The sequence below is a fragment of the Bubalus bubalis genome, chromosome 9, assembly GCF_019923935.1.
Source record: "Bubalus bubalis isolate 160015118507 breed Murrah chromosome 9, NDDB_SH_1, whole genome shotgun sequence".
Classification (NCBI taxonomy): Eukaryota; Metazoa; Chordata; class Mammalia; order Artiodactyla; family Bovidae; genus Bubalus; species Bubalus bubalis.
In genome coordinates, this window is record NC_059165.1 from 75,075,443 (window position 1) to 75,219,621 (window position 144,179).

The following is a 144,179-nucleotide window of genomic DNA, read 5'->3' on the forward strand; positions in this document are numbered from 1 at the left end:
ATTCTTTGGTGCTCAGCTTTCTTCACAGTCAAACTCTCACATCCATACATGACCACAGGAAAAACCATAGCCTTGACTAGACGGACCTTTGTTGACAAAGTAATGTCTCTGCTTTTGAATAAGCTATCTAGGTTGGTCATAACTTTCCTTCCAGGGAGTAAGGATCTTTTAATTTCATGGCTGCAGTCACCATCTGCAGTGATTTTGGAGCCTAGAAAAATAGTCAGCCACTGTTTCCACTGTTTCCCCATGTATTTGCCATGAAGTGATGGGACCAGATGCCAGGATCTTTGTTTTCTGAATGTTGAGCTTTAAGTCAACTTTTTCACTCTCCTCTTTCACTTTCATCAAGAGTCTCTTTAGTTCTTCTTCACTTTCTGCCATAAGGGTGGTGTCATCTGCATATCTGAGGTTATTGATATTTCTCCTGGCAATCTTGATTCCAGCTTGTGCTTCTTCCAGCCCAGCGTTTCTCATGATGTACTCTGCATATAAGTTAAATAAACAGGGTGACAATATACAGCCAATATACAATTTAACAATATATATTGTTAAATTCAGTTTGCTAACATTTTGTTGAGGATTTTTGTACCTTTATTCATCAAGTATATTGGCCTTAATTTTCTCCTTTCATATTCTTTTCCTGATGTTGTTTTTTAAATCAGGGTAATGGTGGTCTCAGAGAAAGAATTTTGATAGTATTCCTCCTCTTCATTTTTTGAAATAGTTTGAGAGGGAAATCTATTAGCTCTTCTTTATATGTTTGGTAGAATTCCCCTGTGAAGCTATCTAGTCCTGGACTTTAGTTACCTGGAATTTTTCTGAATTACAAGTTCTATTTGACCACTGGTAATCAATGGTCAAATTTCAGATTGCCTTTTTTATCTTGACTCAACATTAGAAGATTATATGTTTTTGAAATGTATTTCTTTTAGGTTGTTCCATTCATTATTATATAACTATTCATACTTACATGACTTTTTAACTCTGTGATATCAGATGTAATTACTCGAGTAATATCTCCCCTGTTATTGTACATTCTTTATGTTTCTGGTTGAATATTTTTTTTTCTGGTTGAATATTTTTAACTCCTTTTAAATAATTTCAGTAGAACTGCTCCACATTCATTAATTCAATAATTTTTGCTGTGTTTGTTGGGGGAGGTGAGCTTAATGTCCTCCTGCTTTGCCATCTTGATCTCCTCCTTTGGACTCTTTATTTAATTTTCTTATATTTTTCTCACACATTTTATAACTATGATTTTTTAATGTGTTCTTCATGGGATGTTTCTTTAACTTAGTTCTAGCATTCTGTGACTTTCTGATACCACTTTTTGTTGTTGTTAATTTTTAAGAGTTCCTTTTTGGTTCTTTGAGTATTCTTTTATAATAGCAACCCATTCTTGCTTTAAGGATTCAATATCTCATTTATCAGAAGATGTTAATAATAGTTTATTAGAAGGATTATTCCCTTGACATAATTTTTCTTCACATTGTTTTGTGTGACTGTGTGTATGTTAACATATGTGTATATGTTGGTCTTATACATTTTATACTAAGGGCTTTTCTCAGATATTTTTATTTTGTTCTTTGAATTTTTGTTAAGGACTTTCTTCAGATACTGAGTAATCCATAATTTTCTGCTCATACTTAAGAGCAGAATGCTGAAAGGAGTATTGGAATCTCATAGGCTTTGCTTACTAGCTTTCACTATGAAGTGCTCTGCCTGAGCACGTAATTCTGTGGCTTTCTTTTTGCCAGGTCCAATTCACCAGAGAGGGAGGGTTCAGTATTCTGCCAGCATTCTGCAAGCCAACTGGCAAAAGACAGTTCAGGAGCCACAGGAATTAGTATGCAAATACCAAGCCCCTGTTTTTGTATAGTACTCCTACACACAACTGTCTAGTTTCTCCTACCCCAGAGATTCTGCCGTTTACCTTCCCAAGGGAACAAGTCTCCAGAGTCCTGCTGAAGGAGAGGAGGGATGGCTGCTTGGCTAATGGAACAGAGAGTGGGAACTGGATTAGAGAGACACAAAGTTCACCAGGGACCCTCTTGATTCAACTGAATATTTGGATTCACAGGACTATCATAGACCACACTAGGGCCAGACTGCTCTGAGAGAGACGGGTGGGAATGACAGCTCTACAGAAGGGCAACATCAGGCATTCCTTTAAAAAAGTCCTTGCAGCAGCCCATGTGGCAATTCACAGAATCACTGAGTCCTCATCTTAGATCACAGCTTAATGGCTAAGATGTGAGTTCATATCAAGAGGTGCAGGAGTCACTCTAACTAAAGATTCATGCTCCACATAAGCTGACATCTCTCATAAGAATGCTAAATGCATCTGTCCCAGAGTCTTCAGAGAAGACATGCCAGTTTCAAGAGCCACCGTATTCACAAAGAGTAAAAGTTACATTCAATCCAGATGTAGTTTATCAGGGGATTTTTTTTTTGGTCATAAGCAGTATTGCCTGAGAATATGATTAAATATCATTTTTATTAGTTACCAGAGCAACAGTTCGGAGAAGGCAATAGCACCCCACTCCAGTACTCTTAACTGTAAAATCCCACGGACGGAGGAGCCTGGTGGGCTGCAGTCTATGGGGTCGCTAAGAGTCGGACACGACTGAGCGGCTTCACTTTCACTTTTCAGTTTCATGCATTGGAGAAGGAGATGGCAACCCCCTCCAGTGTTCTTGCCTGGAGAATCCTAGAGACGGGGGAGCCCTGTGGGCTGCCGTCTATGGGGTCGCACAGAGTTGGACACGACTGAAGTGACTTAGCAGCAGCAGCAGAGCCACAGCTAAAGAGCTAAATAAAGTTCCAGTTCTCGGGCACAAAACAATGGATTGTGTTAAGTCTTTATCCACACAATCTAATTGCTTCTTTTGCTTTCTTAAAAAATTATTATTACTGAGACAGGAAGGAAAGAAACATATGAAAACAAATGTAGGCAAAGAGGCAGGTTAACATGATGTGTCAACAGGGGAATTTCAGTCTATTTCTATACTCTGAAGAAAACATGTGGTAAAAATACAAACAGAGTAAGGAGGAGTGCGAGGTGTTGGATATTAGTGGCAGGAGAAAAAACTGTGAAGTAGATTTGTAAAAGAATTTGGTGATGATCCCAACTCCTTAAAAAAGTGTTATATCCAAGATTTTTATTTATTCAAAAGTATTGATGTATTACTTAGGATAGGCTAAATGCAATAATAAATAGGCTCCAAAATATGTAACAGTCCAAACACAATAGCAGTCTATTTCATGTCTATATAACAGTATTAGGCTGGAACATAGGATGATGAGGTGACCTTCGCCCATGGACTCAATCTGCAACAAGGCGTCTCCCCTCTTCAACACCTGACTTCCAAAGTTGGCAGGTCCTCTTTCTTCTAGTCAGATTGAAAGAGTGTAAGATGAGCTTTCTTTGAGATGGGTCTAGAAACAGCATCTGTCTCTTCTGCCCAAGTGCCACTGGCTGGAACTCTGGCAAATAACAACCCTTAATTTCCAGTAGGACTGAGAAATGTAGTCCAGCTGTGTGCCTGTTATAACTAGGAGAATATAGATTTTATTGAGCAGTAGTATGAAGAAAGCTGAGTGCCAAAGAATTGATGCCTTTGAACTGTGGTGTTGGAGAAGACTCTTGAGAGTCCCTTGGACTGTGAGGAGATCCAACCAGTCCATTCTGAAGGAGATCAGCCCTGGGATTTCTTTGGAAGGAATGATGCTAAAGCTGAAACTCCAGTACTTTGGCCACCTCATGCGAACAGTTGACTCATTGGAAAAGACCCTGATGCTGGGAGGGATTGGGGGCAGGAGGAGAAGGGGACGACAGAGGATGAGATGGCCAGATGGCATCACTGACTCAATGGACATGAGTCTGAGTGAGTTGGTGATGGACAGGGAGGCCTGGCGTGCTGCGATTCATGGGGTGGCAAAGAGTCGGACACAACTGAGCGACTGAACTGAACTGATGGGCATTTAAATTTTGTAAAGATTTCTATTAAATACATTCTATTAAATATAATATAAATGTTACTTTAGAATCCAGGATGTGCTTTATTACTTTTCAAGAGCTTATTTGAAGAATATAATTCCTTACCAATGTCAAGTCAGTAAAATAATATTTTAAAAATAAGTAGGATTCACATCAATGGTATTACATTAAGAATAAGTTTTATGTCATTAGAGCTGTGATTTACATGTGACTGAGGTTTGTGACATTGTACAGGAGACAGGGATCAAGACCATCCCCATGGAAAAGAAATGCAAAAAAGCAAAATGGCTGTCTGGTGAGGCCTTACAAATAGCTGTGAAAAGAAGAGAAGCGAAAAGCAAAGGAGAAAAGGAAAGATATAAGCATCTGAATGCGGAGTCCCAAAGAATAGCAAGAAGAGATAAGAAAGCCTTCCTCAGTGATCAATGCAAAGAAATAGAGGACAACAACAGAATGGGAAAGACTAGAGATCTCTTCAAAAAAATTAGAGATACCAAGGGAACATTTCATGCAAAGATGGGCTCGATAAAGGACAGAAATGGTATGGACCTAACAGAAGCAGAAGATATTAAGAAGAGGTGGCAAGAATACACAGAAGACCTGTACAAAAAAGATCTTCAGGACCCAGATAATCACGATGGTGTGATCACTCACCTAGAGCCAGACATCCTGGAATGTGAAGTCAAGTGGGCCTTAGAAAGCATCACTACAAACAAAGCTAGTGGAGATGATGGAATTCCAGTGGAGCTATTTCAAATCCTGAAAGATGATGCTGTGAAAGTGCTGCACTCAATATGCCAGCAAATTTGGAAAACTCAGCAGTGGCCACAGGACTGGAAAAGGTCAGTTTTCCTTCCAATCCCAAAGAAAGGCAATGCCAAAGAATGCTCAAACTACTGCACAATTACACTCATCTCACATGCTAGTAAAGTAATGCTCAAAATTCTCCAAGCCAGGCTTCAGCAATATGTGAACCATGAACTTCCAGATGTTCAAGCTGGTTTTAGAAAAGGCAGAGGAACCAGAGACCAAATTGCCAACATCAGCTGGATCATGGAAAAAGCAAGAGAGTTCCAGAAAAACATCTATTTCTACTTTATTGACTATGCCAAAGCCTTTGACTGTGTGGATCACAATAAACTGTGGGAAATTCTGAAAGAGATGGGAATACCAGACCACCTGACCTGCCTCTTGAGAAATTTGTATGCAGGTCAGGAAGCAACAGTTAGAACTGGCCATGACACAACAGACTCGTTCCAAATAGGAAAAGGAGTACATCAAGGCTGTATATTGTCAATAACCTCAGATATGCAGATGACACCACCCTTATGGCAGAAAGTGAAGAGGACCTAAAAGGCCTCTTGATGAAGGTGAAAGAGGAGAGTGAAAAAGTTGGCTTAAAACTCAATATTCAGAAAACAAAGATCATGGCATCTTGTCCCATCACTTCATAGGAAATAGATGGGGAAACAGTGGAAACAGTGGCTGACTTTATTTTGGGGGGCTCCAAAATCACTGCAGATGGTGATTGCAGCCATGAAATTAAAAAACACTTACTCCTTGGAAGGAAAGTTATGACCAACCTAGATAGCATATTGAAAAGCAGAGACATTACTTTGCCAACAAAGGTCCGTCTAGTCAAGGCTATGGTTTTCCCAGTGGTCATGTATGGATGTGAGAGTTGGACTGTGAAGAAGGCTAAACACCAAAGAATTAATGCTTTTGAACTGTGGTGTTGGAGAAGACTCTTGAGAGTCCCTTGGACTGGAAGGAGATCCAACCAGTCCATTCTGAAGGAGATCAGCCCTGAGATTTCTTTGGAAGGAATGATGCTAAAGCTGAAACTCCAGTACTTTGGCCACCTCATGCAAAGAGTTGACTCATTGGAAAAGACTCTGATGCTTGGATGGATTGGGGGCAGGAGGAGAAGTGGAAGACAGAGGATGAGATGGCTGGATGGCATCACTGACTCGATGGACATGAATCTTAGTGAACTCCGGGAGTTGGTAATGGACAGGGAGGCCTGTCGTGCTGTGATTCATGGGGTCGCAAAAAGTTGGACACGACTGAGCAACTGAACTGAACTGAACTGAACAAGTGTATATAATGTTTTGTATAAATCATACCCCTTGACTTTGCAAAACTGGCCATAAGTCAGTTACTTTTATCATAAGTGTTAATGTTTAATTAAAGAGAAACATGCTTTATCTCTATGGCTTATTTTCAGAGGTATTTACTTGTTTTAATTCAGGCACAAGAGTATTTTATTCAATTCTACATGGCACCAAATTCTCATGTTATAGTGTGCATACCATTTTGAAGTATCACAAGAAGCCAAATGTGGAAGAATATTGAACTTACTAAAATGCTTCTGCTATTCCACTTGATGTTGACTGAAGCTCTACTTTTTGGTTATCTTGCTTTTCTTAACAGAAGACAGAAGCTTCAGGGGAACTTAACAAATATCATTTTCACTTTAAAACACACTTTATGATGCTAAAATAAAATAATTTGAGCATAAATCTTTATAGCTTGTATATTAAAATCAAATGTTAAAAATGTTCCCCCTCTTAAGTTTATGAATGTGAATTATTTTAATTTTATCATTAATTTTGCCAGTTTTACACATGTATGATATGCCTTTGGCTTCACTTGTGGTAATTTAAAGCACAACTATTATTTTTTTTTATTTTTAATAAAACTACTTCTATAAAAAATAGAAGAAAAAAGAGCAAACTCACTCTTTGACAGCCTGTTTCCATCCATTCACATCTTTTTGTAACATTATCCTTTTGATCTAATGGACTCCAGTAAAAGATGAAAGTTTGCATGGTGCGTGAGCCAAACTTGCATTGCTGTTTTTAAGTTACAAAGGATGAAAGGAAAATGCTGCTCCTACTTACTTTTTGATTATTTTTACATGTGTGTAACTTAGAAAGTGACTGTAGGAATTGAAACTTTCCATGGGTCTAGTTTGCAAAAAGAAAGCCGCTCATGACCAATTTAGAATAAACATCCAAATTCTGAACATTTGAAAAATTACTCCAAAGCCAGTTTTGTGACATTTCAAACATTTAAACTTGCCTTTAGTGCGGACAGTCTTATCTATTGCTGAGGAAATTCACACCTGTGGCATAACTATTTCATACCTAGGCAGAGGTGTTGTCTTTGGAAATCTTTTTTTTTTCTTTTTTTAACTCTTGTGTTGGGGGAATAACAGTGAACCAAAGTGACTCTCAGTTTCAACACTACTGTTTTGCACAAGGTGTGAGTGTGTCTGTAATCCTGCAGGAATGAGGATACAGTTACAAAGGAGAGTAAGTGTGGATATGTTATTCAGACATAATTATTACACTTAAAGCAATACATATCTGCTTAGACCCTAAAAATCACCAGGAAACATGCTTCTCACCAGAGGTTGCAACAGACAAAATGTGATATCTCTAACTTCATTTGAGGGAAGGAATGATTTGTTTCAAAGTTACATTAGCATCCCAAGCCCTATAGTATACAAGAGCTAGTAAAATGCTTCTTCAAGTGATGCTTTTCAGAACTTAATGCTAAAATAATATTATATAATTAAACGTGACCCTAAGACTATTTTGTGAAAATTCCCTCCTTTTGTTGATGATTAAAGTAAGACTAAGTGATAATATAAATTGAAGATGATGAAAATCATGTTTTAATTTAGTATAGTAGTCAAGATTGCCTGATGCAAGGTGGTATCTTGTGTGTGATAGCTTTCTGTGCTGGGTTTTTAATATTATAAAATGACAAGCACAAAATCTGAACATCATTTTTCTGAAATCATGACCAGAGTGTTGAAAGAACTAGATTTCTTTTCACTTTTTTTTTTGTGTGTGAGATCTTCAAGCTTGTATTTATAGTGATTATATATCTCCAAAACATTGCTCCCTTAACATTTTGATTACGTACCAATTTCCATGATTCTATGATAACATTTGGTTTTGAACAAATGAACATGTCAAAAAACTCTGGAGGTTCTTTATGATTCAAAATAATCTAGCAACATTATGTAAAAAAACATTTTTTTTTTTCAAAATCTGCAGTGGAAAAATAAATGATCCCACTAGTGAGCATAAACATGATCAGATGGAGGGGTCAGTGAAAACACTACCATCCATCAGGATATCCTCAGAAATCTTTCATCATATCTACCATATACTCCTGTCAGATAAATGTACCTCCAGCCTCTCAGGTCAACTCTTTCCCATCCATCCCACTACTTCCCTCATCATTCAGACCCTCACAATCTTTATTTAGCCTCTTTCTCTTACCTTCTAACAGTCTTGCTCCACACCGTTGCCAGAATGGTTTACCTGAAATACCAATGTGACCACACCATCTCTACTCCACTTACAAACTTTCTGAGGCGGGGGGAAATGGATAAAATACATTATGTTATGTGTCCATAAGTCGGCCAGGACAGCTGATCCACCTTTTATTCATTTCCTCCCTGCCATACGGCCCCATCTCTGATCACCACTAATTTCCTTCTGTGCCAGCACCTAATGCCACACATAGTCATGCCTGCTTTCACTGATCTTTTTATTTTGTATGCCACACTCTCTTCTTCTTATTTCATCTGCTTTAAAAATCTCTAAATGTAGATTGTTTAATGAACATCTTTAACACAATCCTGGCATCCATAACCATTACCTAGACATAGTTTTGGCTGGGAGGAAGGTGCCTTACCTCAATACTTCTGCTATAATTTTGTGATTTCCCTAAAAGTCAAATTTACCATGCACCCTCAACCAAAAAAAAAAAAAAAAAAGAGAGAGAGAGAGAATTTGAAAGAAAATAAAATACCTGGGTTATGTCAATGTGCTCCATATTTCATGCACACTCATGCATTTTTTCTGCATTGAATTATACTTACTTTTGAAATACTATCATCATGCCAGTTGTATCTCTAGAATACATTGGATTCTTGGTGGGTACAGAGAAAATTCAGACCAAATATGCTGTTTAGCAATTGACTGATGGTTCCCTTAATGTGTTCGAGTCACTTGGGAGTTATTGTAAAGGTATATGGCTTCAAAACCAAGAAGAAGAAAATGGGTTTGACTATATCTTTGTCATATTTTGGAAAGAAGGATTTGCATTTGGCAGATCTTTTCAGTTACACAGTATAAAAGAAGAAAATGTTTTGTTCATCCTGGCAAGAACAATATTTTCCTTTTTAGATTTATTTGAAAAATAATTTGTTGATTGAACAGTCACACAGGTAAATCATTTTCTGCAGAAGCAATGACATTCCCAGGCCAGCAGGCTTAGTTCAAAATACTAAACCAGGCACCATCTGGAAAATCCATTTCCAAACTCTATGCCAATGGGTTGAAACCCTGGTTTGCTCAACCTATATTTGAATGAGTAACATACTTTTCAAACAGAACTGGCAAGTCAAAAACTTTAAAATTCTGACCTTGACTTGTAGATACAATGACAAGTTTGAAGTTGACTTTACTCTTTAGTATGAAGCATCAACACCTGGCTGCATAGTAATTATGAAAGACGATGAGATTTAATTGATAGAAAAACCACAGTGTTGTCCAGAACAAAGTCTGTGATTTAAATGTGTGTTAGATGGCCAACTCATTGGATAAGACCCTGATGCTGAGAGATTGAGGGCAAAAGGAGAATGGGGAGCAGAGGATGAGATGGTTGGATAGCATCACCAACTCAATGGACATGAATCTGGGCAGACTCCAGGACATAGTGAAGGGCAGGGGAGCCTGATGTACTGCAGTCGATGGAGTCACAAAGAGTTGGACACGACTTAACCACTGAACAAGGATAATGAACAAGATGGCCTAGAAATGTGTAATTCAGTGCTCCTCATCAAAACTGTACTGCTCACCTCCTCTAGACATTCTCTTGTATGAGTAGTTATTCGCTATTTGGTGTATGATTTTCCAACTGCATCCTAAATTCTGTAAGGATAGGGAAACTAACATCTATTTGATTTCTTCTGTAGTCTCCCTCCCTTCTTTCATTTAGTTAGTGTTTATTGAGTCCTGCTGCTTTCCAAACAGCAATACTGAGGGATGCAAATACAAAGAGCAATGTTCCCTATCCTTGAGATTTTAAATCTAATGAGAAAAAATAGATATGAAAACAAATTTTTACAATGTACTAGGAAAAAAGGTATACTACAGGCATATAAAGAATATTATGGGACAAGAAAGGGAACAACCACATTGGCCTAGGAGTGATCCCAGAGATTGCTTTAGGGTTGACCTTGAAGACTGAGCAGGATTTAAATTAGGGCAAGGAGGCCAAGAACATTTCAGGTAATGGCAAAGGCCAGAAGACCCTGTGGGCAGGGTGTTCTCACATTAGTGCTTGTCCCAATTAGCTTTGGCTGGAAGACAACATATTCTCCAGAAATATTACTGTAATTATATGATTTCCCTAAGTAACAGGGACAGAATGGAAATCTACATTCTGAGCAATATAATACAGCAGAAGTATGTGTTCAAAGCAAGTAATTTGGAGCCAGAATGGCTGGGTCCAACCTAAACACCTAAATGCTGTCTGACTTTCAGCAAGTTATATAAGTGTTGTAAGCTTCAGTGTCCTGCCCTGTAAACTGAGGACAATATTAGTAATTACCTCATAAAAATTATTGTCCAGATTAGGTAGTTATTAAAACTTTCTTAGAAAGGTGATAGTCTTGTGAGAATTTTCCATAAATGCTAGCATCAAATATTTGAATTATTCACTTTATTTAACTCTATTTCTGACCTATAATTTACATACCATATGATTCATCCATTTAAAGTATATGTCAATGATTCTAGTTAATTCAGAGGATTTTGCAACTATCAATTCAATCTAATTTTAGAATATTTTCTTCCTCTCAAATTGAATTTCATTCTGTTTCTACTCTTCTATCTCCCAGGTCTATGTAAAAAGTAATCTCATTTCTGGCTCTAAAGATTTTCCTATTTTGGACATTTAATGCAAAAGTCATGATGAAAAAAAGAAAAAAAAAAGAAATGGTCTTTTTTGTCTAAGTTCTTTCTCTTAGTATAGTATTTTCAAGATTCATCCATATTTTGCCTATGTTTGCCTCTAGGAGTTTTATAGTTTCTGGTCTTACATTTAGATCTTTAATCCATTTTGAGTTTATTTTTGTGTATGGTGTTAGAAAGTGCTCTAGTTTCATTCGTTTACACGTGGTTGACCAGTTTTCCCAGCACCACTTGTTAAAGAGATTGTCTTTAATCCATTGTATATTCTTGCCTCTTTTGTCAAAGATAAGGTGTCCATATGTGTGTGGATTTATCTCTGGGCTTTCTATTTTGTTCCATTGATCTATATTTCTGTCTTTGTGCCAGTACCATACTGTCTTGATGACTGTGGCTTTGTAGTAGAGCCTGAAGTCAGGCAGGTTGATTCCTCCAGTTCCATTCTTCTTTCTCAAGATTGCTTTGGCTATTCGAGGTTTTTTGTATTTCCATACAAATTGTGAAATTATTTGTTCTAGCTCTGTGAAGAATACCATTGGTAGCTTGACAGGGATTGCATTGAATCTATAAGGCAGGATCCTCTATGACCCACCTCCCAGAATATTGGATATAAAAACAAAAATAAACAAATGGGACCTAATTAAACTTAAAATCTTCTGCACATCAAAGGAAACTATAAGCAAGGTGAAAAGACAGCCTTCAGAATGGGAGAAAAATAATAGCAAATGAAGCAACTGACAAACAACTAATCTCAAAAATATACAAGCAACTCCTACAGCTCAATTCCAGAAAAATAGACCCAATCAAAAAATGGGCCAAAAAACTAAATAGACATTTCTCCAAAGAAGACATACAGATGGCTAACAAACACATGAAAAGATGCTCAACATCACTCATTATCAGAGAAATGCAAATCAAAACCACTATGAGGTATCATTTCACACCAGTCAGAATGGCTGCGATCCAAAAGTCTACAAGCAATAAATGCTGGAGAGGGTGTGGAGAAAAGGGAACCCTCTTCCACTGTTGGTGGGAATGCAAACTAGTACAGCCACTATGGAGAACAGTGTGGAGATTCCTTAAAAAACTGGAAATAGAACTGCCTTATGACCCAGCAATCCCACTGCTGGGCATACACACTAAGGAAACCAGAAGGGAAAGAGACACATGTACCCCAATGTTCATCGCAGCACTGTTTCTAATAGCCAGGACATGGAAGCAACCTAGATGTCCATCAGCAGATGAATGGATAAGAAAGCTGTGGTACATATACACAATGGAGTATGACTCAGCCATTAAAAAGAATACATTTGAATCAGTTCTAATGAGGTGGATGAAACTGGAGCCTATTATACAGAGTGAAGTAAGCCAGAAAGAAAAACACCAATACAGTATACTAATGCATATATATGGAATTTAGAAAGGTGGTAACAATTACCCTGTATATGAGACAGCAAAAGAGACACTGATGTATAGAACAGTCTTTTGGACTCTGTGGGAGAGGGAGAGTGTGGGATGATTTGAGAGAATGGCATTGAAACATGTATAATATCATGTATGAAACGAGTTGCCAGTCCAGGTTCGAATCACGATACTGGATGCTTGGGGCTGGTGCACTGGGATGACCCAGAGGAATGGTATGGGGAGGGAGGAGGGTTCAGGATGGGGAACACATGTATACCTGTGGCAGATTCATTTTGATATATGGCAAAACCAATACAATATTGTAAAGTTAAATAAAACAAAATTTTAAAACAATGAAAAAAAAAGATTCATCCATATTATAGCATGCATGAGTACTTTATTCTTTTTTATGGCTGAACTATCTATATTCTGGGCTTCCCTAACAGCTCAGTTGATAAAGAATCTGCCTGCAGTGTGGGAGACTCTTGTTTGATTCCTGGGTCAGGAAGAACTATGGGAGAAGGGATAGGCTACCCATTCCAGTATTTTGGGGCTTCCCTTGTGACTCAGCTGGAAAAGAATCTACATGCAATGTGGAAGACCTGGGTTTGATTCCTGGGTTGGGAAGATCTCGTGGAGAAGGGAAAGGCTACCCACTCCAGTATTCTGGTGTCTGTCCACAAAGAGTTGGGCACAACTGAGCAAATTTGACTTTCACTTTATCTATATTCCATTATGTGAAGGGCCATATTATATTTATATATTCATAAGTTGATGGGAATTTTGGATGTTCTGTTTGTAGTATATTATGAATAATGCTGCTGTGAACATTTGGGTACAAGTTTTTTTGTGGACATATTTTTCATTTCTCTTGGCTACATGCACAGGAATGTAGTTACTAGGTTATGTTAACATTTTGACATTTTGAAGAATTGCCAATGTGCTTCCCAAAGTAGTTGTACAATTTTCTTTACCATCAGGAATATACATGAAAGTTTCAATTTAATTATATACTCATCACTAACTGTTTATTCTATTTTTGTGAAAATTTCTGTTCATTAAAAAAAAACAACACAACTTTGTATTGGAGTACATAAAGCCAGTTAACAAGCAACATTGTAATAGTTTCAGGTGAACAGGGAAAGGACTCAGCCATACATATACATGTATCCATTCTCCCCCAAACTCCCCTCCCAGTCAGGCTGCCACATAACATTGAGTAGAGTTCCATGTGCTATACAGTAGGTCCTTGTTGGTTATCCATTTTAAATATAGCAGTGTGTGCATGTCCATCCCAATTTTACTGGGCTTGCATTGAAGCTATAGATAGCTTTGGGTAGTGTAGACATTTTAACAATATTAATTCTAATGATCTAATAACATGGGATTAGTTCATTTATTTTCATCTTTTTTTTTTCATCATTGTCTTATGGTTGTTGGTATAGGGATCATTGATTTCCTTGGTTAATTTTATTCCTAAGTATTTTATTATTTTGATGCTATTGTAAATGGGAAAGCTTTCTTTACTTGTTTTCTGAGTTTAATGTGAGAGTTATGAAATGCAAGTATTTTTTGTATGTCGATTTTGTATCATGAAGCTTTACTGAATTCATTAATGTGTTTTAAGTGTTCTGGTGGAGTTTTTAAGATTTTCTATATACAAGAGCACATCATTAGCACACAGACACAGTTTCACTAGTTACTTTCAAATTTGGATGACTTTTATTTCTTTTGCTTACCTGACTGCTGTGGTTAGGACTTCTGGTATAATGCTGAGTGGGAGAAGTGAGAGTGGGCACCCTTGTCTTGTTTCTCATCTTAAAGGGAAAACTCTCAACTTTTCACCATTGAGTATGATGTAAGCTATGGGACTGTCACATATGACCTTTATTGGGTTGAAGTATGTTGAATCTTGGAGAAGGAAATAGCAACCCACTCTAGTATTCTTGCCTGGAGAATCCCATGGACAGAGGAGCCTGGCAGCCTACAGTCCATGGGGTCGCAAGAGTCGGACATGACTTAGTGACTAAACCATCACCACCATAGTCAATCTACACCTATTAGTAAAATTTTCTATCATAAAAGAATGTTGAATTTTGTTGATTACTTTTCTGCATCTGTTGAGATGACTTTATCATTCATTCTATTAATTTCATTCTGTTAAGCATCCTTGCAATCCAGGGATAAATCGTACATGATAATAGTATATGTACTGGTTAATTTAGTTTGCAAGCATTTTATTGAGAGATTTTGCATCTATATTCATAGAGACACTATCTTGTGGTTTTCTTACTGTGTCCTTCTTTGGCTTTAGCATCAGGGTTATACTGGCCTTGTAAAAATACGTTTGGGGGTTTCCTTCCTCTTCAAATTTTTAGAATATTTTGAGAAGAACTGGCATTATTTCTCCTTTAAATATTTGGTGAAAGTGAAAGTGAAGTCGCGCAGTCGTGTCCAACCCTTTGTGACCCCGTGGACTGTAGCCCACCAGGCTCCTCCGTCCATGCGATTCTCCAGGCAAGAATACTGGAGTGAGGTGCCATTTCCTTCTCCAGGAGATCTTCCCGACCCAGGGATCGAACCTAGGTCTTCTGCATTGCAGGCAGACGTTTTAACCTCTGAGCCACCAGGGAAGCAGTAGAAATCACCTAAACCTGAGCTTTTTTTTTGGAGAGAGATTTTGATTACTGATTCAATCACCTTACTCATTGTGAGGCTGATCAGATTTTCTGTTTTTATGATTCACTCTTGGCAGGTTGTAATTCCTAGGAATTTATCATTTTCTTCTGAGTTGCCTAATTTATTGGCATGGACTTGTTCATAGTACTCTCTTATGATCCTTTGTAGTTCTGTGGTATAAATTATAACGTCTCTCTTCTTTCATTAATAATTTCATTTGAGTCCTCTTTATTTCTTGCCAAGTCTAGCTGAAGCTTTGCCAATTTTATTAAAAGAAAAAAAAAAAACACTAACTCCTAGTTTCATTGGTTTTTTCCCTATGGTTTTTCTATTCCCTGTTTTGTTTCTGCTCTGATATTTTCTATCTCCTTTCTTTCTTCTTCCAACGTTTGGTTTTGTTTGTTATTCTTTCCTAGTTTAGTAAACTTCTGGCTGCTCTAAAGTTTTGCTTGTATCATGGAGTTATGAACCTTCTCTAATTGCCCTCCAGTACTCTTAAGAAATAAATTTTCTATGCTCCATTTGAAATAAATTCAGATTCCATCAATTCTATGGCCTGCCTTTATTCCGGACAGAACACCAGAACTACTGCACTGCAGCTTGGTGGGTTGGTAGGAAGCTAAATTTTTCTGAAGTGACATCCTTACTGTATGAGTGGTCATAGGGTAGGAGCAGTGACCACCTTTAGTTTTCTCAGTTTGACTCTTCTAGCCTGGAACTTCCACACTACAGGCAATCTCAGGTAGGGATCACTCCCACAACATTTGAAGTAGAACTTCTGTTCCATAGGTAAGGGTTGGATAAGGGGATGGAGACCTAGTCCTTTCGGTCATAACTGGCTGGGATAGAACTTCTGCAGCATGGGACAGGAGGGGACAAGACACACCAACAGACTGTCTTTTTGAGGGTGTAATCATATCCCCAGACTGGATACTGGGAGAGAGAGAGTCCCATATTCTTAATTCTTTTGCCAGCTATATAGAACACTCAGGGTTGAGCTTCTGTAATGCAAAACTGGTGGGGGTAGGGGAGAGGATGCTCCTGGTGGTAAGGGATTAGAGCATGGCTCAGAGTCAGCAGTTATGTTTTTATGGAGATTTAGTAGATTTTCTATAATGAATGTTTCTCCATTTTCTGTTTGCCCTTAGGATAATTTCCAGAGACTTTGAATAATTGCTGGTTTGATTTGTTGTTTAAAATAATTTTCACAAGTTAAATTGTAGTTTTCTTGGGGAGAGGGTCCCCCAGTCTCCTTACTTGGCCATTCAGGAGATCTTGTCTCCTTTGATTACTTATTTTTGCCAGTGCATTTTATTTATTTATTTTTTAATCTATTATGAGAGCATTAATTAATCACTTCTATAATCGTAAATCCTGCCATTTATTTTTATAAGAAACTACATTTCCTCATGTCTGAAAAAAACCTCTGTACTAAAAAAAAAAGTAGATTCATCTGTTTTGAATCTATCTTATAGGCCCCTGTTGGAAAATCAGATTTCTCACTAGAATATTTAAGAATCTAAGGAATCTAATACAGAGAAAAATGAACTCTTTAGAAACTATTGTTTCCTGGAAGTGAGGCAGTGCTAAGCAAGGGCCTAGGGACAAGAACTGAACAAACTGTGTGATCTGGAAATTGGAGGTCCTCGTAGAAACACAGAGGCCGGCCATAGATGCTGGGACACAACCAGGGTCATGTGCAGAAATGTCCGTTTCAGCAGAGGGCAGTGGAGGCGTAACACTGCCATGCAACGTGGAACGTATATGCTTATCCCTGGACGCTGCCAGAGCTTTTAGGCCATCCTAAGGAGGAGAGGGACAGTGAGGAGAAAACCTCTATCTGGAACAGTGAGGAGAAAACCTACACTGCCAAAATGACTGTTGGTGGTGGTGGTGGTTTTGTTTTGTTTTGTTTTGTTTTGTTTTTAATGGAAAAAATTGCTGATTTACAATGATGTTATTAGTTTCAGGTGTACAGGAAAGTGATTCAGATCACTTTAGATTCTTATCGATTATAGATTATTATGATACTGAGTACAGTTCACTGTGCTATACAGTAGATCCTAGTTGGGTATCTGTTTTATATATAGTAGTGTCCATATTTTAATTGCAGACTCCTAATTTATACCTTCTTCCTCCTTTCCCCTTTGAAACAGAGTTTGAAACTAAAAATTAGTGAGTTACCTTGATAATACAAGGTTAAATTTTCCCCTCTGATATAGACTGAATATTTGTGTTTCCACAAAAGTTTATGTTGAGTTAATCCTTAGTGAGATGGTATTTGGAGGAGCCTTTGGAAGGTGGTTGTCATAAAGGCAGCGCTCTCATGAATAGAACCAATGCCTTTATAAACGATACCCCAGATGGTTTCCTTGCCTCTTCTCCCATGTGAGGACAGAGAAAGCAGTTAGCAATCGGAAACCCAGAAGAAGGCTCTCTCTGGAACTCAATTATATTTGTACCCTGATCTCAGACTTCCCAACTCCAGAACTGTGAGGTGAAAAGCTGTTGTTTATAAGCCACATAGTCTATGGTATTCCACTATGTCAGACATCCTTCAAGCAGAGATGAATAAACCAGACTAAATCTAGTTCAGTTTTAGAAATAAAAGGAAATTACATATTTAAATACTTGAATTTTATGATTAAAAATTCTTACCACCTACATTATTTTACCTTCTACTAGTTCCATGTAGGTGTCATGTGAAAAATAAGCTGAAATACAAGGTGAAAAGAAAAATCCAAGTAACATTATAATGAATAAAAATCTGCTCTCATGTTTTAAAAAAGACTAATATATGGTGCTAAAATATTAAGCTTAATAGATGTCCTCACGTGTCACCACCCATGCATATGTACTTGTAAGCATACATGTACACATACCACTCAATTCAAATATACCCATAAGAAGCTGACTTTTATTTTTTTTTATTTATTCATTTTTTATAATTTATTTAATTTTATTTTATTTTTAAACTTTACATAACTGTATTAGTTTTGCTTTTAAACTTCTCTTACTGTCCCAGGCCAATGATCACAATGCATTAACTTTAAATGAATGAAACTGCATATAATAATTCATGAGACCCCCATTATATATTGTTTATAATACTTTGGGCAGATAAACTGGACCAGATATGTCTTCTGAGTATTCTGCAAGGGAAATATGTGTCCTGTAAAACACTATTACATAAGTAGACCACTTGGGAGATGTCTAAACAACTTATGAGTGTACAAATACTCATGAAGCACACAGGATAATTTATAAGCTTTTATTTCTAATGCAATTGCTGAAAGTTAATGTAGAAGCCATTCATTTGAGCAAACCCCTTAGGACCATTACATGCAACAGTAAGATGAATTCTGCCTACTATCTTCTGAAGGAAAGTTCAGTTGAAACAAACAGCATTATGCATGACCCCCAATTCATGGTGAAACAGATTTCCATAAAGACTTTGGGTTCTGTGTAATACTCACACATTGATATTATGAGTTAATGCATCTTTCATGTGTACCTAGCTTTGGTTACACTATCTTTCTTTTATTTTTATTTTCTTCTCTGTACTCTCCTCTCCTTTGTATGTTTTACTCCGTATACGTTACAGGCAGATTCTTTACCACTAGCACCACCTGGGAAGCCCTCATACCTAAATCACCCTACCCCAATATTGTCTCTGAATTGGAAGTTTCCAGATGAGGAGGGACTAGTAAGCAATCTCTCTGCTGGGAACCTTTCTTTACCAGTCTTAGCAAATAGAAGCTTGCTTTCTTTCCTGCTATCTATGTGCAGCACAATTCTGTTCATGAAATAATAAAGGACTCTGGCATGGTTATATTGTGGTACAATAATTTTGATGGCCATGAATATGCACACCATGATATAATAGTGTTCAGTAGGGTTGAAGTTAATAAAAGTGATACATAGCTACTTCACAATAGCAACAGCTACAAGATTTCTCTCTTTTCAAATGGATCTCCCAACTGTGGTCCTCTTGAAGGTTTAAGGGAACTGCTCTGTAGGAATCAGTTCAGTCATTCTGACACACTTAGAAAAGGAGACTGGTGATGATCAAATCTGCCTGCTAGATGATAATAGCAACTTCTGCCTGTTCTCTAGAGGCCTATGACCATCAGCAGAAGCATTCGGCTTTATGAGCTATCAATAGCGTGTCATCCTCTAAAGTCAAATCTCTGGAAGATAGAATCACACCTTTTTCTCTTACATAAAGTTTACTGCATGGAGCAACACTAAAAATTATTCATATATGTCCAATGTCACATTATTAATATGAGCTTAGAAACCCAAGAGGAAAGTGTTCTGTCATTTAGCTTGAATATGTTTTCCATTGCTTTGCAAGAATTTTAAAGTTACTCCGTGGGAATTCCTTTGGGAATCATTTCATAGTTCTTGCATATTAAATGATACACATTCTAGATAAATTAAAGTTTGAAAAATATTTCTTGCATATGTCATTTTTTTATTTATTAGTATCAAGTTATTCTAAACCAACTACTCTAAAATATGGATGACTTTAGGTATCAAGGGGCTAATGTGATCAACATAAACTGTGGAGTCTCCTTGGCATATGTTCTAAACCTCTAGGGAGCTGTAAAGATGGGGGCTGTGATGTGCTCTTTGACTGTTTTCTGTTTCATACCTTGTACAGTCTGTATTGAATTTTTAGAAAAGAAATAAGTGATATGAATATCCACGCTTATTCTAATTTCAAATAAATCTCCAATATAATGAGTCATTTATTACACTGTATGGCCTCTAATAAACTTTTATCTTAATATAAAATTTTAAAAAGTACATCTAATCTTCTATTAAGATACTGTCTATTAAAACTCCTGGCTGGAGAAAGAAATGGCAACCCACTCTAATATTCTTGCCTGGGAAATCCCATGGACAGAAGAGCCTGGCGGGCTACAGTCAATGGGGTTACAAGAGTGAGACACCACTTGGCAACTAAAAACACTATATGATTGAAGTTTTCCAAAGGTCTTTTTTTAAAAAACAGATTCCTTTAGGAGAGAGTAATATTGTAAGTTCAAAGAAAAGACCATAGCACACTGCCAGAAAGAGTGAAGTGTTCCTGTTTGGAAGGCTGAGGCTTTCTCTTTTACCTCCCAATCCTGAATCAAGGCTGTTAAATAGGTGTTCTTAAATGCCTCGTGGAGATAAATGTTTGAATTAAATTGTATGCAGAAAACAAAAGATGACTCCTGGCTTTGGACAACTTGAATGGTTGAAAGGCTTCACTTTTGCTTGCTGAAGCTCATGTGCATATTTCTATCATAAATAAAACATTTAAACTGTTTTTGAAGAGGACAGAAAATGCAACATATTTGGAGGCAATGGTTTCTTCATATAAAAATGTATTTTTAAAAAATCTTATTGCAGTGTAGTTGATTTACAATGTTGTATTAGTTTCAAGTGTAAAATATAATGATTAAGTTATATATATATGTATATATATATACACACATGCAGTTATATATATGTATATATGTGTGTGTGTGTATATATATATATACATATATTCATTCTTCAATTATTTTCCCATATAGGTTACTATGGAATATTGAGCAGAGTTCCCTCTGTGTAGCTTCTTGTTGATTATCTACTTTATGTATAGTAGTATGTGTATGTCCATCCCAAGCTCCCAAACTATTCCTCCCCCAAACTTTTCCCCTTTGGTAATCACAAGTTTTCAAAATCTGTGTCTGTTTTCATTTTGCAGATTAGGTCACTTATATCATTTTTTTAAACTAAATTCAACATAAGAATGATATCACAAGTTATTTGTCTATGTCTGACTTACTACGCTTAGTATGATAATATCTAGGCCCATCCATGTGGCTGCAAATGGAATTATTTCATTCTTTTTTATGGCTGAGCAACATTGCATTATATATATGTACCATGTTTTTTTTAAAATCCATTCATCTGTTTTTGCATTTTGGCTATTATAAACACTGCTGCAGTGAACATTGGAGTGCATGTATCTTTTCAAACTAAGTATTCCTCAAGATATATTCTGAGGAGTTGGATTGCTGGATCATATAATAGTTCTATTTTTAGGTTTTTAAGGAACCTCCATACTGTTCTCCATAGTGGCTGTACCAATTTATGTACTCATCCACAGAGTAGGAGGGGCCCCTTTTCTCCACACCCTCTCCAGCATTTATTGTTTATAGACTTTTTGATGATGCCCTTCTGACTTTAATCAATGTGAGGTGATACCTCATTGTAGCTTTGATTTGCATTTCTCTAATGGTTAATAATATTGAGCATCTTTTCATGTGCATTTTGGCCATCTGCATGTCTTCTTCAAAGAGATGTCTATTTAGATCTGTTGCTCATTTTTGATTGAACTGTTTGGTTTTTGATATTGAACTGCATGAGTTGTTTGTACATTTTAAAGGTTAACCCCTTGTTGATTCCTTCATTTGCTAATATTTTCTCCCATTGTCTGGGCTGTCTTTTCTTTTTGTTTATGGTTTTCTTTGCTGTGCAAAAGCTTTTAAGTGTAATCAGATCTCCTTTTTAAATTTTTATTTTTAAATTCATTACTCTAGGAGGTGTATCCCAAAAGATATTGCTGTGATTTTTTGTTAAAGAGTACACCGACTATATTTTACTGTAAGAGCTTTATAGTGTCTAGTCTTACACTCAGACCTTTGATCCATTTTGAGTTTATCTTTGTGCATGATTTAGAGAATGTTCTAATTTCATTCTTTTATATGTAGTTATCCAGTTTTCCCAGCACTATTTAGTGAAAAGGCTGTCTTTTCTCCGTTGTTTATTCTTGACTCATTTGTCATAGATCAATTGACCACAGGTGTGTTAGTTTATCTCTGGGCTTTCTATCTTGTTCCATTGATCCAGACTTCTGTTTTGTGCCAGTACCATACTGTCTTGATGGCTGTAGTGTAGTCTGAAGTCTGGCAGCCTGATTCCTTCAGCTCTGTTTTTCTTTCTCGGGATTGCTTTGGCTATTTGGGGTCTTTTGTGCTTCTATACACATTTTAAGATTTTTATCCTATTTCTGTGAAAAATGACATGGGCAATTTGATAGAAATTGCATTGAATCTATAGATTGCCTTGCATAGTATAGTAATTTTGACAATATTGATTCTTCCAATCCAAGAATATGTTATATCATTTTCTTTGTGCTGTCTTCAATTTCTTTCATCATTGTCTTATAGTCTTCAGAGTATAGGTCTTTTGCCTCCTTGTGAAAGTGTTATGCTCAGTCATGTCCAACTCTTTGTGACCTGGGCTATAGCCAACCAGACCCTCCATGGAATTCTCCAGGCAAGAATACTGGAGTGGGTTGTCACTCCTTTCTCCAGGGGATCTTCCCAATCCAGGGATCAAACCTGTGTCTCCTGTACTGCAGGCAGATTCTTTACCATCTGAGCCACTAGGGAAGCCCCTTTACCTCCTTAGGTACATTTATTCCAGGTATTTTATTCTTTTTGATGTGATGGTTAAGTGAGATTATTTCCTTAATTTCTCTTTCTGATCTTTCATTGTTATTATATCAGAATGCAAGATATTTTTGTGTATTTTGCAACTTTACTGAATTCACTGATATGTAGAAAATGCTAAAGATGTTACCAGAAAACTAGCAGAGCTCAAAAATGCTGTATATTAAGAGGCAGTATTAGATACTTTGGATTTCTCAGGTGGCTCAGTGGTAAAGAATCTGCCTGCAATGCAGGAGACAGAGAATCGATCCCTGGGTTCAGAATATCCCCTGGAGAAGGAAATAACAACCCACTCCAGTATTCTTGCCTGGGAAATCCCATGGACAGAGGAGCCTGGTGGACAAGATATTTTTTAAGTTTCTGTATAAAAAAAAATAAGGAGGCTGGATAATTGAAGTATATAGTTCAGTTATATGATATTGAAATGACTGATATAATACTATTTCTATTTCAAGGAAATGCCAGATTTAGTTCATAAGATGATAAGAGATTTTGAATCAATCTGGGGACAGTTAGCCATCACCACTCAAGCCTGAATTAGTAAAGGCCAAGATGCAGGTTAAAAATGTTCTTACTGAGATTTCTTCACAGAAGATTACTAGTATAGTAGCATCAGTGTACACACAATCACAGACACACACACACACACACACACACACACACACACACACACAACATACATCATTGGAGAAGGATGCTCTTCCATCATCTAAAGTCAAGAGATGTGCTTACAGGATTTCTCTTTGCAGCTTCTGAATTTCCGTGAATGTGTAGATTGATACCTAAACATTTGTTGAGATGTAAAATTAAAAGGCATGGGATGGTTAGATTAGCCTCAGTTGGTACTTTGGTGTATGGGGCTAAAGAGAGGAGACAGGATGCACTGGGAAACAGCTGAACTTCCACTGACATGAGGTCAACATATGTTGTTCTGGTGGATAAGATGTCTACTTGTAGAAGGAGCTGTCATGGTTTTAAGCTATGACCACAAATTTCTTTGATATCCTGTAGTCAATAAGTAGGATATCCAGTCTCTTTGAATTGTGTGACTTCTGACTTTTTTGATCAAAATAATTTGGCAGAAGTGAAGCTATATGACATCCTAGGCTAAGTGATAAGTGATAAGTGCAACACAGCTTTCAGCTGTCTTCTGGGTTATTACTTTTTTTTTTTTTTTTAGCTCTGAACTCAAAACAGTTGCCCAGTTTTCAAGCCACAAGTAATAGCTACATGCGGGCATCCTTTTCAACAGCCATAGCTGGGCACATAGAAAATAGGCAGTGTCAAGTGCCAGCAGGGTGTGAGTGTGCCATCTTGGACATCTATCCATCCAGATGAGCCTTTAGAAGGCTACTATCCCAGCCAGTAATAACCATAATTGCATAGAAAACCTAAGTGAAAACTGCCCAGCTGAGTCTTTCCCAAGTTACTGATCCATAAAGCAATAAGCAAGATAAAATAGTACTTTAGACAGATCTGTTTTGAAGTAATTTGTTATACAGCAGTAATAACTGGATCACAAATTATCTGAAAGCTCAAGAGGGATGTTTTAACATGGATGATAGTTTGTAGTTTTTACATTATATGGACTGGAAGAATTTTTTATTATTTCAAAAATAGAACCATTAATATATTATTTGAGGGTGTCAAAAAGAGCAACAAGCTTGTCTTAGATTTCATTCTGGGTGGAAAGGTACACCCCATAGAGCTGATTAAAAATGGAAGTTATAAAAAAAGAATTATGTTGCTTCCTTCCAGCATTAAGCTGAGTCCATTTATTTAATAAATATTTTAATAAATATTATTTAATAAAAAAAGTTTATTTAATAAATAAAGTTCCAATCTACATAGAACACCAGCAGCTCCATCATCACCATTATCTTTACAAATTTGTGTGTTCTGATTAAGTTTTTCAAGGCCTTTTTCAAAATATTTATTTTGGCAGGCATAAAGGAAGCATCTTTATAAGCCCTCCTTAACTCATGTTTAGTGATTATCCAATTAAAATTTAAGCTGGTCATAGATGGTTCAATAAAAGACATACTTTTGAAGGAGAGCGATGTCAAATCTCAGGAAGCCTCAGAAAAGTAGAATGGAAGGAATCAAGAGAGAAAAAAACACAAAAGACAATGCTTTTTTATTTTTCTAATTTCATTTACATACTTTATCTTATACTTGAATTATCTTCTGTTTCTTTTTACATGACCCATCTTCTTCTCTGAACTACAAAGGCAATGCAGTTTAGGCTTCCACTGAGAGTGCCCCCACAATGGTGGAATCTCACTAGGTATGATTCACCCCCAATATTCTCAAAGGGCTTTAGAAAAGTTGAACTGAACTTCTCTTTGCTCTAAATGAACTTATAAAAAGTAATGCTTTTGCTCCAGTGCCCTACCTATATGACTCAGGGGAGTCGGTCACATTCTAAGGTGATCCCAGGGACTCACTTTCTTTTCCAGTCTCCTCCATCCTGAGTGTGGATGGGCCTGTAAATGCGTTGACATCTCACACTTGTGATATGATTTGTGAAGGAAGATGATCCGGTGAGCTCACTCATTGGAAAACAACCTGATGCTGGGAAAAATTGAGAGCAGGAGGAGAAGGGGGCAACAGAGAATGAGATGGTTGGATGGCATCATCAATTCAATGGACATGAACTTGAGCAAACTCCTGGAGATAGAGAAGGACAGGAAAGCCTGGCATGCTACAATCCATGGGCTCACAAAGAGTATCCAACTGAGTGACTGGACAACAACAATTATCCTCCTTGAAAGTGAAAGTGTAGTTACTCATTCATGTCTGCCTCTTTGTGACCCTATGCACCATAGCTCACCAGGCTCCTCTGTCCATGGAATTCTCCAGGCAGGAATACTGGAGTGGGTTGCCATTCCCTTGGTCCTGGCCTAATGAGGTGAGCACTTGAAGAACCGAACTGACTTTGAAACTTCAAATATTGAAGCTGGAGTGGAAAACAAGTAGCAAGGAATATGAGTACCCTCTTAGATCTGAAATCACCTCAGCCAACACTCAGCAAGAAAACAGGACTATAAGCCTTATAGCCGCGAGAAGCCGGTTCTCTTAACAGCCTGAGTGAGTTTGGAAGCACATTCCTTCTCGGAGCCCTGCTGGCACCTGATTTCCACTTGTAAGACCCTGAGGATCAGACCAGCTACCTCAAGTCCAGACCTGTTACCTAAGGACCATGAGCTGATAAGTGGGTATTGGATTAAACTGCTAGATATGACATACCTTGCTCACAAGTATAGAAAAGTAATGTGGACAAGTAGATGATAATTTTACTGGAATGTAGTTCTAGAAACATGTAACTGTATCAACATTTTTAGCATTAGGGGTCACTTTTGTATTAGGGTTAATGAGATGAAGATAGGTTAAGTATACACCTTGTTAAAATATTTATCATGATTCTGTGGAAATTATTAGCATTGAATAAATTTATTTCTAATGACTCTTCTACTCCAAGAAACAAGTTTTATATCACTATCCTCTTACATAAAACTTGGCATATCAGCAAATAGAGTATGTCAAAGAACATGGGGTGTTTTTTTTTGGCATATAGTAGTCTCTTATTATCCTTTGTATTTCTATGGTGTCCATTGTAACTTCTTTTTCATTTCTAATGTTATTGATTTGAACCCTCTCCCTTTTTTTCTTGATGAGTCTGACTAAAGGTTTTTCAATTTTGTTTATCTTTTTAAAGAACCAGCTTTTAATTTAATTGATCTTTTCTGTTGTTTTCTTCAGCTGTTTCATTTATTGCTGCTCTGATCTTTATGATTTCTTTGCTTCTATTAACTTTGGGTTTTGCTTATTCTTTGTCTAGTTGCTTTACCTGTAAGGTTAGGTTGTTTATTTGTGAATTCTCTTGTTTCCTGAGGTAAGATTGTGTCACTATAAACTTCCCTCTTAAAACTGCTTTTGCTGTGACCCATCGACTTTGGATCATTGTGTTTTTATTTTCCTTTGTCTCTAGGTAGTTTTCTTATTTCCTCTTTGATCTCTTCAGTGATCCATTGATTGTTTAGTAGCATATGGTTTAGCCTCCATGTGTTTGTGTTTTTTTAATAGGGTATTTTTGTAGTTGATTTCTAATCTCATAGTGTTATGGTTGCAAAAAATGCTTGAAATGATTTCAGTTTTCTTTAATTTACGATACTTTGAGGCCCAGCATGTGATCTATCCAGGAGAATGTTCCATGTGCAAAGAATTTAAATAATAATAACCAAACTACACTGCATTCTTTTTCTTTAGGGAGAACCTTTATTTCAACTTACATTCCAGTGGGACATGAGTCTTACCCCCATTTCCCCATTTTGTAATATTTTTCTCCCTAAATGTTATTTGCTCTTTTAGAAAGGTGTGCTATATATATGCATATCATTGTGTTCCCCTCTGGTTACATGTGACATGTACTGATACTGTTGTCCACTTTGATGCTTGTGAAATCACTCACTCGTATCCAACTCTTTGCAACCCCATGGACTATACAGTCCATGGAATTCTCCAGGTCAGAATACTGGAGTGGGTAGCTTTTCTCTTCTCCAGGGAATCTTCCCAACCCAGGGATCAAACCCAGGTCTCCCACACTGCAGGCGGGTTCTTTACCAGATGAGCCACCAAGGAACCCGTTACTTTGATGCTTGCCAGTCTCTAAATAGCCATTGGCTAAGTTTCCAGACTGTGGCTCAGATCATAAAATCTGTATTACAAAATTCAGGCTTAAATTGAAGAAAGTAGAGAAACCACTAGACCATACAGGTAAGATCTAAATCAAATCCCTTATGATTATACAGTGGAAGTGACAAATAGATTCAAGGGATTAAATCTGATAGACAAAGTGCCTGAAGAACTGTGGATGGAGGTTCGTGACATTGTACAGGAGACAGGAATCAAGACCATCCCCAAGAAAAAGAAATGCAAAAAGGCAAAATGGTTGTGTAAGGAGGCCTTACAAACAGCCTAAAAAAAAAAGAGAGAAGCCAAAGGCAAAGGAGAAAAAGAATGATATACGCATTTGAATGCAGAGTTCCAAAGGATAGCAAGGAGAGAAAAGAAAGCCTTCCTCAGTGATCAATGCAAATAAATGCAGGTAAACAATAGAATGGAAAAGACTAGAGATCTCTTCAAGAAAATTAGAGATACCAAGGGAACATTTCATGCAAAGATGGGGACAAAAATGGACTGAAAGGGTATGGACCTAACAGAAGTAGAAGATATTAAGAAGAGGTGGCAAGAATACACAGAAGAACTATACAAAAAAGATCTTCATGACCTAGATAACCACGATGGTGTGATCACTCACCTAGAGACAGACATCCTGGAATGCGAAGTCAAGTGGGCCTTAGGAAGCATCACTACAAACAAAGCTAGTGGAGGTAATAGAATTCCAGCTGAACTATTTTAAACCATAAAAGGTGATGCTATTGAAGTGTTGCACTCAACATGTCAGCAAATTTGGAATATTCAGCAGTGGCCACAGGACTGGAAAAGGTCTGTTTTCATTCCAATCCCAAAGAAAGGCAATGCCAAAGAATGTTCAAACTACTGCACAATTTCACTCATCTCACATGCAAGCAAAGTAATGCTCAAAATTCTCCAAGCAAGGCTTCAACAGTACATGAACCGTGAACTTCCAGATATTCAAGCTGGAGTTAGAAAAGGCAGAGGAACCAGAGATCAAATTGCCAACATCTGTTGGATCATCAAAAAAGCAAGAGAGTTCATGAAAAACATCTGCTTCTGCTTTAGTGACTATGCCAAAGCCTTTGACTCTGTGGATAACAAAAAACTGTGGAAAATCTTCAAGAGATGGGAATACCAGACCACCTGACCTGCCTCCTGAGAAATCTGTATGCAGGTCAAGAAGCAACAGTTAGAACTGGACATGGAGCAACAGACTGGTTCTAAATCAGGAAAGGAATACATCAAAGCTGTCTATTGTCACCCTGCTTGTTTAACTTGTATGCAGAGTACATCATGAGAAATGGACTGGATGAAGCACACGCTGAAATCAAGATTGCTGGGAGAAATAGCAATAACCTCAGATTTGTAGATGACACCACCCTTATGGCAGAAAGTGAAGAAAAACCAAAGAGCCTCTTGATGAAAGTGAAAGAGGAGAGTGAAAAAGTTGGCTTAACACTCAGCATTCAGAAAACTAAGATAATGGCATCAAGTCCCATCACTTCATGGCAAATAGATGGGGAAACAATGGAAACAGTGAGAGACTTTATTTTGGGGGCTCCAAAATCACTGCAGATGGTAACGGAAGCCATGAATTTAAAAGACGCTTGCTCCTTGGAAGAAAAACTGTGACCAACCTAGACAGCATGTTTAAAAGCAGAGACATTACTTTTCCACAGAAGTCCATCTAGTCAAAGCTATGGATTTTCCAATGGTCATGTATGAATGTGAGATTTAGACCATAAAGAAAGCTGAGTTCCAAAGAATTGATGCTTTTGAACTTCAGTGTTGGAGAAGACTCTTGAGAGTCCCTTGGACTGCAAGGGGATTCAACTAGTCCATCCTAAAGGAAATCAGCCCTGAATATTCATTGGAAGGACTGATGCTGAAGCTAAAACTCCAATACTTTGGCCACCTGATGGGAAGAACTTACTCATTGGAAAAGATCCTGATGCTAGGAAAGATTGAAGGCAGGAGGAGAAGGGGACGACAGAGGATGAGATGATTGGATTGCATCACCAGCTCTATGGACATGATTTTGAACAAGCTCTGGGAGTTGCTGATGGACAGGGAAGCCTGGCATGCTGCAGTCCATGGAGTGGCAGAGAGTTAGACATGACTGAATGACTGAACTGAATTTAGATTTCCAGAGGTGATGGTTCAGGCCCTTCAACAGCCCCTTTTGATAAGAGATTAAATAAATTTCTAGGGAACTCCTTCAGTCTTGATGAAAACACTTTCTTCTCTTCCATCATTCACTAATTTTGTCTGTGTTTTCTAGAACACAGAGTATGAAGCAAATGTTTACATGCTAACCCTTTATCAGAGAATGCACTCCCAGAGAATCAGTTGTGAGGGAGAAAGGGGAGTATGGCAGGGAAGAAGGGAGAGCAAATACATGAAGATATTTACCTAGCTAGCTAGTCAAGGTAAATGCAGCTCGTTCGTTGTACTGCCTCATGGAATATCTTCAGAAAGGCTATAAGAAACATTATTAGTTACATAGTAGTTTGAATATTCTGAATCAGGGGTAGGAAGGAGATGCATTCACCTGCTAGATCTCTTGTACTCCATTGCCACCTGATCAAAATCTGTCTCTCAGAGGCTTAACACTTGTGCTGTTTCAGAGTGTGACCATGCCCTGAAATTAACCACTGAGGAACAAAGAGCCTCTATGGGTCTATTTTTGCCAACTCTATCATGTAGGGCTTCTCCGCAGATAATGGTGGCAATAAAGGTAATGCCCTTCTGGCAAATGACCAAAAGAATGACTTAAGCTCTTTCTATAACTCTTCTGGCTAGGAAGCAAAAGGAGAGACTGATGTTTCAGGCAGAGGACTTAGGCATGGCAAAAATGACCTGGGTGTCACATGAACTGATTCTGCTGCTGCTGCTAAGTCACTTCAGTCGTGTCCGACTCTGTGCAACCCCATAGACGGCAGCCCACCAGGCTCCCCCGTCCCTGGGATTCTCCAGGAAAGAACACTGGAGTGGAGTGCCATCGCCTTCTCCTGAACTGATCCTAGAGTATCTGAATGCTCATCACCTTACACATGAACATCTAGAAAAGACCATCAATACCTTTGCTTCACCTCATAGTTTACACAGTGAATACAAGGAATACAACGCACTGTGGTCACTTACCACAGGATTCTTATTTTCCTATGACTCTCTTCCACTATTTAATCCAAATAAAACCTCCATCTCTCCTCAGTCTCTCAAACTTTTCCATAGTCATCTCTAGAACTCATGGTCTGATATCACATCATTCTTAATATTCTCAACCTGAGTGAACCTTAACTCTATGCTTTCCAGTTTATACTGAGATTAGCTTGAAATTTATCACAGAGCTAAATGTAAATCACTGATGCAATGGACATGAATGTGGACAAACTTCAGGAGATGGTGAGGGACAGAAAGGCCTGGTGTGTTGCAGTTCATGGGGTTGCAAAGAGGCGGACACGACTGGGTGACTGAACAGCAATAAAATGTAAAAGGTGCTGCCTTAACACTTTTAGAAAAGATTGGGAAAAATATTTAGATACCTGGGTTAGAGGAACAGTTATTAGATGCAAAAAAAAATTGGATTTTATAAAATTTTGTTTTGCTCTTTGAAAGACTCTATTAAGTGAAAGAAAAATAAACCAAATACTAGGAGAAAAGACTTACGTGTCACATATGTGACCAAGGACTTGTATTCAGCATAAAGAACTCTCAAAACTCAACAATAATAAAACAATCCAATAAAAATGGACAAACTGTTTTAACAGACACTTCATCAAAGTCATACAAATGGCAAATAAACACAAAAAAATGCTCAGCATCATTAATCATTTGGGAAATAAAATTTGTATACCCACAAAACTGGTATGCAAATATTTTAGCAGCTTTATTGACAATTGCTAATAACTTAAAACAATGAGAAAGTCCTTCAGCTGGTGAATGGGTAGACAAATTATGTGGTATGTCCATCCTATAAAGCAGTGAAAAGAATAGGCTCTTATTATCTGCAATAACAGACATAAATCTCAAATACATTATGGTTAGTGACAGAAGTCAGACCCAAAAGGTTACATATTCTATGACTGAGTTTATACAATGTCCAAGAAAAGGCAAATTTTCCAGTTTTATTGAGAAATAATTGACACACATCACTGTATAAGTTTAAAGTGTACAGCATGATGATTTGATTTACATATATTGTGAAATGATTACCACAATAGGTTTAGTTAACGTCCATCATCTGGTAGAGAGAATAATAAGGGGAAAATCTCCTTGTGACAATAACGCTTAGGATCTGCCCTCTAAACAACTTTCCTACATATCATAGAGTAGTATTTGTTACCTAGAGGCATCATGTTATACATTATAACCCTTGTACTGATGTATCTTATAACAGGAAGTGTATTCCTCCTGACCACCTTCCTCCAATTCCCCCTCCCCCCACCCACAGCCTAATCACTTTTCTATGAGTTTGTTGAGTTTAAAAAAAAAAATACAAAAAAACTTTAGACCCCCACACATAAGTGATATCATACACTATTTGTCTTTCTCTGTCTGACTTACTTCACTTAGCATAATTAAAAAAGGAAAATCTTTCAGAGAAAAGCATAGATCAGTGTTTTCTAGACATTAAGAGTGGGGAAGTAGTTGACTAAAACTGGACAGGATGAGTAATTTGGGTGTGAAGGAACAGTTCTGCATATTGAATGTGGAGTTGGTTTGCACAACTGCACATTTATTATAATTCATATAACTGCCCTCCTGTATTAAAACTATGTATTTTTGTCTTGTTTTTCTAAGGTTAGACCACAAATGTACTGCATAGGTTTTTCATTTACCTAGAGTTTCTATTTATTTATTATGTTTTCTTACTGGTTAAAGAAAGTTGTACTTCTATATAATGTAATCTACTTTGTTTCTGAACATAAACTTATTTTCTTGAACTTATGCATGGAAACAATCTTGAAATTCATTTTAATTTCCCATCTAGTTTAACTGTTGTTTCTTGTTCAAGTCTCTTGAAACACTCTTACTTAAATTCTCATTTTCAATTTTGCTGAAGCTGAGATTTCAAAATTGATTCAAAGGAGGTAAATTGTTAAAAAATACAACTATCGTCCCATGTTTTATTTGATGATTTAAGAGTGAGTGGATACAAGTTTATTTCTCCTGAAATATTGAAGGCAGTGCTATATTATATTCTGGCATCTTTTGTTAATTTAATATCTTATGAAAGATTTTATGTCTGTTATATGAAATCTGTATATTCTTTGTTCAATATATCTCTCAGAAGATTTCATTATCTTCCTTATTCCTTGTGTTCTACATTTTCATTGTGATAGGTCTGGATATGTACTTTTGTCACTTGTTGTGCTAGGCATTCAGTAGATGTCTTCAAGGTTATGAAACTTTTTTCAGATAGAGGAAATTTTTTGATATTTGTTTTATTTCTTCTCCCAGTCTCAGACATACATCTTAACTTTCTCTGTGCTCCCTTTTGGGAAAGCTATTAGAAGGTTACATTTCATGTTTCTTGTATTGTATCATACGTCCTAAGTTTTATCTTAGGTTTTTCATCTCTGAAATTTTGTCGTTTGATATAAAAGATTTGCTTGAGTCTATCTTCCAGGTCTCCTATTAAACTGTTTAATTTTGGCAAACATATGTTAGATTTCCATGAATTACCTTCTTATCCTCTGATTACTCTGTTTATATAATATCTATGAAAATTTTAATATCTTTTCAAAAATTTCTAACCACAGTATTAATCAGAGATTTCCTAAATTATTCTTCTCAATTAGCTTAGATATATAGCTTTGTTAAAGTGGCATTTTTCAATTTGTTTATTATTTCTTATTTTGGGGCAGATTGGTTTGTCTTTAATCTCAGATCATCCTGGTTTTCTTCTCCTGTCAACAAAGAGAAATTCGTTCAATGAAGGAAAATCCTCTCTTGTTGCTTATTCTGGTGAACAGGAAGTGTTGACTATCAGACTATAATTTTTTGTTATATTTTGATTTGGAAATTATATCAAGGCAACAAAACTTTGTGAAAATAAAAATAATAGCATTATATTCTTCATGTACTGTACCTGTCATTAGCATTTTACTATATTACATTCACCCTATCTATATAGACATATTTTGAAGAAGATAATCTCTCCTTTGGGGGGAAAAATGGTTCTCATTGTGTATTTGGCTAATATTTCCTCATGATTAAGGGCTTCCTTGGTGGCTCAGCTGGTCAAGAATCCGCCTGCAATGCAGGAGACCTGGGTTTGATCCCTGGGTTGGGAAGATCCCCTGGAGAAGAGAAAGGCTACCCACTCCAGTATTCTGGCCTGGAGAATTCCACGGACTATGTAGTCCATGGCATCTCAGAGTCGGACATGACTGAGTGACTTTCACTCCTCATGATTAAACTAAGAATCTGCATTCTCTGCTGGAATATTGAATAGTTAAGTGGTGTCCTTCTCCGGGCATCACTTCTGGAGCCACGTATAACCATCTGTCTCTTGTTAGTTGTGTTAATTGTGACCCACCTGCTCCAAGTGTTATTTGATTTTCTCACTGTATAATTAGTTTTTTCTTCTTGCAACTAATAAGCAGTCCATGGGGAGATATTGAAAGTCCATGTACATATCTTGATCATCAAAATTTTTCCTTGCTTTAGCATTCATTGATGAATTTTGCTTGATCTAATTTAGCCTGATGGGTAATGATGATTATATTGTTAAATATAATCATGATTATATTTAAATATATATTTAAATATATTATATTTAAATATAATCATTAAAAATAATGATTATATTCTGCCTTTCTCAGGAAACCATTACTTTCTGTTGTAAGCAAAAAAACTCCATTCTACATTGTTTATTTAGGTGTTTATTCATCTTGTTCATATGTGGTAAGGACATGAAATTCTATTTTTCTGTGATTATTTTACTGTTCTTAATTATTTTAATGTCCAAACTGTCCTAAACTGATTCGTTGGAGTCCCTTTAAGCTGGCTTCTATGTCCTTGTGTCATTATCTGATCATTTTTGGGGGAACTTCCTTTGCTCTGATATAGCAAAATGAGCCTTATCATCTTGTACCTACTCTGTCCCAACACTGAAATAAGCCTTTCCTCTGAAGTCTTCATTCTTTTTAATGAGGAATAGTATTAGAGACTAAGACCTCAGCACGAGGTATGTTCACTGCTCTTAGGTATCTTTACTTCTTGGCCAACTCGGTGGACTTATCTAAAAAATACATGCATTAATATATATGTAATATAAACACAGTAGCATATATTTATGTGCACATATAGATATGCATATGCAAATACAAATGTGTATTTTAGGAAATGAGTTCATACCAATCCTTCAATTCCAATCTATAGAAATACCATCTCCCATTCTATATTCGAATGTCTCTCTTTTCACAGTGATAACCCTGGTTCCCAGCAACACAAACTGCAGCAAGCCAGGCTTCCCTGTCCTTCACTATCTCCCAGTGTTTGCTCAAACTCATGTTCACTGAGTCAGTGATACTATACGACCATCTCACCCTCTATTGCTGCCTTATCATCTCGCCTTCAATCTTTCCCAGCATTGGGAAAATGATGTTTATTATTCTCAAAAGCCTGACAACAGGCTGTTACACATACATATATATCTATTTTTTCCAGATTCTTTATCCTTATATGTTATTATAAACTTTGGAGTATAGTTCCCTGTGCTATATAGTAAGTCCTTGTTGGTGATCTGTTTTATATATAGTAGGATGTATATGTTAATCCCAAACTCCTAATTTATGCCTCCCTTCCTTCCCTTTGGTAACCATGTTTATTTTCTATGTCTATGGGCCTATCAGTTCAGTTCAGTCACTCAGTCGTGTCCGACTCTGCAACCCCATGAATTGCAGCATGCCAGGCCTCCCTGTCCATCACCAACTCCCGGAGTTCACTCAGACTCATGTCCATTGAGTCAGTGATGCCATCCAGCCATCTCCTCCTCTGTCGTCCCCTTCTCCTCCTGCCCCCAATCCCTCCCAGCATCAGAGTCTTTTCCAATGAGTCAACTCTTCACATGAGGTGGCCAGAGTACTGGGGTTTCAGCTTTAGCATCATTCCTTCGAAAGAAATCCCAGGGCTGATCTCCTTCAGAATGGACTGGTTGGATCTCCTTGCAGTCCAAGGGACTCTCAAGAGTCTTCTCCAACACCACAGTTCAAAAGCATTGGCGCTCAGCTTTCTTCACAGTCCAACTCTCACATCCATACATGACCACTGGAAAAACCATAGCCTTGTGCAAATATATTTTTTGCATTGTTGGTGTGATATATCTTCAAGGTCAATTTCCAAAAGTAGGGTCATTGTATCAAAAGATAAACACATATGTGGTTTTGTTAGGTATTACCACATTTTCTTCAATAGGCATAGAATCCTTTGCATCCCCACCAGCAATATAGAAGCGCACCTATTTCCAGAGTGCAACAAGGTTTATTTTTGTTGAACCTGGACAGTGTGCAGGCAGTGACGCTGGGCACCATCTTTCTATCAATAGTAATGCACGTACACTTTGGGCTCTCACATTTTTTTTTTTAATTTTAATTGGAGGCTAATTACAATATTGTGGTGATTTTTGCCATATACATTCACATGAATCAGCCATAGGTGTAGTAAAGATTAGGGAGTTTGTTTTGTTTCTTAGGCTATGGTAAATTTTCACCTATGACAGTTATTCTAAGTTTTGAGAGGTCAGAGTAGAAGTAAGTGTTTCTTTTGCTGTTTTCAAATTATTCCTTCATAACCTAGTCCCAGTGTTTATAACTATGCATTTAATGATGACAATCCTGGGAAATGTTGGATTTGTAGATCAATATCATTTCATAAATCAAAAGACTTTTGCTCAGTGGAACCTAAAGAATATTTACTTAGCCTATTTATTTAGAAGTGAAAAGCAACTCAGGAATTTTCCTGTGATAAATAATGTGATACTAGCTGATATTCATGCTAATAGCAGGCTATGCTAGATAGTTTTCTTTCACAGTCTTTGCTATTTTAGAATTTATTGGTAAGTTCACTCAGCTCATTTTACTCTCAAGGAGGGAAGACAACCATTTATTAATCTAGGTAGTTCTTACCATTATCACCATTATGTTTGTGCTGGTATATTTTCTATGGAGGACAAACAACTATTGGGTATTCACAGATATCTATTGAGTGATTAAATAATGAAAGGCATCTTTTGAAATAGGAGAAAATAATTTTTAATCAAAGTCAAGATAGGTAAATAAATTTGAGAAATTATGTCTAGTTTTATCTTTTCAGCTAATTAAATTAGGGAAAAAGAAAATTTTGCCCTAAGAACATATGTGAATTATTTATTACATTGCCACATCATGCATTTAATTTCATTTTTAAAGCAAAGCACCACAGTGATAATTTATCCTTCCTTTGAGTTTAAGCCCAAACTACAATATTTTTAATCATGGCTTATTCAACAAGGCTGCAGGCTAGCCCCTGTCTATAGTCTTCCAAGTATATTGAATGATGAACATTTTCAAATTACATGGTCTGCAGTTCTTGGTTCCACTACATTTACACCTGCTTTCAAACTCAGTGAACTGCATTTGATGAGGCTGCATTTGGTCCAAAATCTTTCTTTGGGTAAATAATTGAAACTGCTCTATCAAATCTGTTTCACTTAGGCAGTCTATAGTCACATCATCCTGTCAGCCACTGAGAAATACCTGTACTGCCCCAGACACTTAGCACTTGTGTTGAAATGCCATTTAATCTCTCTCCTAGAGCAGGGTGACATTCAACCCAACTGTTCAGTGACAGTTCAGGATGACAGGTTCCATGATGAAAAACTGAATATTCCAATGGCTGAAATCTCTGGGTATTATGAGTAAGAATACAGACATGAGGATGTTGCATAGAAAGAAATATGAAATACTGGTGTCCAATTTCAAACACCAGTGTCTATAAAGCTTAAAGTGAAGACTACCACCTGCCCAGGCAGTTACAGCTCTCAACTATTTGGCTCTCTCTTCCTCCAACAAAGATGGAATGAATTCTTCAGAGGGTTAAAGAGTTGCATAAACAGATACTAAGTACATGTCTTTCAACTAAATTTTTTAATATTTTTACTCATCTACTTAGAAAATGATTGATGCATTTCTCTAGTCAGGCACAGAGCTATAATGGCCAGCTTGTCTTTTTGTCTTTATTCTATACTGGAAGTAGATCTCCCTCTAGGCTTTCTTCAGAATTATACATTTACCCAAAATGAAAAAATAATGTTACCAGTTCACTAGGGGAAGTAATAACAGTGAGGACATGCTGAAGCACAGGACAGAATGTTTGTTTTGTTAAGGTGGATGTCAGGGTGCATATGAAGAAAAGTAGACCATGATCTTAGGTGAGTACAAAGTAAATGAATGAAAAATGGGTGGAAGTTGTCCAATCTTTCTTTAGAATGCACCTACCCTCAATGCTAAGAACATCTCAGCAGAGCCTCTGGTGAAAATGTGAGCCACAGGTAGAAATTATTTTTCTTCAGTTTTCATTTAGATAAGGGCCTCTGAGAGGTAGTATTATCTTTAGCCATGATAAAAGCATGGAGTCTAGAAAAGCCTAGAGACATGGCTTCTAGACATGGCACAAGAGAAGAGTTGTGTACTCCTACCTACACAGAAAATGTAGGCTAAATTCTCATTGCATTGTCCTTTTTGTGATCTTAAACTAGTTTTATAAACTGTCATACATCTACTTTATGAAGTGCAAAGCATAGCAATGGATAATCTCTATGCCACAGATACTTTCAAAATGATCAAATGAGAATACATTTGTCAGCCAGAAATTGTTACATAAAGAGAAGCTACTACTGAAACAGTATACTCTATCAAGAGAGACTTCTCTGCTACCTGGACTGGGATAGTTGCTCTATCCTGTATCTTCTCGTGATATACAATGCTTCTGCTTAGAGACACATAATGATAACATGATGTGATAAGTGTTCTATAAATTTGAAGACAATGAGCTAATCTGGAGGAGAGAAAGCATCTGATTTATTTCTCTATCTCAAGTACCTTAAATAGTGTATGTAACTAAATTGGCATGCCATGAATTCATGAGCATAATACTGTATGGCCAAGCACAATTAATTTGGAATAAAATATGAGTACACTTATTTATAAAGCATAAACAGCATCAAAATTGTTGGACGTAAAGGTAAACAGAAATGGTAAGGTTATTCCATCTTTCCCGTATCCCAATCAAAATTCGTATTCTATGTCATATAACTACAAACATAAATAATCCTTGAAGACCATGGTTTGTTACTATAGATAACACAAGAGGACCTACTAATGTAATCTGAAACAAGGGCTGCTTGAGTATTTGGAAAGAACAGGTTCAGAAAAGTTCAAACATTGCTTTCTGACAAGAAAAAGAAAAGTCAAAGAGAAAAGGAGAAGGTGATGCATATAAAAGGAAAATACAAAAAGGTGAACCTGATTCAAGAACAGGAAAACTGATTTCACGTTCCATTCATTTATTTTTATAATTTAATTTTTATTTTAGACTATAGTTGATTTACTATGTTGTGTTACTTTCAAGGGAGAAGGCGATGGCACCCCACTCCAGTACTCTTGCCTGGAGAATCCCAGAGACGGGGGAGCCTGGTGGGCTGTTACTTTCAAGTGTACAGAAAAGTGATTCAGATGAATCCATTTTTTTCAGATTCTTTTTTCCGTTAGGTTATGGTAGATTGAGGAGAAGGCAATGGCAACCCACTCCAGTACTCTTGCCTGGAAAATCCCATGGACTGAGGAGCCTGGTGGGCTGCAGTCCATGGGGTCACTAAGAGTCGGACACGACTGAGCGACTTCACTTTCTCTTTTCACTTTCATGCATTGGAGAAGGAAATGGCAACCCACTCCAGTGTTCTTGCCTAGAGAATCCCAGGGACGGGGGAGACTGGTGGGCTGCCATCTTGGGTCGCACAGAGTCAGACACGACTGAAGCGACTTAGCAGTAGCAGCATGGTAGATTGAGTAGAGTATCCTGTGTTATACACAGTAGGCTGTTGATTATTTTATATATAGCAGTGTGTATATGTTAATCCCATATTCCGAGTTTATTCATCTTCCCACTTTTCCCTTTGATAACCAACCTAAATTTGTTTTCAAAATATGTGAGTCTGTTTCTGTTTTATATATAAGTTCTTTTCTATAATTTTTTTTAGATTACACATATGAGTGATATCATATTTGTCTTTCTCTGACTTACTTCATTTGAAATTATAATCTCTAGATCCATCCATGTTACCTCAAATGGCATTAGTTAGTTCCTTTACAACATATCTTTTTTTTTTCCTTTTTTTAATCATTCCTCTCTCAATGGACATTAGATTGCTTCCAGGTCTTGGATATTATAAGTACTACCACAATGACCATCACACTGCCTGTGTCTTTTTGTATTATGGTTTTTTGCCAGATACATGCCCAGATGTGGGATTTCTGGATCATATGGTAGCTCTATTTTCAGTTTTTTTAATGAACTTTCATAATGTTCTCCATAGTGACTGTACCAAATGTACATACCCACCAACAGTGTAGAAGGAATGGATCCCTTTTCTTCACACCCTCTCCAACATGTATCCCTTGTGAATTTTTTGATGGTAAATGGGATTGTTTCCATAATTTCTCTTCCTAATCTTTCATTGTCAGTGTAAAGGAATGCAAGAGATTTCTGTGTATTATTTTTGTATCCTGGAACTTTCCCAAATTCATTGATGAGTTCTTGTAGTTTTCTGGTAAAATCTTTAGGATTTTCTACATCATGTCATCTGCAAACAGTGATGGTTTTACTTCTTTTCTGATTTGGATTCATTTTATTTCTTCATCTTCCCTGATTGCCATGGCTAGGACCTCCAAAACTGTGTTGAATAAAAGTGGAAAGAGTGGACATCTTTATCTTGTTCCTGATCTTAGAGGAAATGCTTTCAATATTTTCTTTTCTTTTCTTTTTTTTTTAATTTTTTTATATATATATATTTTTAATTTTATTTTATTTTTAAATTTTACATAACTGTATTAGTTTTGCCAAATATCAAAATGAATCCGCCACAGGTATACATGTGTTCCCCATCCTGAACCCTCCTCCCTCCTCCCTCCCCATTCCATCCCTCTGGGTCGTCCCAGTGCACCAGCCCCAAGCATCCAGTATCGTGCTTCGAACCTGGACTGGCAACTCGTTTCATACATGATATTTTACAAGTTTCAATGCCATTCTCCCAAATCTTCCCACCCTCTCCCTCTCTCACAGAGTCCATAAGACTGTTCTATTCATCAGTGTCTCTTTTGCTGTCTCGTACACAAGGTTATTGTTACCATCTTTCTAAATTCCATATATATGTGTTAGTATACTGTATTGGTGTTTTTCTTTCTGGCTTACTTCACTCTGTATAATAGGCTCCAGTTTCATCCACCTCATTAGAACTGATTCAAATGTGTTCTTTTTAATGGCTTTCAATATTTCACTATTGAGTATGATATCAGCTATTTGTTTGTTATATTTGGCTTTTGTTATATTGAGGAAGATTCCCTCTGCATCCATATCCTGGAGAGTTTTTATCGCTAATGTGTCTTGATCCCCCACCAGAAGCTTTTGCTGCATCTATTGTGATGACCACCTGAAATTTATTCTTCAATTTGTTGATGTGGTTTATCACACTGTTTTATAGATATTGAAAAATACTTGCATCCCTGGGATAAATCCTACTTGATCAAGATTATGAGCCTTTTAAGGTATAGCTGGATTTGGTTTACTAGTATTTTGTTGAGGATATTTGTATCTATGCGAATCAGTAATATTGGCCTGTCATTTTCTTTTTTTTGTGGTATCTTTGTCTGGTTTTGGTATCAGGGTGATGTAGGCCTCATAGAATGAGTTGGGTAGTGTTCTTTCCTCTGCACCTGTTTGGAAAAGATTTAGAAGGATAGTGTTAACTCTTCTCTAATAGTTTCATAGAAATTACTTGTAAAGACATCTGGTTCTGGACTTTTATGTTTGTCGGGAGTCTTTTAAACATAGTTTTAGTTGCAGTACTTGTGATCTTTCTGTTCATGTTTTCTATTTCTTCCCAATTCAGTCTTGGAAGATTGTAGCTTTCTAAGAATTCGTCCATTTCTTCTAGGATGTCCATTTTGTTGGCTTATAATTGCTCAGAGTAGTCTCTTGTTATCCTTTGTATTTCTGTGATGTCCACTGTAACTTCTCCTTTCTAATTATATTATTTTGAGCCCCCTCCTGTCTTTTTCTTTATGAGTCTGGCTGAAGGTTTATCAATTATGTTTGTTTTTTCAAAGAACCAGCTTTTAGCTTCATTGATTTTTTCTATTGTTTTCTTCATTTCTATTTCACTTATTTCTGCTCTGATCTTTATGGTTTCTTTTCTTCTACTAACTTTGGGTTTTGCTTGTTCTTTCTCTAGGTTTTTTAGGTGTAAAGCTAAATTGTTTCTTAGAGATTTTTCTTGTTTTATTGTTTCTATTGCTATAAACTCTTAGAACTGCTGTTTGAATCATGTTTTGTTTTCATTTGCCTCTACATATTTTTTATTTAATCTTTGATTTCTTTATGATTCACTTTTTGTTTAGTAACATGCAGCTTAACTTCCATGTGTTTGTGTCTTTTTATAGTTTTTTTTCTCTTGTAGTTGATTACTAATATTATAGCATTGTGATCTCTAAATTTCAAATGCATTTGCAGTGTCCTGCATTTGATCTCTCTTCTCACAGTTGCTGGTTTTGATATCATATTTGTACGTGGATGATTTTCTACTTTTATTCTATGTTTGCCTTTATCAGTTAGCTTTCCTATTTGTATTTTTCTTGTTCCTCATTGTTCCTCTTCTTTCCTTGCTAGAGAAATCCTTTTAGTATTTGTTGGAAAGTGCTTTGGTATTGATGAATTCTCTTAGCTTTTGCTTGTCTGTAAAGCTTTTGATTTCTCCATTGAATCTGAACAAGAGCCTTGCTGTGTTGTGTTCTTGGTTATAAGTTCTCTTTCATCATTTGAAATGCATCATGCCACTCCCTTCTGGCCTGTAAAGTTTCTGCTGGAAAAAAATCAGCTGAATAGGTGACTTTGGTCCATTGGCTTATGCCAGTAGAAGGGACTGGTCCTGCCCACTTGTGGGTGGGCTGTGTCAAGGGGTGTGTTTAAAGGTGGCTATTGGCTCAGGACAACTGTAGTCAGCCTGTCTGCTGATAGGAAGGGCTGTGTTCCCACTCTGTTGGTTGGTCAGCCTGAGATGTCCCAGTACTTGAGCCTGCACTACTGTTATGGGGCGAGATCTCAGTGCCAAAATGGCGACCTCCGGGAGAACTCACCTGATGAGTGTTCCGGGGTCTCTGCCACCAGTGTCCTTGGCTCACAGTGAGCCACCATCGACCCCCACCTCCTGAGGAGATCTCCTAAGACCCCAGGTAGGTCTGGCTAACTCTTATGGGGTCACTGCTGTGTCCGGGACCCCAGTGCACATCACAGCTTGTGTGCACCCTCCTTGAATGGAGTCTCTGCTTCCCTCATTCCTGTGGAGCTCATAAGATCAAGCCTCATGAGTCTTCAAAGCCAAATGCTCTGGGCCTTCCTCTTACTGAGGCCAGACCCCAGGCTAGGGATCCTGATGAGGGGCTCAGAATTCTCACTCCCATGGGAGAACCTCTGCAATACAGTTATTTTTGAGTGTGTGGTTCACTCACCTGGAGAGTATGGGATTTGATTGTATCGTGAAAGGACCTCTCCTACCGTCTCACTGTGACTTCGTTTTTGTCTTTGAGTGTAGAATATCTTTTTTGGAAGGTTTGAATCTTTATTGTTGATGTTGTTCAGCATTTAGTTGTGATTTGAGGGCTTTCATGAGAGGAAGTGAACTCAAGTATTTCTAACATGCCATCTTGTCTCTGCTCCCCCAAATTTGACTTTAATAGTAGGAATATGTTTTTCTTTTCATTTATCCCCTTTCCTAAATTGTTATTGTTGTTCTTCAGTTGCTCAGTCATGTCTAACTTTTTGCATCCCAGCAACATGCAAGGCTTCTCTGTCCTTCACTATCTCCTAGAGCTTGTTCAAACTCATTTACATTGAGCCAGTGATGCCATCCAACAATCTCATCCTCTGTTTCCCCCTTCTCCTCCTGCCCTCAATCCTTCCCAGCATCCGAGTCTTATCCAATGAGTTGGCTCTTCATATTACGTGGCCAAAGTATTGGAGTTTCAACATCAGACCTTCCAGTGAATATTCAGGCTTGATTTCCTTTAGGATTGACTGGTTTGATCTCCTTACTGTCCAAGGGACTCTCTAGAGTCTTCCTTAGCACCTCAGTTTGAAAGCGTCGATTCTCTGGTGCTCAGCCTTCTTTATGCTATTAAAGTGGTATCATCTGGATATCTGAGGCTGTTAATATTTCTCCTGGCAATCTTGATTCCAGCTTGTGCTTCATCCAGCCTGGCATTTTGCACAATGTACTCTGCATATACATTAAACAAGTAGGGTGACAATATACAGCCTTGACGTACTCCTTTCCCAGTTTGGAACCAGTCCAGTGTTCCATATCCAGTTTAACCTTTTGCTTCTTGACCTGCATACAGATTTTTCAGGAGGCAGGTAAGGTGGTCTGGTATTTCCATCTCTTTAGGAATTTTCCACAATTTGTTGTGATCCACACAGTCAAAGGAGTAGTCAATGAAGCAGAAGTTGTTTTTCTGGTTTTCTTTTGCTTTTCTATGATCCAATGGATGTTGGAAATTTGATCTCTGGTTCCTCTGCCTTTTCTAAATCCATCTTGCTTCATGTACCATTGATGCCTAGCTTGAAGATTTTGAGCATTACCTTGCTAGTACATGAAATGAATGCAATTGTGCAGTAGTTTGAACCATCTTTGGCATCAACTTTCTTTGGGATTGGGATGAAAACTGACCTTTTCTAGTCATCTGGCCACTGCTGAGTTTTCCAAGTTTGCTGGCATATTGAATGCAGTACTTTAATAGCTTCATCATTTAGAATTTAAATACTTCAGCTGGCATTCTGCACCTCCACTAGCTTTGTTAGTAGTTATGCTTCCTAGGGCCCGCTTGACTGCACACTCCAGGATGTCTGGCTCTAGGTGAGTGATCACACCACTGTGGTTATCTGGGTCATTAAGATGTTTTTTGTATAGTTCTTCTGTGTATTCTTGCCACCTCTTCTTAATATCTTCTGCTTCTGTTAGGTCCATACTATTTCTGTCCTTTATTATACCCATCTTTGCATTAAATGTTCCCTTGGTATCTCTAATTTTCTTGAAGTGATTTCTATTTTTCCCTATTATTTTATTCTGCTTCTTTGCACTGTTCACATAACAAGGCTTTCTTTTTTTTTCTATCTCTCCTTGTTGTCCTCTGGAACTCTGCAATCAGTTTGTGTATCTTTTCCATTCTCCTCTCTTATTTTCTTACCTAATTGTGAGGCCTCCTCAGATAACCATTTTGCCTTCTTGCATTTCCTTCTTTTTTGGGATGGTTTTAGTCACCATCTCCTGTACACCATTACAAACCTCTGCCAATAGTTCTTCAGGCACTGTGCCTACTAGATCCAATCCCTTTCATCTATTTGTCCTTCCACTGTATAATCATAAGGGGTTTGATTTAGGTGAACCTGAATGACTTAATAGTTTTCTCTACTTCAATTTGAGCCTAAATTTTGCAATAAGGAGTTCATGATCTAAGCCACAGTGAGCTCCAGGTCTTGTTTTTTGCTGACTGTATAGAGCTTCACCATCTTCAGCTGCAAAGAATATAATCAGTCTGTTTTCACTATTGACACTCTGGTGATGTCCATGTGTACAGTCTTCCCTTGTGTTGATGGACGAGGGTGTTTGCTATGACCAGTGTAGTGTGTTCTCTTGTCAAAACTCTGTTAGCCTTTGCCCTGCTTCATTTTGTACTCCAAGGCCAAACTTGCCTGTTACTCCAGGTATCTCTTGACTTTTGCATTCCAGTCCCATATGATGAAAAGGACAGCTTTTTTGGTGTTAATTCTAGAAGGTCTTTAGGTCTTCATAGAACCAGTCAACTTCATCTTCTTTGGCATTAGTACCTGGGGCATAGACTTGGACTCCTGTGATATTGAATAGTTTGCTTTGGAAATGAATTGAGGTCATTCTGTCATTTGTGAGATTGCACACAAGGACTGCATTTCACACTCTTTTGTTGACTATGAGCGCTACTCCATTTCTTCTAAGGGATTCCTGCACACAGTAGTAGATATGATGGTAGATATAAATTCGCCCATTCCCATCCATTTTAGTTAACTGATTCCAAAAATGTCTGTTCACTCTTGCCATCTCCTGTTTGACCACTTCCAATTTACCTTGATTCATAGACCTAACATTCCAGGTTTCTATTCAATAGTGTTCTTCACAGCATCAGACTTTACTTTGACCACCAAACACATCCACATCTAATTTCACTTGCTCATAGAGTAGAGCATAGAGGCCTCACTACTGGCATTTCAGACCACAGTTCGTGCTCCTAACGCACTCACTCCATTCCTTTAAAAGTCTTCAGTGAGTGAACAGATATTTTCAGAATACCCCAGTGATCCCACAGGTGATGCTTAATTCTAGGACATGACATAGTTCCCAAAACATACCCCAAGAATACATGGATAAGGAAGAGAGCTTCTTATATTGGTACCTAGGTAACAGTGGCTTATAGTTCATGCTGTGTCCACTAGTAAAATCTTGAATTTGTACAACTTTAACATATTTTATCATTAGAATACATTATCAGAGCACTTATCCAGGGTTTTCTGTGGTCTCAAGGGTTCACAAGAGAATGATGTCAACCAGGCAAATATGCTTACCAGAAAACTGACAGAAGGATGTTCAAATTTGGGAATTATTTATGATTCAAATGCAATTCTTTGATAGCTTATTTTTAAAAATGCATGACAATATTTATATGAACTTGAATAAACTCTGAAAGATAGAGGAGGATAGGGAAGTCTGGCATACTGCAGTCCATGGGGTTGCAAAGAGTTGGACATGACTAAGTGACTGAGCAACAACATTTATTATTTCCCCTAGGACATTATTTGGTGATTTCATTGTTTTCTCCTAACTAAAATAGACTGGATTATTCCTTAATTATATTTTATTATTTCTACCAACTTTGAGCTCAGATATAGGATTTTCACTTTTCAAATATTCATAGCATTCTTTTCATCTTATTATTTATTACTGAGCCAATTAAATACACATGTTCCTTTAATCTTTTTCCATACATAAATTTATCCATTCTGTGTATCTTTATTTTCCTTTGGACCATTCTCATACATTTGGCATTTCTGCTCTTAAGATCTGACTCACCTTTGGGATTATTAGATGCTGAAAAATGACTAGATGACCACCAATTTGGGCTAATGACCTAATCAGAATAATGAAAAGGAAGAAATTTAAAGTACTGAGTTTCTATTTGTTTAATTAATATATTTTAGTACCTTAGTAAATGGTTGACTCATTTTATCCATCTTATTTTAAACAATTTCTGAGTTTCTTGGGAATGTCATGAACTAGGGAAAAGAACACTAAAATGAGGCTTTGAAAACCTGAGCCTTAGAAACTCTGCAAAATATAATCTGAGGCATTATGAACTATTTTTCACTTGCTGTTATAAGGAAATAGTATTAGCACTGGAATATTTCCCTTCTGTGTAGAGCTGTTGTGAGTTCCAAAAAGATACTAATGATATTAGTGATAATCTAGTAATAAGCTAGTGATAAACATGCCTTATAAATTGTTTGGTACATTAAGATTATAAAGTAGGATTAGTCCTTCATGCTTTGTACATTGGGTTATAAAAATTGGTAACACTGCTACCTTTTCATGCCATCATTTATACTGAGTTTAACTCGGTGACCATGAATTCACATAAAACCATAAGAATCAGATGAGAAGGTATTTCATAAGTGACATCTCAAGCTATTACTAGGAAGAGGGTTGAGAAGGTTACAAATGGCCACATTAAAGTCAGGGAATGACTAAGCATTTGAAAAGAGAAGAGAGAATGTGATTATTTTATTAGAAGGAAGGTGAGAGGTCAGAGATTTAAGGTGAAAAAAAAAAAGAAACAGGAAGCTCAGAAATGGGAAAAGAAGAGTGATGGAGTCAATTAGGTGCAGAGAGGCCGTTCCAGATGGCCAGAGGAAGAGAGGAGAGGAGTCTTCTGGGACAAGGATTCATATAGATGCAACAGACTGTAACTGGGGCCCAAGACTCTAAATCAAAGGCACTCAGAGAGGAAAATAACACCCCCAGAGACGTTACTCTTTACCTCATGTCCCACCCTAGTTTAGGATAAACTTTTCCTTTTAGGATAAACTTTTCCTTTTAGGATATCCTTACCCTTTGCCCTAAAACCAAAACAAACAAACAAACAAACAACAACAACAAAACATGAAACTTACAGTTAAGTTTTAAAATCTTTTTCCACATTTGCCATATATCCAGAATTCCCCATTAATAGAAATTGCTTTAATTAATAACACCAGGTTAAAATTCTTGCTCACAAACAACAGGAGAGCCTTCCAAATGAGTTGGTCTCCAGTATTCCTTCAAGAGAATCCTCCACATGTTCAGTAACTGGATCAAAAAAATCCTGCCAAGCTTAATATTTTTAAAATTTTGTAGGAAGAAAGTTAAAAAAAAAAAAAAAAGGGTTCTCTGAATTCATAGCATTCTCATCATTTACCTAAGAGCTCAGCTTTAAAAATTCATTCACAGTCTTTCAAATTTTTCAGTCTTTCAAATCCTGCCCCTCCTTTTCCCTGAAGCAGCAGCAGTTAATGATTTTGTCTCTTTCTGTAGGGAGACATCACTACCCCAGCAACCTCCTTAATAATTTCAATTCAAACAGGCTATGCTTATCTAATTGTTCTCCTGAATGTCTTTCTACAAACACCAGTTCTTGAATGTCAGTAACATGACCACATAATAATTCTTAAAAATTACTGAGGACTCTCAACAAATTTGTATGTATGTCGGCTATGAATATTTATTCTACTGGTGGTCCTTTTACCACATTAACTCAAACTTACTTAAAATGGCAATCCACTCCAGTACTTTTGCCTGGGAAATCCCATGGACAGAGCAGCCTAGTAGGCTACAGTCCATGGGGTCGCAAGAGTCGGACACAACTGAGCGACTTCACTTTCACTTTCAAGTATATGAGAGATTTACCTCAGTTCCTAACAGGCTGTTGAAAAAGCAAATACACTGTTCTAGGGTGCCTAGGTTTCAGTTAGTATACATGAATGTGTAATGTGCTCAGTCATGTCCGACTTTTTGTGACCCCATGGACTAACCCACCAGGCTCCTCTGTCCATGAAATTCTCCAGGCAAGAATACTGGAGTGGGCTCTCATTTCCTTCTCCAGGAGATCTTCCCAATCCAGGGATCCAAACTGGGTCGCCTGTGTTGCAGGCAGATTCTTTACCTGGTGAGGCATAGAATGCTCCTACTAGAAATTAAAGTTGAAACACCTATAAAATATTTAGTTCCTAATTTATTTTAAAATAACAATAACACATTAATCCTATGTTAACTTTAGTTATGTTAACAAGAACATCTCATCTTACCTTTTTGCAAATTTCTTTCATATATGTCTTAAGAGAAGACTACTGGAATTCTTACATCTAGAGCGGCATTCAGTCTTGAGATTTGTTTGGTTAAAATTTATGTAGAGAACATAGATTAACAAGCTGTATAATTAGAGAAAAAGGTTTTTTTTTCAAATAATTATAAATATTCTTTGATAGTACATCGAAACTCAACAAGTTGTAGAGTCTTAAAGGGTAGATGTAATGACCAAATTTGAAAATATATTAATTGTTTGTAATTTTTCCATCAAAACCCATTGATTTATCTTGCATTTTAAAGGACTTTACCATGCAGTATTTGTTTTAGCAACATGCAGTAGTGTTTTGGAAAACATTAATTCATTGAATTATGCCAATCTTTGAAATGTTGACACTTTTCATTATAAATTACAAATAAATAGCATTCTTTAATTCCATTGATCTCATCAGAAATGACTTTAAGTATTAGGAATACAGTAATATCAGAGGCAAATACAAATTTTCTAAAATTCCAATATTTCTATGAAAACACAAATATTATTTGCAACAAATACTTTGTTTTCCTTGAAGTGACAGCCTCACTTCATTTGTTTTTGCAGTACATCTGTCAAACATCCAAGTATTTATAACCATATATCTGTTATTCTTTCAAGTAAAAATTATTTTCAATGAACTAGTTCAGCTAGATATTCTAACAAAAAAGTTTTTCCTGAAACAATATTAGTTTCCATCAAAAATGCTCTATGTATACGTCCCATTTCCCAACACAGAATATGAAAAGTCATGATTTAATAAAATTAGTAATGTGTTATTTCACCAAGGATATTCTTAAGTGACAGTGGCTCTTTCTTTTTAACTGCAAGAATATAAAGACTAATAGTACAGTTTGATGCTCCTAACTTGATGTGGGCTAAGACACCTAGTTTTACTCATTGTTGCATTTCAAACATCAATACAAATAACAAGTCAGTGAAAAAAAGCAAATAATGTTAGTATTAACTTTTCAGACCCCCTGAATGTGTCTTAAGAACTCTAATAAGGACACAGGCCACACTTTAAGAATCATTGCCTTAAACCAGATCTATTCTATTCCTATCAAACTCCTACTTTAAAGACTTCAGTCTTCTGTCCTAATGTCAAATAAATACACTTTATACCTGATGTACAGAACTTTGACAGTCTGGAGCCCCAGCAGCCTTTAGACTCAGCTAACATTCCTATTCCACATGTACTCTCTGCTCCCAGCACCCTGAGCTACTCATTAAGCATCTCACTGTGCCTTTCATCACTCTGGGCTTCTGAGCAACTGTTACCTTCTGCCTGATATCTTTCTGTCTCTGTCTGAAACACTCCTCATTCTTTATAGTCTAATTCAAATGTTAGCACCCATAAGAAGTCTTTCTCTCACTCCTAGGCAGCTGACTTAGAGTTAGACACTGCACCTGGGCCTCTAGAGTACTTCATTTACTCATTCAGCAAAATTTTGGGAGCATCCATTCATGCCAGGCATTATTCTCAGAGCTAGGAGAACAGAGATGAACAAGACAGAGAAGAACTATAATATAGTCTTTTAGAACTGATTTAATATAATTTAAATATTAAGGGAGTGATTGTCAAAATATAATTGATAAAAATAAAGTCATGTGGTTTCAAATGGTGATGAAAGTGAAAGTGTTAGTCACCCCGTCATATCTGACTCTCTGTGACCCGCCAGGCTCCTCTGTCCATGGGATTCTCCAGGCAAGAACACTGGAGTGGTTTGCCATGTTCCTCCAGGGGATCTTCCCCACCCAGGGATTAAACCCAGTCCTCCTGCATTGCAGGCAGATTCTTTACCTTCTAAGCCACCAGGCAAGCCCTTCAGATGGTCATAACTGCTATGAAAAATAGGATAAAAGGATGGAGAATCACTGGGTATTAGTTAAAATATTTGTTCAGAGAAGAATTCCCTGTGGCAGCACTATTTGGCCTAAGACCCAGGGGGTTTAAAGAAGAGAGTCAGATCAAGAAAAGGGGAAAGGTTTTCTGGATAGAGGAAAGAGTAGTTGTAAGGGGGAAATGAACCTAGGGGCTAGAAAAACAGAGAGAACCCTAAACCACAGAACTGATCATGACAAAGTGGTAGATGTTGACTAGGTCCATCCAAGTGAGGGCTGTGCAGGAGACAGAAGCTTCCAGAGAAAGCTCCCAGAGGGCCCACGGTACCTGCATGGATGGTAGTATAAGCACAGATTTGGCTTCAGTGGTCTACCCAAACTGGAGAAGTCTCTGCTTTAGGGCCTAGGGGGAGCCTCCAAGCCTAGTTCTAAGGTCACACAGATGATTCCTTGAGTAACTATGTGTCCTATAATATTCTTTTTTTCTTGAACTAGCTAAATAATTGCCATTTTTTTTCTAAGAACCCTGACTGATACAAGAGTGCTAAATACACACACATGCATATACATTTGGGGCTTTCCTTGTGGCTCAGCTGGTAAAGAATCCACCTGTACTGTGGGACACCTGGGTTCAATCTCTGGGTTGGGAAGATCTCCTGGAGAAGGGAATGGCTACCCACTCCAATATTCTGGCCTGGAGAATCCATGGACTGGATAGTCCATGGGGTCACAAAGAGTCGGACACAACTGACAGACTTTCACTTTCACATATACATATATATGTGTATGTATACACACACACATATATATGATATGTAAGACGTTATGACTCACGACAATCTCAGGAGTGAAAGTGGGGTGAGAAAGCGAAAATGAACTTGCTTTGCTGCCTTTCAGTTCATTACTTCCCCACATGAATCAGATCAGCTTAAAAATACCTTACTGAGAGCCCCTTTAGTTCCACCAATTTAGGATAATTATTCTACATACTTGTACCCATTTTCCCCAAATGGCATATTATCTTTATATTCTCTGCCCAACACTTACTCCACACACCCAAGGCCCCCCTCTCTCAGTCAGGTTCTAATAGGAACGGTCTTCATCTCAGGTGGTGTGGGATATTGTAAAGAAATGAACACGAGAGGTTGAGGCACCAAGGAACATGGGAAAGCAGAAGGCCTTTACTAATATCAGAGTGAAAGGAGCAAAGAAAATAAAAGATTATAGGAGTGCAGTGAGAGCTGGATACTCAACACCAACCAGAAACTCAGAGCTGAGGTAGGGAGGGTCAGTCTCTTGTTGGTGAAAGGATAGAGTGGACTGCATCTGGAGGGTCAAAAGAGAGCAGAAATCATATAACCTGGTCTTAGTCTGCTCCTATTGCCATAACCAAGTCCCACAAACTAGGTGGCTAAAACAACAGACACATTTTCTCTCAGTTCTGGAGGCTAGAAGTCCAAGGTTCTAGAGGTGTTTCATTCTTCTGAGGTGTCTCTGCTTACCTTGCAAATGGCCAGTCTTCTCACTGGATCTTCACATGTCTTCCCTCCATGTGTGCACACCGGGAGTCCTTTCACATGTCCAAATTTCCTCTTCCTATAAGGATACCAGGTCAGATCGGATTAGGGTCCATCCTAAGGCCTTCATTTTAATTGCCTCTTTAAAGACCTGTCTCCAAATACAGACACACTCTGATATATACTAGAATTAGGACTTCAACATATGAACTTTGAGTGGACATAATTTCAGCCCATGACAACCCTGTGTTACTCATGTACAACTCTTATTCATCAGTTTTCTTTCAGAGTATCTATCATCCTCACTTTCCTTACCCATCCATCGCCTACCCCCTGTATTTCTCATTCATTTTTTAAAGTAAGCAATCATATATATATAAACTATCATTAAAAAAGAAGAAAATCCCACCAAATTCCACACCATGGACTTTAAGGGCATTATCCTAAGTGAAATAAGTCAGAGACTGAAAAATACTATATGGTCACATTTATATGTGGAATCTAAAAACATTAAACTCATAGAAATAGAGAAGATCAGTTGCCTGGGCCTGAGGAGTAGGCAGAACAGAAGATATTGATTAAATGGTACAAAATTCCAGATATAAGACATATAAGTTCTGAGGATCTAATTACAGCATGTAACCATGGTTAACAATATTGTATCAAGTGCTTTAAAGTTGTTATAAGAAGTGTTTTAATGATCTAACCATAACAACAGCAGCAACAAAATGGTTAATTATGGGAGGTGAAGGATTCCTTATTTTGGTAATCATTTTTGAAAAACAGGCAGGTATCACATCATTTACTTTACTCAAAGTCTACCAATTTAAATGTTAATCCGTTCCCAAAATACCCTCCCAGAAGCATCCAAAACAATATTGGACCAAACATCTTGTCACCATAACCCAGACAAGTTGACATATAAAATTAAACATCATATCCACACAACTACCCTGATTTTGGATAGAATAACCCAGTCATTTTATTTAAAAATAGTGGCAAACTTTTAAGTTTTTCGGTTTTTTAGTCATAAGATCAATGATTTATAGGACACTAAGAGAGAATGCCTCAGAGTGAACCATGTAATCATTGAAGATGTCTTCAGGCAATTACAAGGAAAGGTCAAGGCAAAGCTGCTGTTGAATACTAAAATCATGTTGAATTTAAAGTGAGAGTTGCTGCGAACCTGGTGAGATTCATCCTGATGCGCTGAGGTAGGATTCATTAAGATGAGTAATCCAAGGTCTACTTGTTTTATAAATCTAGCAATTAAAAATATTTAGAAACTACCAGCAGCATCTTAGCCTGAGTGATAGAGAAAAATGCAATATGGACACTGCCCTTAAAGGGCTTACAATACAGTAAGGGGGGAAAAAAGTAGAAATCAATATAGGGTCACATGTACACACCACATACATGTCTGGTAAAAGTTGTTTTTTGATCATTTAGAGAATGATATTTGTAATAAAAATAGAGAGCTACTTAGCTTTTGCTCCTTTCCCTGGAGCAAAGGAAAAATAAAAATAAGAACTGTGGGATAAAGATGGATAAAATTTGAAAAACTGAAGGAAACTGGAAGATCCAAACAATATGACAAAAGTGAAAAGATTAATATAGCTTGAGGGAAAATAAACTTGATGTTGATGGGACCTCCAAGTTTCACAAAATGTGCAAGTGTTACTTACAGTTCGTTTTACCTTCCATAAATTCAAAGATACAAGTGCTCAAAAATTTATGAAACTTCTTCAGATAGTTAATTATCTTTAAAATACAAAGTGAACTTTCTAGCTATTAATAGAAAACATCACCTGTCTGACCTCTTTATTTTCCAATAATTTACGTTACCATCAATTTCAGTTATTTCTCTTCTCTGAGCCATTCTATGCAAAGAGAAAAATAATTTATTTGGTCTTAAGAACTCCCATATATGTAATATAAAAATAGACCAGAAATGTCTTTTGGATTTCCAGATTCACCCCCAAGCTAATTGACTTTCACTCATGAACAATACTTTTACAGTATGTACAATCAGAACATATACCACAAAAACAGAAGAAATCACACATCCCAAACAAGCAATGTCATTTAGAGTCATATTTAAGGTTGAGAGTTCTGGACCAAAATTGCCTGTGAAATGCTTAGAATTTTGTATGGAACGTGATAAATTCAATTAATTTATGGGTATTAAGCCTCTTTATTATTAAAAAAAACATAGGCCATTTGAAGTAGCAGCAACTAAATGATAGCACTGAAATTTTAATTGAGAGTCGCTTAGATGGTAAAGAATCTGCCTGCAATGCAGGAAACACAGGTTTTATCACTAGATCAGGAAAATGCCTTGGAGAAGGGTATGGCTATCCTCTCTGGTATTCTTGACCAGAGAATTCCATGGACAGAGGAGACTGGTCGGGCTATAGAGTCCATGGGGTCACCAAGAGAAGGACATGACTGAGTGACTAACTCTTTAAGATGCAAAAGGGAACTTTTGTAAGTTTTTTTAAAGGAAGATGAGGATAAAAGATGTACAAACTGTTGCTGAAATTTTGCATGCATTATCAGCTTAAAAGAGATATAATGATCTTTTGGGGGAGGAAATTCTAGACATTTGTTTTTCCTAATTATTATCCTATTAAAAAAAATAGATGATTTCTTTCTGGGAAAAATATGTTCTTTTCCATGAAATGAATTTCTATCCTCACTTGTTGGTAACACTCAGTTATGACCAGTGCTCCTGTAAAAGACTAGAAACTGTTTTCAGGATCTCTCTGTTTTTCACCATGTAGTAGTTGTAGCTAATCCAGGCTGTTATATTTTCAAGGGCACTGCTGCTTTGCAGGGCATAATGCTGATTTTCTTATCTTAGCAATGCCGCCTTTAGTTACTCTTGTGATCTTGATCCTCCTGAATCCTTTTTTGGTAGAGATTCCAAACGGTATTTCTTCTGTCCTGATTTTCCTCATGAGTTTAAAGCAATATTTTGACTTTGAGTGGTTCATGTGTACATAACAAAGAATCCTGGAAACTTTCTCCATAGTGTTGTTAATTTGTGTTCTTTAAAGGGAGCTTTAAAAAGCCTTTTGTTATTTACTGAAATTGTATATCTTTTTTGTGACTAAAATAGAAAGCATCTGTCAATCAAATTCCTTAGTACTGTTGAGATGTCATATGCATTCAATTCAATAATTTAATGATGCAAATTATATTCAAGAAGATATTTATATATTTTTACATATTAGCAACTTACTGAACAAAGGTGAAAGTATCTTGCCATTCCTTAATATTAGTAAATATTTTCAATTAAACATATTCTAGGATTTACAGCACACAAAATGTGTCAGCCTGACATATGTTCTAGTTACTTTAGTTTGGTAGGAATTTTTCTACTCCATCTCTATGTAAAGTTTTGTAAAAAGTCAAAAAAAGTCAAGACCTTGTTCTGTGTTTCAATAAACAGTCCTGATACATCTTACTAGATGGAGAATAACATTACAAACCTCCCTTGGGCTCCAAGATACTGCCAGTTGGACATTCTGACCTCTTTTACAAAAAAGGAAATGAAAACATTCAGCACTTTATCTATAACAGGATGCCTCTGATAGATTTAGTTATACAAGGTTATAGCTGTCAATTGGAAAGGCCTCGTCTGCCTCAGTTTAAATCACCATTCTCATTTGTCTTCTATACAAAAAGAAATCTGACTTATTCAAGGACAATAGAGCAGCTTTACTCTAACAAAAGGAGAAAATGGAAAAATGTACACATTTTCATCTTTAGTCATTTTTTTTAACCATGCACACTTGTGCAAATTATTCTGAACCTACTAAAGTGTGTAGGATCATGTTATGAAATGCTGAGAGGTAGATCATCAATTTGTCTCAGGAAAGTGAACAAAGGTTCTTTCAGTACTTAAGCTGAAATGTATTTTAAAATCGCAGATGGAAATTCTAGAATAGGTTAATTTGAAAAGTTATAATTATTCTACAATTAAAAGTTACTCTTGACTCCTGGGTCCAGAAGATCTTCTGGAGAAGGAAATGGGAACCCACTCCAGTATTCTTGCCTGGGGAATTCCATGGGCTGAGGAGCCTGGTGGGCGACAGTCCATGAGGTCACAAAGAGTCGGATACAACTGAGCGACTGAGCACACACGCACACGTTATTCTCAGGATCTAAGAAAATTTTGGCAGAAATGAAGTGATATTTCCTTAGTTGGTATATCTCTCATAATTTTAAAAATGCCCTTTTCCAAAATATTAAATGGTGACCTACTGAAATTATAAGCTATGTATTTGATGCTAACCACAACTAATCATTAAATAGTATGCACGAGCCCAATATGAGATCATAAAGAATCTGTTTTAAAAATTATTTCATATATATATATAAAATCATATGAATTGAGCAAGTAACAACACAAATGTATCTGCAGATGCAATGAAATGTTAACTATCATGCAGTACCGTTTAGTGTCTTAAGAGAAACTTTGCAATGTAAATATAAAAGACAGAGCTAAGATTCAGCAAAGAGCATACAAATGTGGAAAATAATGAACAAGAAGTACTTTATTGGGAATACACAGAGTGTGAGAGTGACATGGGGTCCAAGATCTGAAAGACGAGGAGGGGTATTCCAGCACCCCTATTGGGTGGGAGTGAAGCTGGAGCAGGCAGGGGTTCACATGTGGAAAGGAGAGAGCAAAATGTGTTCCAGGAACTAAATTGTGAGCACACTTAGGGGAAACTGGTGAAGAGAGAAGATGAGAAGTGAATAGATAGTAGATTACAAAGGACCTTGTAAACATCATAAATGGGTTTGGATGCTATTCTAAGCACAGTAGGGGCTCTGTGGTAGGCTTTTAAGCAGAGGATCTTCATCATCAGATTTTATCTTGAGGAACATTTCCTTGGCTCTAATGGGGTACATGATAGGAGATCAGGGTCTATCACAGAGGAATACCATACTGTAGTTAGTAGATATTAATGCAGTATTTGAAAGAAATGATAACAGCTGCAAGTAGTAAAGTGTTATTGAGAGTAGAGTAAGGTGAGTAGATTCCAGAGACATAGTAATATATCAGTGTTAATAGCAGAAAAGGGAAAATCCAGAGTTAGGAACAGTGCCCAGGAATCTGTTGTGGGCAACTGACTGGCAGCTCCATGTATCATTTTACTGCAGAATAAATTTCAAAAAGGAAAACCAATGTGGAGCTGCAGTAGGTATCAGAGATGATGAGTTGGACATATTGAATAGGATGTTCCTTGGGTCATCCAAGTGATCTTGAGCTATAGGGAATGGGATAAACAGAAGATTTAGGAGAAGAATCTGGATCTGAATGAGAGATTTGAAGTTTATTCTTAAATAAGTATAATTGAAAATGGGAATGGGTGAAACCACTCAAAGAAGTATGGGAGAAACAAGAGAATGTAATTCCAAAAAGTAGAACCCTAAGAAACATTTACATTTAAAGAGCAGACTAATAAAGAAAAGCCTGAAAGAGGACATTGTCAGAAAAGTGGGAGGAAACTTATTTTAATTATAAAAATGACCTTAGTAAACAAATAATTTTGTATTGCACATGACTAATCTACATTTTAAGAGTGTCACTCTAATATGTTGAAAAAAGAATAAAAAAAGAGCTATGCTTGGAGGCAGAAATATCAAGAAAAAAGAAGCTAAGGAATTACATTCATTTATCTATTCATTCATTGATACATTCAAGAGCTTCCTATTAAGGATTCATTGTGAAGTACTATAAAAGATGTTTTGTAAATACAAACATAAATTAAGTACTAACTGTGGCTTTTAGAAGCTCATGCACTACAGTAAGAAGGAGACACATGCTTTAGTAAATAATTTGAGCAAGAGCAGGACATGTTTCCTAAAAAAGGCACAGAAAACATACTAAGGGAGATCCAAAAAAGAATACACAGCCCTGACACAGGGTCAGGCACAATATAAATTCTCATCATACATACTGAATCAATTTATGCCATCCAGCTGGAGGGGTTAAAAAAAGCTTTCTGTAGCAGCTGGCATTTGCCATTAAAATAGGCAAATTCCTAATATTTAAATATAAGAGAAAGGATTTGGATAAATCAGTGGCAGGTACAAGAGCAGCAGCTGGAGCAGCTTAATCTAGAGTAAAGGCCTGAGAAATGTATTCATTTTAAAAATACTTTGAGCATCTGTCTATAGTTTCTCAAATTACAGACTAAAGAAAACAGCTCATTTTGTGGCAGTGGCAATTTCTGATCAAGAGCTAAAAATAACCACAATGTCCAAATACTCATAAGCACATTCATATTTAATCCTCAGAGACAACTTTGATAATCATGCCAGTTATTTCTACACATGTAAACTAAGACCTGAATGGATAAAATGTATTAGAATCTAAGTTTTTGCGGTGTCCTACAATGGCACCCCACTCCAGTACTCTTGCTTGGAAAATCCCATGGACGGAGGAGCCTATTAGGCTGCAGTCCATGGGGTTGCTAGGAGTCAGACACGACTGAGCGACTTCACTTTCACTTTTCACTTTCCTGCATTGGAGAAGGAAATGGCAACCCACTCCAGTGTTCTTGCCTGGAGAATCCCAGGGATGGGGGAACCTGGTGGGCTGCCGTCTATGGGGTCGCACAGAGTCGGACACAACTGAAGAGACTTAGCAGCAGCAGCAGCACACCTTTATTTTAGAATGTTCTGGCCATTTTCATAATGACATTCTCAATAAAGAATTTTAGACAAAATAAAATGTATAAAGCCATTAAAAGTAGATTATAATTCTTGGTCACATCAACTGAGAATTATCTAAAAGAGCAAGCAGAGTTTGTGTGCTGAGTTCTCTCTTGCGCATGGTGAGGGCTTCAGAAGGAAATACCGAAATGGCCTAAAGTAAAGGGCTTGAGCAGAGGCCGTGCATATTGAATAAACAAAACACAGTGAGGAAATTTATGTGATCTGAGATTTGAGTGATTTGGAAGCCTAATTTCTGGCCCAAGACTCACAGTTTGATCTTAAGTCAGCTGCTTATTCCCTGAATAATACCAGTTTTTATTCTATTGTTATTGTTTAGTCTCTAAGTTATGTCTGACTCCTTGCAACCCGAAGAATAGTAGCCCACCAGGATCCTCTGTCATGGGATTTCCCAGGCAAGAATACTGGAGTAGGCTGCCATTTCCTTCTCCAGTGGATCTTCCGAACCCAAGAATCAGTATTGTAATAGCATGTGTAGGCATGAAGGAAATAATACGGTCAGAAGACCTCTTTGGAAGACACTCTCACCAATGAAAAGATACATATCTAAATACTATCAGTTTATATTTATACTCTGCATGTAGTTCTGTGATGGGTCACTCAATTCTAACTACTCAATATTCTACAGCAAAGTACATATCCATCCATGTTATGACACCATTGGAGAAGGAAATGGCAATCCACTCCAGTGTTCTTGCCTGGAGAATCCCAGGGACGGGAGAGTCTGGTGGGCTGCCATCTATGGGGTCGCACAGAGTCGGACACGACTGAAGTGACTTAACATAGCATAGCATAGCATAGCACATGTTATCACACAACTCTAAAAATATATAATTCAGCATCTAAAGAGCTACTTTGTATTTAAAATAAGTCTCTATAGGATGTTAAATATATAAATAATAGCATTTGATGTATGAAGGATGCCTGTTATGTTACATGTCTGAATTTCAAAATTGACTAATACACATTTTTTTTTTAGTAAGTTATCATTTGTGTTATTTTCTTAAAACAGCACAGCAGAGAGTAAATTTATGTAAATTTCTAATGAACATTTTTAAATGTACTCAAACTTTTATTTGAGTGGACCTGTAATATGCTACTAACATATGCCATACTTATATTTTTTATCTTGCTCAGTGTTAATATCCTAAGGGTATGTTTATTATAAGTTTCAAATATCAGCCCTCAGTATGTGTTATAATTAGATGTAATAACCCTAATGAAAAGAGGTAGATTTCCTCTTTGGTTATTTGACAAGGAAGAAAGCAAGAAGCATGTGGGGTGCCTCTTAGGCCCTCTGCTAACTCCCTTGACTACTAACTGTGCTCCATGAGTGCTTGAAGACAGAGCTTTGCAGAGGCATTGGATCTGCCAAGGTTTGACCCAATGACTGTGGAACTTATGCCAGTCTTAGCTTTCTGCATTAAGTTTAATGCCTTTGTCTAGCATGCAGATGGAGAAGGAAATGGCAACCCACTCCAGTGTTCTTGCCTGGAGAATCCCATGGGCGGAGAAGCCTGGTAGGTTGCAGTCCATGGGGTTGCCCAGAGTCGGACACGACTGAAGCAACTTAGCAGCAGCAGCAGCATGCAGAAAGTAAAATCACGTCCAGTGCTCCAACAGAAGAGTGTTACTATGCAGGAAGTCAGAAGGACGTTTTATACTTATGAGTATGCAGTGGGAATAGAGAAGAGTTAACATGGGTCTGTCTACTTCGATCATAGCTTTTCTTCCAAGGAGCAAGTGTCTCTTAATTTCATGGTTGCAGTCACATCTGCAGTGATTTTGGAGCCCCCCCAAAATAAAGTGTCTCTCTGTTTCCACAGTTTCCCTATCTATTTCCCATGAAGTGATGGGACCACTTGCCATGATATTAGTTTTCTGAATGTTGAGTTTTAAGCCAACTTTTTCACTCTCCTCTTTCACTTTCATCAAGAGGCTCTTTAGTTCTTCACTTTCTGCCATAAGGGTGGTATCATCTGCATATCTGAGGTTATTGATATTTCTCTCGGCAATCTTGATTCCAGCTTGTGCTTCATCCAGCCCGGGATTACCTATGATGTACTCTGCATAGAAGTTAATAAGCAGGATGACAATATACAGCCTTGAGGTACTCCTTTCCTGATTTGGAACCAGTCTGTTGTTCCACGTCCAGTTCTACTGTTGCTTCCTGACCTGCATGCAGATATCTCAGGAGGCAGGTAAGGTGGTCTGGTATTCCCATCTCTTTTAGAATTTTCCACAGTTTGTAGTGACCCACACAGTCAAAGACTTTGGCATAGTCAATGAAGCAGAAGTAAATGTTTTCCTGGACCTCTCTTTTTCTATGATCCAACAGATGGCAATTTGATTTCTGTTTCCTCTGCCTTTTCTAAATCCAGCTTGAACATCTGGAAGTTCATGACTCACATACTGTTGAAGCCTGGCTTGGAGGATTTTGACCATTACTGTGCTAGTGTGTGAGATGAGTGCAATTGTGTGGTAGTTTGAACTTCTTTGGCATTGCTTTTCTTTGAGATTGGAATGAAAACTGACCTTTTACAGTCCTTTCCAAATTTGCTGGCATATTGAGTGCAGCACTTTAACAGCATCATCTTCTAGGATTTGAAATAGCTCAGCTGGAATGTCATCATGTCCACTAGCTTTGTTGTAGTGATGCTTCCTAAGGCCCACTCGACTTCACATTCCAGGATGTCTGGTTCTAGGGGAATGATCATACCATTGTGTTTATCTGGGTTATGAAGATCTTTTCTGTATAGTTCTTCTGTGTATTTTTGCCACCTCTTCTTAATATCTTCTGCTTCTGTTAGGTCCACACCATTTCTATCCGTTATTGTGCCCATCTTTGCATGAAATGTTTCCTTGATATCTCTAATTTTCTTGTAAAGAGCTCTAATCTTCCCATTCTATTGTTTTCCTCTATTTCTTTGCATTGATCAAAGCTATGACCAACCTGCTGCTAAGTCGCTTCAGTCGTGTCCGACTCCATGCAACCCCATAGACGGCAGCCCACCAGGCTCCCCCGTCCCTGGGATCCTCCAGGTAAGAATACTGAAGTGGGTTGCCATTTCCTTCTCCAATGCATGAAAGTGAAAAGTGAAAGTGAAGTGACTCAGTCGTGTCCAACTCCTAGAGACTCCATGGACTGCAGCCTACCAGGCTCCTCCATCCATGGGATTTTCCAGGCAAGAGTAATGGAGTGGGTTGCCATTGCCTTCTCCAATGACCAACCTAGATAGCATATTAAAAAGCAGAGACATTACTTTGCCAAAAAAGGTCTGTCTAGACAAAGCTATGGTTTTTCCAGTAGTCATGTATGGATGTGAGAATTGGACTGTAAAGAAAGCTAGGCACTAAAGAATTTATGCTTTTGAACTGTGGTGTTGAAGACTCTTGAGTCCCTTGGACTGCAAGGAGAATCAACCAGTCCATCCTAAGGGAAATCAGGGCTGAATATTCATTGGAAGGACTGATACTGAAGCTGAAGCTCCAATACTTTGGCCACCTGATATGAAGAGCTGGCTCATTTGAAAAGACCCTGATGCTGGGAAAGATTGAAGGCAGGAGGAGGAGACGACAGAGGATGAGAGAGTTGGATGGCATCACCGACTCGATGGACATGAGTTTGAGTAAGCTTTGAGTTGGTAATGGACAGAGAGGCCTGGCGTGCTACAGTCCATGGGGTCGCAAAGTGTTGGACACGACTGAGTGACTGAACTGAATGGAGACAAAGAAACCTATACTCCAAAAATTATGAGATACTAAAAAAAGAAATCAAAGATGAAATGAAGAGATGAAGAGATATACCCATGTTCTTGTAATGGAAGAAACAAATATTTTCAAAATGACTATACTTTCCAAGGCAATCTACAGATTCAGTGCAACCTCTACCAAATTACCAATGGCATTTTTCACAGAACTAAAGCAAAAAAAAAAAAAGTTTAATTTGTTTGGGAACACAAAGACCTTGAATAGCCACAGCCATCTTGGGGTGGGGGAGGGCGGAGAAATGTGCTGGAGGAATCAGGCTCCCAGATTTCAGACTATACTACAAATCTACAATAATCAAGACAGTATGGTACTTGCACAAAAACAAATATAATCAATGGAACAGAATAAAAAACCCAGAAGTAAACTCACCCACCTATGGTCAGTTAATCTATGACAAAGAGGGCAAGACTATACAATCAAGAAAAGACAGTCTCTTCAATGTGGTGCTGGGAAAACTGCACAGCTACTTGCAAAGAATCAAACTAGAGTATTCTCTAAAACCATACACAAAAATAAACTCAAAATGTATCATAGGCCTAAATGTAATGCTGGATACTATAAAACTCTTAGAGGAAAGCATAGGCAGAGTGCTCATTGATGTAAATCACAGGAATCTCCTTTAGGATCCACCTCCTAAAGTAATGAAAGTAAAAACAAAAATAAATGAGACCTAGTTAAATGCAAAAGCTTTTACATAGCAAAGGAAACCATAAACAAAACGAAGTGACTTTGTTTTTAATGTATGTGTGCTTCTGTGTATCATCTAGGCATGCTTATCATATAAATTCTTATATGTAAAAGTTAACAGCAAGAAAATAGAAGTCATATTTATGAAAAGACATATGGGAAAATTGACCACACCGATTTTCCTCAATATCCCTTACTATCTGAACGAACACAAGAAAAGTTTTCAGGAAGCAAATCTAGGGTCTTTCCCAAAGCATCTGTAGCTTTCTAAGAAATGGGTCCATATACTCCAACAAAATAACTCTGTCCACCATTGCCTCATGACCTCCTGAGTTTAGAAAGTACATTTTGCATTCTCATAACAGCCAGATCATAGATCATGGGCAACCTGAGACCTTTTAGGGTTCTGTCAACAGGCTGTTGATAAGAAAATCACCAGTACTTAGACAAGAACCTCATCACACTGGCGAATTCTGTGTCCATTGGTTACCCTCAGGTAACAAAAGGGACTAGATCACATCAGACCATCATGAAACTATTTGTAAATTCAGTTAATTAGACAAGAAAAAATGTTTCTTTCATCTCTTTTGATTTCTTTCCACCCTACTTCCTGGCATGAAATGTCTACCATAAATAGCACAAATGGATTCTAAGAGAAACATTCTAAAAAGCCCAAGTGAGCTGAATCTGGGGTAGAGTATATAATTTGATTGGATACCTTAGTAAAAAACAAGCACTACTTTCCTAAATTGGATTATGGATGTTCCAAATGAATTTAGTAAATTTTCTGTGGGTTTGTATATGTTGTGCTAAAAGAAAATAGATTAAGTTCATTTTAGTGACATGAGCCAAAAGTTCAGAAACTATGCTGCCTTCTGAAAGTGAATTCACATACAACCATTCAATGCATCTTTAGTAAAGGATCAAAAATGATACTCTTTAGGATATTAAAACCCATGCAATCAATGATAAAGTTAGAGTGACATGAAATTTTGTAGTAAAAATAGTTTGAGACTACTTAAATAATTCTCCTAGTCCATGCCAGGAAATACATGTTTCCTTTGTAGCATGCTCACCCTTAATTATTTCATGAATATCTCCTATGTTGGACTGGAATTTTATGAAGGTGGGAAACAGGTTTCACTTACCATATACCCGTAGCATCTAGTAGGATATCTGGCCTGTGGAAGTCAGGCTCTTGATAAATATGTCCCCCCATCTTGGTCCCATAATTTTCACTTACCCTTCCCTCCTACCTCCAAATGTTTGCTGTTTCTTCATTATTGAATGGTCTTCCAGGGGCGCCAGAATCACACCCACCAGGTGCTGCCCTGTAGCAACCATGCTCTTAGCCAGATTTACGGTTTCCCCCTACCTTCAATTTTTTTACCACTTTTGATACCAAATTCAGGCAAACTCTGCCACTCTAATCTTTTGATTCTCCTTTTCACTTCAAATCAGGAAGTATGATCTTTTTTTAGTGTGAAATCTGTGGTACTGAATGAATGGAGAATGAGTTTATAAATTCCAGTTTATGCTATTCTCTTCCTGTACTGTAATACATATTTACTATTTTCCTGCAATGATGTTCACTCCACGTAGTTGTAGGCATCCCACTTTAATGCACCCATCTCTAACCACATTCTCATACATGTGAGATGTCAGCAGCGTTTCCTGAGAGTTGTAGGACTTGCTCTGATTATACAAAAAGGGACAGAATTACTCCTATCACTCAAGCAATAATATTACAAGTAAGAACATACCTAAACTCAACAAGATCCTCAAAAGAACTACAAATAGAAGTCACTAAGAGCTCTAAGTGCAGGAAGCTTACTCAAACAGTAAGATGGGCTAATAAGCCTTCATCCACCTTTCAACATACAAGGTTAACTATGTTTAGTTTTCCTGAATATAAAGTACTAATGTTGTAAATTTAGAAATTTGCTGGTATGAGAGAGAGTGTAAAGGAGTTTGTGTATTCTGATAATCACTGTTATTCATATCGCCCTTCCCTCACCAAAAATAATTTAAACTACCATATGGAATACTTTTTTACATTTTTCTGAAAAGCAGGAGTAACAGAAAAAGATAAAAAGAAATTTCTAAGATGAAACTAAAATGGAAGCAGAAACATGAGGTGTAAGCAAGGATTAAAGCTGTTTTTACCTGGATCACATTCACTCATCCTAGACCACTTGAACTTTTATTTTGAAAGCCTTGTAGGCAAAAGAAGTAAAAATTAAACTCAGTGCCTATTAACAGTGACATCTAATAAAGGAAACTTAATACAGTAAGCTAGAATTCCAAAAGGCTAAATCCTAGTGCTATGACACTAGAAATAGTCAACATGACATGTTAAACCTTAAACTTCAATTTAGTTGCTCTTGAATATGTAAATGTGCATAACAATGAACAGGAAGTAGCTTTAAAGGCCCTGAAGTACATTCATGGGAGAACATAAGGTGCATCAGGAGTACAGAGAGTGCAAGAGTGATGTGGGGTCTGAGATCTGAAAGATGAGGAGGTGGTGGTCCAGAGCGCCACGGGATGGGGTGGGAGTGGAGCCTGGATGAGGCAGGGGTTCACATGTGGAAAGGAAAGAGCAGGATAAGTCCCAGGAGCTCAGAGACGTGCATTTCCTAAAGTATTTGATTGGATACATGTATTTTTTTTTTTCAAAGGCCTTTCTAATATATTTTTATTTATGCAAACTTTCCATGTTAGCAATAATTCGGTGGGATTCAGTGAAATAAATTAAGTTTCTTAGATTTTAATTAGAGTTAAAATAGACTTACTGGACACTTACAGACCATGTCTTTTTAAGTGTCTCAACATATTACACATTTAAAAAATATCTTCGTGGTAAAATGAACTTCATTGGAATAGTATGATTGTTTAGACCAAAATAAATGTACGTTATGTCAGCTATTCACCAAATAAATATTTTCCCAGCATGAGAGTTAGACTAACAATTATCTTCTAAGTGAGAAAATATGCCTACTACCAAGTGGGACTTCCCCTTCAACTACTAACCCTGACCCTGGCTTCTTCCCATGTGTAAACAAATACTGCAGAGTTATTTAAACTCCATACAGCCTGACCAATGGGTACAAATCCACAAGAATAATTCTTCAATTCTCATTTCTAAAATTAGCTATATTTTGGCTACTCTTTCCTTCTAAGCCTAACTGAACTTTGATTGGTCCCTGTATGTTAAAGCCTCATAAAATGGTTTCTTCTCCCTGCTTATGTTAGAATGCTCTGAAGAAAACTTTGCATGCCTGGCAATTTTGCATAAAGAATTATTTTAACAATGCTTTGGTTGAGTTTCTTTCACACATTAGAGTGAAAAATTCAGTCTTACGACCAAACACAAGTCTATGCTATGCTATGCTAAGTCACTTCAGTCTTGTCCGACTCTGTGCGACCCCATAGACGGCAGCCACCAGGCTCCCCCATCCCTGGTATTCTCCAGGCAAGAACACTGGAGTGGGTTGCCATCTCCTTCTCCAATGCATGAAAGTGAAAAATGAAAGCGAAGTCGCTCAGTCGTGTCCGACTCTTAGCGACCCCATGGATTGCAGCCTACCAGGCTCCTCCATCCATGGGATTTTCCAGGCAAAAGTACTGGAGTGGGGTGCCATTGCCTTCTCCGAACACAAGTCTAGGGACCTGGAAATATATTCAGTCTTGATAGGATGAACTGCAACATTTCATGGAAAGGGGCTTGAATGGAGGGGATGTTGAAGAATCAGTGATAAGTTCCAGTTTTCTGTACAGAATGTTAGGGGTTTAGAATTCATCACTCCATCTTAAGAACAACTAAAAAGTTGAATAAAGTGAAAGTCAAAAACTTCTTAGATCCATAAGAGAAGTGAGGTCACAAAGCAAACTGCTGCCCCCTGAATCAGAGAAACTGACAGGCCAATACAAAAAATCACAACCCAAACCAGAACAGAAACCTTTCTTGGAACCAGTGCTGAGGTAGGAACCTGTGAGCTGTGATTGAGACTGCTGGGGGCTCAGTGTGGGCAAGCCTGAGAGGTGGAATTTCTAATAGGACTCTGTCATCAGAATCCCCAACAATGGGGTCAGGTTTAATTCCTGCAGCTCGACCAGGCTTTCACAGTGACTCTCAAGAGAGAAATCTCTTCATAAGCATTCTGTTTTTAACATCTTCCCTCAAGAGAAACTATTTAGCTAGAGTTTAACCTGCTGGGGATTTATCAGAGCCTAACTAACCTATGGGACAAGAAATACCTAACTCCAGCCATTCTATCAAGGGGAGGGAAAAAATCAAAAAAAAAAAAAAAAAAAAGGCAAAACCTGAGAAGCATGTGTGAAGTTCATAGCCCAGAGGCAAAGGCTCACTGAAAGACCTAATGATAGAACTATAAAATGCACAGCTACTCACACACACACACACCTCACCACAATATTATTAAAGGCCTATTTATACTACTTCTTTTTACCCAGTCCATGATGTCTAACTATGAGAAAAAAATTATAAGACACACTAAAGTAGAAAATGCAATATGAAAAGGCAAAGTAAGCCTCAGAATCAAATATAGCATAAATGTTGGAAATATCAAATGAGGAATTGAAAATAATTATGATTACTTTGGGAAGAGCTCGAAGAGATAAAGTAGACAGCCTGCAAGAATACAAAGACTATGTAAGTAGTGAGATAGAAATTCTAAGATAGAACCAAATATAAATGCTAGTGATCAAAAATCTTTAATAGAAATGAAGAATGTCTTTGATGGGCTTGTTAGTAGACTGGACACAGCACGGGATTCTCCAGGCAAGAATACTGGGGTGGATTGCCATTTCCTTCTCCAGTGATAAAGTATGAAGTGAATGATGTGAAGTTGCTCAGTCTTGTCTGACTCTTTGCGATCCCATGGACTGTAACCCACCAGGCTCCTCTGTCCATGGAATTCTCCAGGCAAAGATACTGGAGTTGGTTGCTATTTCTTCCTCCAGGGGATCTGCCCAACCCAGGGATAAAACCCAGGTCTCCTGCATTGCAAGCAGATTCTTTTCTGTCCAAGCCACCAGGGAAGCCCCAAAGAAGAAATAAGTGAAGATAAAATAAACCTGTTATTTTTCTTATTCTTAGTTTATATAACAAGGAACAATGTTTGCAAAATAATAATAAACAATATATCTGATTACGTATACTTATGTATGATATAAGTGTGTGCACACATCCCTGCTTACATATTCTAATGTATAAAGTAAAATGAATGACAGCAGTGATATGAGGAATAAGAGGAAACATTAGGAGTATTTTACTCTTACAGGCATCCTTGACATTTTTGCCATTAATATATATTTTTTTCTTACAAACTGAAGAATTTTAGCAACTGTGCATTAAACAAGTCTATTAGCAGCATTCTTCCAATAACTTTTGCTTACTTTTTGACTGTCAGTTCAGTTCAGTCACTCAGTCGTGTCCAACTCTTTGCGACCCCATGAATCACAGCACACCAGGCCTCCCTGTCCATCACCAACTCCCCATTTTGGTAATTCTCAAAATATAATTATATTTGTTATGGTGATCTGTGATCAGTGATCTTTAATATTAGTATTACAAGAAGATTATGATGTGCTGAAGGCTCAAATGATGGCTGGAATTTTTAGCAATAAAATATTTTAAATTAAGGTATGTACATTTTTAGACATAATATTGCACACTTAATAGACTACAGTATAAACATCACTTTTATATACACTGAGAAACCAAAAGTTTGTGTGGCTTACTTTATTATGAGATTTGCCTTATTACAGTGGTCTGGAACTGAAACTGCTTTATCTCTGAGGTATGTCTGTATAAGGAATTCATACTATCTGTGCAGGAATACCAGGGCTTCCCTAGTAGCTCAGAGAGTGAAGCATCTGCCTGCAATGTGGGAGACCTGGGTTCAATCCCTAGGTCGGGAAGATCCCCTGGGGAAGGGAAATGGCAACCCACTCCAGTACTCTTGCCTGGAAAATCCCACGGATGGAGAAGCCTGGTAGGCTACAGTCCATGGGGTCGCAAGGTGTCGGACATGACTGAATGACTTCACTTTCACTTTATGCAGTGATACAGGGTGATACAAAAGTGGACTTAGATTCATTATTGCAAACTGTGGGGCAACCAGCAGAGAAAAGTGAAAAAGACATAATCCACATACTAAGAAATGAGAGAAAATGAAATAATATAAAATGTTCAAGTAAAACCTCAAAAGGCAGGAATAGAGTGGAAGACAAAAAAAAAAAAAAAAAGGAACAAAGAATAAAAGCAACAAATAAAAAACAGTTAACAAACATGGTAGATATTAATTCAACTCTAATCACTTTGAACATGAGTAGTCTAAGTGTATCAGTTAAGACAAAGATCCTCAAAAATGGATTAAAAAGCAAGAGCCAACTATACATTGTTTATAAGAAATTTACTTTAAATATAAACACACAGGTAAGTGAATGGATGATACTGATGAAAAGAAAGTGGAAGTAAACTATATTAGTTTCAGAAAGAGTAGACTTCAGAACCAGGAATGTTATCAGGAATAAATAAGAGCATTATATACTTATAAAGAGGGCAATTCTCCAAAGAGACATAACAATCCTTAGGTACATGTGCACTAACAATGGGCATCCCAATATAGTACATAGGGCAAAATTGATAGAATCACCAAGAGAAATACATGAATCCACCATCACAGGTGGAGACCTCAACCTCCTTCTATCAGAAATGGACAGATTCAGGGTGCAGAAAAATCAGTAGCAACATAGTTGAATTCAGAAACACCATCAATCCATGGGTTAGGATGGACAGCTATAGATTGCAGTTGGAAGTGGACATACATGTTCAGAAAAAAGGGATCTAGCACAGACCTTAAATCCATCACAAAGGTTAACTCAAAATGAATCACAGACTTAAATGTAAAGTATACATCTCCTAGAAGATAACATAGAAAATCCAAGTGACCTTAGGCTTGACAATGACTTTTTAGATACAACACCAAAGGCATGAACCATAAAGGAGAAAGACTTAATAAACTGGACTTAAAATTTAAATTAAAATTATTATTTAATTTAAATTAAAATTTAAACTTAAAATCTTAAAATTTAAGATTTCCACTTTTTGAAAGACAATGTCAAGAGAACAAAGAACAATCCATAGACTAGTAGAAAAATACTTCCAAAATGTGGTATCCAAAATAGATAAAGAACTCTTAAAACTCAACCATAAAAAAACTGATGAATATATAGATCAATTAACAGATACCTCTTCAAAAAAAAAAAAAAAAAAAAGGAAAGGTGGACAATAAGCATATGAACATCATGTGTTATCAGGGAAATGTCAATTAAAGCAGCAATGAGATACCACTGCACACTTGTTAGAGTGGCGAAAAGCCACAATACTGACAGTATCAATTTCCAGTGAGAATCTGGAGTAACAGGAATTCATTCATTGCTCATGAGAATGCTAAGTGGCACAGCCCCTGTGAAAGACAGTTTGGTGATTTCTTAGAAAACTAAAAATAATACTCTTGACATTTGATCCAGTAATTGTCCTTCTTGGTATTTACCCAAAGGGGTTGAAAACTTATGTAGACAAAGAAACCTGCACATCAATGTCTATAGCAGTTTTATTTATAATTTCTAAAACTCAGAAGCAATCAAGATATCCTTCAGTAGGTGGACAGAAAACAACTATTGTACATCCAGCAGTGCAATATCACTGACTACTAAAAAGAAATCAGCTATCAAGCCATGAAAAGACTGCAAAGAATTTAAATACATATTACTAAGTGAAAGAAGCCAATCTGAAAAGGCTCTGTACTGAGTTATTCCAACTCCATGACATTTAGAAAAGGCAATATTATGGACACATTTTCCCCCACAGTCAGTCTTTCCCATCAGGAAGCTTCCATAAACCTCTTATCCTTCTCCATCAGGGCACAGACAGAATGAAAACCACAATCACAGGAAACTAACCAAACTGATCACATGGACTACCGCCTTGAAAAACTCAATGAAACTATGAGCCATGCTGTGTAGGGCCACCCAAATGGACGAGTCATGGAGGAGAGTTCTGACAAAATGTGGTCTACTGGAGGAGTGGAGAAATAAATCCAGAAAGAATGAAAAGATGGAACCAAAGCAAAAACAATGCCCACTTGTGGATGTGACTGGTGATGGAAGTGAAATCCGATGCTGTAAAGAACAACATTGCATAGGAACCTGGAATGTTAGGTCCATGAATCAAGGTAAATTGGAAGTGGTCAAACAGGAGATGACAAGAGTGAACATCAACATTTTAGGAAACAGTGAAATAAAATGGACCACACTATGCAAATTTAAATTCAGATGACCATTATATCTACTACTGTGGGCAAGAAACCCTTAGAAGAAATGGAGTAGCCCTCATACTCAACAAGAGTCTGAAATGCAGTACTTGGGTGCAATCTCAAAAATGGCAGAATGATCTCTGTCCGTTTCCAAGGCAAACAATTTAATATCACAGTAATCCAAGTTTATGCCCAACCAGTAATGCTGAAGAAGCTGATGTTGAACAGTTCCATGAAGACCTAGAAGATCTTCTAGAACTAACACCAAAAAAAGATGTCCTTATCATCATAAGGGATTGGAATGGAAAAGTAGGAAGTCAAGAGATACCTGGAGTAACAGGCAAATTTGGCCTCGGAGTACAAAAAGAAGCAGGGCAAAGGCTAACAGAGTTTTGCCAAGAGAATGCACTGTTCATAGCAAACACCCTGTTCCAACAACACAGGAGAAGACTCTACACATGGACATCACCAGATGGTCAATACTGAAATCAGATTGATGATATTCTTTGCAGCCAAAGACAGAGAAATTCTATACAGTCAGCAAAAACAAGACCAGGAGCTGACTGTGGCTCCAATCACAAACATCTTATTGTAAAATTCAGACTTAAATAGAAGAAAGTAGGGAAAACCACTAGATCATTCAGATATGATGTAAATCAAATCCCTTAAAATTATACAGTGGAAGTAACAAATAGATTCAAGGAATTATATATGATAGAGTGCCTGAAGAACTATGGATGGAGGTTTGTGACATTTTACAGGAGGAAGGGATCAAGACCATCCCTGAGAAAAAGAAATACAAAAAGGCAAAATAGTTGTGTAAGGAGGCCTTACAAATAGCTGACAAAAGAAGAGAAGCTAAAGGCGGAAAAGAAAAGGAAAGGTATACACAAATGCAGAATTCCAAAGAATAGCAAGGAAAGATAAGAAAGCCTTCCTTAATGATCAGTGCAAATAAATAGAGGAAAACAAAAGAATGGGAAAGACTAGAGATCTCTTCAAGAAAATTAGAGATACAAAGGGAACATTTCATGCAAAGATAGGCACAATAAAGGGCAGAAATGGTGTGGACCTAACAGAATCAGAAGATATTAAGAAGAGGTAGGGAGAATATACAGAAGAACTATACAAAGAAGATCTTCATGACCCAGATAACCACAATGGTGTGATCACTCACCTAGAGCTAGACATCCTGGAATATGAAGTCAAGTGGGCCTTAGGAAGTATCTCTACAAAAAAAGCTAGTGGAGGTGATAGAATTCCAGTTGAGCTATTACAAATCCTAAAAGTTGATGCTGTTAAAATGCTGCATTTAATATGCCAGCAAATTTGGAATATTCAGCAGTGGCCATAGGACTGGAAAAGGTCAGTTTTCATTTTAATCCTGAAGAAAGGGAATGCCAAAAAATGTTCAAACTACCACACAATTGCACTCATCTCACACGCTAGTAAAGTAATGCTCAAAATTCTCCAAGCCAGGCTTCAACAGTATGTGAACTGTGAACTTCCAGATGTTCAAGCTGGATTTAGAAAAGGCAGAGGAACCAGAGATAAAATTGCCAGCATCCTTTGGATCATCAAAAAAGCAAGAGAGTTCCAGAAAAACATATGCATCTACTTTATTGACTATGCCAAAGCCTTTGACTGTGTGGCTCACAATAAACGGTGGAAAATTCTTCAAGAGAGAGGAATACCAGACCACCTTACCTGACTCCTGAGAAATCTGCATGTAGGTCAAGAAGGAACAGTTAGAACTGGTTGTGGGACAACAGACTGGTTCCAAATTGGAAAAGTAGTCCATCAAGGCTGTATATTGTCACCCTGCTTATTTAACTTATATGCAGAATACATCTTGCAAAATACTGGGCTGGATGAAGCACAAGCTAGAATCAAGATTCACAGTAGAAATATCAATAACCTCAGATATGCAAATGACACCACTGTTATAGCAGACATGGAAGAAGAACTAGAGAGCCTCTTGAGAGTGAAAGAGGAGAGTGAAAATGTTGGCTTAAAATTCAACATTCAGAAAACTGAGATTATAGCATCTGGTCCCATTACTTCATGGCAAATAGATGGGGAAACAATGGAAACAGTAAGAGACTTTATTCTCTTGGGCTCCAAAATCACTGCAGATGGTGACTGAAGCCATGAAATTAAAAGATGCTTGCTTCTTGGAAGAAAAGCTATGACCAACCTAGACAGCATATTAAAAAGCAGAGACATTACTTAGTCCACAAATGTCTGTCTAGTCAAAGCTACAGTTTTTCCAGTAGTCATGTATGGATGTGAGAATCAGACCGTAAAGAAACCTGAATGCCGAAGAATTGATGCTTTTGAACTGTGGTGTTGGAGAAGACTCTTGAGAGTCCCTTGGACTGCAAGGAAATCAAACCTAAAGGAAATCAGTCCTGGATATTCATTGGAAGCACTGATGCTGAAGCTGAAACTCCTATACTTTGGTGACCTGATGCGTTGAACTGACTCATTTGAAAAGACCCTGATGCTGGGAAAGATTGAATGCAGGAAGAGAAGGGGACGACAGAGGATGAGATGGCTGTATGGCATCACCGATTCAATGGACATGAGTTTGAGCATGATCTGGCAGTTGGTTATAGACAGGGAATCCCGGCGTGCTGCAGTCCATTGGGTCGCAAAGAGTTGGACATGATTGACTGACTGAAGTGAAGTGATGGAGACATTAAAAAGATCAGTTTTGCCAGAGGAAGGTAGGAAGAACATATGGGGTACAAGGATTTGAGGGGCAGTGAAATTACACTGTATGATGCTGTAATAGTGCATACATGTCATTATAGTTTTCTCCAAACTCACAAACTGTACAATACCAAGAATGAACCCTTGTATATACCGCATCATGGGTGATAACAATGACAGTAAAAGTTCATCAGTTGTAACAGATGTAACTTTCTGCTGGGGGATACTGACAATGGAGGAGGCATTTGTAGGGCAGTGTTTCCGTGGGAAATATCTGTACGTTCTCCTCAATTTTGCTATGATCTTAAGACTGCTCTAAAAAATAAACTATATTAAAGACAAAATTAAATTGTACAAAATCAAGAATATAATGGTTGCTCTATGTAAACATTAGGGTTTAGGGGAAAATTTCAAAGGTATCAGATAGTTAGTGACGGTGGCTATCATTTGCTTTCTACTGATGCCCTCCTCATTTCTTTATTGTATCTACTTCCTGGATAAACACCATCTGCCCAAGGAAAAAGGAGAGTAAGCAAGAAAATGAAAGACAGAAGTAGAGGGATGAGAGGAAGTAATGGAGAAAGAGGGAGGGAGGGAGGAAAAAGAGGCTAAAAACATCAATGCTTTAACCAATTTTAGTTTTGGAAGACTTACTAATAAAAGTAGATAAACTTATTTACAAAACAGACTCACAGACTTAGAGAACTATGGAAAAAAGTAAAAGTCTGTTGCTAATTTGGTTCCACTCTTGCAACCTCATGGACTGCAGCCCACCAGGTTCCACTGTCCATGTAATTTCCCAGGCAAGAATCCTGGAGTAGATTGCCATTTCCTTCTCTACGGGATCTTCGCAAGGCAGGGATCAAACCCATATCTCTTGCTTGGCAGGTAGATTCTTTACCACTGAGCTATCAGGGAAGCCCTTAATCAACTATTACAGTAGATAAACAACCAAAACAGTAGATAAACAACCCAAGCCCAGGCTATTAGAAAGAAAAGTAAGTTTGGAGACTAGAGAAGCTGGTTCAATAATAGAGGACAGGAAGTGTCTACCATTTAAAATGAGTGTTTTTCTTAATTGTTGACAGGTTAGTCCCACAAGACGTTTCATTATCTGGGTTCAATATAGAAGGGAAGAGCATAATAGGCTCTAAAATGCTAATGGGGCATGCAGGGGCTACAGAAGTCAAATATAAGAAGTACCAGCTTTTGTTTTGAACATGACTGAGCAACTTCACTTTCACTTTTCACTTTCATGCATTGGAGAAGGAAACGGCAACCCACTCCAGTGTTCTTGCCTGGAGAATCCCAAGGACAGGAGAGCCTGGTGGGCTGCCGTCTCTGGGGTCGCACAGAGTCGGACATGACTGAAGCGACTTAGCAGCAGCAGCTTTTGTTTACCTGTAGAACTTAGGAATTTTTCACTTTTGAGGTTAGAGCTTTCTAGCCTCATTCTCTACCTCATGCATTTAGATATATTCCCAGGGGCTCTTTTATTCTGTGAAATAGAAATCATTGCAGACATTTTTCCTAATTTATTTTCAGTTTATTTTCTTTAACCTTGAACTTATTTAAGGAGTCTTAGCTTCTTAAAGACACATGGAAAAAGAAGCAAAATCTTCAGAGAACAAACCTATGAGGATCTTAAAAATATTTCTATACTTTGTTTAATTGTGTTTTCATTTAAAACACATTTGAATGTCCAGGTGTTGGTAAATTTATAAATATAAATGGTTTTCAAAATAGAGAATAATTATATTGACCTCTATTTATAATTAAACACCAGACTAAATATTCTGAAAATTCCCCAGTTACCAAAGACCAAGAAAAACTGGGATACAATTATAAATACCCCTTTAAGTGCATGGAGTAGCTCCTGAAGAGTTAGGAAACATTCAGTCTTAAAACTGAAAAGGTAAATGAAGATAAGATGTTTCATAAGCTACCCTCAGTGAAGATGGTTGGGAAAAGATTCTATCTCACTGCTAGTTTGAAAAAAGAAAACAAACAAAAAAACACCTGACTGCCTGGCCTGGAATTTGGATGAGATATATGTCTCCTCTAGAAATCATAATAAAATTCTGTTCACACGATTAAAGATTCAAATATATGGCAGTAGAATGGCCCAAAGAGTCCCAGAAAAAGAGCTGAAGAGGAGTCCAAGTTTGGTAATGATCTAGAGTTCTTGGCTAAAGAGAAATAAAAATCACAGAACACTTTGAGCCTCAAAGAATTTCTTCAAATCTAAAATTGAAACTCAATTTTTGAAAACAATGAAAGTAGTCACATGGATTGAGACTGTATAGATAAAAAAAGTCAGAAAAATTCAGACGGTTGACTTACTAAATATCAAACCTTAAAAAAAAGGTAAAACCAAAAACATAACAATGTTTCAAGCATCATGAACATCATAATAATGATGATCAATAATAATACTCAGAAAAGAGCCTAGAAAGACAAAGAGATGGAAATGAAAAGAGGCCAGGCTTCCTTGGTGACTCAGTGGTGCAGAATCCACCTGTCAGTGCAAGAGGTACAGATTTGATCTCTGATCTGGAAATATCCCACATGCCACAGAGCAAGTAAGCCCAAGCGCCACAACTGTTGAGCTTGTGCTCTCGAGCCCAGGAGCTGCAAGGACTGAGCCCACCTGCCACAGCTGCTGAAGCCCACGTGCCCTAGAGCCTGTGCTCCACAACGAGAGAAACCACCACGATGAGCAGACCGTGTGCTGCGACTAGAGAAAAGCCAGCACAGCCAAAAATAAATAAATAAAACTTTTTTTTTTTTAAAGAAAAGAGGCTGAGAAATAGGGAAAGAATCATGTCTAAATTAGAAATCGTTTCCAGAAGAAACAAACAGAGAATGGGGTAGAAAAATCATGCAAAAAGAACATCTGAGAAATTCCCCCTATTTATGAAAGACATAAAGTTACAAATTCAAAGAGCATAACAAATGGGTAACAGGATAAATAGTAGATCCATACTTGGATACATAATAGTGAAACAAAAGAGCACAGAGTCAAAAAGAAGATATTAAAAACAACTGAAAGGAAAAAACAGATTAACTAGAAAGGGATATCATTTTGTCAGACACCAGACTAATCAATGACCGCCCCCCCCCACACACACACACAGTGGGAAAATGTGCTCAGTTTCCTGAGAGAGCATATCCTCAATTTATAATTTGTAAAACATTTAACTATAATTCAACAATAAAGATGAGATAAAGTTTTATCCAAAAATATATCTTTCTTAAAAAAACAAGAGCTTACCCTCAGGATTTTCTTATGATACAATTTGTAAAAATGTCAAGAGGAAGAAAAATTATACTCTTAACAAGGTCTACAAATCAAGAAAAATTATCAAGAATGAGTTTAAACTGATAGAGATGTATAAAATAATACTAATGAAATTTACTGATTTTGGAAGTAACATTTGTGAAACAAAAACCTTGGATAATAATATCTAAGATTTAAAAAGTTGTCCAGAATGAATACAATCCTAAATCATTGAATTATTATTTTTTATAAATATTATTTAAATTTAGATCTTGTTACACTTGCCTACTAATAAAAAGCAGTAAGAAATCACAAAAAAATGCAGTGAAGAAGATAATTAGAAAATGCAAAAATAAATTGTAGAAATAAACATATCTGTAGAACAATATCTCTAAATATACTGAGTGTATTAAAAAGATTATCCAGTAAAATTAAAAATAATTTTAGCCTTAAGCTGTTAACAATACAAGCATCAAAAACATAAGGTCTAAGAAAAGATGGATATATAAATAAATAAATAATCATACCAGGAGAATATGAACAAAGTAAAGCTCAGGTGGCTATGTTAATACCAGCTTAAACAAACTTTAAGAAAAAAATGTGTTACTAATGACAATTGGACTCACTACATTTCGATTTTTTTAAATGAAATTTATTAACAAGGCATAGTATCTCTAATCTTCTGGCACCTAATATGTAGTCTCAAAACATATGAAGAAAAAAAAACAAAAAAACAACAACAAAATAACCATGATAATAGAAGATTTAATATATTTCTGTCAGTAATAGATTGACAAATCAAAATTGATAGCATATAGAATGTTTAAGTAACGCCACTAAAAAACTCGGTCTAAGAGCATATAAACAGGCTATAGAAAAGAAATGTGTCACTTTTCTTTTGGTTTGTATTTGGCTTGCATATCTTTTTTCTGTACTTTTGACTTTATTGTATCCATATATTTTATCTCTTGTAACCAGCACAAAGCTAATTTTTTTCAGAGTATAGTCTTACAGTCTCTATCTTTTAATTAGCAAGATTCTAATGTATTTTGCCTCATGGCATTTTTAGGCTTTTTAAAACACCTATTCCTTTCTTCTATTTTTCCTCTTTTCTCTTGCTTCCTGTATTTCTCCATTTCTTTTTTGTTTTGGGATGGAGGGGTATGTGTTCTTTCTGTCTTTAGCATTCTTGCTTTTATTTTCTCACATCTTTTATAAAGCTACCATTCCATATTTATTCTTGTAATTCAAACCTTTGAAATTTTACCATACTAATGAATTATGGAGTTCTTCTTCCAGAACAAATCAAATCATAGCCCTCTAATTTCATTACCCCTCTGGCTTACTCTTTTATACAACTTTCTGTCTCTCTGTACACTTAGTTAAATGCTCTCATGGGGTTTCCTTCTCTTTATTTATCACTGGAAGCTTTTCTCAAATGTCTACTGAGTCTTGGCTGCTGATACCTACTTAAGAGAGATACATGAGAGGCTCCATGTGTGTGAGCAGACCCTGCCACTAATGAGCCTTCCTACAGTATGAAAATAAAACACTTATGACCTCACAATTTCAGTATCCGCAGGTCTTTACTCTGAGCTCTTTGAACTGTCAAAGAAAAACTACAATGGACAGAACAGAACAGGAAAAGAAGACTCTATTCCAGACTATTACAATAATGGGAAGAGATTGAACTCAAGTCCTGTGAAATAAAAGATGAGAGAGTTTTAAGCACAGGGTGAGCTGCTGGCCAACTACTGAAGTAAGTTGGGAGGAGGCTAGTCAATGTGATTAGACCATCTGTGTTTCCTAATGGGGGCTTCCCTGGTAGCTCAGACAATAAAGAATCTGCCCGCAATGCAGTTTCCTAACGGGCTCCGTGGAAGTCAGACTCTGACCCTCCCACAGACATTGGGAGAGAGGAACATTATCATTTTTGATGATTACATTTCAAAGGGAGGGATCCCAGGTCCTTGAGAAAGACATTCCTGGGTTGTTGAAGATTTATATCCCAAAAGAGCAGAGAAATAATTTATAAAATTTTCTAAAGAGCAGTTAGAGTCCTGTAAAGGCACACCTCAGAGAAGCTGCAGGTTTGGTTCCAGATCACTGCAGTAAGGTGAATACTGCAATAAAACAAGTCACACAAATGTGTGATTTCCTAGTACATATAAAAGATATAGTTACACTATCTGGATATCTATTGTATACTGTAGCAATAGCATTATGTCTAAAAATTCAAAGTATATACCTTCACTTAAAGATATTTTATTGGGGGCTTCCCTGATGGCTCAGTGGTAAATAATCTGCTAGCCAATGCAGGAGACATAGGTTCAACCCTGATCCAGGAACATCCCTTATGCCACAGAGCAGCTAAACTTACCAGGTGCAATTAGAGACAAGCCTACACAGCAAAAAGACCTAGCACAGCCAGAAATAAATAAATCATAAATAAAATTATTTTTAAAATACTTAATTGCTAAATTATGCTCACCATCATCTGACCCTTCAGCTAGTTGTAATTCTTTTTGCTGGTGGAGCATCTTACTTCCATGTTGACATGATCTGCTTGCCTGGTCAGGGTGGTGGTTACTAAAGGCTCGGGTAGTGGTGGCAATTTCTTAAAATAAGGCAAAAACAAAGTGTGCGCCATCGAGTAACACGTCCCTTCACAAAAACTTCTCTGTAGCATGCAATGATGTTTGAAACAATTTTACCCACAACTAGAGTCAATCTTCTCAAGCTTTGCCACTGCTTTATCAAATGTTTATATAATATTCTAAATATTTTGTTGTTATTTCAACAGTCTGCACAGTATCTTTACCAGCAGTAAATTCCATTTCAAGAAATCAATTTCTTTGCTCATGCATTAAAAACCAATTTGTCATAAGTTGCTAAGTTTTGTCATGAAATTGTAACAAGTCACTAAAACTTTCTCCACACCAGCAATTAGGTTCTTTCACTTTCTGATCATTTGTGTGCTCTTTACAATAGCACTTTTAACTTCATTCAAGAACTTTTCCTTTACATTCACAACTTGACTACCTGTTTGGCACAAGAGGCCTACTTTTTGGCCTGTCTTAGCTTTCAAGATGCTTTCCGCACTAAACTTAATCATTTCTAACTTTTGACAGGCGCAGGTGACTCTTTCTTCCACTGAACACTTAAAAGGCCAATGTTGTCGGGTTATTAACTGGCTTAATTTCAATACTACTGTATCTCAGAGAATAGTAAGGTCCAAAGAGCGGGGAGAGATGGCGTATGAATGGCTGACCGGTGATGAAGTCAGGACATACACATTTATCAATTAACCTTGTCCGGTCTTAACATGGGAGTGGTTTGTGGTACCCCAAATAATATTAATATCAAGGATCAGTGATCACAGATCACCATAACAAGTAGTAATGGAAAAGTTTAAAATATTGCAAGAATTACTAAAATGTGATATAGAGATACAAACTGAGAAAATGCTGTTGGAAAAACAAAAAACGGTACCAATAGATTTTCTGGATACAGGGATGCCAAGAAACCTTCAATTTGTGGGGGGAAAAAAAAAACTTGCAAAGCACAATAAAACAAGGTATGCCTGTAGTTAGAAAGACACCTAAAGTTTAGTAAAGGTAATGAAAACATTAGGTTTTCTTGGTCAGAGTTTCAAAACAAAAGCTTACACATTTTTTACCTGGTTATCTGCTTTCTGAGAACCAACAGGTGAGGAAGCATGGAGACCTCACGGTTTATAAGCATCCTTACCCACATCATCCCTTAGAGTTAGTCCTGCTCATTATCACACCCTCCTCTGTAGGCTACACAGTCAAGAAATCCTTCAGTTTAACTGCTTCAGTGACAAGTCTGTATCTGCAGTGACTGGGGACGAGGGAGTATTCCTGGTGCATCCTACTGGGAGAGAGACTTCTAAATTTCACCATATTTTTCTCTCTCAGGCCTCCTCCTGACCTTAAGTGTTCCCTGAGACTCTCTGATGGCTCTAATGGGTAGACTTTCTCACCATTATCCCTTTATAGGAGTATTTTGATTTTAGCCTTCTCTGCTATTCTTAAGACAACTTCACTGTCTATCTTATATCTTTCCCAAACTAGTTGAAATCTCTTTTCCGCTGCTGTCTCCTTTGTCATTCTTCTAGTCCTACTTATACATAAGTATTTTGTGTTTGTAACTTTTTCCTTGCTTCATTTTATATTAATTAATCATGTGAGTATGAAGATAAATACCTGTAATCAACTTACTGTGCTAGACTGTAAAGTTTAAACTCTTAATTTTTAACTTTAATTCAGGTGCAATTACTTTCTAGTCTATAATATGACCACAGATGGCCAGAAGTGGGAAGAGTTTACATTGCACCCTCAATTCTTACTTGCCTGTGGAAATGTGGACTAAGTAGATAAACAGGCTGGGTAAATACTAGCAGAATGTATCCAAAGGCTGTTTCCTTTTGCTACTGGGGACATATAAGAGGTCTGAGTACACTCTCTTCACCTTGTCATTTAAAAAACAGTCTTCTAAGTGATATTCCTTCATTATGCTTTATAGAGTATTAAAAAGATAAAACTGGACCTATATAAAGATATTATAAGAGAGGGAACCTAGAGTTTGAATTATTATTATTTTAAATTAAAAAAAAAAAAAAAACCTTGAATATGTCTCAGATGGCAAATGAAACCCTGAAATTATTTCTTTAAAAAAGCTCAGAGAGGAAAAACAGGAGAGATATGACTTAATACTGAAGTTTTCCCAAGGAGCACACAGCAACTGAGATAGAAGCAGACTATTTAAAAGAAATTTTCATGAGGCAACAAAGAGAGCTATTGCCACAAATCAAGGGCATTCCAGGTAAAATTAGTGTAAGGTACATGCTGGCACAATAATTGAATTTCAGACATAAATTTAAAAAATCCTAATGTCTAGAGGAAAAAAAAAACTGTATTACCATCACAAATCAAGCTGGCCTCAAAATTCAGCAGATTCAATAATGTTAAAATGAGAAAACAAGGTACAGAAGTGATTATGTCATGTGATCCCAAATAGATAAGATAAAGATTTAGAAAAAATAAGGATACTGAGAGAAATTATACCAAGATATTAGTATTACTTATCTCTGGTGACAATTTTTTTTTTAACATTCACTTTGATATTTTATAATCTTTACTACTTGCAAGATGTTCTAGAATGCTCGTGTGCTACGATAATTAGGGAAAATACAATTTAAAAGCAAAGAAAAAGAAAGGGAAATATTTTTAGCACTACCGTTATTCCAGGCTAAGATATGTCATGTTGCGATCCTAAAATTCTGAAGCCCTTTCCTGAATTCATTCTTTCTGAAGCTCTGGCTGTTCTTAAAGACTTAAGTCTGCGATATTTCAATCTAACATCAGATGAATTTCAAAATCTTACCATAAGCTTCTCAAAGTTCTAAACTTTAAAAAATTTTCTTTGGCACATTTTGGAGCCATAAAAGCAAACTTTCCATTAAAACAAACAACAACAACAAAACTCACTATTTTTTTGAGAACCAAGAATTTCTGCAGATACAATAATTCGTCAAGAAAGAACATCCTCAAGGGGTAAATCCCACAGTTTGCCTTAGGTCCAGTTAGAGCGGAGATAAAGGACCATCTCCTTGGCACTGCTGGGTTTCTGTTTTTTGAAGGCTAGTGTAAAAATCACACAAATTATTTGATATCAATATATGGAGAAGGAAATGGCAACCCACTCCACTATTCTTGCCTGGAGAATCCTATGGAAAGGGATGCCTGGCGAGCCCCAGTCTGTGGGGTCACAGAGAGTCAGACGCAATTGAGCAACTAACACACATGTATGACACAATTAAATTACAGATATGATAATAATGGTAGTCTTTTAAGGTAGATGTTACAGATTCACAAGTAAACATCTCATGTAAAGTGCATGCATGCTATGTTTGGCTTGCATATTTTTAAAATAAACCAGTGGCCAAAACTTTAAAACCAAGACTCTCCCTGTCAAAATTCTGCTCTTGAAGCCTTCTTTTAAAAACATCCAAAAAATAAAATAAAAATAAAAACATCCAGTAGCTCTGGACATACTGGGCAGCAATTTGCCCGAGGTTATTTTGGTCGCTGCTCTCTTCTCCAGGCTTCCGAAAACCTACCCTCCCCAGTTAGGTTAACTGACTGGCTCCAACAAGCATTTGAATTGGTGAACTCTGTTTCTAAAGGATGATGCTAATTCTACTTGACAGCTATAATTATTCAGTGAAAAATGGACACACGAGGAGGCTACCGGTTGTGGTTGTTTCTGTGAAAAATTATTTGCTGGCATTTGAGTCAGAAATCCTGGCTCTTGTATCATTAGGATGACTTTGGATATAGATCAGATGGCTTCAACAAAGTTAAATGAATTTCTCCTCTAAGTAAGGAGGTCTGAGTTGAAGTGGCTCCAAGGTTGGTGGATTCAAGGGACACAGCACACCTTCAGAGATCTAGAAACGTTCTCTCCTGTCATTCTCAGAGAACTTGCTCTCACTCACACTAACACCTCTCAATGATACAAAGTTAGTGCCATAGCAGTTGTATCACATGTAGAGACAAAACACAGCAGAAGAAAAACAGCAACTGCTCTTTCTTAAGAATAAAAAATCTTTCTAGAATCCCCCCAACAGAGCTTCCTTAGTATCATACTAACCAGAACTACACCCTGTTTCTAAACACTAAACCCAGTTCGGGCAGGGAGAGTTAGGTACTGATGGTAGGCTTAGAGACTCAAATTTGCCCCAAGCTAGAAATTGAGCCTACCTTTCCTTAGCACAGGGTAGGTAGCATGGGGAAAAGTGTGTGTGTGTGAAAGTCGCTCAGTCGTGACCAACTCTTTGCAACCCCATGGACTACACAGTCTATGAAATTCTCCCGGCCACAATACTGGAGTGGGTAGCTGTTCTCTTCTCCAGGGGATCTTTCCAACCCAGGAATCGAACTCAGGTCTCCTGTACTGCAGGCAAATTCTTTACTAGCTGAGCCACAAGGGAAGCCTAAGAATACTGGAGTGGGTAGCCTATCCCTTCTCCAGCAGATCTTCCTGACCTAGGAATCGAACTGGGATCTTCTGCACTGCAGGTGGATTCTTTACCAGCTGAGCTACCAGGGGCATCAGAGTAAACCCCAGGTCAGCCACAAGAAAGAAACAGTGAAGAGGGGCAAATGTTTTGGGATATATAACTAACAGTGTCTGCTACAAATTAAGAGCAGTTCTCTAGCTTTGTAATGACCTTGGGCATATTACTTAAAGGATTTTTTGGTTTTATTGGCTGCACCATGCTGCATGTGAGATCTTAGTTTCGGACCAGGAATCAAACTAATCCCCTCTGCAGTGGAAGCTTGGCATCCTAACCACTGGACCACCAGGAAAATTCCTAAGTTAAAAGTTCTTCATCTGTAAGTTAGAAATAAAAATACCCTTTTCATAGACTTATTACAAATAATAAATACTCTAGCATATATGAAAGTATAATATTTTATATATGTTGACTTTTTTCAAAATGCCAGATAAGTTTCAGAAAATGGAAAATAGTAAAATATAGTTACAAGGATTTTAGAAATTTAAAATAAAATCAAGCTAAGTAAAAAAACTTTTGCAAAATCCTATTTTATCTTAATCTCTGCTTAATTTTCTCAATGATGAAAAATGTCATTCAAACTTTGAAGGTAGATGATTGATGGTGTATGAGGTTTAGTTTTTTTCTCTACATTTATTCACGAGAAAAGTGGACATAGGACCTTATCACACAGCTGAAGTTGGATTCAAAACAGTACATATCCCCTCTACTCCTCTGAGAAGAAATGAGAATACTTGGTTGTTTGATGTTCTACCAGAAAGGACACTTTGTGGCAAGGTACAATATAAAGCAGGTGCTACAACATGCTCTACCGGGCAGGATAACAAGTGATGGCTTCCCCAGAGTCATAGCAGAAGACAGATTTAGTGAATCTTGCTCTCTGATGGAGAATCCACACACCAGGGCTGCAGATTAAATTCTGGCTGCTGAAGTGAGTATATTTGCATGTGTTCTCTCAAGAGAGCTTTCATCAAGTGGCAAGAGAGAATAAAACTCTGAAGTCTGCATATAATACAGCCACCACCTGATGGTCCCTATCAAGAGGATGACAAAATGAAATTAAGACCTCGGAAAACAACAGATGTAAGAATTCAAATCCCTCTGGTTTTTAGGATGTTACTGTTCCTCCCTAGAGAAAAAAAGTACAGAAACACCGCAAGGTGATCCAGCTATTATGTGGGCATTCTGGCAGGTTCAAAATGCTCTTTTCATTTAAGTGCTTGCAGAACTATGCTCTTTGGAGATCATCTATCAAAGGGTATCACTTGCAGACTCAGTTGGCCACTTGTGGCCTCAGTGATGACAGAGTACTCATATCAGGCCTTGAAAGAAAAGAGTAAAAACAAAATGGCTTCGGCTCTGCTTAATCAACTGTATTTCAACAAATTTAAAGAAAAAAAAAAAAAGAAGAAGATGGTGCCTTGGTGAGGAGATGGATGTTTTAATTCTAGCTTCTTCTCCATGTAAATGCCACATGACCATAAGGAAAGTCTTCTAATTTCTACACCTCTAACTGTAAAATGGGAATACTAATATTTACACTTTTATATAATTCTTATTTCAAGTTAGTTTTGTAAATTTTAAGGTTCCACATGACAATTTTTTAAAAATACTTCAGCTATATATTTTTATGAGTGACTTCTGCCAAATCTACAGAAAAAGATAAAAATGTGTGGACTAATATACTATTGTAATAAACAAGATAGTTTAAGATAGGAAAAAGATAGGGTAATTTTATATGTAAATGTAAGTTCAAAAGTCTTAAAGGCAATATTGTCAATGTGATTTCAGAATGTAAAAATATTCATCAAGACCAATAAGAATTCATTTCAGACAAGCAAAGATGTTTTATCATTAGAAAAAATGTTGTAAGGGAATCACCACATTAACAGATGAAAGGAGAAAAGTTCAATACTCTCATTCCAATATTTACAGAACAAAAGATGTTTGATAAATCCAAAAGGCATTCATAATAATAAAAAAAGTTCTAAGTAAAATAGGAATAAAAGAGAGCTTCATCACATGGAATTGTCAAGGAAGATGATGAAATGGGAATTATGTTACACTGCTGGTAGAAATGTAAATTATTGTAGAAAACAATTTATCAATATGTAGTTAGGTTTAAGACAGTCATAGCTGTAAACTAGCAACTCCTGCTTTTAGGAATTCTCCATAGAGTTGCTCTTATACGAGTACAAAAAAGAAACAAGTCCAGGAATGGTCACCTGGCATTACTTACCACAGCTGCAAAACTGGATGTAATAAATAAACCCTGGTATGTTCATAAAACCCTTTTTAAACAGTTGACATTCATAGATTAGAAATACATGTTTTAACACATGATTGAAACATAAAATACTGAAAAGAAAAAATTAGTTATGCAAAATATATATCCAAAATAATATTGTAATTTGTTTAAAACAGTCAGCAGTAATTATGGCTTATATGTATATCTGTATGTATTTCAATTGGAAAAAGCATGAATTAGATTGACAAGAGCCAACTTCAGATTAATGGTTGTTCTTAGAGAAAGAAAAGTGGAGGGATTGGATAAAACTTTAGCTCTATCTCAAGTTTTATTTCTTTAAAAAGATAAACACATAATTTCTAGATTTTCAAAAAAAATTTAATGGATAAAAATTTAATTATGCATTTTTATATATTTTTGTTGTTGTTGTTCTGGCAGTTTGGACATTTAGAGGACTACTGAGGAAAATAAAAATAAAATCAGTAGAACCACAATTAGAGAAACAGAAATCCAGAAACCGAAGGGTGTTAAATCTGACTGTTTCAACCTAAATCTTTTTTGGAGAATGTTTTGCAGTAAGATTAAAAAAAAATTGGAAGCCAGTATCTTCCTGTGATTAGAAATATCTATAACATGTTGTTTAATCATTTTAAGTTTTAATGAAAGTAATTTAACTTTACCATGAAATGAATATATGCATTTTATATCCTAGACTAGGAAATATTTAGAATGTTCTAGAAAATGTTCTAGAAAAGGGTGGTCACTTCAACTGTTAGAAGAGATTGAAGAGGCAAAATTAAGAACTGATTGTCCAGGAGAAATTAGCAATGTAAACACAGAATCAAACGTGGCAGATCTAAAGTAGAGACTTGTGCAACTGCTTCCTGATAGGAGCACGGAAGGAGAGGGAGGGTGGTACTCAGTGAGCAACAATCCAGTTACCTTCATGATTATGAGATAATAAGACAAAGTTCTCTTTTAGAAGAAAAACAAAGATGAGAGGGGAAAGGAGAATTGTCCTAAAATAGTGTGTGGGTAGAAGGGCATAGTAATAAAAAGCAGCAAAATTCAAAGTGAGGCAGGGCTTTGAGGGGCAGGTGTGCAAAATAATATGACCATCATTAATTAAATCATGCCTCAGCCCTAGATTCTAACCCGTAGTGAACTTTGGTAAAACACTTGACTTCTCTTGAATCTCAGCTTTCTCATCCGTAAATAAGGAGGATGTAACTCAATGATCTCAAGTACTTTTCTACCTTAGCATTTATGATACCATTAAATTTGAATCATTTAATCAATAGATACCATATTTATCAAGTGCCTGCAATGAGGTACTCTTTGAGTATCTTTATGTATATCCTTTTTGAACCACTTTAACAAAGTAGTTATTACCAACTTCTTGCAGAGGGCCCAAAAGGTTATTTGATAACTTGTTCAAGGTCACTGGGCTAGTTGTTGAGGGAGCTGGTATTTGAGGCTTAATCTGCATTCCAATGTCCATGATCATTCTAGTATTTCACTGAGGCTAGAGACACTGATTAAATAGAATGACAGAGAATGCCTGAGCCAGGAGGTGGCTAGAAAAGAATAAAAATGTATAAGTTGTTAACTGAAATATACTTTCACACAGAGAGTCATTTAAGCAAAAAATATGTATTTTTTAAATGCAAAATATCATTATGGAAATTGTTCCTTATTTATTATACTTGACTGTGAATCATGTTAATAAAAACAGCATCTAGTTGAGAGATCAGAAATTTCTCTGAAATGTGACTGGATAGAGGGGGAAGGAGAAAAAACAGGAGGGGTAGGGTAGGGAGATGCATAAACTTATATAAAATAGGAGATTTCCAGTAACCTGAAGGCAGCAGAAAGGCACTTAACAGCCTATAGGACAAAGAAGAAGAAACTTAGGGTGGGAGATGAGCTCAAAAAAGATGAATAAGGCTAACAACAAAAAATGGCGCTAGTTAGAAGGTCTATATAAAATTTTGGTGGAGTCTGCTACTGCTGCTGCTGCTAAGTTGCTTCAGTCGTGTCCGACTCTGTGCAACCCCATAGACAGCAGCCCACCAGGCTCCCCCGTCTCTGGGATTCCCCAGGCAAGAACACTGGAGTGGGTTGCCATTGGTGGAGTCTCGTTCCCTTAAATACTGAATTAATACATCAAGATATTTTGAAAACTACATTTCCCCAATCCAGTTAATTCTCTTTCTTGCACTAACCCACTCTCTCATTCATTAAGTGAATATTTCTTATATTTCCAGAGTAATATTGTTTCTCCACCTACTGTAATCAGTAAGGTTGAGGTAGGAGTAGGGTCAGGAAAGAGAAGAGGGAAAGAGAGAGTGATAAATCAAACCTTAGATAAGATAAAAATACTCAATTACTAACTCATCTCCTACTTTTCTTTCTACAGTATCCGTCCATTATAATGTTTGCTGAATTTATCAACATGTGAGATTTCAGAATCAACCCTCCTAATCAGCCACCCAATGCCTGGAGCCTGCTGTAACTACTTTAATGATGTTTAGTAAATACTGTCAAAGAGAGAAATGGCCTTCTTCATTTTCCTATTCTCTTGCTTATTTTACTTTCTAGTTTGTAAAAAGAATATAAATATTGAGGTTAAATTATAGAAAGGATGGATAAGGTCAATAATACTGTTCCCTAAATTTAGTGTCCCAAGAAAACATCCTTACACACACACACACACAAATACACACCCACACAATATTAGTTTTTATTAACAAAAAAAGTTTTTTTCTTTAATTTAAGCCAAAAGTACTATAGTCCCAACTGTCTTAACATTTCAGTTCAAAGGTGATTTGGATAAGAACTAAGGGAAATTTTTTGTTTTTCCAAAAGCCTGATTTAGACATGCACTCTAAAAGACTCTAATAGCCATGTTTAAGTTATTAGAGGCCTTGGTGAATCAGTTGTTTTCTGTTTCTGGATCATTTATATTGTCTGTTTATTTGTTTGATGGCTTTCATATTCTAGCTACGGGGTTCAAGTACCAACATCATACTTCTAAATTATATTTCAATCCATGCTTCATATAAACGACCTGGTATAAGGACGCAATAAAAGTGTGCTTTGTAATACTGAGGCCACTCATGCTGCTAGAGAAAGCAGTGTGTCAGCACTTTTATTGCCATTATATACCCTATTTGTTCAGAAATTATACACAGAGCCATAAAAATTTGCTTGGCTGAGAGGTATTAGCTCAGCCCACGAATAAACAATTAGATAAAAAACATAAAATGGCTAAGACAATTGATTAACAGTAAAGTTTGGGCCAACTGCATATGTGACCTGGGTTCAATGTCACTTAGAGAGCTCTTTCTGCCATAATCAGGAAAACACTACTACACAAAGATTCTTAGGCTGGAGGAAAAGTATCTCAGCACAGACACTGATGGTTGAGGCTGGCTATTTATTGAGTGGGATTCTATATTTCTTTGCTTTGTTGAGAAATGCAAGGAATTAAGGTGAGAGTAAATTTCCACTTTGATGATATTTTGGTGTATCTGGGGAAGTTTTGACCAGAGATCTGGGAAATTGCCTTTAAAATTCCTCCAAATATAAAAAGGTCCATCTTATAGATTAAGGAGTGAGTGAAAGGTTTATAACTCTAAAGCTATGCATCTATCAGTAAGCTTTTTCTTTAAATCAATGGTTCTAATTTTATATTTAGGCCAATACAAAATAATATTATTGTTAATATCTAAGCACTACTACTGGTTTAGTTCAACTGCAACAACAAAATATCAGAATGAGTAGCTTAAACAATAGACATTTATGTTTTTGGAGATGGGAAGTCTGAGACTGGGTGCTGATGTGGTTGGGTTCTGGTATGGGTCCTCTTCTTGGCTTGCAGATGACCTTCTTCTCTTTGTCCTTACAGGGCAGGGAGAGGGAGGGCTCTGATCTCATATCTTCTTCTTATAAGAACCCTAATCCCATAATCAGGGCTCTACTCTCATCACCTTATCTAAATGTCACAAGGGCTTCACTTCTAAATACCATCACATTTTGGGTGTTATGATTTCAACATATACGGTTGGAGGGTACACAAACATTCAGTCTATGACAGATGGTTAGGTTTTCTTTTAGGTTGATCTTTTTAAAAAACCAAATAAAAGATTACATAAGTCCATTGTTTTAGTAATCAATTGTTGTTTAGTTACTAAGTCCTATCCTACTCCTTTGGACCCCATGGACTGTAGCCCGCCAGGCTCCTCTACCCATGGGATTTCCCAGGCAAAAACACTGGAGTGGGTTGCCATTTCCTTCTCCTGGGGACCTTCCTGAGCCAGGCAGGTATAGAACCTGCATCTCTTGCATTGGCAGGCAGATTCTTTACCACTGAGCCACCAGGGGAGCCCCAGTGACTGACAGTGATAATGCCAGTACAGTTGAACTATTTTATTTCTCATCTGGATCCCTGAATGGTGACCCTCTATTATTCATCCCCCAACCCACTCCCCCCCCCCAAAAAAAGGCATTGCAAAGTACAAATAGTAAAAATGGAAAACTACCTCATGAGATTATGTAAACACTATTATGTAGACACATGCCTTGTTATATTCTTGAAGCCACACTGTTAGTATTTTAATTTCTATTCTGTAACTTAGTAGGTATAGGATGTTAATGAAAATTCAATGAGCATCAAGTTAGGAAGAAAAGAAAGTTATTATTTGAGCCAATTGAGAAGCAGATTCTCATCCTTATCACTGGTTAAACCCCAGCAATTGCTCCACTTCCAACAGGTTGCAGAGATGAACCTAATTAACTCATAGTGAATGAGAATGCAGAGTGCCAGTAATCAAGCAAGTTCTTGGCAGAATAAAGATGGCCCCAGACAGAAATACATAACACATGTCTTGGGCATAAAAACAGAAAAGTAGAATCAAGGCCCATGACACTTTTAATCACCTAAAGCCGAGGATCTGCTATGGAAGATGAGCTGATTAACCACCTCTCTCCATCACGGTGCCCTTAGACCTTCATCACTAATGTCTGCAAATGAGACCACCAGTTTCAAAAAAGGTCTGGATCCTTTCCATCACCTCTACTACTTCATCTTCCATCTTAGTGTCCTGGGAGATAGAAGAAGACTGCAGCTTGTGCACATCAAAAACTGCCTGTAATACACAAGGAAGTCATATTTTAAGTGGATGTGAGACAGGGGAAAGGACAAGGTGAGCATGAGCTACCTGGGGAGCAATTTTTGCTCTCTAACACTTCCATGGAATGATCTACATTAGGGAGACACACGAGTAATAAAAGAAAAGTGGGATCCATGTCAGAGAAAATGAGAAATGTCAACAAAGTCTACAGAACATGAAATGAAGTTAAAAGAGTTTAAGAAAAAACAGGGCTCAGATACATGGTATTCATTGGTGTTTGCTGCTGCTGCTGCCAGGTCACTTCAGTCGTGTCCCACTCTGTGCGACCCCAGAGACGGCAGCCCACTAGGCTCCCCTGTCCCTGGGATTCTCCAGTCAAGAACACTGGAGTAGGTTGCCATTTCCTTCTCCAATGCATGAAAGTGAAAAGTGAAAGTGAAGTCGCTCAGTCGTGTCCGACTCTTAGCGACCCCATGGACTGTAGCCCACCAGGCTCCTCCATCCATAGGATTTTCCAGGCAAGAGTACTGGAGTGGGGTGCCACTGCCTTCTCCGTCATTGGTGTTTCCTATGTCTATTTTAGTCAGTACTTGCTAAAGACTCACTTGTGTTGGGTATCTACACTCACATGTCTGGTTCTTCAATTGAGATGTCTAGAAAGCCAGAAAGTTAGCCAAATTCTGTTTACCCTTTTCTCTCTTCATAAGACCTCTGCACTGGGCTATTTTGGCCTTACTCAAAATGTTGCTATCTTGTGTTGGGCTTCCTGTCTCTTGTTTGCCTAAGCGGCTTCCCTGGTGGCTCAGAGGTTAAAGCATCCGCCTGCAGTGTGGGAGACCTGGGTTCGATCCCTGGGTCAGGAAGATTCCCTGGGGAAGGAAATGCCAACCCACTCTAGTATTGTTGCCTGGAGAATCCCATGGACGGAGGAGCCTGGTGGACTATAGTCCATGGGGTTGCAAAGAGTTGGACATGACTGAGCGACTTCACTTTCTCTTTCAATCTACATAACAAATGACCAAAGCAAACCCCAGTGGAGTCCTGTCCACATCTATGACAGATAGGATAGATTTAGAGGTGAGGATTCTTGTGGGACAATCAGGAGACTCATTTCAAACCAGCTGATGCCTGTAGAAAAGTTCTGTTCTCTGCGCTGAACAGAAAGCCTCCTGCTCAGTAAAAGGGACCCTGCAGGGACTAGCTTTGACAAGAGCAGTCATGGCAGGCCCCAAACAGAACTCCTAAGGGTTTTAGGAAACATGAAACAGAAACTCTCCATTGCAGATGCACAGTTTCCAAATTCTGCTCTCATTTTCTCCTCACTCTTCTCAAGCTACAGTATCTCTGAAATTGCACAGTAAATGTTTCTAATCCAGATGAAAGCTGGGGGCACAATAATAGATCTACTATAATTTAAGACAGGTGTCTTCACCAGTGCCCACATGTTTTATTTCTATTTGAACTTATACACCCTTATCAACAAGATTAATATTACTATAGTATGTAGAAGAAAAAAAATAATGCTCAAAAAAGAATATGTTTCAGAGAAATCAAAGCAAACATAGCCTCTCAAATAGATAGTTCAAAACAGAAAATGAGTTTTAACATGGTTATTTGTATTTTCAACAAGATTTTGAGATACTGCATCTGTGAAACTAGAATAGACCACTGGAAAAAGGAAAGTGATGAGGAAGATGATTTCTTCAAATATTTATTGTACACTGAGCTAGTCTATGAGGACTCTGTTGTGAATGAAGAAGACACACTTCCTTTCCTTAAAAAGTTAGCATTTAAATGGCAAACTATTCATCTGATCCCACTTAATTAAAATGAATTATAAATGTGCACAGTACTATAGTTAACATAGGACCCAAAAATTCTACTCCTGAGCATATACCCTAAGAAAACCAAAATTGAAAAAGACGCATGTACCTGAATGTTCATTGCAGCACTATTCACATAGCCAGGACATGGAAGCAATGTAAACATCCATCAACAGATGAATGGATAAAGAATTTATAATTTGTTATTACAAATAAATGGATTATTACTCATCCATAAAAACGGACAAATTTGAGTCATTTCTAGTGAGGTGGATGAACCTAGAGCCTGGTATACAGAGTGAAGTCAGAAAGAGAAAACCAAATATCATATTTGTTTTTAAAATATTAGTGCATATATATGGAATCTAGAAAAATGGTACCAATGAACCTATTTGTAGGGCAGCGATAGAGACACAGAGATAGAGACCAGACTTGTGGACACAGCAGGGGAAGGAGATGATGGGACAAATTGAGAGAGTAGCATTGAAACATATACATTAGCATATGTAAAACAGCCACTGGGAATTTGCTGTATGACACAGGGAGTTCAACCCGGTGCTCTGACAGTCTAGCGGGATGGGGCTTCCCTGGTGGCTCATCTGGTAAAGAACCCACCTGCAGTGCGGGAGACCTGGGTTCAAACCCTGGGTGGGGAAGATCTCCTGGAGGAGGGCATGGCAACCCACTCCAGTATTCTTGCCTGGAGAATCCCCATGGACAGAGGAGCCTGGTGAGCTACAGCCCATTGGGTCGCAGAGTCGGACATGACTGAGCGACTAAGCACAGCACAGCACACAGAGGGGTGGCATGGGGTGGGAGGCGGCAGGAGATTCAGGAGAGAGGGGCCCGATGCATGCTGACTTATGGCAGAAACCAACACAACATTGTAAAGCAATTATCCTCCAATTAAAAACAAAATTTTTAGAATGTTAACTAATTGTAATAATGTTTGCACAAATAGAAGTGTTAATAGGTGAAACTGTGTGTGGGGAAAGGAGGGGTGTGTGCAGGAGATGTAATCGGAAACTCTCTACTATCTGCGCAATTTTCCTAGAAATATAAAACTGCCCTTTAAAAGTCTAATTAAAAAACAAAGAAAGAAGAAGACAACTTTCCAAAGCCCAAGAAAGGCCAGAATTTAAAGATAAAACTGTTTACCAAGTATCTGACAAGCTTACTTGGCCCTGAGTTTATGACACCGAAAGAAAGTAAAGCCAGACTGAAAAATGAGGTGTTTGGTGGTAATAAAGTCAGTTAAAGGAGAAACAGAAAAAGGGCATAGAAGGAGAGTAGGAAAAATGGTGGCAATGGATCATATAGATTACCCTCTAAAATAGGCAAAACACCAGGGGGAAAACATCCCAAGTGCCTTGCAGGAGAAAGTAGAGCCCATATCAGCTACCAGTCAGAGCTAAGTGCCATAGAAAGGCAACATTTCCTCGGGTCTCATCTATGTGGTAAAACCGGGGGCTATGCTAGCAGGCGACATAAATATAGCTGGGAACCAAACAGTAAATTAAATCTGTTGAACGAAAGCAAATTGTTAGGTTAGACAAAAATAAAATGAAGAGAGATGTTACCTGGAAGGCTTGAATATATGTTATAGAAATGAGGGTTCCTACAAATGGCTTATCACGATGGGTAGACAGATCTGTTGTACGGTACAATCAGACTGGTGAGAACTGTATGCCACCTTTGGGGGCTCAAGAGTAAGCCTTTCCTGACTTCATCAAAATCTCTTTTGCTGGAGCAGAAAAATATTTTTGACTGTCCATCCTTCGTTTCATTCTGGGTTAAATCACCATTATCCTTTGGAAGTTGAGCTATGTCACTCAGTTCTAAGAATAAGACTTTTATCTATTTCTTTATCTAAGATCAAATATTTCTCAGGCCCCTGAGTACCTGCACAATATATTCTCTAGTGTTTTTTCACAATTCAAGGGACTGGAATACTCAGGGTCCTAGAACCTTTTTGCAATATATGGTCTAAATCAATAAAACAAGGCTCATTTGAATATAAGACTTAAAAGAATGAAACTATGCAAATGCAAGGCAGTATTGGTGATGGGACTAAGTCCCGCCTTTCCATCACAAAATACTAAAAGCAGTTTGCTGCTGCTGCTGCTAAGTCGCTTCAGTCGTGTCCAACTCTGTGACCCCATAGGTGGCAGCCCACCAGGCTCCCCCGTCCCTGGGATTCTCCAGGCAAGAACACTGGAGTGGGTTGCCATTTCCTTCTCCAATGCATGAAAATGAAAAGTGAAAGTGAAGTCGCTCAGTCATGTCTGATTCTTTAGCGACCCCATGGACTGCAGCCCACCAGGCTCCTCTGTCCATGGGATGCATGGGAAAAACTAGGAAGCTAAAATATAGCAGGAAATCTGAGATGAGTGGATTCTTCTCTGTGACTCTGTGTAAAAATTCACCCTCTTAATGCATAAATGCTAACAGTCATGATAGACAATTTTTACATTACAGAGTAAGAGAGGTAGGCATAATAAGCAAATTCATTTACCAAAAAAAAATATGACCTTACTTTAGATGTCGGCTAAGAAGTTAAACTTGGGTACACCTAGTTTTTCTTGTCTGGGGAGCCATTCCTCATCTTGAGGAAGGAGTGAAAGACTTCTAAGTATCACAGTCATCTATATTCCTAACAGGGATTCTTCATCAGTCTAATATTTCCATAAAGGCAATTTTATGGCAGGAACAGGATCCGACTAAATTGAATGGATGAATATATTTTACAATAAACCTAAAACAGGACAGAGGTCAATAAATTCCCTAACAACTTTTTTCCTGCTTATGTATTTAAGGCCACGTTCAATAGATATAATATTGATTTTCACATAAATGCCAGTGATTATTCTGTGAGACAGAGGAAAAAATAAATAAATAAGAAGGATACAAGGGCATCTGTTCTGTCTCACAAAACTTTTCTCTGATGAAGCAACTCCTTTCCCAAAAGAATCATGAAGGGTAGGTGTAGAATTATCCTTGAGTTGATCTTAGCTATATAGCAATCAAGAAAGGAAGATGGTGAGGTATTAACTCACACCAGTCAGAATGGCCATCATCAAAAAATCTGCAAATGATAAATGGTAGAGAGGGTGTGGAGAAAAGGGAATCCTCTTGCGCTATTGATGGGAATGTAATTGATAAAGCCACTATGGAGAACAATATGGAGGTTCCTCAAAAAAACTAAAAATAGAAGTACCGCATGACCTAGCAATCCCACTCCTGGGCAAATATCCTGAGAAAAGCATAGTTCAAAAAGACCCATGCTCCCCAGTGTTCACTGCAGCAATGTTTACAACAGCCAGGACATGGAAACAACCTAGATGTCCACTGATAGATGAATGGATGAAGAAGAAGTGGTACACATATACAATGGAATACTACTCAGCCATAAAAAGGAACAAAATGGGGTAATATACAGAGACACAGACAGACAGTGACAATGAGGACCACAAATTTTGAAGACAAAATCAGTTTCTACAGCTACATTAGGAGAGTGTAAGAACAAAGATACAATTCAAAATAATTGAAAGTATAACAATCCATCCTTGAATAAGCTGCTTCTTGATACAGTAACACCTTTCCAAATGCTCTTTTTTTTTCTTTCCAAGACCTAAGGTCAACACTTTGATTTGATTTTTAACAAATCAACACTACTGCTTTGATTTTTAATGATGTTTTTAGCCCTTGCAAGGAGCACTGTTTTTTACCTGGGTTGCCACTGCTACACCAAAACACTCACACAGCTTCTGTTTCTGAATAAAAGAAATAACTCACAGGAAAAAAAAAAAAATGAAGATGGTGACAGATAAAAACACTTTGGCTGTGGCGTGGAACCAAACAGACTTTGAATCTCTGACACTTTACTAAACTGGGACAGTTTGCTGAATCTTAGCTCAAAAATACTAATGGATACCAATACTGGCCTCAGAAAATTGCTTCAGAAGTTATATCAAGTGATTAAAATATAGGAGGAAGTTGTCAATTTTTTTCAATGATACTAAAAGAAAGACTACTAGTCCAATTTTAAACAATAATGTTCAGAAAGTGACCCTTGTATATACAACAGTTTAAAATATGATGAATAAGGCACACACTTCAAGTCAACTACCAGTCTTTGGCCCAATTAGCTATGAAAAAGGAATAAGTCATCTGATGCAAAAGCATGATGACCTCTAATTTTAAAAGTGTCCAGTCTAGCCACCTCATTCACTGAGGTGTCTTGGAGTAGAGCTGCCTATACTGGCTTGTGATTGATTAATCCAATCAATTCTCTCTTTTGAATTTCAATTCAAGTTCTTCTCAGTGTTTTTACTACACCCATTCCTCCTTCCACAAATGGCCAGTTAGGTTTCCCCATGACACTATCAGATGCCTCTGCTGAGAGACTGGAGGATCAGATCACCATATCAATGCTCTTATCCTGATTTTCATATGGAGTGAAAGTGTTAGTTGCAAAGTTGTGCCCAACTCTGATCCCATGGACTTCAGCTTGCCAGGCTCCTCTGTCCACGGAATTCTCAGGCAAGAATACTGGAGTGGGTTTCCATTCCCTTCTCCAGGAGATCTTCCCTATCTGGTGATTGAACCCAAGTCTCCTGAATTGCAGGCAGATTCTTTACCATCTGAACAACATGGATTCTTTTAAATCATGAGTAACAAAATATTCCACTGTGATGAAATGCAAATTGAAAATCCAGTGAGGTACCACCTCAGTCCACTCAAGAATGGTCATCATTAAAAGGTCTACAAAGAACAAAAATAAATAAATAAATAAAAGGTCTACAAAGAACAAATGCTGGAGAGGGTAGGGAGAAAACGGAACCCTCCTATGTATTGGTGGAATGTAAGTTGGTACAGCCACTATGGGGAACAGTATGAAGGTTCATCAAAAAACTAAAAATAGAGGTGCCAAATGATCCATCAGTCCCACACCTGGCCACATATTCAGACAAAAATCTAATTTGAAAAGACACATGCACTTCTATGGTCATAACAGTACTATTCACGATAGCCAAGATATGGAAACAACCGAAATATCCACTGACAGATGAATGGATAAAGAAAATGTGGTACATGTATAGAATGGAATACTAAGCCATAAAAAAATCATGAAATAATGTTATTTGCAGCAACATGGACCTAGAGATTATCATAGTAAGTGAAGTAAGTCAAACAGAGAAAGGCAAATAATAAACGATATCACTTGTGGAATCTAAAATATGACTCAGACTTAACTGTGAAACAGAATCACAGACAGAGATAACAGACCTGTGGCTGCCAGGGATTGGGGTGTGTGGGGGAGATGAATTGGGGGTTTTGGATTAACAGATGAAAACTACTTAATATAGGATGGATAAATAATAAGGTCCTACTACTGTATAGCATAAGGAACTGTATTCAATATTCTCTGATTAACCATAATGGAAAAGAAATATATGTAAAAGTGAATCACTTCACTCCCCTAGAGCCAGACGTCCTGGAGTGTGAAGTCAAGTGGGCCTTAGGAAACATTACTATGGACAAAGCTAGTGGAGGTGATAGAATTCCATCTAAGCTATTTCAGATCCTAAAAGATGATGCTGTTAAAGTGCTGCACTCATTATGCCAGCAAATTTGGAAAACTCAGCAGTGGCCACAAGACTGGAAAAGGTCAGTTTTCATTTCAGTCCCAGTGAAAGGCAATGCCAAAGAATGTTCAAATTACCATACAGTTGCACTCATTTCATATGCTAGCAAGATTATGCTCAAAATCCTTCAAGCTAGGCTTCAGTAGTATGTGAACAGTGAACTTCCAGATGTACAAGCTGGATTTAGAAAAGGCAGAGGAACCAGAGATCAAAATGCCAACATACATTGGATCATAGAATAAGCACGGGGAATTAAAAAAAAAAAAATCAACTTCTGCTTCATTGACTACGGTAAAAACTTTTGACTCTGTGAATCACTACAAACTGTGAAATATTCTTAAAGAGATGGGAATACCAGACAACATCACCTGCTGCCTGAGAAACCTGTATGCAGGCCAAGAAGCAATGGTTAGAACTGGACATGGAACAACGGACTGGTTCAAAATTGGGACAGGGGTACACCAAGGCTGTATATTGTCACCTTGTTTATTTAACTTATATGTAGAGTACATCATATGAAATGCTAGGCTGGATGAAGCAGAAGCTGGAATTTCCAGGAGAAATATCAACAGCCTCAGATATCCAGATGATACCACATTAATAGCAGAAAGTAAAGAGGAACTAAAGAGCCTCTTGATGAGGGTATAAGAGGAGAATGAAAAAACTGGCATAAAACTCAACATTCAAAAAATGAAGATCATGCATCCAGTCCTATCACTTCTTGGCAAATAGATGGTCAAAAGTGGAAACAGTGTCAAGATTTCATATTCTTGGGCCCCAAAACCAATGTGGATGATGACTACATCCATGAAGTTAAAAGATGCTTGCTCCTTGGAAGAAAAGCTATGACCAACCTAGATGGCATATTAAAAAGCAGAGACATCATCTTGCTGACAATGGTCCATCTAGTCAAAGCTATGGTTTTTCCAGTAGTCATGTACAGATGTGAGTGTCGGACCATAAGGAAGCCTGAGCACCATATAATTGATGCTTTCAAATTGTGGTGCTGGAGAAGACTCTTGAGAGTCCCTTGGACTGCAAGGAGATCAAACCAGTCAATCCTAAAGGAAGTTAACCCTGACTATCCATTAGAAGGACTGATGCAAGCTGAAACTCCAATATTTTGGCCACCTGATGGGAAGAACTGACTCATTGAAAAAGACCCTGATGCTGGGAAAGACTGAAGGCAAGATGAGAAGGAGGTGACAGAGGTTGAGATCGTTGGATGGCATCTCTGACTCAACTGACATGAATTTGAGCAAACTCAGGGAGATAGTGAAGGACAGGGAAGCCTGGTGTGCTTCAGGTCATGGGGTCTCAAGAAGTCAGCCACTGACCAACAACATCAAAATCAACTGTACTTAGATACAATAAATAATAAATTTAACAATTTTAAAATTCCTCTATGAGACCTGTGATGCCACTGAGAAGATCGTTTGCTTTCCTGAGTGTGTTTATAAATAAAAAGCTCCAATGTAGATGAGAGCTAATATGAGTATATCAAGTTTATACCTGAAACTGCCTAGTGTAATATTGTAGAATTCCCCAAACTCATTGACCCATAATTAAATAAAATTAAACATTAAATACATTTAAATAAAATTAAACATTGTCACTATAAGAATTATCATGGTTTTTAGAAGATGCATTATGAGAATCGAATTCTGACTTTGTTACATTAACACTAATGTAGGATCTGCTGTGTTGGATGGTTCAACAAAAGACCACAAGGGAAACTGACATAGAGAATATTATTATTCATGAGTCTTAGAGGAAGTAAATGTCTTCAGGAGCCACATAGGGAGGTCAAGGAAGATTGCAGACAGAGAGAATGATAGGACCTGGGGCTCATGTCTTTATTAAATTCCAGTGGGGAGGTATTATGGGTTTCCTGGGCTAAGGCCAGATTGATCAAATAAAAAAGACCAGGGTTCTGATAACCTCCAAAGAAGACTTATAAGGGGTGCACAAGGAGAAAGTCCCAGAAAGCAGGGGAAATTGTCACTGATAGAGACTGCTGGGGAAGTTATTCCAGGAGCTTACATCTGCTTGTGACTCTGTAGGCTGTCATATAGAACCTGAAATCTCAGGAGGAGTTAGTGTCTGTTCAAGGCCTCTGGCCACACAAAATAGCTGTTGAAGCACCAATAACATGGAGTAGTTAACTAGACCCTTGACAATGGGTTTCCATTAGGTGAACTGCGTGTACAGTGTTTTACCACATAAGTGACTACAGAATCCTTCCATGTAACATATTGCCATATTAATTTCTTGTATCACCCATTTCATGAAGCACTATATTTGAGCACCTGCCCTGCTACATTAATTATAAGACCATGAAACCATACAAACCAGAGGAAACTCTTCTAATTTATGACTAAAGATGGTAATTAAAATAAAGTCAGAAAAATCTTCATCTGGGATTAAACAAGAAGCTTCCTTTGGATTTTGCTTCTTTGGGTAAATCTATTGTGCTTGAAAAAAATGTTCTCATTTGGGGTGTTTAAGTGGCGATAGAAATCATCACATAACTTGCCCATTGTGATGACTAATCAATGAATGCATTGATAAAAAACAGATGCAAAGTCGGAACTCGGTGGTCTGTGAATGCTATGGAATGTCCCTAAAGGTATGCAGTTTTATTTCAGGTGGCATGAAAGTGGCACTCAGCACTGGGCACTCACTGGCTAAACGTTCCTTTGGTTTTGTCTTGTTTAATGAATAGTTACGAATGGCCCTGATAAATATATCAAAACATTGGAATATGTATGTATATATTTATATGTAAATTTTTATATTGTCATATGTGTGTGTACATTTATATGCATATATATATATATAGTTTACATTGCAATTGTATTATGCACAAGAAAATTGCTACTAAAGAGTTTCAAAATACTAATTTTCTTAAATAGGTAAATATGTCTTATACTTTTTTACACTTGAATCATTTGCTTAGGTACTCTCCCCATGCTTTTTGGACAAATAGAAAAGTCAGTTGAATTATTCTATGTTAATAAGGATCCAATAAGTCCAGGACTGCCTTAGGCCCTGAAAGCAACAGCAAGAACTGCTGTTAAAATGGGCAACTTTAAATTACCTAATATGGACACATACTTTTCAGCTATACCTGAATACTTTAAAATAGAATTGTCATTTGTCTTTTCACGTGCAGGTTTTTGATTCTCCAAAGAACTGACAATATGACTCAGGATAAATGATCTATATCTGTAAATGACAATTTTCAGGATATTCCAGTAATAAAACAGGGTAGACTCCTTTAAAAAATGCATGAAAAAATAACTCTTCCATTAAATGGAAACAAATGCTGCTATTTCTTTAGAGGATTACAACTCTCTGGTTCTCTAACTTTACCCATGTTAGAATCTATCAACATATTTATGCACAGATACAGGCTTAGGTAAAGAAGATTAACTGCCCTGTAGGTTAAAAGAATTCTCCAGGCTAAAAGTTTCATCATAAAAATCCTGAACACATTTTTAAGAAACTTAAAGAACTTTTATACTGTTGGCTTAACATACAGTAAATAAAATTTTACCTCCAGTCAAAACATATTTCTTATAAAAGAAGTTGTGAAAAAAGTGAATTTTTTTCAAATTGATATAAAACAGAAGTTGTTGCAAAAAGCAAATCTATTCTAATTTGTGTGCATTTTCTGTAAATGAAAAGATATGTCTATTGCTCTAACTTAGCCAGAAAAATTTAAAAAAGAAAAATAGCACGCATTCTATGTCTTTATGAAATAAAATTTCTAAGGGAGTGATTGATTAAAAATTGTCTAAATCAAAGTCTGTGTTGACTTTGTAAAAAAAAAAAAGAAAAAAAGATAGTGGTTGCAAACACATAATGCACAAGATAATTAAGGCAATTATTTCATGTAGGTTATTGAAATAGGGAGAATATCTACTAATGAGGAACATACCAAAGAGAAAGGAGAACAATTTTGTTTTTTTTAAAAAGCGGCAAGTCATAAGGAAGGGCGGGGGTGGCTATTACTTTGGAATATCAAGAGCAAAATAGTTCTTTGAGGTTCAAAGTTTCTCAGAACACAAAATGGTTGGGAAGATCTCAGAGAAAAGAGACAGAGGGATTTCTTGACTGTTATTGATTTCTGGGAATATATGGATCAACATTCAAAAAATGAAGATCATAGCATCTGGTTCCATCACTTCATGGCAAATAGATGGTGAAAACAATGGAAACACTGACAGACTTTACTTTCTTGGGCTCCAAAATCACTACAGATGGTGACTGTAGCCATGAAATTAAAAGATTCTTGCTCCTTGGAAGAAAGGCTATGGCCAAACTAGACAGCATATTAAAAAGCAGAGACATTACTTTGCCGACAAAGGTTCATCTAGTCAAAGCTATGGTTTTTCCAGTAGTCATGTATGGGTGTGAGAATTGAACTATAAAGAAAACTGAGTGCCAAAGAATTGATGCTTTTAAACAGTGGTGTTGGAGAAGACTCTTTAGAGTCCTTGGACTGTAAGGAGACCCAACCAGTCAATCCTAAAGGATATCAGTCCTGAATATTCATTGGAAGGACTGATGCTGAAGCTCCAATATGTTGGCCACCTGATTCGAAGAAATGGCTCATTGGAAAATACCCTGATGCTGGGAAAGGTTGAAGGCAGGAGGAGACAGGGACAACAGAGGATGAGATGGTTGGATAGCACCACCAACTCAATGGACATGAGTTTGAGCAAGCTCCTGGAGTTGGTGATGGACAGTGAAGTCTGGTGTGCTGCAATCCATTGGGTCACAAAGAGTTGGACATGACTGAGCGACTGACTGAACTTAACTGATGGGTCAAGTAGATGACCCACAAACTGCAGAACAGTTATACCAAAGAAACTCTCCCACTGTTAAAAAAAAAGTTCTAGGACCCACAACAGATTTCCCAACCTGGGGATCCAGCAAAGAGACTGAGAACCCCCAGGGAATTTGACTTTGGAGGCCTGTGGGATTTGATTACAGAACTTTCAGAGCATTGGGGAAACACATTCTTAGAGGGCACAAACAAAACCTTGTGTGCATCAGAAGCCAGGAGAAAGGGGCAGTGTCCTCACAAGAGTCTGAACCAGACTTGCCTATGAGTGTCCAGGAGTCTCTGGCAGAAGCATGGTTGACAGCGGCCTGCTGCTGGGTCAGGGGCACTGAATACAACAGTTCCAGCCAAAGTCCTTTAGAAGGAGGTCACCATTACCATCATTACCCCTACCATAGTTTGACCTCAGGCTAAACAAAAGGGAGGGAACACAGCCCTGCCCATCAACAGACAACTGGATTAAAGATTTACTGAGCATTGTCCTTTGCAAGCAAGCCCATTGCATTGGGCTTTGCTGGTGGCTCAGAGGTAAAGCATCTGCCTGCAATGTGGGAGACCTGGGTTAGATCCCTGGGTTGTGAAGATTCCCCTGGAGAAGGAAATGGCAACCCCCTCCAGTACTCTTGCTCGTAAAATCCCATGGATGGAGAAGCTTGGTAGGCTACAATCCATGGGGTTGCAAAGAGTGGAACAGGACTGAGCAACTTCACTAAGCATTGCCCTGCCCATCAGAACAAGATCTGAATTCCCCTACAGTCAGTCACTCCCATCAGGGAGCTTCCACAGGCGTCTTATCCTTATCTATCAGAGGGAAGACGGAATGGAAACCACAATCACAGAATACTACCCAAACTGATCACATGGATCACAGCCTTGACTAATTAAATGAAACTATGAGCCATGCTATGTAGGGCCACCCAAGATGACGGGGCATGGTGGAGAGTTTTGACAAAATGTGGTCCACTAGAGAAGGGAATGGTAAATCACTTCAGTATTCTTGCCTTGAGAACCCCATGAACAGCATGAAAAGCCAAAAGATAGGACACTGAAACTTGAACTCCCAGGTTGGAAGGTGCCCAATATGCTACTGGAGAAAAGTTGAGAAATAGCTCCAGAAAGAATGAAGAGACGGAGCCAAAGTGAAAACAAAGCCTAGTGGTAGATGTGACTGGTGACGGAAGTAAAGTCAGATGCTGTAAAGAGCAATACTGCATAGGAACCTGGAATGTTAAGTCCAAGAATCAAGGTAAATTGGAAGTGGTCAAACAGGAGATGGCAATTGTAAACATTTTTGGAATCAGTGAAATAAAATGAACTGCGATCAGTGATTTTAACTCAGATAGCCATTATATCTACCACTGTGGGCTGGAATCCCTTAGAAAAAATGGAGTAACCATCATAGTCAACAAAAGAGGCCAAAATGCAGTACTTGGGAGAAATCTCAAAAATGACAGAATGATCTCTGTTTGTTTCCAAGGCAAACCATTCAATATCACAGTCTATGCCCAATCAGTAATGCTGAAGAAGCTGAAGTTGAATGGTTCTATGAAGACCTACAGGACCTTCTAGAATTAACACCCAAAAAAGATGTCCTGTTCATCATAGGGGACTGGAATGCAAAATAGGAAGTCAAGAGATACCTGGAGTAACAGGTAAATTTGACCTTGGAGTACAGAATGAAGCAGGGCAAAGACTAATAGAGTTTTGCCAAGAAAACGCCCTGATCATAGCAAACACCGTGTTCATACATCAGAAGAGAAGATTTTACACATGGACATCACCAGATGGTCAATACTGAAATCAGATTGATTGTATTCTTTGTAGCCAAAGATGGAGAGGCTCTACACATCAGGAAAAACAAAACCAGGAGCTGACTGTGGCTCAGATCATGAACTTCTTATTGCCAAATTCAGATATAAATTAAAGAAAGGGAAAACCACTATATCATTCAGGTATGACCTAAATCAAATCCCTTAATGATTATACAGTGGAAGTAACAAATAAATTCAAGGAATTAGATATGATAGACAGAATGCCTGAAGAACTATGGATGGAGGTTTGTGACATTTTACAAGAGGGAGTGATCAAAACCATCTCCAAGAAAAAGAAACCCAAAAAGGCAAAATGGTTGTCTGAGGAGACCTTACAAATAGCTGACAAAAGAGGAGAAGCTAAAGGCAAAAGAGAAAAGGAAAGATATACCCATTTGAATGCAGAAATCCAAAGAACAAGGAGAGATAAGAAAGCCTTCCTCAGTAATCAATGCAAATAAATACAGAAAAACTATAGAATGGGAAAGATGACAGAGCTCTTCAAGAAAATTAGAGATACTAAGGGAACATTTCATGCAAAGATGGGCACAATAAAGGACAGAAACGGTATGGATCCAACAGAAGCAGAAGATATTAAGAAGATGTGGCAAGAATACATAGAAGAACTAAACAAAAAACATCTCAATGACCCAGATAACTACAGTGGTGTGATCACTCACCTAGAGCCAGACATCCTGGAATGTGAAGTCAAGTGGGCCTTAGGAAACATCACTATGAACAAAACTAGTGGCGTTAATGGAATTCCAGTTCAGCTATTTCAAATCCTAAGATGATGCTGTGAAAGTGATGCACTCAATATGCCAGCAAATTTGGAATATTCAGCAGCGGCCACAGGACTGGAAAAGGTCAGTTTTCATTCCAATGCCAAAGAAAGGTAGTGCCTAAGAATGTTCAAACTACCACACAGTTGCACTTATCTCACACACTAGCAAAGTAATACTCAAAATTATCCAAGCCAGCCTTCAAAAGTATGTAAACAGAGAAAGTCCAGATATTCAAGTTGGATTTAGGAAAGGAAGAGCAACCAGAAATCAAATTGTCTATATCTGTTGGATCATCAGAAAAGCAAGAAAGTTCCAGAAAAACATCAATTTCTGTTTTATGACTATTCCAAAACCTTTGACTGTGTGGACCACAATAAACTGTGGAAAATTCTTAAAGAGATGGGATTACTAGACCACCTAATCTACCTCCTGAGGTGGTCAAGAAGCAACAGTTAGAATTGGACATGGAACAACAGACTGGTTCCAAATCGGGAAAGGAGTACGTCAGGGTTGTATATTGTCACCCTGCTTATTTAACTTCTGTAGAGAGTACATCATACAAAATGCCAGGCTGGATGAAGCACAAGCTGGAATCAAGATTGCTGGGAGAAATATCAGCAACCTCAGATATGCAGATGACACCACTCTTATGGCAGACATAGAAGAAGAACTAAAGAGCCTCTTCATGAAAGTAAGAGGAGAGTGAAAAAGTTGGCTTAAAACTCAACATTCAGAAAACTATGATCATGGTATCTGGTCCTATCATTTCATGGCAAATAGATGGGGAAACAGTGGAAACAGTGACAGACTTTATTTTCTTGGACTCCAAAATCCTACAAATGGGGACTGCAGCCATGAAATTAAAAGACACTTCCTCCTTGGAAGAAAAGCTATGACCAACCTAGACAGCATATTAAAAAGCAGAGATATTCCTTTGCTGACAAAGGTCCGTCTAGTCAAAGCTATGGTTTTTCCAGTAGTCATGTGCAGATGTGAGAGTTGGCTATAAAGAAAGTTGAGCACTGAAGAATTAATACTTTTGAGCTGTGGTGTTGGAGGAGACTCTTGAGAGTCCCTTGGACTGCAAGGAGATCCAACCGGTCAAATCTAAAGGAAATCAGTCCTGAATATTCATTGGAAGGAATGATGCTGAAGCTGAAACTCCAATACTTTCATCACCTGATGTGAAGAAGTGAAGAATTGACTCATTAGAAAAGACCCTGATGCTGGGGGAAAATTGATGGCAGGAAGAGAAGGGGGTAACAGAGGATGAGATGGTTGGATGGCATCACTGACTCGATGGATGTGAGTTTGAGTAGGCTCTGGGATTTGGTGATGCACATGAAGGCCTGGCGTGCTGCAGTGCATGGGGTCAGAAAGAGTTGGACATGACTGAGTGACTGACCCTAAGTGACTAGCCTGTTATACTGAAAAATTCAGTCTGAATGTGGAAAAGTAAAAAGTTATTTTCTCACCTTCCTCAATATCCCCAAACTTCTACCCAAAAGGAGAAGAAATTTTCTAATTTTTGTCACATTATGAATAAAATTAGTAATTTTGATTTTTAATGAAATGGAAAAATTGGTGAGATTTTTAATGAACTTTTGAACTGGGCTGCTAGACATGGGAGAAGAGATAAGGGACAGAGGAACAGGACTGAGTCCTGTAACTGGCATGGATCTCATGTGGGAAGCCAGAAAACTGATGGGCAGCAGTATAGTATTTCACTAATCTTTCCCTGTAAATGTGATTCAAGATTTCTGAAAAATTTTTAACTTCATGGCAACATGGAAGATACCATGATGTTCCCACTGCCACAAAACCTGACTGCCCCAGGCTTCATCCCTCCTAGAAGGTGGATACTTCTGATTATCTCAGGAGTTTAGAGATATCATATGTAGGGGAGCTAGACTCACACAGCCTGGGATATTAGAGATGGAATTAGAGCCACCTTTGTGATGGCCTCTAATATCAACATCATCTGGACTCCTGGCTATCTTTCCTAGAAAACTCTACAAGAAATCCTGTTCTGAGACCCTGTCTGACACCACTGCTCCCTACCCCTGCCTCTCTCTTTCTAAGTTATTTCCACCAGGATATTGAGAAGAAACACACTATGAATTCTGGAAGGTTATGGTGGTAACATTTGGCAGGGGTGCAACCTATTTAACTTCATGCAAGAGTACAACCACTTACACAATTCTTTGTTCTCTGCCTCCTTTCATTAGAAGGTAAGCACAAAGAAGACAGAAATTCTTATTTCCATTTGCTGTGCAGAGAAGAGATGAAATATAGGAGGTACCTAACTGTCGTGTGTTAGTCACTCAGTCGTGTCCAACTCTTTGTGACCCCAGGGACTGTAGCCCACAAAGATCCTCCATCCATGGGATTTTCCAGACATCGATACTGGAGTGGGTTGCCATTTCCTTCTCCAGGGATCTTACTGATCCAGGGATCAAACCTGGGTCTCCCACATTGCAAGAAGACTCTTTACCATCTTAACTATGGAATGAATGAAAATCAGTGACAGAATGAATGAAATCAGTGACAGAAATCTAAGACTAATGTTGTTGAATCAACATGGTAATTATTATGCAAACTCTCATCTCACCTAAATGCAAACTCTACAATTTCATCCCTTCCAAAAAACTGAGTGAAGAAAATGGTATTTGAAGATGAATAAAAGCTATATTAAAAAAAAACAAAAACAAAAACAAAAAAAAACTACATATCCCACCAAACAGCAATTCTAGTAAAATAATACTGTGTGTGTTAGTTGCTCAGTCATGTCCAACTCTTTGCAACCCCATGGACTGAGCCCTCCAGCTTCTCTGTCCATGGGATTCTCCTGGCAAGAATACTGGAGTGGGTAGCCATTTCCTTCTCCAGGGGATCTTCCTGATCCAGGGATTGAATCCTGATCTCCCACATTGCAGGCAGATTCTTTACCATCTGAGCCACCAGGGAAGCCCTATTATCTTAGTTCTTTGATAATCTGTATTGTCATTCTATATGCTTTAAATTTCTACAGAAAATATTCTAAGGAAAAAAAGCATTCAAAATATTCAAATAGCTTTTTAAAAGAACATTTTCACTGTATAATTCAGAATTATCTCTATAAAGCCTCACATGGAAATATCTAGGAAATTATGTTTAAAAATTTGGCTTCCTCTAAAGAACTAATGAGCTTTTCCTTGTCCAAATGTGATGGTGACTTATTCAATTATATAATCCTCTTTGCCATGGCTTCTAGGGAGCTCAAAGGCAAATTTGAACACTCATAATATTGATGAAAATGTTAATATGTGTGTGTGTGTGTGTGTGTGTGTGTGTGTGTATTTTAAGGTAACATATGAGAAATTGCTATCATTTACTACATATCTTTTGTCAGGCATGGTGCTAAGATAAGAAAAATAGACTTTTAAAATTATTTTGTATCCTGAATGAAAAGTTTCAGGCTGATTAGCAAAGATTATTCTTACTACAGATGAGAAAAAGAGAAGTTGGATGACTTTCCCATGTTCAAATGGCAGTAAATAAGGAAGCTACTATTTAAACTCAGATCTGGGTAGTAGCCCCTACACTGCATTCTTGTCCCATAACCTCTATTTTATCTTCTTTTCTTGCTCATCTTACTTTTACTTATATTTTGCATTTTCTGGTCCTATTTATATTTTTCTTTAATCACAATTTTATTTTATTTATTTTTCTTTAAGATGCCTGCAATCCTCTCTAAAATAAAGTAGGCAGTAAAGAAATATATAAACAATATTAAAACAACAACAAAAATAGTCCTTAATTAACTAACCAATGAACAGCTAAGAACTTTGTACACTTCCCCTTGCCCTCTGTATGGACTAAATTGTGTCCCCCAACATGATGTGTTGAAGGCCTCACTCCAGTATCTTAGGATGTGACCTTATTTAGAAATGAGGTCATAGCAGATGTGATGAGTTAAGATAGGTCATTCTGGAGTAAAGCAGGCTTCTATCCAATATGGCTCCTTTCCTTAGAAGAGACACAGAGGCAGACATGCACAGAAAGAAGACAGGTCAAGGGCCACAGAGTGAGTCTGTGTGTGACAGAAAGGACACATGTTGATATAGGCAGAGATTGGAGTGATGATAACTCAGCTGGTAAAGAGTCTGCCAGCAATGCAGGAGCCCCTGGTTTGATTCATGGTTCAGGAAGATCCCCTGGAGAGGGTATAGGCTACCCACTCCAGTATTCTTGGGCTTCCCTGGTGACTCAGACTGTAAAGAATCCACGTGCACTGTGGGAGTCTTGGGTTCCGTCCCTGGGTTGGGAAGATTCCCTGGAGGAGGGCATGGCAACCCACTCTAGTATTCTTGCCTGGAGAATTCACATGGACAGAGGAGCCTGGCGGGTTACAGTCCATATGGTTGCAAAGAGCTGGATGCAACAGCGACTAAGCACAGCGCAGCACATCTAAAAGCTAAGGAATGACTAAGATTGCTAGCAACAACAAAAGCTGAGAGAAAGGCCTGGAATGGATCTTCTTCTAGAGCCTACAGAGAGCTGAGCCCTGCCAAGACCCTGATTTTGGACTTTCAGATTTCAGAGCTGGAGAAAATAAATACCCACTGTTTTAAACACCCCAGTTTGTGATATTTTGTCATGGCAACCCTAGGAAACTAATACAGTTCTCCAAAATGCTGCTAGAAGGCAGATCAAATCCCAGATAGTACAAAGAAGACCAACTAAAGTCACTGTGGTAGCAGTTAGGAAAACTGGGGCTGTATTTATACATAATTGTTAGCTTTCCTGGCAGACACTTGGAGATATTGAATGAGTGACCCACTCCAGTATTCTTGCCTGGAGAATCCCATGGACAGAGGAATCTGGTGGCTACAGTCCATAGGATCACAAAGAGTCAGACATGACTGAAGTTATTTAGCATGCATGCAAAGTGGAGAGAGAGAGAAAAAAAAAAAAAAAAAACATGTGCAGTTAAAGTGGAAAACTACCTCATTAAGCCATGATTGTTGAGAGAAGTTGAGTGGCTCCAGTATTAGTTATTATGCAGATGGGGTGCAAATATGAGGCACAGTTCTCATGAATATCAGCTTGGCTCATTACAGAATCCAACTCTTTTGCAGTTTACTGAGTTTTAAAGGAAATTTTTGATATTGTTCAATTAAGTAGTATTTGAATGGAATGGTAGAACTGATCGCTTCAATTTACCTTAAAATCAATGGGCCCTCGTTTTCCTGACACAGCCTGTGAATCACACTTTTTAAAAAATATTGTATTTTTTTTTGATAATTTTTTATGTGGACCATTTCTAAAGTCCTCAATGAATTTATCACAATATTGCTTCTATTTTATTTTTTGGCCAGGAGGCATGTGGGATCTTAGCTCCCTGAGCAAGGATTCAACCTGTACCTATTGCATTGGAAGATGAAGTTTTAACCACTGGACCACCAGGGAAGTCTGCACTCTTGCCTTTTTAACCTTTATCTTCATTCAACCTGTTTTAAGAGACAGTGTTCAAGATCACAAAAATTTATTATTAATAGTCTTTCAGAATAATTAAATGGAGCAATTTTAATGAATTGGAAAAATAAGGAAATCTCCAAAAGTTAATCTTTCTACTCATTAGATTCTGACTTTACAACACAGAAGTATTCTGTAAACATGTGAGGAAAAAAAAAAAATATGGCATCTAGGCCCAGATCATCAAGCAGTCAGAAGGAAAAGGCAGTGAACAATAAGCTTATCTCTAGCCAAATGAACATTTTATTACTTAGCTTAACTTCTGAATATTTCATCAGTGCTTCACTGAGACAGAAATGACACATTTTTTTTTTAAAATAAAGTAACTGTGCATGCATGGTAGTGGTTATTGAGTCAGAAAATCTGTTCTAAGGAGGGTATAAATAAAGGTTATGAGAAGGAAGTTGCAACACTTTTATTGCAGGAGGCTTAGATTCCAAAGAGCCAGACATCTGATAAATGCATAGCCTCGGTTTTATAAGATTGAAGTTTGCAGTGAAGTTAGATCCCATCTCTTCAGAATGCTTCATTAAATCCTACTATCGGGGCTTGTTCATTACAGAACAATCTTCAGCCCTCACAGGAGGCAAAGGGAGAAAAAAGTGCTCTCACTTCTTTCAGGTAACAATATTATTACTATTTTTTTTATGTCTACTTGAAAGTGAAAAGTGAAAGTGTAGTCACTCAGTCGTGTCCAACTCTTTGCGATCCTGTGGACTGTAGCCTGCCAGGCTCCTCCATCCATGGGATTTTCCAGGCAAGAATACTGGAATGGGTTGCCATTTCTTTCTCCAAGGGGTCTTCCAGACCCAGGGATCAAACTCGTGCCTCCAGAATTGCGGGCAGGCTCTTAACCATCTGAGCCAGTAGGGAATCCCTATGTCTTCTTGATCAGTAACAAATCTGTTTTGTAAAATTGCTTTTCTTTTTAAGATACAGGTAAATTTTATCCCAAATATCCAATTTACCAAAATTCACTAAGCTTAAATTAGTTATCTTAAAGATCTAGGGGGAAATTAATTTGTTAGGGTTTATTTGCTTGTTTACAAGGAAAAAGAAGTTTCACATTTCTTAATATTTGCCGTTAGTCCATCAGGAGTTAATGCCATTGTTATATCTGATCTATATGTTGTCAGCTGCCTCCTTTACTACTATTTATAGATTAAGTGATATAAATTTTTTGGTTACTCATGTAGCTGCTAATTTTCTGAATAGATCTTCCTTTTAGAGATTTCATTTGTCTTACTAGCTCTATTTAAGTATCCCTCACTGACTTAAAGGAATATTTAATTCTCAGCCATCCAAATAGTGAGAGAAAATAAGCTAATCTTGCATTAGAATGACAGGAATAAGAATGGCCCTTTTGCCCAATCAAGAAAATGGAGGCATACAGAGAGATGTTCACTTTTTAACTCTCTTCTCAAAACTCATCTACCAAAAGACTTTATAAGCTAGAACCCTATTAATTCTGATTTATTTAAGCAGTCACAATGGTCTAACACTACAAAATCATGTAAAGATGCAATACCTAATGATTATGGCACATTTAGGATTTTTTTTTATATCTGCTTATAGTTGAATGGTGAACTCTGAAGACTAGAATAATTTTCACTGTTTATTTGTAGCTTTCCACAAGGTCAAGTACCAAATCATAGCAAGGCATTGACATACATTACCAACATTCATTTTTCATATTTTTCATATTGTATTTTTCTTAACATTGCCAATGTAATATCAGTGCAATGTATATGTGTATGTTAGACATACACAGCTTAGAGCACAGTATATGTACATACAATATATGTATATGTTAGATATACACAACTAAGAGTACAGTGAAGACCAGATTAACTTTCAAATCTATCCCATACTATTCCTCTTTTGAAAATCCATTTTGCTAAGATTAATCAAGGCATTAACTGCCATGTTTACCAGGTAAAACAACACTCACACTGATCCTTTCATCTGGCATACTTGAGCTCTTTCTACCAAAATACATATTTTTAATATTAGACAGCTTTTCTTGCTCAGCTATACTTGTACTGTTCTGAGAAACAAGCCTTCACTTATTGTGTATAGTTAACAGTGATATATCCTTTAAAATGTTGAAGCATTTTATGATCATCCTTCTTCATTTAATAATTCTAGATCATATGATATTATACTTTTTTATATATTCATCATCTGTAGTTCTAATTGTCAATTTTCTAAAAGAAGATTATTTCTCCACTCTTCCCATAGACCAGTAACTATTTTGGGAAAGACTAGAGGGCTTCCCAGGTGGTGCTAGTGGTAAAGAACCTGCTTGCCAATACAGGTAGATGCAAGAGACATGGGTTTGATCCCTGGGTCGGGAAGATCCCATGGAGAAGGGCATAGCAACTCACTCCAGTATTCTCACCTGGAGAATCTCATGGACAGAGAAGCCTGACAGGCTATACTCCAAAGAGTCAGATACAACTGAAGCGACTTAGCACTAGCACAGAGAAACAAAAATTTAAAAACAAATATACCTCTGATTTGTATAACATTTTTTAAAAAATTAATGACCAGAATTCATCTGGAGTAAAATCCCATGGACAGAAGAACCTGGCAAGCTATAACCCATGGGGGTCACAAAGAGCTGGACATGACTGAGTGACTGAGCACACGTGCAATATCATAGTTGGTAGTTCATAGAAATTTTATTTTGTGAAAACTCGGTAAAATACATTTTGCAAATAAAATCCAAATGAATCCCCTTCTCTCCCTTTAAAAAGTTTGCTTTTTATTGCATCAATAAAAGCGCCTCATATTCCATATTCTATGGCATCTGTGGAAAAAATAATACTATATAAACTGTATCATAGTATCATTTTTTAAAGTACCAATTTTGTAACAATATACATTCCCATGAGTATTTTTAACTAAAATTAGTAAAATATGTATAATGAATAGTAATTCGGTTTACATATGGAATACAAATGAGAATTGAATTTTTTCTTTTCATGAATCTAATTAAGTATAATTGGATCTGTGAAATGGAAGTTTTAGATGCTGCAAATACGGCCGCTGCGTGTACAGAGCTGAGCCAATTGTGAAAGCTAGATAGAAATTAATGAGTTTCTGTAAGTCCTAGAGACTTTCATATGCCAACAATTAAAGCGTTGGGTGAAAAAAAAAAAAAAATAAAGCGTTGGGTGAAGCCCATAAACAAAGTTTGTTCTTAACACTCACTATCAAACACTCTTTTTTCAGTCAGTTATTTGATTCCTAGAATTAGACCTACTGGCATCTATCTTGTTTCATTGAATTAAATAGAACTCTTTCTCAAAGTGTAAGGGAAGTTTGAAAACCTGCTTTGAGATTCTCAGTGGATTATGGGGGAAAGGTGAGCTATCCCTCTACACCTGTTTGCTTTCAAAATATGCTGGAACTCACTTTGTGTCCAGAACTTCAAATACTGAGCCTATAAAATAAATAAGACAAGGCACTCTCCTCTTCCTAGTAATTGAAGACAGAAATTTATCTCTGTTAAAAAGCAAGTGTGGGCCTTCCCTAGTGGTTCAGCAGTTAAGAGTCTTCCTGCCAATGCAGGGGACATGGGTTCGATCCCTGATCTGGGCAACTAAGCCCCCGTGTGCCACAACTACTGAAGCCAACGTGCCCTGGAGCCTGTGCAGCACAACTGGAGAGGTGACCCCACTCACCACAACTAGAGAAAGCCTGCATAGAGCATAAAAGAACCAGTGCAACCACAAACAAATAAATAAGTGTTTAAACTTTTTCAAGCATGTAAATCTTCTAACTGAAAAAAAAATCAGATAACTGTGGCTTGGTAGATATGCACACACACACTATGCTTTTTATAAAAATTATGTATCCTTTATATATTCTTTTGACAAGTCCTCAGACAGACATTATTACCACATTTTACTGATGAGAAAAACATTCAGAGTATGTAACTTTATCAAAGTCATTCTGCTAATATATGGAAAAACAAAGATTTGAGTCCATGTATGGATCACAATAAACTGTGGAAAATTCTGAAAGAGATGGGAATACCAGACCACCTGACCTGCCTCTTGAGAAACCTATATGCAGGTCAGGAAGCAAGAGTTGGAACTGGACATGGAATAACAGACTGGTTCCAAATAGGAAAAAGAGTACATCAAGGCTGTATATTGTCACCCTGCTTATTTAACTTATATGCAGAGTACATCATGAGAAACGCTGGTCTGGAAGAAGCACAAGCTGGAATCAAGATTGCCGGGAGAAATATCAATAACTTCAGATATGCAGATGACACCACCCTTATGGCAGAAAGTGAAGAGGAACTAAAGAGCCTCTTGATGAGGTTGCAAGAGAAGAGCAAAAATGCTGTCTTAAAACTCAACATTCAAAAAATTAAGATTATGGCATCTGGTCTCATCATTTCATAGCAAATAGAAGGGGAAAAAGTGGAAACAGTGACAGATTTTATTTTCTTGGGCTCTAAAATCATTGTAGAGTTACTGGAGCCATGAAATTAAAAGACACTTGTTCCTTGGAAGGAAAGCTATCACAATCCTAGACAGTGTATAAAAAGCAGAGGCATCACTTGGCCAACAAAGGTCCTTATAGTCAAAGCTACCATTTTTTCCAGTAGTCATGTACAGATGTGAGAGTTAGACCATAAAGAAGACTGTAAGTAAGTAAGTAAGGGAAGTCGCTCAGTCGTGTCCGACTCTTTATGACCCCATGGACTGTAGCCCACCGGGCTCCTCCATCCATGGGATTTTCCAGGCGAGAGTACTGGAGTGGGTTGCCATTTCTTTCTCCAGGGGATCTTCCCCACCCAGGCATCGAAGCCAGGTCTCCTGCATCGTAGGCAGACGCTTTACCATCTGAGCCACCAGGGAAGTCTGAGTGTCAAAGAATTTATGCTTTCAAACTGTGTGCTGGAGAAGATTATTGAGAGTCCCTTGGACTGCAAAGTGATCAAACCAGTGAATCCTAAAGGAAATCAACCCTGAATATTCATTGGAAGGACTGATGCTGAAATTAAAGCTCCAATACTGTGGCCACCTGATGCGAAGAGCAGACTCATTAGAAAACACCTTGATGCTGGGAAAAATTGAAGGCAATAGGATAGGGGGCAGAAGATGAAATGGTTAGATAGCATCATGGATTCAATGGACAAGAATTTGACATCACTTCAGGAGATAGTAGAAGACAGAGGAGCCTGTCGTGCTACAGTCCATGGGGTTGCAAAGAGTTGGACATGACTTAGCGACTGAACAACAATAACCAAGCCAGGAAGGGTTGAAGGGAAGCTTTTATAGTTTTTTTTTTGTTTGTTTGTTTTTAATTTTATTTTATTTTTAAACTTTACAAAATTGTATTAGTTTTGCCAAATATCAAAATGAATCCGCCACAGGTATACATGTGTTTGTTTGTTTGTTTGTTTTAAAAGAAAGATAAGCTGGAGACTGGCTAACTAGAGTAGGGCATCTTTTGTGATTGGTTTGTGAAGTGTGTTTGGCTTTTCCTCTTTGCTTGAGTTGAAGTTGGGAACAAAACATGAGGGAAGGTGGCATTCACTCATCATGTCCTAACCATTCTGCAGAGATGGTTGTTTGATTCCCTGGTCAATTACTGAAGACACCGTGAATCAGAAATCTATTGTCATATGTCGTCTCACTATGGTCTATTTGTATATTCAGTCTCAGTACTGATTATTTAATAGAATTATTTCTTAGAATTCAAAACAAAGTACTTAGGCTATGATTAGCTGTATAAATCCAATAATATGCACAACAGGATGTATTTCTTGCTATATTTTTTCCCATTTACATTCCCATGCTTATGGCAATCTTTCTAAATTCTCCTCTCTTTGCAAATTTCCAACTCCTAGTCCTTTGTCATCATAATTTAATGGATTTCTGAGTTTCCTATTTTTCTGAGGTGCAATTAGAGACCATCCACAGGTTCCTACTACTTTCCCTCCCCACCTTCCTGCCTATGCAGCCACACATTCCGTGTTCTCTCCTGTTACTTTCAATCAGTTGTCCATGCTGACATCTGAGGCCAATCCTGAGACTCATGCCCCTGAATTTCATACCCTCTCACCTACTCAAGGATATCTCTTCAGCAGGCCTACCCCTTCCTCTCAGCATGCATTTTCCATCTCTGCTGTATCATGTCTATTAGCATACTAACATGCTCTAATTTCTCCCATCTGAGGACACCCTTTCTTAGACCTTCTATTACCCTTCAGCAGCCCCACTTTTAAGATCCTCATTATAGCAAAATTGCATAAAGAACATTTTTTTCTGCATTCTATATCTTACCATTCACATTTTCATGAAACCACATCTATTTGATTTTTACCAATGAGTGCTCATTTCCTGAGGTTACATGGTTAAAAGGCCACTTGTGCCTTTGATATACACATCAATGAAATGGTACAGACATTCTTAGTTCTTTCAGAATGTAAGCAGAAAAAAAAATTTTAAATCAGATGTATTAAAAATTAGATTGATTATGAACCTTCTTCTCTCCAGTTATTGGTTGTTTTTTATTCCAGTGTACACGTAGGGCCTAAAATTATATATCAAGTGGAAGATGTTGAACAGGTTGGAAATTTCTGATATTCTAGGAGAGTCTGGAGTTCAATTTTTTAAATGTACTTTCTCTAAAATATGAGAAACATTTCCAACAAGTTTTCTAGGTGGAAAGCACTAGAGCATGACAAAACACCCAAAAGCATAGAGATGGTAACAATTTATTATATTCCCTGGGGCTTGACAGCTTATTATGATTCATTTTCCATGTAAATGGACTTTAAAAAGATTAAACTCTGGATGATAATTGTTATTCATTCAAACATCATGAGAATTTTGTTCTTTAAATTCCATAATCATACTATCCCAAAGAGATTTACAGCTTTTTTGTCTTACATTTGAAATAACTCAAACTTCCTTCATTTAAAAGTGGATTCAGGGGATAGGTGATAAGCAGAACTCTGTACATAAAGGTTAAAAAAGCTACTTCTACTTCTTCTTGGATCAGGAAATATTGGGGCTTTCATAGGAGTACAGTTTTTAAATTAACAGATCTATTAATTACAGCAATTTTAAGTTTCCAGAAAAAAAATGATTGGAAAATGCACATAGTTTTCATATACCTCCTTCTTGACCCCAGTCGAGTTTCCTCTATTATTTACATGGTATATTTGTGTGTTAATTAGTTATGATTGATCAAAGTACATAAACACATTATATTTAATGTCTGTAGTTTACATTAGGGTTCACTCTCTGTTGTGGATTTTTTCTATGGGTTTTAACAAATATGTAATGTTACTATCGGAGAAGGCAACAGCACCCCACTCCAGTACTCTTGCCTGGAAAATTCCATGGATGGAGGAGCCTGGTAGGCTGCAGTCCATGGGGTCGCTAAGAGTCAGACACAACTGAGCGACTTCCCTTTCACTTTTCACTTTCATACATTGGAGAAGGAAATGGCAACCCACTCCAGTGTTCTTGCCTGGAGAATCCCAAGGACGGGGGAGCCTGGTGGGCTGCTGTCTATGGGGTCCTGCAGAGTCGGACACGACTGAAGCTACTTCACTTTCACTTTTCACTTTCATGCATTGGAGAAGGAAATGGCAACCCACTCCAATGTTCTTGCCTGGAGAATCCCAGGGACTGGGGAGCCACCTATATCTTTACTATATCATACAAAAGAGTTTGTTGTCCTAAAAATTCCCAGTTCTCTATCTATTCATTGTCTAGCCCTCCTTTCCACTGAAACCCTGGCTACCACTGATTCTTTCACTGAATTTTTCCACAATGTCATATTTGGAATCATATAATATGTTGTCTTTTCAGATCAGTTTCTTTGATTTAGCAACATGCCTTTAAAGTTCCCCAATGTCTTTTTTTAATGAAAGTATAGTTGATTTCTGTTGATGGGTGGGGCTGTGTTCCTTTCCTGTTGTTTGACCTGACTCATTTGAAAAGACCCTGATGCTGGGAAAAATTGAAGGCAGGAGAAGAAGGGGACGACAGAGGATGAAATGGTTGGGTGGCATTACTGACTCGATGGACATGAGTTTGAGTAAGCTCTGGGAGTTGGTGACGGACAGGGAAGCCTGGCGTGCTGCAGGGCATGGGGTTGCTAAGAGTCAGACATGACTGAGCAGCTGAACTGAAGTGATAGTTGATTTACAATATTATAATAGTTTTGGGTGTGTTAACATAGTGATTCATTCTTTTTATAGATTAAACTCCATTAAATTACAGATAATAGCTATAATTCCCTGTGTTATATATCATTTTTGCTTATCTCATTTATACATAATAGTTATTATCTCTTAATCCCATACCCCTATTTTTTGCCCCTTCCCTTCCCCCTTTGATAACCACTACTTTACTTTCTATATCTGTGAGTCAGTTTCTATTTTGCATACACATTCTCTTGTATTATTTTTTAGAGTCCATATATAACAAATATCATATGATATTTGCATTTCTCTGGCTTATTTCACTTAGTATGATAATGTCTAGGTTCATCCATGTTGCTACAAATGACATTTCATTCTTTTTTATGGATGTGTAATATTCCATTGTATGTATATGTGTGTGTGTGTGTGTGTGTGTGTGTGTGTGTATATGTGTGTTTATATAAATATATATACACACCACATCTTCTTTACCCATGTATCTGTCGATGGACATTTAAGTTGCTTTCATGTCCTGGCAATTGTAAACAGTGCTGCAATGAACATTGTGATACATGTACCTTTCTGAATTATAGTTTTCTTCAGATATATGCCCAGAAGTGGGATTTCAGGATGATAGGCCAACTCTATTTTTAACTTTTTGAGGAATCTCCATAGTGTTGTTCATAATGGTTACACAAATTTACACTCCCACCAACAGTATACAAGGGTTCCCTTTTCTCTGCATCCCCTCCAACATATGCTATTTGTGGACTTTTTGACAATAACCATCTGACAGGTGTGAAGTGATTTGATTTGCATTTCTCTAACAATTAGCACTGTTGAGCATCATTTCATGTGCCTGTTGGCCATCTGTAAGTCTTCTTTGGAAAAATGTCTATTTAGGTGTTCTGCCCATTTTTTTTTTTTTTGATGTTTTATTAAACTGTGTTGTATGTAAAGTTCTACCATGTTTTTTCATTGCTTAACATCTCATTTCTTTTTATTGCTATATTATATTCCATAGTCTGGATGCATAATATTTTGTTTATCCATTCATTTAGTGAAGGACATCTCACTGGCTTCCAAGTTTTGGCAGTTGTAAATAAATCTACTATAAACATTCATGTGCAGGGTTTTGTGTGGACATATGTTTTCAAATCATTTAGGTAAATGCCAAGGAGCATGGTTGTTAGATCATAAGGCAAGAGAATATTTCATTTGCAAGAAACTGCCAAACTGTCTTCCAAAGTGGCTGTACCATTTTGCATTCCCACCAGCAATAGATTAAAGTTTCTATTGCTCTGCATCCTTGCCAGCATTTGGTGTTATTGATGTTTTGAATTTTAGCCATTCTACTAATGTGTAGTAGTATCTCATTGTTGTTTTAATTTGCAATTCCCTAATGACATATGATATTGAACATCTTTTCATATGCTTATTTGCCATCTGTATATCCTCTTTGTTGAAGAACACATTTTTAATGAATACTCACTGTTTACTACTCACTGCATTATATGCCAGGAACATTTGTTAATATTTCACAGAGGAAATTAGATACTGAATTTACTGCATAGTTGTTGCTTCAAAAAAAAAAGAAAAAGTCAATTTACTTTCTGAGGGAAGTGGCAGTTTACCTAATGGCAGAAGCTATCTTTTTCATGGAAAATTCACCGCAGAGACACTGTTCTAATAAGAACAGGATATAATACATAAAATCCTATGTTCTTTTGCCTTCTAAAATTGTTTATCACACTCAGAAAAATGTGCATATGCTACATAATTGTTAGAAGCTGGTATATCCAACACAGGTATATCATATGATACACAAATTTCATTTTTGGAAAACACCTAACAAAAAACATACATATGTACATGAAAGGCATGTAAAATAATGTTTATAACAGCATTAGTAATAATGTTAATAATCACCCCAAACTGAGAACATGTGAAGTCTCTTACCAGGAGACTGTATAAATAATTTCTGATACATGTGTTCACATGGTGAAATACAAAAAAAATGAAAGTCAGTGAACAAATTATTGCTAAAGCAGCAGCCTGAATGACTCTCACAAACATAATGTTAAAATATAAAGCCAAATTATATACTTTGATTTATGGATAAATGGATTTCAAAAACAGAAACAGGTCTAGTGCTGGAAGTCAGAATAGTGGTTTCTTTGGTACTGGCAGACCTGTGGAGGACTGGGCATGAGCCTGGGTTGAGGCATGGGAGGGGCTTGAGTGATGAGAATAATGTGCTATTTCTTCATAGGGAATTGTTTACAAGATTATGTTCACTTTGTTAAAAATCTTTGGGCTCTACACTGTGATTTGGGCATTTCTAAAGATTTATATCTCAATAAAATGTTTACTTCAAAAAACAGAAGTAAGTTTTCCATCTTTGGTCCTTTTACTCTGTTTAATGAAAAATCTACACATTAAATAAAAATAAACCTACCTGTGTAGCTTTTACTTGTTAATAAAATGCTGAAAAAGGAGTAAAGCCTTAATCTAGATTTTTTTGTACGCCATTCTACCTGAAAAAAAATTGAAACTAAATGTGGAAAATATACAAGCATAAACAAGTGTATTTGCATTCTACATAATTTTATATGTATGTTAAATCTTAACTATTTTAATCTCTACTTAATCAACTTTTAAATTCATTTAATCATCCTTTTGGATCCTAATATACCTATACAAACACTCTCCCTTTTCCCTTTCTCTCTCTCTCACACACATACACTTTGTTATTAGTTTGTGACCAAGTCCCAGTGATATCAAGCTTGTATAAATATGTAATTTGCATCATGGGGAGAATATTATAGAGAAAGATTTCTTAAGGATATAATTATGTGTTTCTTTGTCTTAGTCACATTCTGAAAAGTGAATGACTAACCATATTGAAATCAATTAAAGATGCTGGATTAGATAGTGTACAAATACATAAAATGTGGTTATATAATTTTCCAGCAATGATTTCTTACACAGCATCTTCAGTTTGGGGATCAATATATATAAGTCACTTCACATTTTGGTACCACTTAAATCTGAATATGTTCTCCTTTTGTAAATATTTTAAGGAATAATTAACACAATTTTAATATTCTTTTTATTTTACCAGTACACTGATACCTTAATTTATAAATACCACTCTCTTCCCTTCAGCTATTATCTAGTTCCTTCTTAAGTTCCTTATATCATTAAACTAAGAAAGAATGTATTTCTGACCTTCTAAAGCTGGGATAGCAGTTCTGGAGGCAAACTTTTTTATTTTTTAAAGAGGAAAAAGCAGAAGGCAGGTAGAAACCTGGATAAGAAGGTGAGATCCAAGACCAGTAGGTGGTAGTTTGACTGAATGTTTTGTCAAAGAACTAAGTTGTGCTTAGTTATTATACTTTGTCAAGAACTAGGTTGAATGAAATTGGAATGAATAGGTTGATAATGAGTTCACTCACTCAGCTGTGTCCAACACTTTGCAAACCCATGGACTGCAGCATTCCAGGCTTTCCTGTGCCCATCATCCACTCCCTGAGCTTGCTCAAACTCATCCACTGAGTCAGTAATATCATCCAACCATCTCATCCTTTATCATTCCTTTCTCCTCTTGCCTTCAATCTTTCCCAGCATCAGGGACTTTTCCAATGTGTCAATTCTTCACATCAGGTGGCCAGAGTATTGGAGTTTCAGCTTCAGCATCAGTCCTTCCAATGAATATTCAGGACTGATTTCCTTTAGATTTGACTGGTTGGACATCCTTGCAGTCCAAGGGACTCTCAAGAGTCTTTTCCAACACCACAGTTCAAAAGCATCAATTCTTCAATGATCATCTTTCTTTATAGTAAAAATCTCACATTTATACATGACTACTAGAAAAACCATAGCATTTACTAGACAGACCTTTTTCAGCAAAGTAATTCTATGCTTTTCAGGAGCCGGCATATTGCATATTGAGTGCATATTGCATATTGAGTGCAGCACTTTCCACAGCATCATTTTTCAGGATCTGGAATAGCTCAACTGGAATTCTATCACTGCCGGGAGCCAGCATGAGGAACTCCGCCTGTGGCAAAGGTCATGAGGAAGGAGGCTTGGCATACGCAAAGGCGGGATCGAGCCTCAGGAGTCCCCCTGGAAATTCTCGAGCATCTACCCCCAAAACCAGAGTCTGCCTACTTTCTGCTTTGTGCTTTCACCTACACCTCTGACTTTACGGGGGGCTGAGTTAGCTTACAGCTCCAGTTAATAATTCCTGGGTGCGACAGTGTTTCAACCTACAAACTGCTTTGGAAATCCTCTAGCCTGCCTGAATAGGTTTTTCCAGCCACATGTGATTGTTCAGAGCCTCCCAACTGTGAGAGGCAGAAGATGTTCTAAACTGTATAAACACAGATTCTTTTGAGTAGTTAAAAGATTGATTAGAAATTGTATTGGTGAAGGATTTTTCACTTATTGGGCCAATGTTTGCTGCTAAGTCTCCATACCCCTTACCTACTGTGGCCTTGGCAGTGTATTGTTTGATATAATGGGTGTATAGAAATGTAAGTAGTAGCCTCAATGTTTGTAACCTTGGACCCTTGAGTTAATTCTTTTACTTGTTATAGCCCACAACACCTTTGCCCTATAGGAATGCAACTTTATCTAATGCTTTTGGAGGGTGGCTCCTGACCAATCACCTTTAGAGAAAAATAAGTTTTCTGAAGAAAGGGTCTTAAAATGTTAACAGGCCTCCTGGCCAGAAGATGATGCAAATCACCTGAACTTTTGCATATGATAAGTTTGCAGGAAGAAAGCCTGGCTTACTGCATGACTCTACCCCTTCCCCCATTATCCTCTATGCATACCTTAAGGTATAAAAACTACTTTGAAAAATAAAGCGCGGGCCTTGTTCACTGAAACTTGGTCTCCCCATGTCGTTCTTTCTCTTACCTTCCGGCTGAATTATTCAGCCTCTTTTCTCCACTGAATTTCCTCACTGAGCTATCCTCATTCTATTACTCTTTATATCTTTGATAAATATTTAAATAAATAGGTCGCCTACGCCATCTCTCCTTCGAATACCCTGGATCAGCCGGGGCTGGACCCCAGCAGTCTTTTCCAACACCACAGTTCAAAAGCATCAATTCCTTGATGATCATCTTTCTTTATAGTAAAAATCTCACATTCATACATGACTACTAGAAAAAACCATAGCATTGACTAGACAGACCTTTTTCAGCAAAGTAATTCTCTGCTTTTCAATATGCTGTCTAGGTTGGTCATAGCTTTGCTTCCAAGGGACAAGTGTCTTTTAATTTTATGCCTGCAGTCACCATCTGAAGTGATTTTGGAGCCAAGAAAATAAAGTCTGACACTGTTTCCATTGTTTCCCCATCTATTTGCCATGGAGTGATGAGACCAGATGCCATGATCTTAGTTTTTTGAATGTTGAGTTTTAAGCCAGCTTTTTCACTTACCTCTTTCATTTTCATCGAGAGTCAGTTTCTGCCATAAGGGTAGTTTTATTTGCATATCTGAAGCTATTGATACTTCTCCTGGCAATCTTGATTCTGGCTTGTGCTTCATCCAGTCCAGCACTTTGCATGATATACTCTGCACTGAAGTTAAATAAGCAGGGTGACATTATACAGTCTTGAAGACTTTTTTCTCAATTTGGAACCAGTTAGTTGTTCCATGTCCATTTCTGTTGCTTCTTGACCTACAACAGGTCTCAGGAGGTGGTCTGGCATTCCCATGTCTTTAAGAATTGTCTACAATTAAGTGGAGATCTACGTACTCAAAGGCTTTGTGTAGTCAATAAAGCAGAAATAGATGTTTTTCTGGAACTCTCTTGCTTTTTCAATGATTCAGCAGATGTTGGCAATTTGATCTCTGGTTCTTCTGTCTTTTCTAAATCAAGATCAAATGTCTGGAAGTTCTCGGTTCACGTATTGTTGAAGACTGGCTTGGAGAATTTTGACCATTACTTTGCTAGCATGTGAGATGAGTGCAATTTTGTGGTAGTTCAAACATTCTTTGGCATTGCCTTTCTTTGGAATTGAAATGAAAACTGCCCTTTTTCAGTCCTGTGGCCACTGCTGAGTTTTCCAAATTAGCTAGCATATTGAGTGCAGCACTTTCACAGCATCATCTTCTGGGATTTGAAATAGCTCAACTCGAAATCCATCACTTCCACTAGCTTTGTTGATAGTGATGCTTCCTAAGGCCCACTTGACTTCACACTACAGGACGTCTGTATCTAGGTGAGTGATCACACTCTCATAGTTATCTGGGTTATGAAAATCTTTTTCGTATAATTGTTCTGTATATTCTTGCCACCTCTTCTTAATATCTTCTGCTTCTGTTTGGTCCATACTGTTCTGTCCTTTTATGTCTATTGTTGCATGAAATATTCCCTTTGTATCTCTAATTTTCTTGAAAAGACCTCTAGTCTTTCCCATTTTATTGTTTTCTCTATTTCTTTGCACTGATGCCTGAGGAAGGCTTTCTTATCCCTCCTTGCTCTTCTTTGGAACTCTGTATTCAAACGGATATATCTTTCCTTTTCTCTTTTGCCTTTCACTTCTCTTCTTTTCTCAGCTATTTGTATGGTCTCCTCAGACAACCATTTTGCCTTTTTGCTTTTCTGTTTCTTGGGGATGGTTTTGATCATGGCCTCCTGTACAATGTCACAACCCTCTGTCCATAGTTCTTCAAGCACTCTATTAGATCTAATCCCTTGAATCTACTTATCATTTCTACTGTATAATCATAAGGGATTTGATTTAGATCATATCTGAATGATCTAGTGGTTTTCCCTACTTTCTTCAATTTAAGTCTGAATTTGGCAATAAGAAGTTCATAATCTGAGCCTCAGTCAGCTCCTGGTCTTGTTTTTGCTGACTGTATAGAGCTTCTCCATCATTGGCTGCAAATAATATAATCTGATTTCAGTATTGACCATCTGGTGATGTCCCTATTGAGAGTCTTCTCTTGTATTATTGGAAGAGGCTGTTTGCTAGGACTATTATGTTCTCTTGGCAAAACTGTCTTAACCTTTGCCCTACTTCATTTTACTTCAAGGCTAAATTTGCCTGTTACTCCAGGTGTCTCTTGACTTCCTACTTTTGCATTACTGTCCCCTATGATGAAAGGTCATCTTTTTTAGATGTTAGTTTTAGGTCTTGTAGGTCTCCATGGAACCATTCAATTTCATTTCTTCAGCATTACTGGTTGGGGCCTAGACTTGGATTACTGTGATATTGAATGGTTTGCCTTAGAAATGAACAGTGATCATTCTGTCATTTTTGAGATTGCACCCAAATACTGCTTTCTGCCTCTTTTGTTGACTATGAGGGCTACTCCATTTCTTCTAAGAGATTCTTGCCCACAGTAGTAAATATAATGGGCATCTGAATTAAATCCACCTATTCCAGTCCCTTTTAGTTCACTGCTTCTAAAATGTCAATGTTCACTCTTGCCATCTCCTGTTTGACCACTTCAATTTTACTTTGATTCATGGACCTAACATTGCAGGTTCCTATGCAATATTGCTCTTTACAGCATTGGACTTTAATTCAGTCACCAGTCATATCCACAACTGGGCATTGTTTTCGCTTTAGCTCTGTCTCTTCATTATTTCTGGTGTTATTTTTCCACTTATCTCCAATTGCAGTGGGCACCCACTGACCTGGAGATTTCATCTTTCAGTGCCCTATCTTTTTGCCTTTTCCTACTGTTCATTGCACTAGACTACTGAAGTGGTTTGCCATTCCCATGTCCAGTGGACCACGTTTTGTCAGAACTCTCCACCATGACCTGTGTGTCTTAGGTGGCCCTACATGGCAATGCTCATAGTTTCATTGAGTTAGACAAGGCTGTGGTCCATGTGATCAGTTTGATTAGTTTTCTGTGATTGTGGTTTTCATTCTGTCAGCCCTCTGAGGGATAAGGACAGAGGTTGATGGAAGATTTCTGAAGGGAGAGATTGACTGTGGAAGAAACTGGGTCTTGTTCTGATGGGCAGGGCCATGCTTAGTAAATCTTTAATCTAGTTTTCCATTGATGGGCGGGGCTGTGTTCCCTCCCTGTTTTTTGACCTGAGACCAAACTAGATGGATGTAATGAAGATAATAGTGATCTCCTTCAAAAGGTCCCAGGCCCACACTGCTGCACTAAGTGCCTCCTACCCTGAAGCAGGCCATCACTGACCCATGCCTCCTGCGGAGACTCCTGGATACTCACAGGCAAGCCTGGGTCTGTCTCTTGTGGGGTCACTGCTCCTTTCTCCTGGGTCCTGGTGCATACAAGATTTTGTTTGTGCCCTCCAAGAGTCTGTTTCCCCAGTTCTGTGTAAGTTCTGTAATCACATCCCACTGGCTTCCAAAGTCAAATTCTCTGGGGGTTCTCAGTCCCTTTGACAGATCCCCAGGTTGGGAATCTGGGGGTCCCAGGTGGTGCTAGTGGTAAAAAAAAAAAAAAAAAATCTGCCTGCCAACACAGGAGGCACTGGACATGCTGGTTTGATCCCTTGGTCAGGAAGATTCCGTGAAGTAGGAAATGGCACCCCACTTTAGTACTCTTGCCTAGAAAATCCCATGGGCAGAGGAGCCTGGTGGTCTACAGTCCATGGAGCCACAAAGAGTTGGACACAACTGAGCATAAGATCTAGAAAATCATGTTAGATTTGCTCAAGTAACAAACAGAAACACATTCAGTTATATTAATATGGGCTTCCCTTGTGACTCAGCTGCTAAAGGATCTACCTGTACTGTGGGAGACCTGAGTTTGATCCCTGGGTTGGGAAGATCCCCTGGAGAAGGGATAGGCTACCTACTTCAATATTCTGGCCTATAGAATTCCATGATATAGTCCATGGGGTTGCAAAGTGTCAGGCACGACTGAGTGACTTTCACTTGCAGGTCATTAATAGTAGCAGGAAAAAAAAAAAAAGAATTTTTGTTGTGGTGGTTAACCTGAATTAGTCATCAGGTATCCCCCAATCAAGTGATTATTCAAAAATTTTCTAAAAGTAAGGGAGGGCTTCAAGTTACTTTTCCAAGGAAGGGTATTGACCAACTGGATCATTCTGTTTCCAGATGTGCTCAGATTAGCATTTCGCCAGCAATATTAGTGATGCACCAAAAAAGATTGATAATTATTAATGGAATGAGCGACGGTCTGTAATACAAACACTGGGAACAAACATAGTTCTCATTTCAAAGCAAAAGTCTTTCAAATGTTTTATTATTGAATTTTAAAAATAGTATTAATAAGATTTAAATTATAGTCATGATATTTTAAATATATTGAATATAAAAACCAAAAGCTCAAAAACATGTGTAATCAAGTCACACCATATACTTATTCAATTCTAAGAGCTATTTCTTAAAACAAGAAAGTAGGAAATATTTTTAAAAATTTCTCCTGTGTATAATTTAAATTGAAGCCCCGACTTTCTAAATTCACTAAATATGGCAATCTGATGTGCACATTTTCTTTGTGCATTGAATCTACTGTTTTCAAGGCTTTTAGAAATGCATGGTTACCCACTAAACCAGCTTCAATAAGTGATTCCCCAGAGCTTTGCTTAGTATTAGGATATTCCAAATCTTCCTAAAACAGGCAAGCAGGCATCCATGCATGTGTGCACAGAGACAGACACATATTTCTCCATAGCTGTGTATTTTTTAAAAGATGCAACAGTATGGATGTGTAGGACACTTACTACAGACTATTAATTAGATCTCAAGTAGGAATATCATCATTCTTATTAAACAACAATATTTTGATGTTTAAATGAGGGATGGCACCCAAATTTTACCATGTGTTGAGGCAGTTTGTAAACATTTTCACATGCAGGGTGTCATTTAACAATTCTAGGAGGTTGCTACTATTTTTTACAGAAAAGGAAGTTGTAGTATAGCAATGTTCAGTGTCATCTAAAGGTACACAGCTGATAAAGCCCTTTGCTGTTGTTGTTTAGTCGCTCAGACAAATCTGACTCTTTGCTACTCCAATGGCCTGTAGCCTGCCAGGCTCCTCTGTCCATGGGAAGAATATGGAATTGGTTGCCATTTCCTTCTCCAAAAGCCCTCTTTTACATACAGGTTTCAGTTCAGTTCAGTCCAGGTGCTCATTCAGGTCCGACTCTTTGTGACCCCATGGACTGTAGCATGCTAGGCTTCCCTGGCCATCATCAACCCCCAGAACTTGTTCAAACTAATGTACATCAAGTGGGTGACACCATCCAACCATCTCATCCTGTGTCGTCCCCTTCTCCTCCTTTCTTCAATCTTTCCCAGCATCAGGGTCTTTTCCAATGAGTCAATTTTTCACATCAGGTTGCAAAAGTATTGGAGCTTCAGCTTTAGCATCAGTCCTTCCAATGAATATTAAGGACTGATATCCTTTAGGATTGACTGGTTTGATCTCCTTGTAGTGCAAGGGATGCTCAAGAGTCTTCTCTAACACCATAGTTCAAAAGCATTGATTCTTTGGTACTCAGCTTTCTTTATGGTTCAACTCTCAATCCATATATGATTACTGAGAAATCATAGCTCTGACTTAACAGAACTTTGTTAGCGAAGTAATTCTCTGCTTTTTAATATACTGTCTAGATGGAACATAGCTTTTCTTCAAAGGAGCAAGTGTTTTTTAATTTCATGGCTGCAGTCACCATCTGCAGTGATTTTGGAGACAAGAAAATAAAGTGTCTCACTGTCTGCATTGTCTTTCCATCTATTTACAATGAAGTGATGACACCAGACGCCATGATCTTCCTTTTTTGAATGTTGAGTTTTAAGCCAGCTTTTTCACTCTCCTCTTTATTTTCATCAAGAGGCTCTTTAGTTCCTCTTCATTTTCTGCCATAATGGTGGTTTCATTTGCATATCTGAGATTATTGATACTTCTTCCTGCAATCTTTATTCCAGCTTGTGCTTCATCCAGCCCGGCATTTTGCATGATGTATTCTGCATTAAAGTTAAATAAGCAGGGTGACAATACACACTCTTGAAGTACCCTTTTCCCAATTTGGAACCAGTCTGTTGTTCCATATCCAGTTCTAACTGTTGCTTCTTGACCTACAACAGGTTTCTCAGGAGGCAGGTAAGGTGGTCTGATAATGCCATCTCTTTAAGAATTGTCTACAGTTTGTTGTGATCCACACAGTCAAAGGCTTTGGTATACTCAATAAAGTAGAAGTAGATTTTTTTCTGGAACTCTCTTGCTTTTTTGATGATCCCACAGATATTGGCAATTTGATCTCTGGTTCCTCTGCCTTTTCTAAATCCAACTTGAATATCTGGAAGTTCAGAGTTCATATACTGTTGAAGTCTGGCTTGGAGAATTTTGAGCATTACTTTGCTAGCATGTGAGATGAGTGCAATTGTGTGGCAGTTTGAACATCCTTTGGCATTGCCATTCTTTGGTATTGGAATGAAAGCTGACCTTTTCCAGTCTGGTGGCCCCTGCTGAGTTTTCCAAATTTGCTAGCATATTGAGTGCAGCACTTTCACCACATCATCTTTTAGGTTTTGAAATAGCTCAACTGGAATTCTATCACCTCCACTAGCTTTGTTCTAGTGACGTTTCCTAAGGCTCACTTGACTTTTCACTCCAGCATGGCTGGCTCTAGGTGTGATCATACCATCATTGTTATCTGGGTCATTAAGACCTTTTTGGCATAGTTCTGTGTATTCTTGCTAGCTCTTCTTAATATTTTCTGCTTTTGTTAGGGCCATACTATTTCTGCCCAATACTGTGCCCACTTTTGCATGAAATGTTCCCTTGGTATCTCTAATTTTCTTGAAGAGCTCTCTAGTCTTTCCCATTCTATTGTTTTCCTCTATTTCTCTGCACTGATCACTGAGGAAACTTCCTTATTTCTCCTTGCTATTATTTGGAAATCTGCATTCAGACGGGTATATCTTTCTTTTTCTCCTTTGCCTTTAGCTTCTCTTCCTTTCTCAGCTATTTGTAAGGTAATCCTCAGACAACCATGTTCCCTTTTTGCATTTCTTTTTTTGGGAGGATAGTCTTGATCACTTCCTCCTGTATAATGCCATGAACCTCCATCCATAGTTTTTCAGACATTCTATCAGATCTAATCCTTTGATCAGTTTCTCACTTTCATTGTTTAATCGTAAGGGATTTTATTTAGGTCACACTTGAATGGTCTTGTGGTCTTCCCTACTATCTTCAATTTACATCTGAATTTGGCAATGAGGAGTTCATGATCTGAGCCACAGTCAGCTCCTGGTCTTGTTTTGCTGACTGTATCGAGCTTCTCCATCTTCAGCTGCAAAGAATATAATCAGTCTGATTTTGGTTTTGACCATCTGGCGATGTCCATGTGTAGAGTCATCTCTTGGGTTTTTGAAAGAGGGTGTTTGATATGACTTATAGGTTATTTAATAAATGTTTGTGAAATAAATGATGACATAAAAAAGAAGAGGGAGAGGGAGAGAAGGGAAGGAGGGAAAGAAGAAAGGAAAGAAGGGGAAGAAATACAGGGGAGACACTGGCAAGAGGAGAGAGAGAAAAGAGCGGGGGAAGAAGGAGGGCGCATGTACACTTGAACTGCAGATCTGCTCACAGTGTTAAAAGAATAGCTTCCTTAAGCACTTAGTACCTACTTAAAGTTTTTCATAGCAATTCAATATTCTGTCCAATTCCATTAAAGTTGCACTTTATTTTGCTCTGCTTTCATTTGGTTTTCTTTTATCTCAATGGTGCAAATACTCTGACACATTTTATATTCTCAGCTTCTCTACTTGCATGTTTTGCTTAAGCTAGATATCTAAAAAAAGTACTGAAGAATATGTCAGGAAGGCCAACCTGAGAAACTCATTTTGAGAAGAGCATTAGGGTAGGACTGAATCAAGTTATGCCACGGGGAGTGAAAGAGTCAAATATCCCTATAAGCACAACAGATCAAGTGCTTATGATCCATCAATCCAAATGTATTGAAAACAGAAAAATGCCAGGTTTAATCTATATATATAGAAGATAGACTTTGTATAAAAGTCTGCTTCATATACAACCAAATATGTTATCCAGTTGAAAAAATTAGGCTCAACAAAACACCAGAAAATACACTGAAAGAAACAATTTTGTTCAAGCAAGTGAACAGACTGGATGATATATGAGGTCCCAGATCCTTCATCTCTGACATCTGTATTATTAGTCATTTCACTTTTTTTCTGGTAGCTCAAGAAAATGGATATAGTAATCATTCTGTCCCTTATTTTAACAATGTAATTCACAGAGGAAAACTTACAACTAAGGACTTAGAAGAAAATACACTTTCAATATTTTTGAGGAAAAATATATTTCTTCTCCTTCAATTTTCTTCTTTTGCACTTTTATATTTTTCACAAATGATCCAAGAAAAGGACAAAGGAAGTCACTCAGATTTGCATTTTGAATGAATGAAGTAATTGGAGGCAATTTAGTTAGGATGATTAGTGAAATTACACTAAGGGATTTAGACTGCTTGCAACCTAACATACTATTTGCATATTAACATAATAGTATCTCTAAGACTTGTTTAGTTACTAAGTCCTATCCTACTCTTTTGTCACACTATGGACTGTAGCCCACCAGGCTCCTCTTGCCATGGGATTTCACAGGCAAGAATACTGGAGTGGGTTGCCATTTCCTTCTCCAGGGGATCCTCCCAACCAAGGGATGGAACCCACATCTCCTGCATTGCAGGTGAATTCTTTACCTCTGAGTCACCAGGACAGCCCATCTCTTAGGCTAGAGCAGTATTTTTCAAACTTCAGCATATGGCAGAATCACCTGGAAGGCTTGTATAAACACAAATTCTTGGGATACACCCTTAAAATTTCTGACTGAGTGAGGCTAAGGTGGGGTCCCAAATTTTGCATTTCCAACAGTTTTCCAAGTGATGCTAACGCTGATGATTCCATTCAGATTTTGATAACCACTAAGCCAGAAGTTCCTTGAGAGCAGAAACTACATCTTATTCTATGGAAATAAAAGATTTTCTACTGAAAGAGATTCCTTAATGCTGACCGAATAGCTAGATCCATTTTCAAGAATCCTGAGCAGAATAAAGACATCATCTTTAGTCCAAAACTGAACATTACATTTTTGATCAACTTGTATTAAAATAAACATTAAAGTCAACTTTGGGTGGATACGTAAATTACATATATTAGTATATAAAAAGTAAGAACAACTCTACCCTATTGGCAGGGAGAGGGTGCTTGGGAAGGAGTAGGTTGTGGTTTGGGAATTAACAACTATATGATAAATCCATAGAATGAAATTTCATTTTTCACTGAATATTTATGAAGAAAGTACACTACCTTATTAAGAAGAAACATAAAGTTAAGGAAAAGGATTTAAAAATAAATTTGATAGGGAAAAGAAAAATAAGTGGGACAGTTCCAAGAAGGAAAATTGTGATAGTGAGAAAATAATAAATTAAATGAAAACTGCTGGTTGGAATGCAGAACATGTTGGATTATTTAACATGAGTTGGTTAAGAAAATAACAACTGCATTGTGTAGTTATCTGACCATCAGCATGCCTAAGGTTCTCACTATGAATATAATTAAATAATTAAGCAATAAATTGTTAAACCCGACCCTGTCCACATGCATTAGGCTCCAGAATTCCAGGCTCCATGCGCTTGCTTCATTGGAAGGACCGATGTTAAATCTGAAGTTCCAATCCTTTGGCCACCTGGTGCAAAGAGCCAACTCATTGGAAAAGACCCTGATGCTGGGAAAGATTGAGAGCAGGAGGAGAAAGGGGTGGCAGAGGATGAGACAGTTGGATGGCATCACTGACTCAATGAACGTGAGTTTGAGCAAACCTCGGGAGTTAACAAATGACAAGGAAGTCTGATATACTGCAGTCTATGGGGTTGCAAAGAGTTGGACGTGACTTAGCAACTAAACAACAAATGTGCTTGCTTATTCAATAAGAAGAAAATTGGAAGATAACATCCTTGTAAATGTATTTAAGAAAGAGAAGCAAAGGTACATCAATTATGAAACTTTATGATACAAAAAGTCATTGTACTAAAAATGCAAAACAAATAAAATAAAACAAAAATAGAGTCAGATACAGAGCACAAGCTGATGTTTACCAAACAGGAGGGTGGTAGAGAGAAGAAAGAAATAAGTAAAGGTAATTAAGACAAATAAGACACAGAGATATAATGTACACATAGGTAATTAAGTCAATAATATTGTAACAATTTTGTATGGTGACAGATGGTAATGGTCTTATTGTGGTGATCATTACATAATATATAAAAATACCAAATCACTATACTGGAGACCTAAAATTAATATAATGTTGTATGCTAATTATAACTCAATAAAAATAACACTATCTATAAAACACATCAAAAATAAATCACTCATACATTCACTAACTAATTACAAAAAGAGAAGCAGGACAACTACTTGAAGAGAAATGTCTCTTTTCAGTCAGAAAGTGTCCTATGCCTGAGAAAAGTTGGGAAGTGAAAGAGCTTGAGATCTGTATGAGCAAAGATTTAATGGGTCTTCTTTCCCAAGATATTTGCCAATTCTGAGTGTAGTGTTCACTAGAGAATAGACTATCAATAAATACAGTATTTCAAATGGGAATCTGATGAAATATTATAATGCTACATCCTCTAAGAAACTTCCTCTTGAAAATATTTAATCTGAATATAATCAATTACTTACATCTAATTTTTGATTTACCCAAAATCCAAGGTATAGAGGAACAAACTCAATAGCATCAGAGGAAACAATCAGAAATCTACAAGGCACAGCATTATAAAAGACATATGGCAGAATTTTGTGAAAAGTCAAAAATAGCCATTGCACTGTGTGCTAAGTCACTTCAGTAGTGTCCAGCTCTTTGTGACCTCATGGACTGTAGCCCTCCAGGCTCCTCTGTCCATGGGATTCTCCAGGCAAGAATACTGGAGTGGGTTGCCATTCCCTTCTCCAGAGGATCTTCCTGACCCAGGGATCGAACCCAGGTCTCCTGCATTGCAGGCAGATTCTTTACTGTCTGAACTACCACAGAAAGTCATTAAAAGAAATGAAAAGAAACGAGAAATAATTAAATATGCATGATATCCTCAATTTGATCTCATCTGATCCTTAATTTGATTTTATCAAGAGGTTTTGCATGAAACGGAATATGTGGTATTAGATGGTATTATTGGTAGGTGTGATAAAGGTATTGGGTAGCATTTACTTAGTTTCCACCAAAGTGTGAGCCTATCCTTGGCTCTCTATTTTCTTCCATCAATTTGTGTATTCCTATACCGGTTCTATTTTTTAAATACTGTTTTAAGTATTATAGTTATCAGAGTGACAAAAATCTAAAAACCCAGAAGTGGCAAATGAATTGGAAGATCTCATAAAGTACTGGCAGGAATATAGATTGATACAATCACTTAAATGAAAAATTTGATATTAGCATATATGAGACTGTTCCTTTTTATAGTTGAGGAATATTCTGTAGTATAAATATGCCACAGTGTGTTAATGGATTTACTTTGGGATGTTTATTTGGCTCATTTCCAACTTTTAGCTATTATTAATAAATTTACTCTGAGAAAATACATACATACATAAAGGTATTTGGTGATATTTAGCATAAAGTTTTATTTATTAGTAATATCTTACTGAAGTACATAGAGATGAAAACCATGATTTTTAAAATTTACTATAAAATCACTTCTTCAAAAAAAATTGATGAAGCAGACATGCCAAATATTAACAGTTGCTAAATCAAGCAATGAGTGTATTGGTATTCATTATATAATTCTCTTTTTCTCAATGTTTGAAACTTTTATAATAAAAGGTAAAGTTATAAAGAAAAAATTATTGGTCAAGTGGGAAAAGTGTTTTTTTCTAACCATAATCAATTCATGAACTGACATATACATCCAAACAGAAGTCTCAAAAATCCTGGTGTATGGAACTATAAACACTTTCTCCAAATCATATCACCTTGATACATTAATTTCATTTTTCAGATTCATACTAAGATGGTATTTTGTGCAGCCATTATCCTCCATCTCAATAAAGTCTTACAAGAAAGAATAAAGTGAAAAAGGAAGTAACAAAGAAATGAGGGTAAGAAGAGAAGGAAGGAGGAAGAAATAGAGTGAGGAAGGAAGGGAGGAAGGAAAGAATATTTGATTGGATGTAGCTAAAATTTCCCATCGTTAAAAATCTCTTCATGGGGAATGCATTTTTGAATTGCCCACCTAAGAGACATAAATATTTATCTGTTGGACTCTGTAGTCCCCTGTGTATTAAAGGTTGGCTGACAAGTTGTTAACTCCCATTCTTGCAAGCTCATGCCCGAGTTAGAATAGCTGCCTAGGTAACTGTGGATGTTACAGCTTTGCCAATACGGGGGCCCAGAAAATGTGAGGCAGAAATCAAGACAGATCCCAGTTTAGTGAGTGTAATGAAACTAACCTGAACCTGGAAATTGAGATCACTAATGGAACAACAGAGCAGAACCCATAAAGAAGTCATCTTTCCAGTTGTGGCAAAGAACTGAAGAAAGGGGGACAGATCCTAAAATAAATCAGATAAACCATTAACTAGTAGGACAAATGGTCTTTGGGGAAAGGTAAATAAATAGGACCAGGTGAACTGAACATATGCAAATTTCCTGGAAAGAAGATGAATGAAGCTCTTTCTCATGGCATTCTCACTACTTCTTGTTCTTGTAAGGGTGTCTCTCTTCTTCAGGCTGCTAATAAAATATCTTCATTCTGATTCTCCTATTCCTGTGGCACCAAAGGGTGAGGCTTTATAAAGAAAAGATATTATATCTGACAAGGCCATTAACTGATGCACACAGAGTCTATAGTAGTGAGGGCTCTAGATTCGCTGATATAGTATATTTCCTTTGTGCACTGTCATCAGAAGAGCATGTCATCTCAGCCCTTCTAACTGGTGTGTGTGTGTGTGTGTGTGTGTGTGTGTGTGTGTTAGTCACTCAGTGGTATCTGACTCTAGGCGACCCCATGGACTGTGGCCTACCAGGCTCCTCTGTCCATGGAATTCTCCAGGCAAGAATACTAAAGTGGATTGCCATTCCCATCTCCAGAGGATCTTTCCATCCCAGGAATTGAACCTGGGTCTCCTGCATTGCAGGCAGATTCTTTATCATCTGAGCCACCAGGGAAGCCGTTTTAACTGGTCTCTTCCATCATTTTGTGTTCTCTTTACTGGCATCCAAGACTTTAGATCCATTATCCCTCATTTCATTCCATACTGTGGGTCCAAGGGCTCCTGCTAATCCTTTCATTTTGCTGGCCCTTCATGAATGGTGTTGTTCCTAAGCCTTTGCTCTTTGGAGCCAGATGTCCAGGGCCAGAAATAAGACTCCTTTGAATTTGCTTATACTATCTCGATTCATGATAGCGACACCTTCTAATTGCAATTTGAATAGGTTAACAACCGAGGTGCATCAACCATTTTGGCAGTCATGGCCTAAAGTACTTCCTAAGAAAAATATGTCAAAGTGTTTCATTCCCCTATTTACATTCCTGAAAAATATTTCCAACTAATAGACAAATTGAATCATGTTTGATTTGCTTTTTTATATCCCTCCCCTTCAAATCTTTACTTCAAGGTTAAAAAGTATTTCTATAATTTGGAAAAAACAGAATAGGATGTATAAACTCCCAATAAGTTGCTGATGAAATCATGTCCCCCACACCCTATATACATTTTATTCAGCAAATAAAAAGTGAATTTGTAAATTGAGTTCACTGAAGCTTAAACCAGATTTAAGCTTGAAAAGCTCATACCATTTGGTTTTGCTTATAAATAGTGCCTGACACTTCCCAAATTCAATTAGCTTCAATTCTTTCAAAGTCATATTCTAAGCAAAACTTGAGTCTATAAGCCTATTTTAAAATGGCCTCAGTATATTTTAGTGTGTGAGATTTTAATTTTGCTTTGTGTTTTAAACTGTTACTGCATTTAAGGGAGTAGATCAGTTCATTTTTTAAAATCACAAATATAGCATTGTTGGAAATTTGGGAGACTGAGATTTTTATTTGATCCTTTTCAGATTTTGCACTCTTTAATGACTTCATTTCAGTGCTGAAATCAGGGAAACTATGGTTAACTTTTTCTTGCCTTATACAAGCTAGAAGTGTCTGGTCAAGTAGGCCTTACTTGTTATCTGACAACTGTTTTTATGGAGAGATGGTCTCATTTATTTTTTTTTTCCTCTTAAAGACTCACAACAGGTGTTTAGAATAAATATAGTAAGCAAACGTCATATCAACTAAAATCCAGGTCAAGAGCTATTCCTTGTTTGTGAAATGTTACTTTTTAAATATCTTTTTCCAAAATAAATCTTGGTCTCTAGGAGAGATACTGATTATAAGAAAAATAAAAAGGAAAGCAAAAAAAAAAAAAAGAACTAAAAATCTATCTTTTGTATAGCTGTACAGTAGAACATAAGATAGGTGTAGAGTAGAACATTTAGAAAAGAGAGATAGGCATGAAAATAAAATAGGCAAAAAATTCTATAATGTCAAACTCAAAGATGACTTCTGTTAATGATTTTATATTCTCAGTAATTCTTTCTTATTTATGCAAATGAGATTTAAAAATATGAAAATTACTTAAAATGTGCCCAGCAGTGATAGTAGTTGTCATTGCTGTTGATCCACTCCATATTGGGTTAGTCATTCATATATTCATTCAGCACAGATCTTTTCAGTATCTACTATGCTTCTACTATTCTTGGAAAGGGGAAAAAGCCGTAGAGAAGGCAGGAAAAGCTATCTTTCTGGTGTTTACATTCCAGTGGAAGGAGGCACACCAGGGTGTGTGTGGAGGTGTGGGTATGGGTGTGTAGCTGACAGACCATTAGATAAGTGCTACATGCTATGAAGAGATAAGTGCTATGAAGCAGTTCGAGAGAATATAGAAGCAATAATAGATGGTGGGGAAGGGTTGCAATTGGAAATAAGTTGGTCAGGGAAGCCTTGCTATCAAAGGTATTTTGAAAAGACTTCAAGAAGGTAAGGGAGAAAAATCACACAGAAATTTAGGGGCAGAGCATACAGGAAGTGAGTGCCACTCGTGTTCGGAAGAAAGTCAGTGGCAGGAACAGCATAGGTAAGGAAGAAAAGTATAGGAGATGGGGTGGAGTGTAATAAGGTAGGGTTTTAAAGGCCACTAAAGCATTTGGATTTTGACGATGGTATTAAATGGTTTGCCATTCCAGAGTTTTGAGCAGAAGAGTGGCATGCCCTGGTTTACAATGTCCAGTGACCATCTTGAATACTGTGTTGAGAACAGAATGAATATGTGGGACATGGTGAGGAAGGCTGCAGGAGAAACAAGGGAATGAGTAAGGAAGCTGTTACAATAATCCAAGTGAGAGAAATGATGTGCTGAACCAGGGTGATAACAGCACAGATGGTGGAAATGCATTAGGACATATATCAGAAAAAGTGTAATCAAGAATGACTCCAAGGCTTTGGGAGGAAGAAATTGCCACTGATGTCAAGTTTAAAGTGAAAGTTGTTCAGTTTATTTGACTCTTTGTGACCCCATGGAATATACAGTCCATGGAATTCTCCAGGCCAGAATACTACAATGGGTAGCCTTTCCCTTCTCCAGGCGATCTTCCCAACCCAAAGATCAAACCCAGGTGTCCTGCATTGCAGGCAGGTTCTTTACCAGCTAAGGGGTCTATTATACACCTAAATGTAAATACTTAATAGGAAGTTAGATGGGCGAGTTTGGAGTTCAGTGGAGTCTTCAGAGTAGAGATGTACAACTGATAAGAATTAAATGAAAATCAACTGGGTGAATATAGTAGAGAAAAAAAGGACTAAGGGCTGATCACTAGCAAACTACAATCTGGAGATTGTATATGTGAGGAAAAATCTTCAAAGAAGACAAAAAAAAAAAAAAAATCAGTGAGTGAATTAAGAGTGAAACTATAGTTGGTGACCTAGAAGCCAAGAGAATGCAGTGCTCCATACAGAAAGTACTAATGAATTGTTTTAATGCCACAAAAAGGTCAAGTAAAGTGAGATCTGATGTTAGGCAACTGGATTTAGCAAACTTGTGGTCACTGATAGGGTGACCATATGTCAAAGTTGCCTGAGGCAGTCTCCCTTTATGCCTCAGTATAATAATCATTCCTGCTCCCTTTCACCCTCAAAGATGTCCAGACTTGGATACATGTGATGTGGTCAACCAAGCTACTGACAGCCTTATAAAAGTTGTTTTAAGGAATGGTGTGGCAAAAATATAATTAGAATGGTATCAAATAATAACAGAAAGTAGGAATTAGAAAAATGGGGCAGACTTCCTTTAGAAGGGTTTTGCTATCAAGTAGAGCAGAGAAACTGGTGGCTGGAAGGGACTGTGAGATCAATAGAGGATTATTTCACAGATGGTGGAAGTGATAGCATTTTTTGCTAAGCTGATAGGAATGATCTGGTAGAGATGGGGAAAGTACAGTGAAGAAAAGAATGGAGAAATGCTGGAGTAACAGGTAAGAGGGGCTGTATCTGGTGCACAAGTGGAGTGGTTGGCCTCAAATAGGAACATAGAACATTAACCCATATCATCAAGAATAAAATCAAAATATACGGATGCCAGAAGGCAGAGATGATGTGGTGGACACTATTCAAAGATCTATTCTGGTTAAGCTTCTTTCAACTTTCTCTTCTTGAGCCATGGGTGAGCCTGAGCAAGGTATGGTAAATGCTTGAGAAGACAGGATATAAACATGAAGCTACCAATCCAGGATAGCAGAGAGACACTGACTAGGGAAATCGGGAAAGGATACTACACAGTAATAAAATTCTTTTAAGACCATGATTTAAAATAAAACCATATTAGCATTGTTTTGTAGGTTTTGCTTTGTAGAATGTTGCAGTTGGATTTAACAAGAATTGGATACCTGCTAAACAGATACAATGAAAGGGAAGTGGGAAAGTTGCAGGCAGGAAAGTGACTATAATGAAGAGTTACAGATTTTAAGCCATGCAAGCAAAGAACTCAATGGATAAACTGCAACTGTACTTCGTGTGGTCACAAATTTGATGAAACGAGGAAAAAAATAAATGAGCTTAAAAAATTTGAGGTATCAGGCAGAGAGTAAGGTGATTAAAATTAACAATATCAAAAGCTGTATCACAGGTTATATACTGTCTAGACTATGACCATAGGAAAGGAGGAGCACTGGAGTGAACCAGGAGATAAAATCTTCAAAGTCTGAGATACTGTGACCAGAGGGTTGGTAGATGATTGAGGTGTTCTTGGATTGTATGGTCTGGTGATATGCTATTCAAAACTAAAGGTTTTTTGCAAGAAAAGAGGGAAGATAGTCTGAAAATGGTATGGAGGAACAAGGAGGATATATTTTCTAATTAAGGTCCAAGAGGATGATGGATGTGGAAGGAAAAGAAAGAACCACTGCGTGAGAGGACATCAGGGGAAGAGTTAACTTAGGAAAAGATGGCTTTTTTATTAGAACAAGAAGAGAGGAAAACATTGAGATCACAGAGGAGTTGGCTAATGATTGATGTTTGCTCTTAATGCGCACAGTAGAAGAACTGAAAGAACTGAAAAAAAAGGAGGGAGGGAGATGAAGATCAGAAAAAAAGGACATTCAGAGCTTTAAACAGAGTAGAACCCAGAATACAATGAAATACCTAGAAATTTTGAGTATCTTGCAACCATTGACATAAAGAAGAACTGTACAAAAAAGATCTTAATGACCTGGATAACCATGATGGTGTGGTCACTCACCCAAAGCCAGACATTCTGGAGTGTGAAATCAAGTGGGCCTTAGGAAGCACTGCTGCTGATACAGTGGAGGTGATGGAATTCCAGCTGAGCTATTTAACTCTTAAAAGATGATGCAATTAAAGTTCTATATTCACTATGTCAGCAAATTTGGAAAACCCAGCAGTGGCCACAAGACTGGAAAAGGTCAGTCTTCAGCCCAATTCCCAAGAAGAGCAGTACTAAAGAATGCTCAAACTACCAGACAATTACACTCATCTCCCATGCTAGTAAGGTTATGCACAAAATTCTTCAAGTTAGGCTTCAGCAGTTATTTGAGTTGAGAATTTCTAGCCATTCAAGTTGGGTTTAGAAAAGACAGAGGAACTAGAGATCAAATTAC